The 130,605-nt window shown below is 42.0% G+C and overlaps 3 protein-coding genes across 4 annotated transcripts; all 3 read left to right on the forward strand.

Moving 5' to 3' along the window:
• Positions 1-405: 405 nt before the first annotated feature.
• On the forward strand, positions 406-90,715 carry CHN1 (chimerin 1). Of its 2 annotated transcripts, XM_056496841.1 has the most exons (14): positions 406-466; positions 669-790; positions 21,057-21,095; positions 24,339-24,394; positions 30,967-30,998; positions 31,896-32,009; positions 45,370-45,658; positions 63,653-63,730; positions 76,198-76,282; positions 85,414-85,587; positions 86,283-86,360; positions 87,494-87,631; positions 88,616-88,721; positions 89,789-90,715. In XM_056496841.1, exons 2-14 carry the CDS (start codon positions 685-687, stop codon positions 89,958-89,960), a joined length of 1,467 nt encoding a protein of 488 aa, XP_056352816.1. In that variant the 5' UTR covers positions 406-466; positions 669-684; the 3' UTR covers positions 89,961-90,715. The 2 variants fall into 2 exon arrangements, with proteins under 2 accessions (XP_056352816.1, XP_056352817.1); XM_056496842.1 differs by lacking the exons at positions 406-466; positions 669-790 and adding an exon at positions 1,111-1,304.
• A 9,250-nt stretch (positions 90,716-99,965) lies between these two features.
• Positions 99,966-110,316, forward strand: CHRNA1 (cholinergic receptor nicotinic alpha 1 subunit). Its single transcript, XM_056496347.1, has 9 exons — positions 99,966-100,049; positions 101,743-101,888; positions 102,047-102,091; positions 102,521-102,630; positions 102,865-103,060; positions 103,679-103,916; positions 104,992-105,215; positions 106,466-106,705; positions 108,635-110,316. The coding sequence occupies exons 1-9, from the start codon at positions 100,007-100,009 to the stop codon at positions 108,764-108,766; spliced, it is 1,374 nt and encodes a 457-aa protein (XP_056352322.1). The 5' UTR covers positions 99,966-100,006; the 3' UTR covers positions 108,767-110,316.
• A 4,349-nt stretch (positions 110,317-114,665) lies between these two features.
• LOC130255566 (sterile alpha motif domain-containing protein 1-like) lies at positions 114,666-117,643 on the forward strand. Its single transcript, XM_056496444.1, has 2 exons — positions 114,666-114,794; positions 114,934-117,643. The coding sequence occupies exons 1-2, from the start codon at positions 114,729-114,731 to the stop codon at positions 115,318-115,320; spliced, it is 453 nt and encodes a 150-aa protein (XP_056352419.1). The 5' UTR covers positions 114,666-114,728; the 3' UTR covers positions 115,321-117,643.
• The last annotated feature ends 12,962 nt before the right edge of the window (positions 117,644-130,605 follow it).

Raw genomic sequence — 130,605 nt, forward strand, 5'->3', positions numbered from 1 at the left:
CTGGCTCTTTTGCCGGACCGGGCAAGAGCAGCCCCGTCACGGCCGAGGAGGCACCGGTGCTTTCCACAGGCAGCTCCTCACAGGAGCAGCGGTGCAGGGACGGCCCCAGCGGCGGCCGAGGGCCGAGCCGGGGGTCCCGGCGGGCGGGGATGAGCCTGGAGGTCCCCGCGGACAGGAAGGGCCCGCGGGTCCCGGCGGGCGGGGATGAGCCTGGAGGTCGCCGCGGACAGGGAATGGCCCGGGGGTCCCGGCGGGCGGGGATGAGCCCGGGGCTCCCCGCGGACAGGGAATGGCCCGCGGGTCCCGGCGGGCGGGGATGAGCCCGGGGCTCCCCGCGGGCGGGCCGCGCTTCCCTTTGTGCCGGCGGCGCGGCGGCCGCGTTGCCATGGGAACGGTCCCGGCGGCCGCGGCGGGCGGGGCGGGCCGCGCGCGGCCAAGATGGCTCCCCGAGGCGGCGGGACGCAGCGTGAGCAGCGGGCGGGGGGCGGGCAGGGCTGCCCCCGGTGCCGCGCGTCCCCGGCCGCCGTCCCCCGGCCCGGCCCGGCCCTACCCAGCCCCTCCCCTTCCCCGCGGGCCGCGCCCGCCGCGCCCCGCCCCGCGGCAGCAAGTGGCAGCGGCCGCCGGTGCCGCGGGGCGCGCTGACAGCCCCGCGCTAACTTGTGTTGCAGGCGCGCCCCGCCGCTGATGCGAGAGCAGCCGCCGCGCCAATGCCAGCGCCGCGCCGCCCGGCCAGCCCTCAGCGCGCCCCGGGCCCGCCCCGCCGCCGCCGCGATGGCTCTGACCTTGTTCGGTGAGTAAAGCGCCGCAGCCGCGGCCCGGCGGGCGCGGGGCCGCCGCCCCCATTGTCTGCGGCGCTGGGCGTGGGCGCCGCCCGAGGGCCGGGCCCGGCCCCGGCACTGACGGCCCGGGGGCCGCCCCGCTCCGGCCCGGCGGGACCCGCTGCGGCGGCACAGCAAAGTTCGGTGCCTCGGGAGCCCCGCAGACGAGGGGAGCACCCCCGGGAGCACACGGGGCCAGCTGCCCGCGGCCAGCCGGTGCCTGCAGCCGCGGTCAGCCTGCGAAAGGAGGTTTTGGGAGCGCTGCTCCACAGCCTGGGATGGCGTGCTGCGAACCGGCTTGAGAAAACTCCAGTTCAAGCTGTTGAACGTGGGGGTTCTGCTAAGTAACGTTATTGAATTGGGCTTGTTTATGCTTCACATGCGCGGTTCTACAGCGGGCAAACAAACAAAAAGGCTTCGAATTGTGCCTGGCAACATTCGGTAAATGCAACAATGCAAAGGAAAAGAGAAATTAGTGTAACTAAGGTTAGTACAGAGTTCACAGGATAATCGGGATACCCTTTCTTGAAAGAACCTCGTGCACAGGTGTTTTCTAGTGAATAGAGGATGCGAAGTCTGTTCATTGTGTTTAGACTGTGGGTTTTATTTCAGATGTAAACAAATGGCTTGCTTTCATTCATCTCCTGATTCTTGGACTAGTACAATTTCTTAAAAGACTAAACCCAGGGGTTTTTTTATGTTTTCTTAAAAATTGACACCTGCTGTATTATTCTGCATATTGAGCCCCATCTAAGAAGTTTAGCACATGTTGCAAGATAGATCTCTGCAAATAAAACCTGTGCTGTATTGGATTTAGCTACAGTGCTGTCTCCCATATTTACATTTATTGTTCGAGTTTTTCAGGATGCAAGAGGTTCATGGGTTACAGTAACCTGTCTCTGTCATTATGTGCCTGGTCGTGTCCCTGAGTTCACGGGAGGTGCAGGTAGGGGGGCCCCGCAGGCTGCCAGGTGTAGGGTGGGGGTCGAGCTCTCTAACTTAGGAGTGAAATCGAACACGGAGCTCAAATGGCAGATTGGCTGTGTATGTCACATTGTATCATTTTGAATCAGACTGTAAGAAAATGCTTAGTTTGTTACATTGGAGGTAAATATTGTAGTTTTCCCTAAGAGAAAAAAAAATTTAGGGTTAAATACACACATTCTCCGTGCTGAGTGTCATTATAATCTTTGCCTGCAAAAATTAAGAATATTTTAATTTTAACTTTTAAAAAAGTGGCATTCCTATATCAGCTACTTTTTTTTTAACTCATGTGTTCCTTTTCCAATTTGCATGTGTTTTGATCGACTGCATGACATATTCTATTAATACAAATTTGCATTACAAAGTAACTTAGTGGTTCTGTGTGTTATCACATCTGTTGTTACAGTAAATGTCATTGATACATGTAAAAGATAATGAGTCAAGAGAAGATAGAGTGGGGTGCTCTGCTGTGTCTGTCTGGTTTTTAAACATTATTTTGCTGAGAGTAAAACCTCAGGATTGCACTCTTTTAAGAAAACAAAAAGTGAGAATCAACCACTGCAACAAATATGCCTCATAGGCATCAACAAATGAATGTGATGCCTTTCAAAAAGACTATGTATGTCTTAAACTATGAATGTGAGAGTGAGTTGTGTAAATGCAGAAACGAATGTGAGTGCAATATGTTTGCAGATGTGGTTGTGATTAATTTTGGTTGAGCTAGCACAGCTTACTGTGTTGCTGTGAGTCCTCTGAGCTTGCCACACTTTGTCTTAGCACACAACAAAGACAGACTACAACATGCTTGCTTTGAGCTTCAGGAACAGTGTTCAGCCTTTATTCTAAATGTTGGCTGCCCATGGATTGTTGCCTTTTCAGTTACTGCACTGGAGCTGACCCATAGTAAATCATTAAAAATATAATCCATAAAAGAGGGGGTTTTGTTTATTTCAAAATAACCCCTTACCAAAGCAATATCAGTGAATCTGAGGAAAGGCAAAATAAATGTCTGAATTAATGTATCTGTTTTAAGGCATTAAGCAGCTGTAACTGTACTATTTTAAATTCACATCTATCTTAGGTAAAATTGTCCTGAGCAGACAGGTCTCAGGGGAGTGGTTTCTTTGGTTCTGCTCACTCACGTAAGTTCTAGGCTCAATATTGCATTTTTATTTTTTCTAGCCCATAATGATATATCACACTGAACTAAATTTCACCATTCTCAGGCTGCTTCTAATAAGTTCTGCTCCAGAAACTTGTAAAATTTGAGATAAGTTTCCATGTCAACTTTGGTGGGGGAGAAAATTCCCCGTTTCCTGGGTCCCTTTCAATCAATGTGTACTTGTGTGAGCACAGCAAGGGAGAGGACAGGGTTGGGAAATGTCATAACCTGCTTTCTCCATGCTCTTGGGAGTGTTTTATGGCTCTTTCAGTGCATAGTCCAAAGACTCTGCTAGAAAGGGACAGGTCTAGAGACCAGGCTGGCGTTGTTGCAGATCCTGGATTAGCAGGGACACACGCTCATCAGGCGGTTGAACGTCAGGTCCTGTTGGAGGCTCCCCTTTGCCATTGTCCTCAGAGCAGCCCCACATTGCCTCAGGAGCACTGTCTGCAATTTGCACTTTTGAGATGGCAGCTTGAGACTCTTGGGAAAGTTGGTTGTGAGAAGAGTTTCTGGTATTAACAATGTATTAACAGCATTTTTCTACAGAAAACCACATAAAGCCTAAGGAATTCCTGACTTGCCCCTTTTCAGTTGGAGCTTATTGGAAAGATTGATGCAACAATAAAGTATACAAGGGAGGAAAACATTAAGACTCTTCACTTTATCAGTTTTAGTTATTTTGAAATTCTTTTCTTCATCTTGTCATTGTCTCTCACTCACGACCTTCCCAGATATCCTGTGCTGACAGCTGGCTGTATGGAAGATACATAGGGAGCTGCCCATGTTCCCTGGTGCAGTGGTACAGATGATGAGTGTGTTTGTGGTGTGGTTATGGGAAAGAGGAGTTCAGCTGCTCCACAGATGGGAAGAGGAAGAGCAGCCCCTGTTGGAATTAGTCAGCAACGGGAGAGCCTGGAAGCTGTTAGCTGGAAACATACCTGTGTTACCTCAATCATGTGTGTCATCCCAGCAGGGTTCATGGCTACTAAGAGTTAACACTCACAGACATATGCTGCGATTTTGGCCTGTTCAGGGCCAGGACTTGGGCTCCAGGATCCTTTTGGGATCTCACTCAGGATATTCAATGACTGTGTGATAAAGTTACAGCGGCAGAAATAGCCTGTTGTGACTACAGGTGGTCACCCATTTGTGCCATGCCTTTTCATGGTTCCAGCCAAGGTAGGGTTTCACCAGTTCATTGAGTTTGTGTTCCAGTGGCCAAGCACTTGGAATGCAAGTTTGATCTACGAGCGGAAAGCAGATCCTGCACAAAGACTGCATCATCAAAAGACTGGAAGACAGTCATTCTCTGAGAAGTGGAAAAAAAATTGCTGTCTGATCCTTTTGTTTGTTGCAAGTAATAGATGAAATAGGATTGATATCCATGTGAATTGCCTGTTAAGAGTTGGTGGGGATTTAGAAAATATCTTAGTCCACACAAAGTGAAAATGTGAAAATGTCTGGAACTTGAGCAGATGTCCAGTTCTAGTGCTGTTTTTCCTCCCACAGCACAGTCGTGTTGCCTTACAGAAGGTTGTGGTGATTACAGGTGTAGCCTCCTTTTTCTCTCTGGCTGTTTCTTGCTGCCTGATGCAGCAGCTGGAATGGTGGACAAGCCAGTGTCCTTCTCTGCCATCTCAGCACAAAGTCTGTGGCTGCATGCCCAGCCTTCGGGAAGCTGGGCTGAAGCCACTTGCCTGGTTTAGCAGAGAGGTGGCTCAGGGATACCTACCAGTCCTGCTGTGTTGAATCCCTGCAGGGTAGTAGCTTCCTAGTGACAGGAAGAGCAATCAGTCATGTTTCTATGGCTAGATTTCCTAAAGCCATCTGTTAATACCCTAAGATGTGAGATTGCACAGTGACACGGCTGAGGTGCGTGCTGTCATTCTACTTGGATGACTCAACTGTTGGAAAGATAACAAACAATACAGAGAGAAAAGGAGGGGAAGTATTAAGTTATCCTGCTGTTTGCTTGTGTCTTTGAATATCCTGAAAAGTGTTTAAAGAAAGTCAACATTGTACTTTGAAAGAAAAATAGTTTTGTTATGTTTAGTGCTTGTGAGTTGCCCTTGTCTTTTATGAATTCCCTTCCTGTTCATTTATTTACTCATCAACTCTCCTGTGTAAACAAAGAAAGACATTTCAAAACAGCCAGGAGAGATCTTCATGGACATATTTGTCATTAGTTATTCATGCTCTTGCCTTCTTGCTCAGAGCCTGCCAACGGATGAAAACTCATCCCGAGTATTGGTGGTTAAGAAATGAGAAGCAAAGCAATTCTCTTTTAATCTTCAAAGTGCTTGCACTCTGATGGGTGGCTACAGATGAATGGGATTAGAGACAGAGCTGTAGTCAGCATGACAGATACAGTTTTATAAGGAGATGATGAACAAGGGCAGTTTTTAGAGAAATCTTCAGGGAGAATATCAGAATAAAAGAAACAAGCAATAAACTGCTCCAGGCAGAAAGAGCAGGGAAAAAGAAGCCAACGATCTCTCTGTTTCAGGTGTCCATGCATTTCTGAAAGAGCACATAAATAGTAATTTGCACACTTTACAGAATTGCTTCCACAGCTGTGAGCTCTGATGTCATACTATACAGAATTAATTTTCTATGACTATTTACTATTATGGGTATGAAGTGAACCTTTTGAAATAAGTTCATCCATACTTGAAACACTAATTAACAAATTACTTTTTCAAGTTCTATGCATCTGTGATTACTATTCTCCATACAAACTGTGCTTACTGACTCGTGGCTGCTTCAAAAGGTGGGATATACTTATGTTGGTTCAAGCATGTATTTTCTAATTTGTCAGTCTTAAAGAGAGAAATTTTACTCTAAATAAATGTTTTCTTTGCTTGGGAAAGGGCATTAAATTTGAGAGTGCTTGGTTAGTACATGTACAGAGAAAGTAAGTGTTCTTCTAAAAAAATGGATCACAACAGGTAATGCTGCAGATTCTCTGTGGGATAGGAAATACTCAAAAATTAATCCACTTATTTCTTGTTTTGTGTGCAGAGCCTACTAAGAACAGGAAATAAACAGATCACCTACTATCCAAGTTCTTCTCTAAATTTGTGTATGTGGCTCTGGGCTATGGTTAAAATTTGTGGCTACCTGTGATTGTAAAGTTTACTGACAGACCCTCTTCACTAAAGAGTCCAGTTGTACCATAATATGTTCCTTAACTGAAGTAGGTAATGGAAGCTTCTTCATGGGAATGGGACATTTATAATAGGGCTTTTGTCACTACAGGGAACATAAATATAGAATGATATGGTACCTATCATGGATGCTTCAAGACCAAAAAAACCCAAAAGTAAATTTAAAGAATTTTGAAAACTGAAGAGCATAAGGTGAGCAACAAAGTGAATACATATCCCATGTGGCACTGCCTGTGCTAGGTCTTTTTCACCAGAAAAGCAGTGAATTGAAAGTGATCTTTTTAACCTGGTTGCAACAGATACTCTTGAAGTGGTTAGCCCTTGCATAAAATACTTGGGCTTCATTCAATACTGACAGATACCAAGTTAATTTTAGAGGACATTTAAGCAATTCAGCTTCTAGTCACAATGGGAACTACAAATAGTCTAATTAGATGAAACTATTTAGGGATATTAGTACAGTGTTTAGGTTTGTGGGTTTTTAAACATTTAAAAATGAAGGTGATTTGTTAAAAATTGAAACTACTTTAGAGAGAAACTAGAGCTTCCAACCCCCATTCATGCATCTGGGAGGAAAAGTGTCCAAGTGCTGAGAGTCGTAACAATATTTTCTCCTTGGTGCTGTGCTAACCCTTCATGATTTATAGAACCTAATTAAACAAATAAAGAGAGCAGGCTTGAAAAGGTTTTGCCAGCAATGCAATGAAAAGAAAAACCTGTATAGGATCTATTAAGTAGTAAACTGGTATACATTGATCAAAATACCAGAGAAGTGACACTAACAGTATAGATGAGGATATGAGTCATGGCTTCTCAGCTTAGTGCTTTAGAAGTGTGCTTCACACACTAGCTAGTACAAAATTGTGTTTCATGTCAGTTGTGAGTATTGTATAACAATCTAAAGAAATCAGATGTTTGAGGATTGTGGCTGAAACTGGTAAGGACGTGTCCAGTTGTGTGCTCAAGTAATGAATTAAGGTGAGATTTTTTTATTTTCTCCAAGGAGATGCTGTTATGCTATCATCAGCTCAGGCACATCATTGAACAGTTGCACCCCTTCTTGACACCAGCAGATCCACTAAGAATAGAGACAGTCTGTGTAATACAGAATCTCATCTGATGATGCTGAAGTGAAAGACACTCTGAATGTGAGGATCTGGGAAGCTCCTGATGTACACTTCACATTGGCCAAGGGCAGATGTTTCAGGTATAAACATGGAGTTTCTTCTATTTGTTTTGGACTCAGCTGATGTTTTTTGCTTTGTCAGGTTTTGGGGCTTTATTCTCTCACTAATTCTCTCTGAGAGGTCTTAACAGGTTTTTTTTTGGGTGGAAAACAAAAAGTTTTCCATTGACAGAAAAAACATCTCGGTGTCAAGAAAAGATTGTGTTTACTCACAGTGGCAACTATAATAATAGTTTAAATACTTCTCTAATCAGTAAGCTCAAAGCACAAGCCTTTTGGAAGACTGTGCTATTTTTGTTGAATAAGGGCAGATTAATCAGGATCCCCCAGGGGTGCAGACACAGGGAGCTGCTCTCTGCAGTCTAAGCTGAATGAGCATTGTTGGACAATTCTGGTTTTTCTGACTGTGGGGTGTAGCATCCACAGCTCAGGCTACTGAGCTGCTCCACCCTGTGGACAGAGACTGTACAGTTCTGCACATTAATATCTCCACAATGGAATGAAACAGACCTGAGACCTGGCCCAAGGGCACTTCTGCAGATTTTAGCAGATGAGATGCTTCCTCCTCCCTCATAAAATCATAAACTGGCTTGGTTATTCTTTCAGTGCCATGGATTGTATCTGGTTTGTACATCTTCACAAATGATGGCAGAAAATTAAAAACCATCTAGATGTTGCTTTTTTGAGCCTGTGTTGAAACAAGGAGAAGTGCCATTTAAGGTCTGTGAAATATTTGGTCTTCTAAAGCATTTAACAGTATAGCTAGGACTTGGTAATTGCATAACATCTGGGCCTCAAGCACTCCTGCTGGCCAAGCCCAGGAAGATGCTGGGAAGAGTTCCTGCAGTTCTCCATTCTGTTCTGGGGGTTTGGCTGTGTGTGGAGTGGGTGATTGGTCATTGCCCTGATTCTAGTCAGGGGGAGGGAGAAAGGTTGGTCACACCCAGCTGGGAAGCCAATAGTATTGCTGTGTGTGCAGCAGCCTCTGTGAATGTTGGCATTTGACAATTACTGCACACTGAATGAAAAAGGTATATAAAATGAAAATTATATATATGAAGTGATTTCAAAGCTACTGGAAATTGTGCACATAAAATTCTATTTATTCCCCTGTGAGTCTAATTTCTATGATATATTTTGGTACATCCATCCCTGAATTTATTTTCGTGACTTTATTAGCTGTTCTGTGATAAGCATCATGGAAGGGTGGTCATGTCAGGGCTGGCTTGCTTTTGGTTAAAATTTTGTTAATGCTGATAGGATGTGATAAAGTGGTCTGTTTTTCATGTGAATGAATCTTAGTCTCTTGGGAGAATGCATTAGGAAAACTGCATCCTCTGGTTGTGGATGTCTGAAGAAGTTGCAGGCTAGACCTTCCTGCTCTCAGTGAGCAGGTCACTTCCTTTGGGTCCCTGTCAGTTCTGTAAGGAAGCCCACTGTCACATCCAGCTGCAGGTGCAGGTGGCAGGATCTGCCTCTGCTGAAAACATCACGTGGTTGGGTCTGGACTCCTGATGCTGGTGGGAGGTGGTGATTTCCTCTCTGCTACAGTCCTCATCTGCATCTCCTTCCTGCTTCCTTCGATGCAAGAGCAGTCTTGCCATTTAAGAAGCTAAAATAAAAATACATTTTTTTCTGCTCTTGATTAGAAAAAGAATATCCCAAGGCCACTTACTTGTGTGAAATTTCACTCTAAACACAAAGGTAAAACTCTGCTTCCTAAATACTAGAGCTGTTTTGTTGCCCACTGCATTGTGGTGTGCTACCACAGCTGCAACTGTTTAAATTATATAGAAAATGCAATAGAGCATCATAGAATCACAGAGGGGTTTCAGCTGGAAGGGACCTTAAAGGTCATCTGGTTCCTAACACTCCTTGCCAGGGACAGGGACACCTTCCACTAGAGCAGAGCCCTGTCCAGCCTGGCCTGAACACTTTCAGAGATGGGGTAGCCACAGCTTCTCTGGGCATCCTGTGCCAGTGCCTCAGCACCCTCACAGTAATATATTTAATGTAGGAAAGTTTTAGAGTACTGCTGCAGCAATGGGTAAGGAGAGACTAAATTATTTTTGTGTGATGTAAATAGGGGACTGTGAACAAAAGAGAACAGTTCTGGAAAACAAACTCAGTGCCTCAGTGCAGCACCTGACCATTGCCTGTCAGGGTACAAGTCAGTCTCCTCAATGCTGAATTAGTATTTGATACACAAGCAGTCCAGAGCAGACTGCAGACTTTAAAAGTTGCTGATAATTATTTGGTAGGGCCAGTCTTCCAGTGTTTTTCAGCTGTGCTTTATGGTTTTCATGTGAATCTGGACACAGTATTTCAGTGGAATCTTGGATAATTTTTCATTTAAAAAAAAAGCTGAAAAGCTTACAAAAAAGCTTCAAGCAGGACGTACTTCTTCCTCACCTCTCTCTTACAGGCGGAATGTGCCCATGTGGGTTCATCCTTCCAATAAAGGAAGCATGATTTTGACACAGCAATTAATTCTACTGATTTCCTTTCTGGCTTTTTTTTTTTCCCCCCCCCCCAGTATATTTATAAATGCGACTTAACAAATGTTGAGGAAAATCTTCAGTGGTTTAATAGAAACATTTCCAGTGGTGAGCTCATGTGCCTGTGGCTGTGCTGTTGCTTTATTGCGGTGCTCAGGATGTTCCTGGCTGACCTGTGTGTCTGCCCAATGCCATGTCATGTCAAAGCAAGCTGTGGTCACAGTCCCCTCCCAGCTCCCTTGTGTGCCCCTCCTCAGTGGCAGAGCAGCAAGCACAGCAGTAACTCGATGGAGCATCTTGTATTTTCCTTATATTTTATTGAAATTGTTCTATACTAAGAAGATACCCCCACCCTTATCCACCTGCATTAGATCAAAGATGAGAATTTAGTCTTGCCTTGCTCTTTTTCAGGCTCAGAATTAGCTGGAGCTGAACTGTAGCCCGTGTCCTAGCTGTCCCAAAGCATAGTGAGCCCCAGGGTGGGACAGAGCATGCAGCACTCCTGGGGCAGGAACCCAGGGAGCCTCTGAGATGAGACTGCTCTGTCAGAGAGAGAGCTCACTCTGGCTAACTCATCTTGTTGGCTTTTTTTCTTGCTTAGTAGAAACGTCTGTCAAAAGCAGAAAGATCTTTTTTTATTGCTTTTTTGGTGCTTATGGTGGGGTGCTGTTGATGCTGCTGTTAGTCATGACTTTTAAATGTAAAAAACTGGCATCTTCCTTCTCCCACTGCTGTGCAAGACACAGGCAGGGCTTGCCATGTCTCAGAGCTGTCTTAGCATTTGCCCTTCTTTCTGTACAGAAATCCTGTGTATCACAGTCTCTGACAATTGCTTGCAACATTCTGCCTCACAGCAGTTTTCACCAAGCTGTCTCAGGCCAGGACCATTTTTAAATTCTAAAATGGGTTTTTGATCTGTCTCATCCCATCACTATCCTTGTGTCTGTCCATATGTGTTTCCCTGTGCTGTCAATTGCCACGAAAGCGTTCTTTTTATGAAGCCAAAGTGGGGCTGAAGAACCATAAAAGAGACAATGATACTGTTCCTTTTTTCTGTTTGATGTCTTATTATGTAGGACTAAGTCTGCTTTTCACTGTGGACATTTCCATGGGATCTTAGTTCCAGTATGGAATTTTGATATCTTAGAAATGCAGCTAATAATTGTTGAAAACCTGTTTAATGTAGTGCCAAGATAACATGAGAGCTGATAACCCATGTTTCCATTACTTATGGACCAATTGTCTTTCTTCTAAATAATAGAAAAAAAGGAGAAAGAAAACAATTTCAAAACAGAGACAAGAAAACCATCCGCTGTAGGGGGAAAGAAACATGGAGTTACCTGAAGAAGGACTTGGAGATTATCTCTTGAGCATCATACCAAGCTTTCCAGCTATTTCTCCCATTCCTTCAGGGCAGTACTAAATCTCTGTTCAGCTCTCCTTCCAGCAGCCTGTTCCCAGCTTTCCTGATGTGCTTTTCTCCTCCCAAACCCTGAAGGAGCTGAGGACAAAGGGGAAGCCTATGCAAAAAACCTCTCAGTGCTTGCAGAGCTGCTAAAGCCCCGTTTGGCTGTTGCTCCAATCCCACAGTGTGCTGGGTGGGGCAGGAGTGGAGCCAGAGCACAGCTTCTCCATGGACTGGCCCTGCTCTCTCTCCTTTGTCTGGTTCCTGCCTAGTGCAGCAGATGAGCCTGCCAAGGAGGAAAATCATTATGAAGAAGATGGATGTGATGCTATAAACAGGGAGTGGCTGTTGGGTGAAAAGTTTTCGCTACAGTTCTTTGGCTGCAGTTATAATAGTGAGCCATGGCATTGCCAAAAAGAAATGTGAAGTTTTCAGCTTTTCTACCTGGAGCATCCTAATTCATTTCTTTGGAGGCCTCTTGAATGTTTTATATGAGAACTGAGGAGGTAAGGAGTGGTACATCTCAGACTGGGGAGAAGCTCACAGCAACCAGAGAATGCCTTTTGGAATAAAAACTTTAATTCCAATTTTAAAAAAGGCATCCTACCGCATTTTTTCCATTTCCTGTCTCAGATACTGCCAATATTTTTAGGACTTTCCTTCATGGCACTATAAAAAACAATCATGATCCTGGGCAGGGGTACTTTAGTTGGTAGTTGCATCTGTTCTGAAAATAAGGACGTAAATGCAAACCATATTTTTGCCTGAGCAATGGTGTGTGTTATTGACAACTGTTTTAGAAAATGAAAAATCTGTTTGTAATATGAATCATAATAGGCTTGTTATAACTTGATGGTCTGGGAGTTTAAATGGGTCAAGTTTGAGGAAGGAGAAGCTACATCTATTTGACCATCTGACACAGTTGGTGAGATGTGCTTTGGAGCATGGGAGTCTGTCTTGATGCCAGTTGTAACAGCAGTCAGGAATCAGGTCTGCTCTTAATTTTCTCTGAAAAGCTCTGATTTTTTGCTTGGGCTGCTAATGGGTGGTTTGGTTTAGGGTTTTTTTTACCCCAGGAGGCTAATGAATGCACAGCAGGTATCTTGATCTGAAATGCAAGGGTGGACAACTTCTCAGCAGGTTTTTACCAAGAGATAAGGTGGCAGAGTCAGTCTTGTGCTCTTTTATTGGGGTTTAGCTTTTGGTAAAGCCACAATGCTCTACTTAAGGGTATGTTATAGAGTAGGAAAGTGAACTTATGTTCCTTATGTTGGTGTTGTGTGTGGAAAAACAAATCAAAGCAGCCAAGCAAACAGTGATAAAGCATGTGTCCCCATTCAGCAAATTAGGGCATTATGGAGTGGATGGAGGGGTTGTATTTCAAAAGGGCTTGTCCTTTTTTTTAGGGTCTCTTCTGCTCAACTTTGACTGGGCAGACTTATTCAGGGGAGAACAATTTACAGCTAGAAGACACTTTTATACCTTATCATGTTTTTCTTTTTCACTAGTAGGGTAACTGTTCAGAATATTTGTATAATCAAACTCCAATCAATATTCCCTGCTAGATGTGTTAGAGAAATGAAGACAAAAAAGTGTTTCTGTGAATGCCTTGAGGCTGTGGCTATAACAGTTGTCACTGGCTTGAAGTTATGGTAAAACTGATGTGCCCTTGTTAGTATTATTAATGTTTGGAAGAAGTGAAGCAAGAGATGGGAAATGAGCTTTGTCTCTGTGCAGGCAGACTTTTAAAATAGGAGACAAAGAAGGATTTGCAGAAGGAAAAATAGGAAAGGAAATGTCAAAGGGTAAATGTTTTCTCCTGTATTATCCCTTGCTATGGTTGGAATGAGACAGTATAAGAGCAATAGCCTCAACAGATATTTCTCCAGCCTTCCATACAAACTTCAATAGCCATGACCAAAACAGTGTCTACAAAGAAAACCAGTCTGGGTTTAAAAACAAAGAAATCTGATTGCAGTGTGAATCTTGTGTAACCTGACGTTACTCCAGATTTATAGTGGGCAAGAGATTGCTTTACTGATTTAAAAGACACTTGGAAAATTTTCCTATTAAATCTAAAACAGGCAATTCATCCAATAAAGGCTATTCCTGAAAATTTTGACCTTGCAAAATTAGTCTGAAATAGACCTTTCAAATAAGTCATAGGGAGGATGGGAAACTGCCAAACTCATTGATCCATCTCTTCAGGGCTGCAGACAGACATGGTCACTTTTGTCACAATGAATTAAAAAAAAAATAGACATGCTCTTTTTCTTTTAAATAAATACGTTAGAGAGGCATATTTGATTTTGACAACATCTTCAGCTGGGAGCTGTTTACTGTAAATTAGACATGTCAGAATACATGTGGTGGTGTGAATCAGAAGGTTACAGGAGAGCCTTTGTCCTGACTGTTGTTTTACCTGCACTGACCTGCAAAGCCATGTCAGGAAGCAATTCCCATCGTGTCTGGCTTCTCTTAGAGAGCAAAGACAGTGTTCCCAGTAATAATGAAAATCAGCAGCCTGTTGTCTGGAGACTGACATAGCCCCCTGGAAACAGAAAGCAGCATTAAATTCTGTCTTTATTAAATGCCCACAAGGTGGCACTTGTCATCTTTTTACCTCTCTGAGAGCCAAATTTTCATACTTCCAGCAACGCTAAGAAATAATACTAGATGTTTTGAAACTTATCTTAAACAGTAAGCTACCTGTGCTTTCATGGGGTATTTCCCCACCCCTCCATTAAATTACTGTCAAGAGAAAGAGGAAAAACAACTATGTTTTGCTTGTTACCGTTGCATATGTGAAAATTTCACCTTAAAATTTAAGGTTGATTTTAATTTTTTGGCTGTAAAGGGTTTAAACATTTTTTATTTCTCATTACTTATACAGTCATATGCCAGTATTTTGTCTGGCAAAGAGGTGGAAAAATGAATACTTGCTTCCCTTGCATTGGTTAAATGAAAATCTAGAAATGAATGATTTGCAACCTGATCTAATCACTTAGAGGATGAGTTCATTTCACTGCAGCAGTGCTTGTGATAAGCAAAATATTACTTCTTAAAATTTCCCATCATTCATAAAGAGGCAATAATAGTAGAACTGCTCATAAAAGGCATTGAACTCTGGCTGTTTTCAGTGGGTCTCTCATTCAACCCCATTAGAAACATTCCCAGAGAATTTATTGTTGCCAGATCAGACGTTTGTAGAACAGGATGGCAGTGAGATCCATTTTTTCTTTTCCCCTCAGCACTGATGTAATTATCAGAGCATGCCCTTCTTTAGGCCCCTTCACTTTTGCTGAGTGTGCTTTCTTGTCTCCCCCTTGGTCACATCAGAGAAATGCCATTAGCCCTTGTAGCTTTCTGGGGCATTGTTCACACTGACTTTCACTTAATCATTTTTTTCTCCAGTAATAATTAGAAACCTAGTTGTACTTTTTTGGAGTGGTAAAAGCAAAAGCACGAGAGGATGAAAGAGCAAATAAAAATAAGTTTTGCCCTAATAAAAATTCCTGGGGCAGTGTGTGTGATATAGTGCCATCTTGCAACTGAAGGGATGCTTTCATTATTGACTGTTTTCAGTGCTCAGAGCAGGGGATGCTCTGCTGGGAGGGTGAGCTGTCTGCACACCTCTGAGGTCCATTCTGAGCTCTAACAGCTGCCAGCATGTTGAACTGGGTGCCTGTCTGATGTCTTTTCCCTACCTGGAGAAGGTGGAGAAAATAGACAGTGGTTTATTTGGAGACTTTTGCACTGAAGCTCCTTACAGCATTGGTGTCTTAAGGAGAGCCTTGATGTGTCTGAAAGTTTTTCTTAATTCAAAGGAAATTGTCTGCCAAAGATAGCATTAAAGAAGCATCAAAGACTAGATAACATTGTAGAAGTATCAGTTATCATTGCTGATTGACATTCAGAAATGTGGTGCTTATTGCCTGGGGATCTTCCCATGAGCAAAGGAAATTCTGTGATGCCCTGGTTGTGAAACCCTAAGCGTTTTCCATATGGCCCCAGGCCATATATGCCATCAGGTTCTTGTCATTAATGTCTTTGTTTTAAGTCACTAGTAGAGCAACATTACATTTGGTTAACATTATTTATTCAATGACTTCTAAACCCTTTTTTTTTTTTTGTAAAATAACAGTATCAGTGGTTTTGTTTAAGAAAAAAGGAATATTCCAGAAAGTTGTGTGTCATATCTTTAAAAATGTCCTGTAAGCCCATGCAATATATTTTGGTCAGAAATAGTTTGTTGCCTCTTTGCTTTGGAAAGCTGAAGGCAGGACAGGATTGAGCCAGAGGATCATTTCCCTTTTTGTATTCATGTGAAGGACTTAAATGCTGAAAAAGTAATTGTTTCTAAGAAAACATCTCTTGCCAGGTAAGAAAGTGTGACCACAGCTTTCTGTCGTGTTTATTGGCAGCAGCTGAAGTGCAGCTCTGCAGCCTTTGGCAGCTGAATGTGGCACCCTGAGCCAGGGCAGGGGTGGTTTCTGCAGGACCTCCCTCAAGGGCAGTAGCCACGCATGTGACACCTGCTCTTAGCATCGGGGTCCTGCTCCTGCCCACCACCCCATTGCAGATTGTCACCTAACCCACTGCTCCTGCTAGCAGAGGGGTGCAGAGAGGCTTTGTGCAAAGAAAGGGGCATCCCAGGGTCTTGTCTAGGAGCAGTGAAGGATGGTAGTTGTGTGTCCCTTACTTCTTCACTACACACGCTGCAGACAGGGATGGTTTGGTGTTTTCTGCACTCTGCACCCTATTGCCCCTGTCCAGAAGCTGCCTGGCTTCATCTTCCCCTCCTGCTGCCAGCTGCACAGAGACTCCTGCAGAAGCTTCCAGTGCTGCTGCAGCCAAGGATCAGCTTCTCATATTTACCCTGAAACCATGGAGTTGTGGCCCATCTGGTTTAGTGCTGCTGCCTAGGGCAGTGGCTGTATTCATCCTCAATTAGCTCAGGGCTGTTTGAGTTTTATTTTGGTTGGAGTGTGTAAAAGCCCTCACTTCAAGGGCCTGCTTGGCTGCTGCTGAAAACATTTTGTGATGGCTTGAGCTTAGTTTCTGAAATGCGGTTGGCACTTATACTCTGAAAAACAGAGATTAAATGACATTTTCTGTTCAACTGTGCTGTTTTTTGTGGCTTGAGAATCTCACCAGCAAATAAATTACAGCTTTTTTTTCCTCTAAGTCGAGTGATTTTTTTAATGTGCATCCTTTGGGCATAGAAAAGGTGCTAATAAGGAAGATCTGGGGGCTGGAGACAAATTTTCTAGAAAATGCTTTTCAGGCACAAAAAGGAGTCTGTTGGCCATATCCACTGGGCTGGTCATGAATGTCTTCAGGGGCTAATTTTTTATATATGCTGCTGCCAAACAAAGCAAGATTAGCATCTTACAGCACATGCTTTCTGGTTAGTGCCTAGCTGTAGTTTAGGAAGAATGTTTATACTTTCTTGCATCTTTTCATATTTGTGACTTACACTATTCTTTGGTCCTAGACCAGTTCACAACATGAAATCAGACATTTTTTTTTTTTTCTCCTAATCATGTTGGTATTTGGTCCACATTGCTGAGAACTGGCCTCTTCCACAATGTTCCCCACTTGAGGCCTTACCTGTATTCAATAGAGATATTATCAAATAAAACCAAAGGTTGGAGTAAGAGCTGCTGTCTGAGCAGATAGATTATTATTTCCTCCCAGACAGCATTAATCTCTGATGTTAGAGATGACCAAGGTGCAGCCACTGACATGCAGGAAAAGAAAAACTGAATTTTCTACAGGAAATATCTCTGTAAGTCCTACATGGCTTTATGGGGTTACCATGCAGAGTTAAGCTGCTGCTGCTTCTCTACCCTTGAACTGGCTGATCTCTGGTGGGGAGAGAAACAGCCATTTCAAGCAGAGGTAAACATTTTTATTCTTTCTTTAAAAGGAATACACAAAGGCAAGCACTCTAAACAGTTTGAGGCAATAGTAACAGTTTTCATATCTGCAATTAAAATGTACACTCTGAAAGTAGTGCAGTTGTCCAAATTTATATAGTGGATAAAATAGGAGTGGATAAGAAAGAAACAAAATAACATAGGGAAATGCTACATTGTAATGTCACAATTAGTCACATTTGTGTTTATGGAAAATCTGAGATGTTCTCTTTGTGTTTGACTGTGTATGAACTTCTACATGGCTATGTGATTGTCTATGGCAGAAGCCCATTTCTGTGGAAGTGAGTATTTCTGATGGTCAGTCTATGCTTTTCAATTCTTAATTGCAGATGATTCATGCTCAAGATGCAAAGTTTCTTTCTTCTTTTTTTTGGTTTTTTTTGGTTTTGTTTTTTTTTGTTTGTTTGTTTGTGGTTTTTTTTTTTTTTTTTTTTTTTGTTGTTTTTTTTTTTTTTTGTTTTTTTGTTTTTTTTTGTGTCTGTGTATGTGAATTGCTCTAAGGAGGGCATTCTGGACCCAGAGAGCAATTGCCCACTGTGATATTTCTGATTTCTGACTGTTGTGCTGTTCTGGACTTTCTGTCCTTTCTGTCTCTGTTTTCTCCGCATTTAAGCAAATTGCAAGGAACCTTGGAGTAGAGACGAGATGAGACAAGATGGCTTGAGAATGGGATGCTGAGCAGATAGAGGGGATGGATAGGTGAGTCCTAACAGGACAACTCTGGGAAGCAAACCAAAGCACTCTTCTAGGATGAGGGGAGAGATCTTGCATGCAGGTGGAGATTGCTAAGGCTGGAGGAAGGCAAAGTCCTGGAAAAGAGAGGAGTGTGTTGTGAGTAAAGAAGCTGATGGCAAGCAAGTGCTGAGTATCCAGAATTTCTCCTATGATTAGAATATAAGGAAACCAAAGGTACATCTTCAGGAAACATGGCACTTCTGAATGAAACAAAGTGAGAAAGGATGAACCACTTGGATCATATAATCATCCTCAGGATTCTACATATGTGAACTGATGGCATTAAATATTGCCTGTAAAAACTGCCAAAGGAAGAACAAACACTGTCTGAGTTGCTCAGGGTAGGGTTGGTGTAACAACACTTGTCAGGAGCTTTATAGAAAGATGAAGAAAAGTGTTTACTGTCTTCCATGATAAATTTGGCTTATGAGGAATCTGTGTAGTTTTTAAGTACATATCATCTGCACTGTGTTTGTAGCCCAGCTAATTCTGAGGGAAAGTATCTGTCAGCTTGAAATTGGTCTCAGTTTGAAATTGCACTTTATGTTCATGGGCAGTGTCCCTGATCTAAAGTGTCCTTGCTGGTCACAGTGCCTTCATACGGGTAGGATCTCATCTGGACAGAGCTGATAGCATCAGTTCTCTTTGGAGAAGAGTAGCTTTAAGTTGAATTTCATCTCACTTAGGGCAGAAAATACAGTTAAGATAGAACCTGATGCACAGCTTGTAGAAAATTATTTTATCCTGGAAACATTTAGCAGAGCTGAGTTACTGTGAAAAAAATCTGAGAACTGACAGTGTAGAGTTTATTGCGTTAATTAGAAAGTGCTGCAGCATTAGCGAGAAAATGTATTTTGGGTTCCACATTTTCTGTGGGTTTTTTATCATGCCTGTAAGTGCTTTTCAGATGCCTAATTGGAGATGCTGTACATGAAAGCCTGTACTTTCTGAAAATCAGACCCTTTTCCTAATAATGAATTTCTAAATACTTTTACATGTATTAAACGGGACCACATCGGTTAACCTTTAAAAACAGGTTTGTTTAAAAACAGTTGTTAATAGACAGGGCTGGTGTTTATGCTTATTCTATTTCATCTAGTTTTAGTAACAGAAACATTCTTGCTCAGAAACAAGCACTGCAAACCCTCTGCTTCACTGTTTTACTGTGGTTAATGTTTGCTACTACACTTTAAAAAAAAAAAATCACAATAGAAATGACCTTCAGTTTTTTCATTACCTCGTGTGGGATGGCCTGAGGGTATTCTCACACTGTAAAGGCAATAAAGCTCACAAACAGATTTTTTTCCTAACAAAATCCTTCTGCACAGCTGCATAACATAAATCACTCCTTCCCATTTCTGAATGTTAGCTATTTCTTGTATGAAAGTAACTGCTGTTCTTGCCTGACTTTAACAAGGTTTGAGGTTTTTTGTTTGGCACAAATATTGTCACTTTTTAGTTTTATGACCATGATGCACTTAGCTTGAGTGTGAGCAAGTATAGGTTAGACTGCCAACATGTTTGTATTTTCATAACAGTCAGCTCATATTTTAAAAATGCAGTGTGTGTTGTCCTTTACTTAAATTATTTATTTGTAAATTCAGCTAGTGCATATATTGCCAAAACCCAGAGTATATCAAAAGCAAATTCAGGTGGTGGGGTAAGAGTTGTCTTCTGGGAATAAAGGTATTATTTTTACTTTAAAATATTGCCACTTTTCCATGTGGCATTGCATTGCTGAGGGATCATGTTACAATGCTTCTGGAATGAATCGACTGGCACTGCCTTAATTAAAGGTATCAAAGTAGGAATGAATAACCCTGGCTGCATCTGTTGGGCTGATTTGCTTTTACTACCACAGTGAAGCACAAGCTGCTTAAGGTCTCTCTGCAGTTCCAGGGTGTTCTTGCTGATCTGCAGGACGTGGTAGAGCATCTGCAGGACCTTCCAAAGATCAAACCCCATCATATTCAGGGGGATGGCAGTTTAACTGAGTGCTGCCTTAATAATAAAATCATAATGAATTGTATTTATAAAACCCACTGCCACCAAGGTGGTCTGCAAGGACTGCACCCTCTTCATGCGTAGAGCTAAAATATGGGGTAAAAAATGGAACAAAATTACAGTGCAGTCAGGGCAGGGAGTGTTCTGGGAGGGTCTGGCAAAGTCTGTGCCAGTTAAATAGAAAATGTTTCCTTCCACTAAGCTCTAGTTTAGAGATTCTAGACATGACTATGTGTGAGAGATGGACTACAGCAAGTATCTGAAAAAGACAGATTGATTACTCTAAGGGGAGGAAAAGCAAAATCTCAGCTTCAGGCTCAGTTTTGCAGACCTTAAGGACTCTCAAGTGGAGATGCCACTCAGGCCAAAAGTCAAGCAATAGCTTCCCAGATTGCTTGATCTTTATGTAACCTTATAATAAAAAGTAGAAATTCATATTTTGTTGGATGCAGCAGGTAGTTCCAGTGAGCAGATGATTGCACACAGGGCTCAGGCTGCAGTCAGGAGTGGCTTCAGACAGCAAGGCTGACTGTGTGGGTGGCTCAGCTTGTGACCCTGTGGTGCCATGAGGATGGAATAATTCTCACCAGCTCCAAGGCAGATAAGCACAGCATCTTGCTGAAAGCCTTGGTGACTTGTGGCATCAGAACTAAAGCTGGTCAGAAACAGTGGATCAGAATTGAAGTTTGCAGCATAGCACTGCATAGCACTCTAATTTTATTTTAAGAGTTGTTAATTGCCATCCAGAAGAGGAAAAAGCTAATGGCAGGAATAAGTTGCATGGAAACTCACTTATTGGAATATAAATTGAGATTAAAAAAATCTTTCTGATGTAAACTTCCAGATATATGCATAATAAAATAATATACATTCTCCTTCCTCCTCACAGTATGCTGGCTTCTGATCTACATTTTTGCCACTTTCCAGATTTGTTTCTTTAGTTTTTATTCTAGCTGGGTAAAGAAAATACATTTTCCCATTTTTAGTTTAAGTAAAAAGGGGAAAATTTAACAAGTTGTTCTATAATAGTAAAAAGTAAGCTTAGAACCTAGGTGCAATATTATCTTAATAATTCTGCAGGTGCTTCTGCAGGTTTTTTTCTGTGTTAAAATGTTTCCTATTCAACATTAAGTTTTTTTTGTTTTCTTTCAGATACTGATGAATACAGACCACCTGTTTGGAAATCTTACTGTAAGTATCTCAGCATTTTGGGTTTTTTTCCCAAGTCAGAGCTGGAAAAGTTTCAGTTGGATGCTTTAAAAGACTCATTTCTCTTTTCATCAGAATGTGAGTTTAAGCAGCAGCAAAGGGGTTCACTTCTGTTTAGAGATAGGTGCAGTAGAGCTGCCCCCAAGGACAAGTGAACACAGATTATTTAGAGGAGTGGATTCTCTGCCATTTATTAACAGGAGTTGTCCCACTCCTGCTTTGTCTTGCTTATAGTAGTTTGTGTGCCTAGGCCAGGGCTTTTCCATAAACTCCATTCAGGCTTTAAAGCTGGTATCCTTGAAAACTTCTGGGTCTCCTGTGATCTAGTGCCTTGCATTACTAGAGCTGAGCTTGAGCTGTGTTGAGAAAACACAGATTGTTTTCTTCAGGAATTTGCTGATGTAGTAAAATGAGAGCATTTGTTTGGCCTGGTGTGACAAATCACAAGCAGGTTTTTTGAAGCCCTGACCAGAAGGGTCTGGTTTGCTACCAGCCTGCCCATGCTCTGCAGTTCTTGGGGTGTGTGTGCCCTAGCCCAGGGGAGCTGGCCTTGCAGTCCAGGTGCCTTGCCCTGACATCAGAGTGCCACTCTCTTGGGAACTTCACAACTTCTTGATTTTGTTTCAAAAAAAAAAAAAAAAGGCAGCAAACAGCCATTTTTAAATGCAAAATAATTCCATGTAAAGGAATGACCTCTTATTTGGCTGTGCAAATGGAGCTTTAGGGACACAGAAGAGAACATGAGAAAAATGTAGAAGAGCATCGTAGTTTCCCATAGTGGCTCACCTATTAAGTCTAGTTCTTTGTAGAGAGAAAAGCCAAGATGTGAGACATTTTTGAGACTTGAGGAACCACAGCAAGAAAGAAGAGTCTTCTGTGGAGAGCAGATTTTGAAAACAGAATGTTTGTGTGTATAACACACTTAACAGTTTAGGGATGTCAGACTTACATTTGCATTACTTTGTATATATTCAGCTTGGTGTCTTCAGTCTGGATAAAGGCATTTGCTCAAGCAACATTTCACATTGTGAAAATGTTTGCTTTCTAAAGGTTGAGGAGACTTGGCACTTGAGAAAATGTAGTTGCTTTAAAAGGTTTCTGTCCTGCTGTGAGAGACTTTTTAATGAGAGATGTGGAATTAAAGGCTAGGTGAGAACCATGGTTAGAAAGAGAGCAAGTGTAAGGGGGCAGATTTGATTACTTTTTTCAGCTCTGTACCTCTGTACCTGTGAACTCATGGAACACTGCTTCCTTGTTCAGTTTATTCCACACCATAATCTGTAACAGGGAGGTTGAACCTCTGTCAAGCTGCCAATGAAGATCTGGTATTAGAGAAGCTGAAAGCCTGGGCATGTGAAATGTGCACCACTCTCCAACAAGGTTTGCATGTATGGTTTGTGTTCACCCACTCTCCTACACCATCATGGTTTGCCTGCCATGGTGAACCTTCCTGTGGTTCAGCAGTAAGCTCTGAATCCCAAGGTTTGATTTGCTTTCAGTCTCATGACAGACCTAGAGGAATGTCTTATTTGACTTCTCTGGCAATCATTACAGCAAGGAAACTGGGTGTTGAGCAGTTTGAATTGCATACATCAGTTTGAGGAGGAGCCATATGAATCCTGTTTTTTAACTTAGCTAGTAAGCCTGTTGTGCTTCTTACTGGAAGAGGAGAAAGGTGTTGCCATTGGTGAAAAAGAATTTCCTTTCAGAAAATCTTTTCAGCCCGGCTTGAAGTAAGGTGGGAATTAGTTTTCAGTTTTCAGCCAGTTTCTGTGCAGCATGCTGATTGTGGGTCTCCACTGCTCTTTTGTGAAATTCAGAAAAATCTTAACTTGCTCTTTTATTTTATTTTTTTTTCCTTTGAACTTGGCTCTGCAGTTCTCAGAATTAGATATGGACAAGCTCCAGTACCATCAAATACAGCTTTTACAATAGAAGCTAGGAAATCTATGTGCTGGCAATATAAATGGTAATGCTATGCCTAAAATGATAATTGCACTTTTATATACCAGTGTGCTGTTCTTCATCACTTTCAAAAATCATTTTTGTATTACCAGCCCAGTATGGAAATTACTGATTTTAGTAGCAATTGGAAAAACCATTAGGTTTTTTTATTTGGAACAAAGGGAATGTTTCTTTCCAGTTTATCTTATGATTCAATGGTCATTGGGCATCTTGCCATTTTCTCCATTCCCATGTAGGTTGACACATAAATACAGCATTTGCCAGTGGAAAAGACTTAGGATCAAATGAGAATTATAATTAAGTCAAAATGTATTGGTAAAATTAATGTGTGGTCTTATTATCTGAAGAAGGTGATAGCACAATGCAGACCTTGGTATTTGTACTAAGGATTGAAACATAATTTAATTTTAAACAATTAAAATTCCAAATGTTCATTTTGCCATTTCTAGTGTACTATTGAAATACTAACTTGGTGTTGACAGCTTCATTTTAAAGGTGACTTGCCAAACCAGATTCAGTTGGCATAGAAGTTGAAAGTAATTCCTTTGGTATTATACTAGAAAGTCTGCACATTCTAGTAGCATTAAATTTACATCTGGTTGCAAAGATCTGTTCTGGCTTGATGAAGCTTATTTTAAAAATAGAGAAAAAGGAGGAGGGAAGATATAAATGTTAGTAAGTGTATGTCATAATTTGGGCCTTAGCTATTTTACTCTGCTACTCAACTTGTTATGTCTTTAGATCTGCAAATTCAAAGGCCATCTTTCTCTTTCTTCAGAAGTTCAGAAGTTCAGAAGGGTCCTCACTGAGCAGTGGCAAAGGCAGAGGGTTTGATAGTTCCCAGTTCTGAGTGATTCTTGTAAAGTCTTAACATATTGCAGGTGCCTGGGTGTGTGCCCAGCATAGTGGGATTGGGCTCCATCTGCTTCCTGAAGAGAGGCTGACAACAGCCTGATTTGACATAAAATGAACTTTAGTTTATGTTTATTGTGATTCTTTTGCTGATCTGTTTGTTGGAAACTTGTCTGATTTCACCACTTATTCCATACTACTTGATCATTTTGTTGTAAAGAAAATCAATATTCTGTTTTGGTTTGCAGCATTCTTTTTTTCTGACTGCTTGTTGGTGAATTTTTATGTCCTTGATATCCTTGCATTAAACCTTGCAGAAAGTCTCCTTTATTTAAACCACAATGTTTAATGTTAAAATGTTCACAATGATTCTATATTAATTAGAATTTAACTTCTGCCTCTTCCCAGTGTATCAGTTGCAACAGGAAGCTCCCCATCCTAGAAGAATAACCTGCACTCGTGAGGTAGGTATCCCAGTGTTCAGTTTTATACACTCCAGTAATTCCATGTCTGTAATTAATTGTGTCCAGCCCAAAGAGTAGTTCCATGGAGCACTTTGTGCTGTGATTAGTGTGAGTAGCCTTGGGGCATTGTACTAAGAAATCCATTTGCTCTAAAAGTGGAATTTAAAGCATTTTGATGTGTATCATCATTTTCTGAGAATCATTTACTACCTTTTGATTCTTAGATACATGGAAACTTACCTTTTCTCCTCCTTTTCTCATCAGAAGTTCATATAAGCCAGGACAGAGCTGTGCAGGGGAATGATTCACCTGTTCCTACGGACATCACTGCTACATGTGTGAAATAAATCAGCAGAGGGAAGGCTAAAACCTCCCCTGGTGCTGCTGGTTGAATCACAGCACTTAAGACTCATTAGTAGCAGGAGCTAAGCTCTGCAGAGCCCCAGATTTGATGGAGTGAAGTGGTAACAGCAGGATCCCATGGACAGGCAGTGATAGGGAAGCACTGCTCATGGCATCAGCTGCTGAGTGCCCCACATTGGTGCTGTGCCCTGAGCTGCCTTCAGCAGAGCTGCACCTCTGCAGGGCTGTGGTGTTTGAGCCTTTAGCTGACACCAAGCACTGGTGCCACCAAGATTTACTCACAACTGCATCCATCCTGCAGCTTCACTGAAGAACAGTAATTTCAATTTCAAAAATGATGAAATGTTCGGCAGTATTACAAAACACAGCTCTTACTGAATAGCTAGAAGTTATTACATTGCTGCAATAAAACTTGAGTATTTTTATCATGTGCCAAGAGAAAGAAAATTAATCTTTGAGATATGTTAGTTGCTTTGACATAGTATTAAATACAGAAGGATGTAGCACTCTCCAGAAGGAACATTAATGGCTTATAACTTCGATCACAAGGAGTATTACTTGACAAAATTAAACAGGCAGTTTTCTGTCATTTTTTCAAAAGTCCAGCCATGATTCTATGAAGTAGTCTGTGAATTTGCAAAATAAAATGTAGAGATTTAACAGAAGTAAAGTAGTGTATTTAATGGAAGCACTCGTTTTCCTCTGTTATTTTGATATTTCTAAAAAAGATATATCTGTAACTTACTGCACTTTATCAAGACATAGCTATAGGAAAGAACAATACATGAATTTTACAAGAATTGTAGCAAAACGTTTTGTTTTGACAAAGATTTCTATTGTTAATGAGCATCCAGGCAGAGGTATTCCAGTTAAAATTGTTATGCTGGTATCTTAGGTACATCAAATAAGGTTGGATGGAGATTTGAAGGTAAGATAGCTACAGAAGATAAGAAGCAAGCTTTGAAAAAGTGAAATTTTTTTCAGTGTTTTATTCCCATTGCAACATTATTAAGAAGGTTCTGTTCTATTTTGAGTGTTGTCTATTGTACATTTTTTAATTTCATTAATACACAAGTATCTGAAGTCTTGTAAAAGCTTACTATTACAATACAGGCTTAGGATTCAGGATAGGATGGGATGTATAGGATAATATGAAGTATTTTATTCCTTGCCTCCAATGGATTTGGCTTCAGAGAAGGGCTTGGGGATCTTTGTTCTTCTTCATAGTATTTCTTAGAATACTATTAGCTAATCCAGTCAAATAAGCAGAGACATAAACTTGTATTCAGTATCTGAAAATTAAATTTTTTTCCTGTCCCTGGGGTGATGAAAATTGTTCAGCTATTGATCAGATACAACTTTTCCTCTTTTTAGAATAGAACAAGAAACTTGACAGCCAAATATGAAAACATCTGTTTAAATCTTCTTCAAATACAAATCACACTGACTACAACTTTCTCATCCTCATTTTCACTGAATTTAAATTCTGTTAATTGGAAAATTTTATTAGCTCTAATAGAGATAGTAAATAAAAAGTTGGACTGGTTTACAAAGTAAAATTTGCTATGGGTGAGTGGTGGCCTCTAGCCTGTTACAGTCAAAGGGGGATTTGCAAAAGTATCATAAACAATTGAAACACTGCTGCCATCAGTGGAGAAAGAAATTCAGCACATTAGTGTCTGCAATGTCATATTTCTATGAATTTATTTCTAAATAATTCCCTGTGTCAGAGTGAACAAAAAAAAGAAGACATTCTGTGTTTTAAAGTAGCTTCTTGAGCTCTGCAGAGTAAACCTGTGTCTGCACCATGAGCATTGTTGTAGAAACTGAGAAATAAAAGCTGCAGATTTAGAAACTAGTGAGAATAGAAGTAAATAATACAAAACTATGAAAGAATCAGTCAGGTATATAGCTGCAGAACAGAGCATATTAAATACACGTTTTATCATTGAAGAATTAGTTAATTTTAAAAAAAGTTCTTGGAAGCTTATTTTTAACTAATAAGGGTAAAATTGAAGAATTTAGATTATCAGTACATTATCAGTGTGCATTTTCCTTCTTTTGCATTAATTCTTTATAGTGCAGATAACAGTTTTTCATTATAAGTGTTGAACAATTTATGCAGCTGAGCTGATTTGAAGTGAAAATATATTCAGCAAGCAGTAACTTGTTAACCTTTCTCTCTGGTCTCAGCCTCTCCTGCTTATGTTGAGCTTTGTGATCTGTTCTTTCTCAGCTGGGTTTCTATTAGCAGCCATGCATGAGTCAGTGGGGAGCAGAATCCTTTCCTAAGTGGTTGAATTATTCAGCTGTATAAACAAATTCATAAATATTAGGAAGAGAATTTTGGTCCCAAGAACATCAAAGAGGTCAGTGGGAAAGAACAATATGTAATTTGGTGAAGTATTAGCACATAAATTGTTCTTCTTGCCTTTTTGTAATCCACTTGTTGACAAAAGCAGGAGCAATGACTGGGGAAAAAGCACTTGGAAATCACACCATAAAAAAACCCCAAGCCTTTATTTCATGTGCGAAGGCACACATTGTACAAATGCTGATGCTGAGAGGTGTATTCAACAGAATGACCTACTTAACTTGAAATGCTTCTCAAATACAAAGAATTCAAGTTTCTGCTCTGCTACACCAGTTTCATATCAGAGCAACACACAGATCAGTGGAGAGACGCTGAAGTAAAAAGAGCATTGCATTCATTTGGGATTTTTTATTGTGAAGGTGCAGCAGAGCTGAGTCTATTAATACTCTGTGAGGTTAAAGTTGATGATTCCATGACATTCTAAGGTTATTTGACTTCTGCATGAGGCTTGCATGCAAATTACAATGTTGTTTGTCCAATTAAGACTGTATTTCCTCCATGAAATTAATATTTTTTGTGCATATAATCTTATATATACATATGTGCATGCATAGGCATATTTAGGGCAGCCTTGACAGATATATGAAAGCATTCCATGAACAATTTTAAATAACTATATGAAAAAATACATAGTATGGAGATAATTAAAATCACTTTTTTCTGTCCTTTTAGGAGGCTTTATCCTAATTCAGTGCTAATAGTTAACAAGCCTGTTAAACAGCATCTCTTTGTAGTATTGTGGAAATGGTCAAGAAAGATAGAATAGATGGGCAAATATAATGCACATCCTTGCTAGAGCTGTTTGTAAGGTGGCTCTATGATATTTGACCAGGATAGCTTTCCATATTTCATGATAGCTAAGCTCTTTTCCAAAGCAATGTTTACTACAAGGTGCTTGCCAAGTCTGTCTGATTTGTCTGTTCATAAATTTGGTTTCATTGCCTGCACACATCAGTTTGAAAAAATGATAAATTAAGCAATGGTGGATATCTTGTTCATCTTTGTATTTCTTAAAGGTATCATAGGGAGACCTTCATTTTTTCCCCGTGGCCTCTGCATTAGTGGTGTACAAATAAACACGTTGAAAACAATTATCTCATGCTTTCCCCCCCCACTTTTTTTTCCAAGTTAGAAACAATTTTGAAAACTTTGCCAAGCAAACAGCAATAGGAAACTTTTGCTATAAGTGAAAATCCGGAGAAGTTAAAAGGTAGTGTTTATCTGATCTTTGCTGGATACAAAGAAAAAGAAGCAACTGTGGCTGCCCTTACACTCAGCAATGTTTGGTCCCAAAATACTGCTAAATTAGAAAAAAATTCTGCAGTATTTTTGGACAAAAAACACTGCATTGTCAGCTATCAGCTTTACCAAATAGGACAGATTTCTTGCTATCATCTTATTTTAAAATGTATTTCCTTTCTTAGGTGGGTTTAGTTTCAGTCCAGATGTTTTGGCTTTGTCTCCTTAACTTATGAATGACAGACTGAAAGTTAAACTAATGAAGCTTCTGAACTGAACTGTTTTGGCTTTCAGTGCTTGTGTGCAAAGGGAGGTTATGTGGGTGCCTGTGATTGTCATTTGTAGAATTAATTTTGTAGAATACAGTCTGGCAGGAATTTTTTGAAGTCCAAGGAAACACAGAAGACCAAGAAAGCAGCATGTTGCTTCTGGTTCCAGTGCATTTAAGGATAAGAATAAACACTGTGTCTAAGTTGCAAGGGATTGGTGTAACAACACCTGTCAGAAGCTCTATAGAAAGCTGGAGAACAGTGTTTCCTGTTTTACGTGGTAAATTTGGCTTACAGGGATTCTGTGTCGTTTTTTCAGTGCACTCAAACCACACTGTGTGTGTAGCCCAGTCATTCTGAGTGAATTAGAAGGCCCCTGCTGAGTTCTGATGGAGTCTTAATGTATGTCAATATAGATGTCAAAACCCCCTAATATCATAAATGTAAAAAGTGATGAAAAATCTCCCAAAACACAAACAGGCACTAAAACTCAGTGAATTGAGGTTCCAGCTGCACTGAGTCTTACACAAGCAAAGTGTTGCACATAAACATTTATGCTGAAGTTATTGTAAATTGGTAAAACTGATCAGTAGAGACAATGTTGACAGAAGTGCTTATTTTCCTTTTTAACTCATAATCCACCGAAATGAACTGCAAACTTAGCTACAAATGCCTGGAAGTCCTGTGGAGGTTTTTTCAGATGCTTTGTTCCAGTCATCTGCCCGTTCACATTTTCAAATGTTTGTACAGAGTATATTATAAATTTTCTTAAGATTTTCAAGTACTCTGAAAATGCCCTGTCAAGTTGCTAATCCGTTTCTGTAAAGGAATGCTTTTGCTCATGTAAATTTTCCAGTTCTATCTTATAAATTCACTGAGATAAATATAAAACCTCACTAGACAGACAACAAAATCTTATTCACGACAGGATTCTTCTTTTAACAACTGCTCTAAACTAGTATCTTGGCTTAAGGGTTTTAGTTAAGAATTGTTGCAAGTTTCTGTAATAATAACAATAAAATGCTTTCTTGTTTTCTCTCTTATGTTGCTACCTTCTTATTGAAGAAATAGATATTTTTTTCTAAATGTAGGCTAAGACCTTTTTTCTTTTTTGAAATGATCCAGTCTCTTCAGGCCCTCTGAAAACAACTATCATACCAGTCAACTCTTGTTTGCTGTTATAAAGGAAAAGGAAATATTTTAGAACATGATAAATCTTTCCATTAGTGGAATGTTTTTTTCCAAAGTGATGAATCATTACAATAGCTTTTTATTTGCTGGGAATGTCAAAGAATTGTTATTAGACTGTACATCAGGATGTATGTTGTTTCATGTTGTTTTGGATATCTGAAGTGTTTATACTCCACTGAAATAACTGGAGAGAAGTGCTAGTATTAATAGGCTTTTTGTTGAAAAATTGGGAAAAAGAAGCTAAAGTGGCTTTCTGTGTTTCAGTGTAGCTGGATTATTTTATAATTTTGTAGTTCAGATTGTATAACTGCTGACTTTTACTCCCCTAAGAGTTTCCCCCTTTAAATTTAGCAAGAAAGGATGACCTGGTGATTTAGATTATTAGCTGATTTCTGTGAGATCTGCTGTTCCTCACGTGGCTCTAAACTTCCTGGACAAATGAAGATGCAGTACTTCATCTAAAATAATTGTCAGGCAGCTTGTACCTGACACCCCTGCACGTTGTGTGCATTTACACCATAAGGTCTCTGGAGCACAGACAAAGTGGAGTTACACTACATAACACATGCACACCTGCTTTTGAAGTCTTTTGGGTGATACTGCAGATCACACAGTTTAATGAAGTCAAGAAGGACAAGACTTGGGCACTTGCTGATTCACTCAACCATTTGCCCTCACTCTGAGGAGCTGTGTAGTAGTGGCTTTATTTCAGCAGGGGCACCAACAGCTCTGTGATGGAAGGTAACCTGTAAATTTATGAGTTTTATAGATGTTTCATTGTATTAGTGCACTCAACAATAATGCAAACTCATTTCCCCTTTCTGGCAGTTTCTAAAGCAAATATTTATTGCCATTAGTTTGTATATGCAGAGTCCTGAGGTCGACATGATCCATGTGGCTCATCCTTTCTCACTCTATTTTAAGCACACACATCCACTTTAACAAGTGCAATGTTTTCTGAAGGTCTCCCTTTGGTTTCCCTGTCTTCTAATTGCAGAAGAAATTCTGTTGTCGATTATTTTGCCTGCACTTTCCTATTATATCCCTTTCTGGTTTTAATACTATATTGTAGACAGTCCAATTACTGTATAGCTTCTCTTGTTATGAAAAATTACAATTTCTGTTGTTTCTTCTAGGTAGAGAACAGACCCAAATATTATGGAAGAGAGTAAGTAACAAACATCTCTGAAAGTGATTTATCCCATTTTATCCTGACATATTGGTTAATAATAGTTACAGAAAAGGTGTCAAGTGTTTACTCTGTGCTCTTTGTTTCTTCTGCATGTTTTACAGCAGTGTGTCTCACCATCAGGTCATTATTACAGTGCCGTCACTGTTGTCTGCCTAAAGTTACAGCTGCAATTTCTGATGGATATGGATATCACTGGGTGCTGCTTTAACTGAGGAAACATACCTATGTTTCTGTACTTTCAAGGGATTGTCTTTTTCTATCTCCCTCTCCAGTTGGCTTTGCAAAAAAAGCTGTTTCTGTTCAGGAAAAAAATATATTTAGATCCCAAATTCAGTATATGTTCAATCTAATATATATCTTCTATTTCAGGTTGCTAATGCAAAGATGGTTAATTTAGTGTGGAGAAACAAAGCAGATCTTTCCTACATTTATTTTGGCAAAAGACATGTAGTATTGCTGGGTTATTACATCAGCAATTACTGAGATTATGGCAACTTGCTAAAATCTCAGGGATTGCATAAAAATCCTCAAATGCTTTAAAATGTTAGCTTGCATGCCATTAGCACAAAACATGTGAAGCCAGCAGGAGATAAACAGATTTATTTCCATATGTTAAATTGATAGATGTAGATTTAAAAACAATGGACTTGGGTCATAGATATTCTTTCCTAGAAGCCTTTCTAAACCATTTAAAGTAGCTTCAAATACAGGCAGAAGGGGAAATTTAATTTAAACTGTAGATTCCTGCAAATCAGTAATTTTTTTATGTTTGTTTCTTTTTTAATTACTATTGTTGGTATGTTTTAAAAGAAGACCAAAAGGTGATTTAAAAGAGGAGAGGCATGTGTTTCAAAAAACATTTTTGTTCCTTAGATTCCATGGGATGATCTCAAGGGAGGAAGCTGACCAATTATTAAGTGTTGCAGAGGGAAGCTATCTCATTCGTGAAAGCCAAAGGCAACCTGGAACCTACACTTTGGCATTAAGGTCAGTAATTAATATTTCATTTTTAATTTTATAAAATATTCAGAAGATTTTACTGTGTTGCTGACCTCAGAAGATAAAATTCTTTGTGATTCTTTTATTTTTTTTTAAACCATTATACTTTTTTTCCTAGTTATAGATTTGGTGTCTTTATCCTTCCCTGTCCCTTTTTGAAGTGCTAACATTCCTTATTGTTTGCACCATCAGGATAAGAGCAATTGAGGTTTTGCTGGTGGGGCTTCATTTTGTCCTTCTCCCACTGTGATAAAGATGTGACCCCATGCAGATGTTGGGAGAGCAGGTGACCAAGAAATAAAATGTTGCCCTGACTAGTCTGCCATGCAGTGGCTAGGTAGCTGATGCTGAAGAGCACTTAGCTCTCTCTAGTCCCTCCATGGGAGGGCAACAAATTAGAAGGCCTTTTTTGTCTCAACACCTGTTAGCTAACAGTGTTTGCAGATCTACTTCTTCATTCTGCAAGTGGCTCAGCTATAAATAAAAATCTCAAATAAAAAACAGTTTTAAGTAGCTTAATTACTTTTAAGATATTGGAGGTTATTTTGCCTTGTGCTATACACCTAAGTACTCAGATGGGAGATGGTGATTATTAGCAATGTTGTAAATCTAAGTGGGACAGAAAAGCATTGGAGGAGAAGATGCAGTTACTGGAAGTTTTATATGGGTAAAATAAGATTAAAATGAAGATAATAATGTCTTGAAATAATAAGTTGTGATGAATTAGTTTTTCAGGGAGAAAAAGAGTATCTTTTCATAGATATTTGTTTCTGTGGTAATGAGGTTTCAAAAAGAAATATTATTGACATTTACACTGACTTCCATTAACAGTGTAAATTTGATGTTTCTTATTAAAATAATACTCAATTTCATCATCTTCTGCTCTTGAAATATTCTTTTAAAGCTAAAAAGAAATCAGTCATTGTAACACCTGTCTTGAAGGCAGGGCTCCCACCCACTGCTTCCAATGGTGCAGAAGGTACTGTGCTTATGGACTAAGATGAAGCTGTTGAGCATCTTGTAGGATGTATTTCTACAGGTTGTTTTTCAAATGCATCTCCAGTCTAGCAAGTAAAAATATGTCTTTTTTCCCAGGTTTGATGGTATCTCTTTCACACTGGAAAACCCCTTTGAAAACAGTAAAATCAACTATATACCAAGCAGAGAAAAGTGGGATAGTTGTTAGTGATCAGTTTGGGAAAAGGTTTCAAATGATAGCAAAGTTGTTATCATTGATTTATTTTGATGAAATTCGGTGTTTGAGAAATCAGAAACTGAAACTGCAGCATCTTGCAGCCATTTCATTATGTTTAAGTGCTCAATGTCTTGTGTATCAAGGGCAGTGTGTCTAGGTGGCTGATTTCCTTCCCACAGCAGATAATGCTGTTGTCTAGTGTTGACCTTCAAAGTGTAAGAATGAGGGTGTTAATTCTCATACCTTAGGTGAACTCTGTGAATTATGGTGTTCTGTCTTCCACACATCCACACATTGGAATTTTACCACTAGAATTTCTTTTTTGTCACTACTAGGCAGTGTAGCAGGAGTCTGTGTTTCCATTGACTAGAGGGAAAGTTTTGCTCCATTTTTGTTTTTCCTTTCCTTGGAATTATAAATGCAGAATATAACCATTAGCCAAAATGCCCACTGACTGTGTTTCTGTTACTGTGGCCTCTCTTAAAGGCTAGGTCCTTTCTGCAGTCTCTCTATGCATCCTGACTGTGAGCAATTTGCTGTGATTGCCATGATGAGTTTAAGTAGCTCTATCATTTTTTGAGAGCATCACTTGGGTTTGGGTCACTACACTGCCAGATGGCAAAGATAGCCCCGTCTGCACTTTAAATAATCCCAGCAGGAATTTAAGAATGTAATTTCCATGGCCAGAAATGGAGTTTGTCAGTAGGATGGTATGTATGAGCAAAACTTTTCCAAGTTCAACAGAAAGCTTCTATTGAGTTCAGGGTGTCTAATTTCACCCTTTCTCTTCTAGCTGTATGAACCAATTTGGTATTTTCATACTAGGTTTAAGTGCCACTCTCTCTCTGAAGCAGTCATGTTAACTTTAAGATCACATCAGTATGATTTTTGCTTTTCCTTCTTTACCTTTGTTTCATCCCTTAAAAGGTGTGGGATGAAAGAAAGCTTGGTCAGCTATTACATAAAAAAGCACACAGAACAGATTCCAAGAATTTTGTGAAGTTAACCCAGCAATTCTCTAGAGTTGCTCTAATTCTGCAATAACATAGTGACAAAACATAAAATTAAATATCCTTGTTTTCTCATCAGTTTTCAGGCACATTTTAGTAAAAAACTGGGAAAAAAGTTGACTAAAATTTAGATTATTGAAGGTACTGTCAACTCTTGGCATAAATGCTTGGTTCCCTCTGTATTTCTGTGTATCTACTCAATCTTTCTCACTGTTTGTTGTCTGATATGTTAGTCTTTGACAGTGTCAGTTCTGATTAGGGCAAATTGGAAACTGCCTATGAAGTGCTATTGCATTATGAAATCCCAGTTCATCAAGACATGAAAGTCTTGTGGTAGCTCTGGGTAGGAGCAGCTGATGCAGAGACTGAGCCAGGTTTGTTTCCTGTAGCTGCCGGTGGCTCTGCTGGGGAGGCAGGCAATTCAGTGAGACAGATGGCCCAGCTCTGGCAGATGTCTTCTTCCTGTGCTTGTGTCAGCGTGCCTGGGAATCCTGAAAAGCCCAGTGCATCCAGTTGTGGAGAGCAGTTTAGTGAAACAGGATCATATCCCTTCCTGTGGCAAGGTATGAGGACTCTGTAATGAAATGTTTCCAGTCATCTTTTCTGAAATGGAGAAGAGCAAGCTTTTTGTGATTTGTCCTGAGGAGCCAAGCCAGACAATTCCTCAGATCATCATGGGACACTTCCAGTGTTACATTTGATTCCACCAGCTATTGTAGCTGATGTCCAAAATCTCAGTGTCCATACCAGCCAGGACTGCACATCCTGTTAAAGATGAAGTGCACCACCTTTTTTAGTTCTTTGTTCTCTAAACGCTTCTAAATGAGTTTTAGACCACTGTGAAGCATTAGGCTGTGCTGCTTTTATGGAACTAGCTTTAGTAGATCTAAAGATCTTGTTCCTGAGCTGCTATAGCTACAGACATAGCCTAGCACCACTTAAATGACCAAATATAGGACAGGAAAAATAATACTTTTTGCAAGCTTAAGCAAGGCAGTCAGATGTTCTTAGTGCAATACTGTGAAATAGCTAATTGAGTTCAAAGTGAAGACTTTTAACACTTTTTCTTTGTAAGGTAGGGAAAGTGACTCTTGCCCAAAAAAACTTTTCAGTTTTTAAAGTTGCTGTTGAGTTACTGTAAAATCTGCTTTCCACTTATATAACAAGCTGCATTTTGATAGTCTTATGATAAGCTATTTTTGTCTACTTTCATCCATTATTGTGCAATTAATTTGCATCCTGACTTTTTTAAAGGCAGACTACCTTTTAAATTTAAATTTGAAACAGAAGATGGTGAAGTTTATTCAGAAAATATTTTTTTTAGAATTTCTAACAGAGGTAGAAGTATGTTCTTAAAGAAAATGATAATTTAAATGTTGTTTTAAGTATAGAAGTTTGACTAAATATTCAGAGCTGTCCTTCAAATAAAATTAATGTTCAGAGCCTAAGAAGGCTTGTAAAATTGTGTCAGCTCAGATACCATATAAAGAAGAATGAAGCATAAACACAACTGAGAGGATCAAATCAGCACCCTACTATTTAATGCCTGTACTTAACCATGGATGTATTCATCAGTCTTTAGTAATTAATTAATCAATCAGAGGATGCCACTGAAAATGTTTTGCAATCTTGAGGTTTAAAAAAATTACTAACATGAGAAAATTATCATAGATATGTATCTGTGTCCATACATATCAGCAAGTCCCTGTTAGAATAAAAATGTATAAAATACACTGTAATGTTAATTCAATGTTCCAAACAGGTTTAAAAAATGAAAATTCCTAATTTACTTCTGGAGCTATTAGATCTGCTTTTAAATTTGCAAGAGAGTAGTACATTACTCAGTGTTAAGACCTATAGCAAATGACAGTAACAATAGACATGGTTTGCAATGTGGCCTTTTGTGGTGAGAGCTTGTTTAATAATTAGGATGAGGATAAAGAGGAAATGGGTAGAGAGTGTACTTGTGGTAGGCGTTGAAGTGTGATGGTACTGCATGTTCTTTTGAGCAGATAGCTGCTGTAGCACATTTAATTGGTTACCATGGTTTCCCTTCCTGCAAATTCTATTGTTGTGATACTGAGAATGAATTGAAATAAGGTTCTGCAGCATGATTTTTAAAAAAAAGGTAATAATGTGAGCCATGATTATGAGTCATGTTTTCTCTATGTTTGGGAGTTTGGGCACATTGAAGATTATGTAGCACCAGGAAAGAATTCTTCAGGTGAAATGAATGTCAAAAATTAGTAATCTTTATTTTAGTCAACCAGTTGTATTGTGCAAATAAATACATGGATTCTCAATCCCTCAATTATGAAATTTTGTTAAGACACTAGCCACTGGCATTTTAAAAGGAGAACTTATTGGTAGGCTATTAGAGCATAATGCTGCAAATGAACCTTTTAAGTTTCAGAGGATGACTGCTTTGGTAGCTGGATGCTGTTTATTTTCAGTGGGCTCTTCTGGGACACATGTGTAGTGCTGTTCCAGAACACGTGTGGATTGCTATGGGATTACTTACACGTGTAGAATTCAACATCTGCAAAAGGCTTCTTGGATTCAGAGATTAGAACTGTTGATCTGCATTCTGCTGGAAAGCCTTGTACATACTGAGACATGGGAGAACAATTGGGAAGAGAAGAATTGTTTGAAACTACTCTCTACACAATAACAGATGAATTATGTTTTTCAAATTATGAATGTATCACAATCTGATCATAGTTTATCCTGCATCTACAGCTGATCTATAAGTAGTCAGAAGGAGCCCAGCAGAACAGTAGCTAACTGCATCTCTTCACTTTACCATGGTAACAGTATTCTGACATCATTTTAGTTGGTAGGAAAATATTATAAAGACCACTTTAAAGACTACACTTTGCATATCTTTCTGTGTAATTTTTTACCTGATTTTTAAATGAAGTGATTGGCAGTAGCAAGGGTTGAAATCAATTTTTAGAATTTTTTCTAAAATATTCATACAATATTCCTTGGTTGCTAACTGGAAGAAAAAAAAATAAACAGGGAAAAAGGTGGTGATAAATTCTGCAGCTTGTTTTTCTGCTTCAAGTAAAACAATTTGCCCTCTATTTAAATGATTTTCAGTATAAAAAGTTTCTTTCCCTACATAAAATTTCACACTAAATAATTTACTCTTAGTTTGTCAATAACATGAAAGGTTCAGCTATAAGTAAACAGCTGAGGTGTCTTGCTTGTCATCTGCCTTATGTAAGTGCACCTGGGCACTACTGAAATGGCTTCATTTAAGTATTTAGAATAATAATAAATAGCTACTAACCTTAATGAGTAATTAACTGGCTACCTAGGTCCTCCCACAGACTAGAATGCTTTTTTCCTTATGGTTCATGTCTTCTTGCTGTGTTCCTGTTCTCCTTCCCTCCTCTTCCCATCTGTTGTTGTTGTCAGCTCTGTTTTCTTTTGGCTGGAGTGTCTAATTTATCTTTGGCAATTCAGTTTGCTGCAGTCTTTCTCCTGCTCGTGTTAAGTTCAGCACTTCTCAGAGGAATACTCTGCTTCAGCATGTTGTGAACTTTTTTGGGAGAGCTTGTCCAGGAGATGCCTGTGCTCAGTGTACACAGCTCTTGTTCATTTTATGCCTATCCTTGCCCCTTGCTGCAGTTCCTGCTGTGACCTGGTGAACAGCAAAGACTCTGGGCTTGTGTCAGGTGCCTTGGTGTAGCTCAGAAGGTCTGGGCTCACTTCTTGGCTTCATATATGGCTTGGCTTTAGGCCATTAAGTTCTGCAGGCCTGTTTTCTCCATTAGAGATGTTTCCTCTTCTATATTGTCTCACATGCTTGTTCAGTACAAAAGTCTAAGATATCTTAAAAATGGCCTAGACAGACTGAAGGTTGTACCCCATCTCTCAGACTACCCTCGTTCACAGCTCCTGAGCAGGAATCTGTGTTGGACTTTGCTGGTTTTATGCTGCATAATGTCTGCCTGGTTTAAAGCTTCTAGGCACAGTTGGAGTTGAAATAATAGTTGAAAAAATCAAATTGTAATGCAATCAGTTGATAATTAAATTGTGTGCATATACACTGTGCTCTCTTCCCCTGTCAAACCAGACATATCTCTTCTGTCTTCTGCAAGGTCTACTGGAGTGCCTCTTTTTCTCTACTACTTTTAAAAAATGCTAGGTAGAAATCTGTCTTTAACTTAGTCCTTTTGATTGGCCTTTCTTTTGTATATTTTTGGAATACATTTTTAGAAATTTTTGTATTTGGAGAAACACCTTTAATCCTGTATTTCACCAGCTGTAGTTACTGTGGTTGCTTTATAGGCATGTTTTCAAGATAACACAAAATAGCCTTAAAATGTTGTTTAATGTCATAATTGTTTTCATCAAAACATTTATTAATTATTCTAACACTGAAACAACTGTCAGCAATAAGTAGTACCTGGCCCAGTTTTCCTTTTCCTTTTCCCTCCTTTATACTTGGTGAAGCTCAGCTGAGATGACTATGGTTCCTCCTGATTTGATAGCTGCTAGAAAGAGAATCAAGCTTATTTTTTTCTTTTATATCTTGAGATGAATAAATTAACTCAGTTTCAGTAATAAATTGATATCTGCCCCATTTATTGCTGCACTTGCATGAAAGAAGAAATTGTATTCTGGAAAAACAGAAGATAATAGTAAAAAAGGCTATTAATCTTCATAGATGAACTGTTAGTAGCCCCAAGAATTCTAACAATGCATGTTATGTATGCAGGAACCATTTCATTTTGTGTTATTATGCTTGTTTATTGTTAAGGAATGCAGCTTTGAGGAAAAACCATTTAGAGAGCAGGATGAGTATATTGGTGAATATCTATTTGCAAAGAAGTGATGAGTGAGTACTAGAAGATTAGAAACAGAATACACTGAGCAAACAAGCTAAGTGAATAGCAAATTCTATAATGCCTTTAAGTAAGTTAAGTAAACCTGCGTTGTAAGATTTGAATTAGCAGTGGCTTAAGGCAAATCAGATTTGACAGAATCTCTCTGGAACAGAAATCTTACTGTAGGTTTTTTTTTTTTTAATCTAAGTGAATTTGGGTTTTCTTGAGACCTTGAACAACAGCCTGCCCTGCACCTTAGAAAAACCCCAAACAGACAGGAAAAACAGCAAAAACAATATTGCTCCACTCTGGTCTCCTAAAACCCTTTCTGGACTTGCAAAGCTTTTTTTACAATAAGAATATTTTTTGGGGTTTTCACTTGATGTCTCCACTCTGGTTTCTGTGATATACTGAATTCAAATATCCACACTGTTTTAGTAGGATAAATTAAGAGCAAGTTTCTTCTAGTGTGAGAAAGTCTATAGAAGCAAAAGAGAAATACAACAGTCATGAATAACTTTTAAACTAAAAGAGGGTTGATTTAGAGTAGATACAAAGGAATTTTTTTTATTATGAGAGTGGTGAAGCACTGAAACAGGTTGCCCAGAGAAGTAGCAGATATTCCATCCCTGGAAAAATTCATTGGATGGGGCTCTGAGCATCCTGGTCCAGGTTAAGGTGTCACTGCTTATTCCAGTGGGATTGGACTGGATGACCTTTAAAAGTGCCTTTCCAACCATTCTTTGTCTCTGTGAACTTAAGCCCTTGCTGGAAAAGCTGTTTTAAGTAAAACAAAGATGAACATGTTTGAGCATTATGCTGTAGTCCTTTTCTCTCCATAGTACACAATTGCAGTGGAATTCCTGCTACATTTCTGATGTTGTTCTACTTCAAAATATACCAGAAAAACAGTATCATATATGACCTAAAATTAAAATGTTTTACATAGAGTAGAATTTGTATGCACATTTTGAAGTTTGCTAAGCAGACAGTGGTAGGGTTGATACCTTAATTTAGATGAATTGAAGCACAGTTCTATTTAAAGTAATATAAAAGCTCTCTGTAACGCAAAGTCACATGGTAAAATTAACTCTTGAAGAACATTTCTTTAAAAACTTTGGTAAACATTATTTATGTGTTAAGAATCTGAAAGTTAGTAACATTCCAGATTATCCAGGCAAGCTGGCATAGGTCTCCCAATATTGCTCTTATGTAAAGAGAAGATACCAGGCTTTTAATATGTTCCTCTGTGTGTAAAATTCAAATGTGTCTTAACCACTAACCACAGTGAGTCTATTTCCAGGAAGCATGGAACTTTCATCAGGTAGAAAAGGCAGTAAAACACTGCCCAAAACATTGGTATTGATTCTGAGTCAATCATCAAATCATTCCCAGTAATTTATATAAGGTTAAATGGAATAAGGCATGCAAGCACAGTACTAAGAAGGGGCAATGCATCTGTTCAAACCAGATTATTTTCAAAAGCTTAGCACTGATCAAGAACAATAACATTTATCTGACATATTAGGTGGTCTTACTCCATATTAATACCATACATAGTACTTGATCAGCTGTCATTTTTTCAAAATTTTAAAATGGTGAGAATCAGCTGTTAATTGTAAAATAATACATTGAAGCAAAGGAATTATTTTCTCATTTTGTTAGATTTATTTGTGAAATGCTCTGTTACAGAGCCAAGGGCTGATAAGGCTTTTTCTTCCTTGTTTTCAGCAACTATTGCCTACTGCTGATGCCATAGAGCAGTTGGTTTGTCCCTGACAGTGCTTCTGATGCACAGGGAAGTGCCACTGCTCTGCTCCTCACTACCTGCTGTTGGCACACTATTTATGAAGTATTGCTTTATGCCTTGGACAAGGAAGTTTGGGCAGTGATGTCTTCAGCCTCAGCTGAGAGAGGCTGCTGGAAAGTTGCTATCAGTGATACCATACAAGCTCTGAACATTTTTTGTTTGATCCAGGTTAGACAGAGGGAGTCAAAGGCTGTGTCTGCATTGGCAGGGGATAGGCATGTTGCAGTACCAAGTCTAAGATCTGTGTTCTGTTTTGAAGGATGCCATGCTTCTTCCATGCTGAACTCGAGTATCATGCATTCAGCATGGGCATTACCAAGTTTTAGGGATAACTTTACACTAAATTAATGTTCATCAAGCTACAGTCAGCTAGCCAGTACTGCCCTTCCAAGTGGCTTGGGAAAACTTCCATAGTGACTGTACTATGCCATCCTTCCCAGTTGTATCAGCAAGGACTTTTTGTTTCCATTTGTATCAACCCCTAATTCATTTCATTTCCTTTATACATATTGTGTTATTGTAAAACACTGCTCAGGTTTTGAGAGCTATGTTATTTGTCAGGCAGGTAATCTGGGAAGTTGGCAAGTTCTGCAGTTGCCTGGCCATCATCAGAAATGTTGTTGCCAATGAATATAAAAGAAAAAAAAAAATTAGCTGCTTTCAGGAGCTGGAGACCTTCAGGGATAATTGTGTAGAAGAGGTTTTGGCTGCTTGCTAGACTTGTCTTCCTTTGGCAAGGAAATGGGCCAAAAGAGGGTCTGTGGAATAATTTGTTTTCACTCCCAAGAATACAGCATGATTAAGAGACATTCATGATTGCAAGATTCCTCATATTCCTGTGGCTTTTTATGGAGTGACAAGACTCTAGTCATAAGTGTTGGTTGAGAGGTTTCAGAACATAGAACTGAAATTCTGGCACCCAATTTTAAGAAAGACTTCTGCCTTCTGGCTGCAAAGCACATTAAGACTCTTTTTCCAAGGGAAGATGGAGTCCAAGTGACCTTTAGGCTCGACTTAAATTTTCCCAGTTCTGTGTATGAAGTTGCTTGAAACTAAGGAGGACACAAATAGTCCTGAGGGATATTAATTTGTCATTTGGTTACAGCTATGCATTCTAAACAATGCCTGGGTCTAGAAAGTCTTCTCATCATAAAATAGCCTGTGAAAGTGGTGAATAGCTACTGTACAATTCTGTATGTGGACTATAAAATTAATCTTCTCAAATGGTAAGAAAGTGTGCCTGTGCTCTCAGTCCTTCACTTCTTCCTTTTGTTTCTTTACTGAATGCTGCATACAGGTAGCTGGCTGATTCTGAGGCCTGTCTCTCATGGTGTGATACCTAATTCAACCCCTCAGTTCTTTATTACCCTTTATTACCAGCTACATTTGCTCTACCATTTAATAGATTTTCCCATGTTATCTACTCTGCCCCACTGGCAACCAAAGGAGCTAGACAGTGATAGCTTTTTAGACAACTTGGAATAAAAAAGTCTTTCATCTGTAGTCCTGCTGCTTGCAAGCAAATGCACAGTGGAAGCAATGAGGCTGTTTGACATGTCAGAGGTCTAATTCTTTTTCTTGGAAAAACATCTAATGTTCCCCTGTATAAACCAAAAGAGAACATACTTTATCTGTGTCCCACTTTCTACTTATTAAACAAAAAACAGCTGGTACTAGTACTTGCCTTGAGGAGGAGAGCATCAGGAAGTTGAAATATCAAATCTTGGCTCTACTTAGTTGCCACGGTGATGTATAATTAACTAGGCTGCAGGAATGTTACAGAAAGTAAACATAAAGAAATGGTCTTGCTAATGGAAAAATTTAAACCATAGCTGTAAGTAGGACTGAAGACTGGAGATTAAATCTTTATTAATAGTTTTCAGTTGAACATGCATGTTTGTTTTTATATTGTAATTTGATAAAAATCGTGTCATTATGTGGTCAGGAAAAAATTTAAATGAGTTTGAAAGAAATAAAACAGAATTCTAAGACGAGTTATTGATAGTACCAGTCTTTGTAAAACACTGGTGTTTCATTGATTTGTGGGGATTTTGGGGGTTTATCTCCTTGTTACTAGTAGGATTCTCTTTGAAAGCCAGTACCTTTCTCCACAATATATCCAATTAGAAAAGAATAGAGAAAAAAAATTGATTTAGAACAAGTGGGAAATTACATAAAGGCAAACCATTCATCTATTGGAAACTCTGTTCTTATGGTATCTCTCAATGACACACTTCATGTGCAGCATGCAGCAGTCTGAACAGATTTATAGCAAAGGGGCTGCTCAGTGAATCATACCTGGGGCAGGAGGGTGCACCTTCAGACCCTGTGGAAAGACAATCTTTTAAGAAGTTCTGTTTGTTTTCTGCATTGGTCATCTTGTTCTTCAGAACCAGACAAGACTGGTTTTAGACTCTGGGGGATGTTGCTAAAACCAAGACACTGTATGTACTTAGTAATAGGCCTTGTGATTGTTTTCTGTGCCTTATCCTCTCTTGATAAAATTAGTGTAATACTTTTTCTTCTAGAAAACTAAGACCAATGAGTGACCTCCAACTTGCTTAGAACTCTGCTTTAAGTAGTCAGAGCAGATGTTACTGATTGGAGCAGCAGTTCACCTGCATCTCATAATATAAGTAATTCTAATGTATATTGTCATTTAGGGCCATTATTCTTCACTTCCTAACTTACTTGATTGTCCTGAAGAAGTGAGAACCATCAAGGTGCCTGTGTGTGCTCAATGTGCATTGTCCCACTGACCTGAGCAGATGACAGTGAAGGTTGCTCACTTTGGCACTGCAAAGTGCTGAGCACTCTTGGCTCATGTGTTCTCTGACAGTCAGGGGTGTATAAAGAGGACATCTCATAGTCAAAGCTTGTTTGCCATACTCCTTGTTGAGTATGAAGGTGCCCTGAAGTCTGAATACATCCACCCCTTGTGCTATCACTTAGGACATTATCTTTCTGCTTTCTGGATGACTTGTACTCACTCAGAACTGTATCTTGTAATGAAATTAGCTTTGGGAAAAATGTATTTCTGCAATTTTGTCATTTCTCACATTTAATTCAATGAGCTTTTAGTTTGTGTGGCATAAAAATATGCATGGAAGTACCAGTTAATCTGCAGGAAAATGCTCATGTAGTTCCTACATGTTGCATCCTCTTTCCTTACTGAGCAGGATGCAAATTCCATTTACATTTGGGTGTTATGTAGAAATAGCAGCTTATGAAGTTGCAGTTACTGTCTGACTAGGAAGGTTTGGCATTTTGATGTAGAACAGAGAAAAAAAATACAGATTCCAGAACTGTATCGTTTTTGTCCATATTTGCAAGAAGAATGCAATATTTCACCTGAGGCAAGGTCTAAAATTATGCTTTCCCCTGTTTGTTGAGGCCCCACTGAGAAGAGGAGCCACTTCAGCAGAGTATCATTATTTACTGTGTTCCTTAACATCTCCAATGAAGCATTTCATTGTAAGGTGAAACCAATCCATCCTTTCAGATTTAATTCTTAGTACTTATTTGGCTCATAGGTGGGCACAGTACCCTTGCTGCTGTCTGACCAAGGAACAACACTGGAGTGAGCTGTGAAAGCAGCTTCTTGCCTCCATCTTCTCCTCAGGAAATGTTGCCAAGTGCAAACACCAGTGTGTTTCCACATGTTTTGACTGCTTTGAGGCAGAAAATGGTTGCAGATTCTAAGTGCAGTTTTTAAAAATATGCTACTGTTCAGGTAAATTCAGCATTCTTATGGTTCTGAGAGCATGTGTCAAAATGCTGTTTCATCCTGATGCAGAATGGCTGCTGTTGGATAGCCTTCGTGTTATGTATCCTCTATATTACAAAGATTTGCTTGAAGCTTGGGACTCAACAAGCATAACACAGAAGGACTTTTGTACAAAGCTTGAAGAGTTAGTCCTGGGCCTTTGGCCAGGAATAAAAAATGCTTGCCCTTGTGCCATTTTGTCCTGTGCTGCTCTGGCTCTGGCAGCAGTTCTGCTTCAGTGTAATTGTTGGCACTGGAGCTCGGCTGAACCTTGAATGGCCTCTTCCTGCAGGCAAGCAGGGGAGCAGAGGTCTGAGACAGCATCAAAACTCTGTATTGATCAGCTGTAATAGAGGACTCTATTATGAGAACTCTTCATATCAGAGCCAAGCAAATTGACTACAGTGATAAAGTAGTGAAGTACTAAAAAAAGCCATAAAGAGTGTGAAGTAATTTTTCAGTTTTTCCATAGATAATGGGAAGGCTAAAAGCACACAAGAACAAACAGCTCCTTCAGGGACAGTAACTGTTTTGGCTATCTGCAGTTGTTGATCTCTCCTTCCTATCTGTGCTAAGTAGTAGTTCCCCAGCTCGGCCGGACCAGACACAGAGCGTAGTCACAGCTTTAAGTGATAAAGTGTTTTTAATTGTTTGCAAAGGCTTGCTTACTCTTATTTATTCTGCTTACTGTTCTTTAAAAAAACCAACTTTCCCATTTCATTGAGGCAGATTTGGAAGTCAAACCAGAAACTTCAGACTCTACTACGATGGAAAACACTTTGTTGGGGAGAAACGTTTTGAGTCCATCCATGACCTGGTGACAGATGGATTGATTACTCTTTATATTGAAACGAAGGCAGCTGAATACATTTCCAAGATGACAATTAATCCAATTTATGAACACATAGGATATACAACCTTAAACAGAGAGCCAGCACACAAAAAGCATATGCCAGCCCTGAGAGATGAACATGATGGCAAAGAGTCTACAGGAGAGGATGAGGTAGCAGAAAAGAGGGTAAGCAATTGTTAACCCACGCTTTTTTTTCTGTTAGACTTTTTATTTTGTACTTTTAACCTTTCCCCTCTACTATAAGTACTAAAGGTCTCTGTAGCTATTTAGTCTACATAGTTATTTCCAGTGTTACATTAACAGTAATATTTAAACTGCTTATAGAGTTTTGTAATGGTAATTTTTGCATATTGCAAATTTTCATTATTGAGAGGTTAGTTATTTGTCATTGTGATTCTTCAGGTGTTTTTATAGTTATCTATGTTGCCATAAAGCCGCTGCTTTATTTCAAATGAGCAAGAAATATTTATTCTTAAAATTGTTTACAGTATATAAGACAATTGAATTTTATTTCTTAATATCAGTTTTTCCCAAACAAATGCATTCCATAATCTATTCAGCAGTCTGCATATAATGACAGTAAAGTTGTCCACATTATAAATAAGACTGTTCATTAAGTTGAGAAAATGTTAAAACATTTCACTTGGCTAAGTTCAGCCTGTCAGAAGTTTACAGAGCTATTTTTGGCCTCAGCTAGACTTACAAAGAGGGATTGCTCTCTTCAGAGAGTTGCAGCATCAGCTGAGAAGTAATTGCATCCTGGATTATAAAATAAAATCGAAGAAGAAAGAAATCTTAGAACCAGTGAATATAAAAATATTAAAGGAGGTTGGGAAATGTACTGGGCAGACAAAGCAGCTGCCTGAAATTTCATTTGTGCTTCAGAGACTAAACATAAAAGGAAACCATAATGTAAATTCCATTGTGTTAAATGAAATACTTTGTTTATTGATAATCTGACAAATGGAAGTTTTTTTTAAAGTTATTGTCTACATGCCTGTCAGTGTTAATGCGTGTATTATAGTCTAATATGTTTCCCATTTCACAGACTTCAGAATGATATACATTAGGACTATCTAATGCTTATAGTTCATAGAAGAAGCGCTAACCTTAGTTGGGATCTTTTGTCTCTCAATCAGAAATATGTGATTTTAGTTTTGTGGATGTGAAGGAAAGGTCTGACTGACAATTTCCAACATATGTGACTATTACAGTGAAACTAAGCTCCACACAGAGTCACAGAGAGAGAGGCTCATAGCTTTGGTCCTTCAAATCCTCCTTCAGCAGAATCTGTCATTCTGCATTGAATTTGCTGAGAGATGAAGCACCCAACTTAGCTTAAAGTATGAATCTTCACTGTTATCAGATCGTTTTGACAAAAGAAATACTGCTGGGATATTAAAGCTACCTGACCACATTTAATATCCAATTTCTTGCCTGTTAGGTACCAGCGGTAGAGGGGTGAGTTATCACTTACAGTTCCTGACAGCCACTGCTTCCAGCATGCTGTTTCAAAAGGATTTTTTTTGCATATTATCATAGACAGTTTATTATAATGCAAAGCCTGGGTAAAAATCTTCTCTAAGTCTTCTGCAAGTTACCACTTTGTCTTTCTTTGGTAAAATTAGCTCTTCCTGTGTTTAGAAACTTTCCAGTGACAGCAGAACTCTGTTCTGTTACTTTTTTAAGATTGATGAAACGGTGTTCACAGTAAAGGGATTTCAATAATTAGTATTGAAGAATACTGTTTTTTCTATGGATTACATTGTGTTATGTCACTCACCAACAAGGTACACAGGTTAGACATGCAATCTCAGCATCCCACCCTCTTCATCTGGAACTTACAAGTGACTAAAGGGACTACAGTTCAACAGTAGTGGTGTTTTCAGTCCTGAAGCCCAGGTTTTAATACTCTTCTTTGTTTTGTCTTGGAACTATACTGATGTGAACACACAGAGGCACACAGATATCACAGGATAATTGAATGTGGAAATTTCAATTTACTTTTTGAGTCTTTGTTGGGATTGCTATCTGTAGCTGCATGGGGACAGTACCATGTGATCTTTTTCAGCGTGGAGTGGCACAGAGGTGACATCTTGGCTGTGTTTGCAGGGTTTTGGTGGGAAGATGGCACAGATTTTCCTGCATGCCATTTCACCCACAAATCTCCAAGGAGAATAAGGCATTCAGCCCCATGACCAACACCTGATCCCACTAGCAACCTCAGTATTTGGAACAAGCAGCCATTTATAAATAGGTCAAGTAGTTTTTCTTTCTTTTTGGTGGTAGGTGTGGCAGGTTGATTCCTTTTATCCAATATGAAGAGAACATCATGGAATTGCAGTTAACCAAAGAAAATTGTTCAGAGTTCCAACACAAAAAAACATCATCTGATGATCCAAGCAGCAAGATCTGTGTGCCCATTAGCCCCATAGTGAGGATGAAAATTTCCTCAGTGTGTACAGCATTTGGCAATTAATGCATCTTTATCAGTTTTGTAATGTAGTCACACAGCTTGTCCCTGCACTGTATGTTTCTTCCTCTGTAAAGAGAGAAAGAAGCCTGGGTCTTTAATGTGATCATCCTGAGCCAAAATATATTTCCAGATTTGCAGACTCTGAGGCTGTTCAGATACGAATCTAAATTTTATGCCTCTGACTGTTGCCCAATCATGTGTGGGTGGTGTATGGAATATAAGTCCTTCAGAAGGAGAGACACAAAAACACAGTCAGAGCCTGTGGAACAGCTTGTGGGAATGGAGTCTCACTTTCTGCCATGGAAACTGGGCAGCTAGAGAATACACCCCCAGCTTGAGAATGAAATATTAAAGGGTACTCACCCAGTCTTCAGTTTGGAGTGGGGCAGTAGCAGGAAATGCTGCATTTTGTGTTAGATGCCTCCCAGCAGGCACTTGTAATACTTTATTTGTTCCTTGCTCTTTTCTGTAGTTAATGTATGGTAGAAGAATTCACTATGTGTTGGGTGACACTTTTCATTTGCAATATATTAAAAATGAGCCCTAGCAAAGGGGAAAGATTTAAAGACAATAGGAGATGAAAAGTCAAAACTTATGCAATCATTAGATAAGGACTGTAAGACACAAATTGCAATACTCCTGAGTCGTGCAAGAGACCATATTGTGGCATGATTTAAGATGCAATTTTTAATGGGAAAAGCATGAGAATATAATCCACTGCACAGCATGTGCTTCACTGATTATGAGAAAGGATATGATTGCATACCATGTACAAATATACATTAAAAGTTAAAATTCCTGGTTAGTTATTTAATGCTTTTCATAACATATGAAGGAATTACTAAATTGTCGAGAGATAACTGGAGGAGGAGAGACTGAAAATAGGAGAGTGCTTGTCCTGCCTGAATGTCCCGAACAGAATTTTTAGCTGTTGTACTAATAAGGTGATGCTAGTTCCCAAAACAGTCTGCAAATTGTTCCAAACTCAGTTGTGGGGTCATGTGGTCTGTAAGAGAGGGCTAAGAATGATTTAAAAGAGGGTTTCCCATGTAAATTCAATCTGTATGTCCTAGTGTGGAAGTGGAATATCATAAGATTTAGTATTCCTCCTGTGCCTTGAATACTGAAGGGTCTCTGAACATTCTCCATTCTCAAAGACAATTATGGCCTTTGAGCAGATGACTCGATTGAGTTAAACACCTTATAAAAATGGTAGCTCTTAGAAATTAGTAAGTATCTAGAAACATTTATCAAAGTCCTTATTTAAAGCCCTGCAAAATATTTTATTTCATTTTGACTTCTTCTTGATTTCTTTATAATATGTGTAATGTGTAAGAAGTTGTATGAATGATTGATTCAAGATTTAATAATGTTATGAAAAAATGAAATTATTAGTTGTGAGTTATCCTGTCTTTCAAAATGAAATGCTGGGGTAAATGTTAGGATAGCAACTGAATCACATCTATTCATGTTTACTTCAATGACATGTGCTATTTCTTCAAGAAACTTCAATGGCTGCAAATAATTTAAAGACCCTCTCTAGACTGTACTACATTCTGTTCAATTCCTATAGATGGAAAGAATTGAGAGAAGGTTTATGGCAGCAGTCACCCAACAAAAGCAATTTTCTTTTCCTATTTTGAATTACCTTAGTTGGTTATACCATTTTTTCCTCTATAGTGAAGAAGGCTGATTTTCTGCAAATCTGTGCAAGGAGATCTGAAAATGTAAATCTGTAAAATTGTAGTAGGAAACATGCTTTTATACCTACCTCCAAAGATAATCCAGATCACAAAGTTAGCATGATCTTTGTACATTTCTAATAAATTCATAACAGACTCCACATACAAAATCAAGGATGGTACTTTCAGGTGTTTGCAGAGGGACCAATCTTACTTTCCAACCTTAAACTGGCACTTAAATTTTCATTAATGACACTACTACTTTTCTACTTTTGCTCTCAGTCAAATCTGTTAGTAAGATCTGTTTAAACCTTTCCTTCACCAGGGCTTATTTTATCTTTAGTGACAGCACATGAGAAGCTGTAGCTGAGGAAGCTGCAGTAGCTGTCATAGCAGTACAGGCACCCTTATTGAGGTCTGTGATAGAGGAAGACAGCTTTGAATGGCACTGTTTGGTGCCCAGTAATCCCAATTCTGGAGCTGATAGGGGCTAAAAAAAGACCTGGTCTTAATAATCAGGGATCAAAGTGTGCTTTGAGAGCTGAAGCAGTCCTCATGCTGAAAGTTGTTTGAAATATTTCCATTTACTTGAATTAACTTAAAAGATGGGTGTATAATGTACACAGCATCTAAACAAGCCATAGCTGTTACAAGGGTTATGATGAAGCAATAATGTTTTTAGAAGTGCAACTGATGAATGTTTACCTTAAAGTACATTTAAAGATGCAGGATACTGCACTGAAGAATCCCATGGGTTAACTTGAGGAGACTGTCAACTCTTTTCTCACAAATGTTCCTTTCCAGTCCCTGCGCGGGTGTCATGACAATCACTCTGTAACTTTAATGTAATTTATAAATAAAACATAACTCTGTGGAAGGCAGAAACTTCTATTTATTTCTTCTGGGTTTAGCCCATCTTTCAGCAGAGACTTCAAAGCACAGACAATTTTGTCAATTCCTAGAAAATTCTTAGCAGGATGAAAGACGAGCCTACTTTTTAGGTAGCTGCTCCAGCATAGCACCAACATCGTGCTCAGGAGAGATTGCCCCAGCCTTCCTCATCTTTCCTGTGCATTTGCATTAATGCTGGTGGGTAACTACTGTCATGTATGGCATGTACAGTCCAAACTAAGACTGCAAATGGTTATGATGCATTTTTTACAAACATATATGGTTTTAACTTAACCCTGTGTTTATTAATTCCCAAAAAAGGAGAGTTAGGTGCACATGTTGTCCAGTACACAGATATCAGCACAAAGAAAATTATTTCCTCCAAACTGCAGAGCGCTTTTTCTACTTATAATCAACAGGAGTAACCCAAGCCCTTATTTGTGTTCATTATGGCAGTAAAATTGATTCACTAACAAAGCTCGTATAAACTGCTTTTCTTTTAAGATTCAGAGCTTCCAAACAAAGCATGCACTTTACTAATTTAAACCCACACTGTCACACACAGAATATCTAGTTTACTCTTATCAGTATCTCATGCTTATAAAAGATAAATTAGGAAGGAAAACTTGTTTTTTAAGGATCTTTAACTGGACCTCCAGTGTCCCACTGTCCCATAGTTCTCCAGTTTCTCCCACAGTTAGTTCTCTCTCTTCTTCTCTTGGTGGCAGCTCTGGTTTGTGCTCAGTTAATTCCTGCAGGTTGCAAGTGGCCTCCTGGCTGATTGCAGTGAGCCCTACAGGACTTGCCTGCCTGCCTCTCTGTGTGCGTCTGCACCTCCAGAGCACATTAATGTACTGCTTTCACTAAATGTGGGGGATTAACGTGAAGGGAAAGCTGTGCCCATGTTGGCAGCCCGATTGCATGTTGCTGCTCCAGCATTACAGGGGTCAGAACAGACAGTGACGAGTGCCTTAGGCCAGCCTGTTTTAAGCAGACTGCACCTCCTGTTGCTAAGCTACTCTTGTAGAGGTGTTCCCTGTGTTCTGAAGGTAAACACAGCTGAGGATCAGCATCCTGCCTCAGCCTTTTGTCATGGGTACAAGTCACTTCACGCTTGCTGAGGTGACCTTTCAAGTTACTTTCTGCTTTTTCAGCTAAGTGTGGCTCTCTTATGATTTGACATGTGAGATGTGTACACAAAGATATAGTCTTCAGAAAGTTAGGTGTCAAATTATACTGAGACAGGCAGCTGCCATGTGAAATGGAGTGGGGCTAGTCTTTCAGACTCACACATCAGACCCTCAGCAGAAGTGTGCTGAGTAATTACCCTCAGCATATGCCCTATGCCTGATTGAGCCTTTGTAAGATGAATAGTGTGCAGAACTGTTAAAAAGGCTGCAAAGCAGTACAGTTGCTGTGCAATTAATTCTCACGTATAGTGCTTGTGTTGTTGCTGATAAAATGAAACCATTAGCAGTGAACAAACTGTTACTCTTTTTATAAGTTTCTCGGCATTGTGAGGTCAGTCAGTGTGAAGCCCTCACTTCAGTTCTTTTCAGGGTCTCTAATGCTTGATAGTTTGGGTCTGGCTATGTTTTTAATGCCCTTCAAAAAGTATTGTACAGCCCTAGCCTCTCTTACATGTACTGGCAGAAATTTCCTCCTTTTGTAACTGGGATAGGCTGGTACAAGAAGACACACAGCGAGGGAGGGAGGACTCTCCCTTTGCTCCTGAAGAGCCAAAGAGGATAGCTATAGCTTTGTTTGGGCACTCTTCAGGGTAAGAACGAGTTTTCCCATCCTAGTGGACCTCAGTATTTGGGACATAGAAATACAGAGGTCCAGCTCAACTCCAGAAGAGCAATGGAGAGCTGTCATGACTTCAGTCCTAGCATGCTGTAGGAGTCTGCTGCAGCCTTCCCAATGGGCCTTACACCTGAGGCTTCCAAAAAGGCCACCTAGAGGTACTGTGGGGAAGCCACATAGACACGTATAAGTAAATTGCAATCTTCTTTTTCCCTATTTTTAAACAGCCCTTGTAGTGCCCCTTGACCTTTTATGCCTTCTCACAACTGAATAATCCATGCAGTGGCCAGTGGAAGGGAAAAGGTGGGTCTCTCTCAGAGCAGCCTCTAAAGCAGGTGGCTCTGATTTATTGCTTGTGCAAAGAGCTTTCTGCATGGTGAAGGACTGCAGTGGGTTGCTGGCTGGCAGCTCCCTCGTTTGTTGTTCTCATTCCTTAGCTGTGTGAGTTTGGGGTCTTTTTTTTTTTAGTTCCTCTTCCCATCTGGCATCTCCTAATTATTTTCTATTACTAATCGCTTCTACAGGAAACAGACTGGACTGTTGAATTAAGAGCCCTATAAAAGGATAATTTCGTTATTTACAAGTTTCTTACCTCACTTAAACTTTATAGTATAGCTGGTGATAATCACCTTGGGCTACAATTGTGTCCAATCTCATAAACTGGGCAGGGTCAGGTTTGGTCACTTGTAGAATGTGAGAGGCTCAAGGAGAAGCTGGGGCAGTGCAGTTGGTAGCACCTTTGGTTGTGAACTAATATCTGAAATATCTTGTATTTTATGCCTTCTGCAGCTCTGTGTAGCCAGTTCAAACCTGTGCTAGGAGTCTGACTAGCAGGAATTTTCTCCTGTGATCTCTCTCTTTATTCAGATAAACTCCTTTTTCTCCTTACTCTTTGTTCTGTGTCTAGATGGGAGTAGGGAAAGCATTTTACATTGGTCACAGTTTACATGCATCCATACGTACAAGTATGTATCTTTTGGCTTCTGTGCAGAGATGGAAAGGATGTGGAGCTGTGGTGGTCTGATGTGTCATCCCCATACAGTTAGAGAATGCCCTGACAGGCAGGTATATCTGCTCCACTAATAATTGCCCATTCATAAGTGGTTAGCAAATGCTTAAGACCCATGGTGAGTGAAATGCTTGCTTTAGAGGTGGTAGCAGAAAGAGAAGTAGTTAGGTATGCCTAAAACAAACATTAGACTGTGAAAGAAAAGAAGAACATTTTTCCTGTGGGTAGTGCCACAGAATCTGATCTGTTCTAGTCCTTGTTTCTTTCTTTTTAATCTTTCACAAGAAAAAAGATATTTTCAGCTAAAGCTTCTCATGCTTAATTTTAGTCTCTAGCTGAATGTTTTCTGACTGAACAAAGTAAGGAGAGCAGTTTTATTACTAAGCTCAACAAACTACTTGCTCCTATTATTTCAAACCTGTCACACTTGTCATCAGCAAAGACAGCAACTCTTGACAGTTTTGCAAAGTCTTCCTTTGATCATTAACTTTTAGAATGTTAAACTTTTCCATATTTAACCTTTCTTCTGCATGGCATCAGCAGTTAGCAACAGCGTTGCTTCTGGCATTTAGTGTTCCTACAGTCCTAATGTTTCAGTAAGGTAAAAATCACCACACTGAAAAATCTGGTTCTGCTTTTAGTTGTTGCTCTAATCTTCATCCTGTTAGTATTGATAATCCTCAATTTCAACTTCCATACAGTTTCCAAAATAAGTAAAGTATTATATGTTTCTAATAGTGAAGTTCATATTACAATGCACTTCGAATATATTGCTGTGTAGTGGGGATTATTATTGCATTTTCTTAGAGCTTAAACAGTTAGAAATAAATTGCCTAAGGAACCTTAGAGCTAGTATCACAAAGTATCATGTCTTATATTAAGCCTTAGTCATATGTATATGTGATTTAATAATTTTTTTTATGTTTTCCAATTTGTGAATTAGATTAGTAGCACTTAGAGGCAAGAAGCTTTTACCCTTTTTGAGACAGGATTGGGGGAATTCTGTGAAAATATGAAAAGGCTCTGTTCCCAATTTCCATTTTGCATGTAATGGTGAAACATTTTAAAAGCTGTATGCTTTATATCATGTGTCAAATAGTTTATTGGTAGAAGATTTCTGATGATTTTACATTGCTGGAGAAGTCTTGAAGCCATTTCCCAGTTAATATGAGAGTGAATTACATTTGCATTCAGGCGTTTCAGTGAATTGGATGATGATTAGATAGCAGTATGTTTAATGCAAATGCACAAAAATTGCAGAAAGTATCCTGTGTTGTTATATTTCACAGAATTTGAAGTGCTCAGTCTCCTAAGGGACAGTTTCTCATTCCCTCCAGCTTCCATCCAAATCCTTGCTAGCGCTGGTCACAGCTGGTGCCTGGGAGCTTCCATCACCTCTGCCACACTATAGTTCTCAAGGCAGACTCACTGCTCAGCAAGCTGATCTTGCTGAGAGCTTACTGGGCAATTTTTTACGGGCCTGATGGGTTAATTCTCTTGGGCTGTTTTTATTGTTGAAAATTCACACAACTTCAGCGTCAGAAATCTTACAAGCAGTGTCACTTTTAAAGTGCTAGTTGATGGTGGCAGTACAAATGAAAAATTGCCCTGTAAGGTGAGATGAAAAGCATGCTAAGAAAGACTTTGTGCTGGTTTAACATTTTGTTCATTTCCACTGAATTTCAGTAATGCAAATATACCCTAAACTTAGTCTTTTAACTTTGATGTGACCTGTACACAAAATAAAAGGTGTTGGTCAAAGACCACACACATCTGAAATCCCAGGTGTAGACACAGACCTGGGACTAGTGTATTTCAACTGAAAATAGACATCAACTAAACATTATGTTGTAAGAAACCACAGACATGCTGGGGGGGGGAAAATAAAAACCCCTGGAGTCTCTCCTGTGTGACAGGGGTTGTATGATCTGTCCACATGCCAGTGCTTCTCCCTTGAAAGGGAGATATTCTGTAAATAATATCTAAATATTCTGTATAGCCAAGATTTATGATGGAGAGTTACATTACCAGCCCCATCATTCAAAATAATTCCATTTTCAAATGAAGTGGTTATTTAACTTTGTTTCAAAGATGCTGTGTTTGACCATTTGAGATGATGATTTCTTGAGTGCCTGTCTCAAGATTTTTTAATAGTCATAGCTTTCTGTAGGGAAATAGGATGTTTACTGCCCTTATAGGAAAAATTTTCCTGACAGAAGCATTTTAAAATGTTAATTAGGAGACTTAGAGGGAGTAAATAGGAAAGATGAACCATATGTGGAAAGGGAGAGAGGAAAAAATTGGAATACTGGTCAACAGAAGTGAAACGAGCCTTTTCTGAGAATAGATCAGGGATTAGAAGACTATGGGTGGAAATAAATGGATAATTTGTTAATAATTGATAATGTGACTTTGGGACAGACTAATTCTGCTGCCAATTCCACTCTGGTTTCATTGATTGCAGGATTCAAAGCAGTCTTGATTTAAATAGAGATTTATGCAAGGAAGTGGGAGTCCACATGAGACTCATTTGAAGGATGATCAGCCCATCTGATTCTCCAAGTGTGCCTAATTGCCCAGTATAAAATGAACAGACCCACTGGTGCAGCTATACCCATGGACACATATGGACCTACAAAACTGGTAATCAGGGTCTCTGAGGGTTGGTGAGCACTGGGGGTTACCCTATTGTTTAGTTTTTCTGCAGTGAAGTGGTCCATAAGCAGGTTTTCACCATTATAAATTTTGCAAGCACATTGAATATAGCCATTTGACAGCCTCTGGTGTTCCTTCAGGTTAAACATTGTTTTCACTTTGACTCATCAGTTCAAATCAAACACTAATTCAGGAAGGATTAGGAGACATTGTATTCTTACTCTTATTTATGCTAAATAAGTATGATTATGGACTGAAAGTATGATTAAGAAAGAAACTGTGACAGCACATGTACCATAGCAACACAGCTTATTCAGGAAGAAGCGGATGGATTCGAAATAGAGGCTGTGCCAAAGGAGCAGGTGTAGTCTGAAATACAAAGAGTGTTTAGAAATTAATGAGCTGCAGTTTTCAATTATAACATACATTGAATTAGTCTAAATTGAATTGCCATGTAGAACAAAAAAAGGCTAATATTAGATGCATTAGACTGCCAGTCAAGACTAATGTGAAATGAGTATTATACATCAGGTAAGAAAATATTGATGAGACATAAAAAGAAATTTCCATACCATTTACCCATGTTATACCAGTAGCCAAAACTCCTATTCCACAAAGAAAAAAATTTTAAAACACCTAATAAACATATGATTAGAAAGACCTTGTGGATTACACGATTTTCATTATCCCTAAGTGTATGCATTTTCAGTTACAGAAAGATAATAGGGGTTGATTGTAGAAACTGCTTTTATCTATAAGATTCTTAAATGGATATGATGAAGGAAATGTAACATTTCTTTCCTCATCAAAGGATATGGTTAAATTTCTCTTTTATTTTTATCTTTATCTTTCCTTTTATTTGAAGAAATTGTTATAACAGTATGGGTCAGATGAGGAATAAAACCACCAGTCCCTTGTGGTTTCAAACGATTGGGCTTAACAGCCTGTTTCCTCCTACAATACTTTAATTTAGTGTATCGGTAATAAAGAGCATTTGCCAAAAGAGAAGCATTCATACAGCTGCCAATTTGCATTACATTTTAACTGCTATCACTCCTATAGAGCACATGGCATTTATAAATTACTTTTAAGCTCTTTTTGGAGTACAGCCTTTCCTTGACATGTCATGAGTCAAGAGGCTTTTTCTGGAGTGACCCTTCACTGCAATGAATGTCAGAGGAGCCTGGGTCACAGCAGCACAGCTCTCTGCAGACCTGCAGGGAGACACATCCCAGACAAAGGGATGGGAAGAAAATGCAGTGCTCTCAGCTGAAACAGGAAATGCTGACTCAATGAGAGCAAGATGGAGAAGCTGCTGGGAACAGTCTCTGTGTTGCTGACCAGGGGGAAGGTTGCTCTGCTAGGCAGAGCTCCTTTTTTCAGCAGCTCCTCTTCCTGGAGGCCTTGTAGCTGCAAGACAGGTCTCTCTAGCTCTGTTTTAGCAATGTGTCATGGTGTAATAATTAACTTAACCTGTGTGAATAGTCCTCCCAGTCTGTCTGCTCCTGCCTTGCACAGGGAGAGGAGTACCTGACCATGCTTTAACTCACTGTTTAGCATAGCACCTCCATGGCCCAGGCTCCTGGCAGGAGGGGAGGAAGATAGGATGGACCAAAACCAAAACTATGAAAAATGGAGAGTAGATGGGAAGGACAGAAAGCAAAATTGTAAAGGACAGTCTTTGTCTGGAGGATTTACTGGAGACAAATTCCAGTGTTTAATTATGCTTCTCTTCTTTTTCACAAATTGTTTTGAATGGTTTGCCTGGGGAACAGTGCTGCTGCCAGGTCCCTGAGGCAGGGAGGTTGTACCTTGTGTCCTCTACCAGTTCTTGGTCTCCTTCTGTACTTTTCCAGATTTGGTTGGGGTTGGCCCCCTTTTAATGCATTTTGTTTTCAGGCAGAAGAATGGGATTGTGGTAAGGAGCTATGACAAAGCAAGGAGTGAGTTTCTGAGGCTGATGCCTCAGCTTGAACTCTTAGTCACGGGAACTTGTTTCCTCACCACAGAATTGGGAGCTCATTTCTTTGCTTTTTGGGTAGCTCTTATCATGGTGTTTGTTGGGCATCTCCTGCCTCAGTGTCACCCAGCTTGGTGGCAGCCCTCTTTTTGTCAAGCAGTTGCATCCTGCCTCTTGCAAGCAGGCTGGTGGTCTCTGTCTTTAGGGAAAGGTTATTTTGACAGAGGCAGCTGGGGCGATGGGGACATCTTGCACTTCTGTCTGCAGGGAAGAGCTCTGTGGCTCCTGCTTGTCCTGCTTTGAGGGCAGGACTGCACAGAACTTTCCTCAGGAGTAAGATTTCATCATTTAACCATGACTTAAACCTAGCTCCCCTCTGGGTAACTGAAAGCAGGGCTCTATGTTGCCTGAGGATTCCATTCTGCTTGAGTATTGTGGGAGCCTGAAGGAGTCCATGTGCCAGGTAAATGTGGCTGTGTTGGAATGGCAGCAAGAGAAGTTCCTGGTGGCTGAGACTGTGTGATGGTCCTTCCACCTACCTTCTGAGATGTCATCTTTCAGGCTGAACTTTTAATAGCATTCTTACCCTCTGCTCCTAGGTGGGCATAGGCTATGCCTGGCATTAGCATTTTACAAGTGCAAAAAATTCACTGAGAGCAGATTATCACTACTTTTATTTAAAAAGTAAAATTTTGGGCTCCTCATTCCCCATCAGAACAATCCTATGAAAGATATGACTGGGAAAGTTATATTTAGCTTGGAACAAACTTTCACTAACAGCAGCATTGAAGAAATTGGGCTCAGTTTCACAATCTGACTGATTAGCTTTTGAAAATCATGTACTGAGGCCATAAAATATGCCTATAAAGTGTTTGTACAAGCAAGGATTTTCTGAGCATATGCATTTGGCTAAGTTAGCTATACAGTGAAACAGAATACTGCAAAATGTACTGTGGCTCACTGCATAGTAAACCAAATGCCTTTTTTCTTAATACATGTACAATAGGACATCATCTGTGATATTTTTAAAAACTGCATGCAATATAACTGCTGGTTATTATTAAAATACAAGGAAGGGATCATATTATATATAAATTCTGAAACAATAAAACATATTTAATCATAAAAGCCTGCAGTGTAGTACACATGCATTCTGAAGAAAACATGATCATGTGTTTGAGAGTGGAGCCAGGTGCTCAGAAAACTAAACATTCCATTGTATTGGAAATGCACGTGGGCTTCAGGATCAACTCATCAACTCTAATCTGGTTATTCTAGGACCTGTGATCTTAACCTGACTTGAATTTTCTGTTTTGGTTTGGGTTTGGTGTTGGGTTTTGGTTGTTTTTTTTTTCCCTGAAGTAATTTCACTTTACTACTCAACGAATGGGAGTACATTGATTTCCCTTTTTAGAGAATTTGTACGATGTTGACTGAACTGTGTGACTGGATTAAACTTACATAATGTGTCTTTCAGAGAGTGACTAATTGGAATTTACTGCAAGTCGTGGATGACTTTTAAATCAATTCTGTGAAGGCTTCACAATAAGACTTACTGATTGGGAGATTAGTACCAGAAAATACACAGACATTACTCATCTAACACTGAGAGCAAATAGTGCTGCAGAGAACAGCTGTCTCTCCTGCACCCTGAAGGACTGCTCCAGGGACAAGTAAGGAAAGTGGAGTCCCAGGAGACCGAACCACTCTTACAGCTGAGGTTTTATAACAAATGGGAACATTTGAAATAGCACATTGCAGTCTTTTTTTCTTTTTTTTTTTTTTTCCCTTCAGTCCATATGTAAGTTGTAGAACCTCTAATCAGATGTTGTGGTTTAAAGCCTGTTGTGTTGCTGGGTTTGGCTTTTTAGTGCTTAAATCACTAAAATGCACAGGACTGAGGCTGCTCTGATTGCATGCCCTGCTGAAAAGTTGCTCAGCTGTTGATTCCAGTCATTCCATTTTCAGTTCACCTCAGTCCTGTGAAATCATGTCCTGAAATTAAATTTAAGAATGACAGCCTTGCAGTTTCCTTCCTCATGGAGTCTGCACAGCATATTGCTCCCTGCATGTGCAATTGTGATTGCAAATGTTTGTCACACACAGTTACTAAAAAAAAAAAAAATAAAATTAAGACTTAGTAAAGTGGAAAGGAAATAACTTTCCTCTTCAGATTTTTACCTTTTTTTCGTCCACTATATAGCAGACAGTATCTTCAGGCAGGGCAAGTTATAATTTGTTGGAAAATGAAAGGGCTCTGGAGAGGAGACTTTGCTGGGGGGTAGGAGTGCAGGAACCACTGGAGAGCAGGCATTGAATCAAAAGCCAGCCAAAGGTGTATGAAGAGGAGCAGGACCCACACCTACAGGCAGTGCAGACAGCCCAGAGAGCCTAGAGCAGGAGAGTGTCTTGGGGGTGGATAGCTTCCTGCAGGATTTAAGCCCCAAGTCCGTGACTTCACGTGTTTGCTCTCAGGGATGACTCATCTCTGCAGTGCCTAGGGCTGCCTGAGGACAGTGGCTTGCTCTCTCTTACTTCAGTATCTCACATACTAAAACATTACAGTTCTGGACCTGCCTGACGACCCAAACTGTTGTCAGGAAGGTGTGTACAACAGAAATTTCATTCTTCAGTTTGGTTTTTGAAGGAAGGGGTTTGGTCTGTGTAAAGGAGAGCATTGCTTTGCAAAGCCAAATAGCCAAAGTTAGGCAATGGCAGAAGAATGAGCATACACATTATAAAATTGTGTCAAAGCAGTTGTATAAATTTTAATTTTTCAGTAGCTATCTTTATGGCTTTAACTTTGTTTCAATCTGTTTCTGGTGTGCACTGCTGTAGAGCATGTAGCCCAGGTGAATGGCTGCAAGGGAGGTGGTGAGCCCAGTACTCCTTTATTTGTAAACAGAAAATGCTTTGCATTGAGCAATGGGGAGCTGATTTATGTGAAAGCAATATGCAGTCTCTGTCAGAGTATTGTAGCACAAAGCAGTGTTAAAATTAAAATTCATAATTGTATAACTACTTTCCAGATTATAACACATTTTCATAATTACAATCATGAGATAGGACCTTTCCCTGCTGACTAGTTTTGCTTACCTTTTTATTGGTATTCTTAGGTTTAATTTTCCAGGATCCAGAGATCTTTTTCTACTAGCATGACTCTAAAGTGCCACTGAAAATAACTCAGTTCTTCAGAATTAGGAAAAGGGAAGCTGACAATTAAGGAGTAAGTGTGCCAAAAACCATATATGTGCTCTACTAGTGATTGAAAGGGAAATTCAGCCTGCTTTACCTTGCTTCTTAAGTGGAATTATACAAAATAATAGGAGTTTATTCTGATAGTAAATTTATTGTTGAAAATCACTGTGTTATCTATTTGCAACAAATTCCATTTTCAAAGAATTTAATTTTAATATGAAGCTTTGGTGATGCATTTTTTTCCCTTTAAAAAATAAGAGGAATTTTGGGATGCAGGAAAAAGTGTAATTAAATGTTTTTAGAATTCGTGACTTACTTCCTGAGCCTGTTGTCACTCAAAGTTGTTTGGAGAGGATGTTTCCTCTGGGGCAGGTGTAGGTCTAACTTGTTCCATAAGGACTTTCACCTGATTTAGTTCTAGGGCATTAAGCCATTAAGTGAAAGGGAAGGGAAGATGAACATGAGCTGAAAAGCTTGTCTCCTTCCTCATCCCTAGTTCATGTTATTTTCACACTTCTTGTAGATGAAGTGGTTAGTTTTTGTCATCTCTTAGTTGTCATCTCAGTTTTCTTGATCTCCTATTGCCATGGAGTTTTAATACACTTGCAAGGATAGACAGAAAAATGCCAGCGGAGCAAACACCTGCAGCAGAAGGGAGTGGTTAAAAGCAAGACAGGCAGATTGAGGTAGTCGTTTGAAAAGTATTTCTTGATAGGATCAAGCAGCCTCCTGCCTGTATTGAAAACAGGAACTGAGTCAGACCCCTGTATAAGCCAGTAATGCCTGGCAGCATCCTCCTGTATAATCTGTCTCCAGTGTTTCAATTATTAGTTGTATTGCAGATTAGTGTTTAGTGAAGCACCAGCCTTGATCCTTAATCTCTGCACCATGACCCTGTGCTGGAACCCAGTAGATTTTTAAAACCTGTCGGGAAGGTAGGGGTGGCCACCCAAGAGAACAGAAGAGGGGCCCCAATGAGCACTATTCTCAGCTGTATTGGCAGGAGCTAAACTGGAACACTGTGATCCAGCTGCAAAGCACATACCAATTCCACCCAGAAGCTTGTGACAAGCTGTGCTTGTCGTTGGTTTCTGAGTCAGGAGAGATAAAAATACCCAGCTGCAGCAGGGAGAGGGTTGCAGTGCGGCAGGCTGTGCAGGGGGAGGAGGGAGGCTGCCCGCCGGCTGTCTGCACAGGCAGGCGGTGCGCAGGGAAGGTGCCCGGCGCCTACACCGGGGGGTGAGCCGCACGGTGTAGGGCTCGGCTGGCATCACATCAAGGGTCCGTTTTGCTGGCTCTGCCGAAGGCTCTCCCCAAACGCTAGGAGAGCACCAGTAGGCAAGGGGCAGAGCCGGAGCGAGCCGCCGGAGCTGGGCTGCCCTGCTGGGCACGGCACAGTCTGCCCTGCTCCCTGCGAGCCCCTCCAGTCGGGTGGGCACGGCACGGTCTGCCCTGCTCCCTGCGAGCCCCTCCAGTCGGGTGGGCACGGCACGGTCTGCCCTGCTCCCTGCGAGCCCCTCCATTCGGGTTCCTGTGCCTGTTAAATTCAAGGCTTTAGTGGCTGTGTGAAATAGTTCGTGTGAGGGCTGGCCAGGACCAGACCGCCCTGTGCGCATTCCATCGTCAGTTGCATCCGTGCGAACTTCAGGTTTCGGTCCAGAGGGAGGCTGTGGTCATTCACTTTTTGTTAGGATCTGTAAATGTCTAAAGAGAGGCGTCACCAGCAGTTCGGGGTTCAGGTCTTTGCTGGACGGAGCGCTGCAGTGAACTTGGGCTGACATTTGTGTTCACATCCCTACAAGATGTGAGATTGGCGAGAGTGTTTTCACACGGAAAGCACTGAAAAACGTAATTTTAAAGGAAGACTGGCGCCCATCAGCGGTCCATTACCCGCACAGGCCATGTCAGACGGGGGGCCCCGGGAGCTGCCGGTGGCCGCCGCAGGAGCGCGCAGGTGACATTCGCGGGCGGGGCCGCTCCGGGCGGGGCCGCTCCGCCCGCCTCGCCGGGCCCCCATTGGCTGCGGCCGCCCCGGGGCGGGGCCGCTCCTCTCCGCGCGGGGCCGCGAGCCGGGCGCGAGGCGTGCGCGTCCCCGCGCCCCCCGAGCCGGCCGCCGCCGATGGAGGGAGCGGCCGCGGGCTGCGCGTCCCCGCCGCCGGCCGCCGCCCGCCCCCGGCCCGCAGGCCGCCCGCCGGCAGCGCCGAGCCCCGCGCCCCTCCATGGCCGCGCCGCCCGCCCCGGCAGCCTAGGCTGCGGCATGGTCCTTGGCGCCCCGGCAGCCCGAGAGTGAGGCGGCCGGGCGGGCAGCATGCCGGCCAGGGAGCCCTGGGCAGCGCCCCGAGCCCGCGGCAGCGCCGGGCACCGCGCCGGGCACGAGGGCCGGCAGCGCGACCTGCTGCTCGCCGCCCTGGGCATGAAGCTGGGCGCCCGCAAGGCGTCCGTGACGATCTGGCAACCTCTTAAACTCTTTGCTTATTCGCAGTTGACGTCGCTCGTCCGAAGAGCAACTCTGAAGGAAAATGAACATGTTCCAAAATACGAGAAGGTTCATAATTTCAAGGTAAGAAACGTTTTCCTGCCTAATTTGTTTTTCAGGCACAGTGGCTTTAGTTCGTGTTTTGAGTCTGCAAGTATTGCAAGGAAATCGTATGTGTATGCACACTGTGACTTTCTAGGAACTTAAAAGCTGCAAGGAAACCTCATTACATCAATTAGACACGTTTAGAACATCCAGCAGACGAGCTGGGATTTTGCTGGCTGCTTGTGTGCATGCATTTGTTTCAATAAATATTTGCCATATCTAGTTATCTCTCTCATTTTGAGTTGGTTTGTACTGAGAGCGATGCTAAAGGTTTGAAAATCAGCAAAGTTTTCTTTCAACTCAAATGTATTCCAGTTTTACTTTCAATGCCAAAAAAATCTCTTAGATCTGTAGTTAGATGACTAAATTGATCTTGTCTCAGTTTCTTGATGGTAAATAGCTTTAGAGGTTAGAAGTGTGTTCCACTGCATCTGGATTGAGCAGATGGTCTGCATTTCCCTTAGTTTCTGGCTTTTCTCCTGTGTCAATGAACTGAGTGTTGAAACCAGCAAGGCTTACACCGTGAGGCTGTTGGACATGCTGGCATCTGCAACTACCTTGTGTTTTAATAAAATTAACTTAGTCTTCTATGTAGCTTCTAGTTGCTGCTTTAATTGCTTTGAGTAATAACCAGTGTTCTTTGGTAAGAGAGATGCATGTCAATACAACATATTCATGTTTTGTGTCCAGTAAGGGCTCAGTAATGTAACCTTTTGCTGGTCAAATACATTTGCTTATGGTAAGTCTTAATTTTAAGACTATATAAATTGATGTTTTACTGGATTCCTGTAGATGACAAAACAAAACTTCATATAGATAATCTGAAGGCTAAATGATGTCTTTAATGTAAAGAAAAACCAAAAAACCAAAAAGCCTACTTTTATTTCTTTTAAGAAAAGGGCAGATTGTTAATGTAACACAGGCATCTGATGATATAAGCATCCATTAAATGTCTCCTGTTCTCAGTTTTGATTTCCATCACGCACACATGTCGGAATGTGGGAATGTCCACATGCATGCACGTATATTAATTTACTTATCTTCCATCTGATTTTATTTAAACCATCTTCTGGCTTTTGAGTGCAGATAATCACCAAAAGTGGAAACTTTATGTGCTCAGGATGTTCTGTTTCATTTGAGTTCTTCCATTAAAAACGCATTTGAAAATCATGTACAAAATGGTATGTAAGAAGTGTTTAATAAGAATGCTTGGCATAACATAATTGTGCTGGCTGACAGTTCGCTGCAGAACATTCTTTAACAGGCTCCTGAGGTGTCCTAAATATCTGCAACGTCTTGCAATTTTCATTTGTTCCTTAGAGTTTGAAGATAATTCTTGCAGATGCCAGCAGATCGTGGTTTTCCATGTACTACAGTGTATGTAGGATAACAAGTATTTAATTTTGCACATCTGTGTTCCCTAGTTGCTTTTCTTTAATAGCCTGAAACACATCTGTTTTGAAAATAATCTGATAACCTGATTTTCATTCATTCGGGTTTGTTTATTTCTTTTTCTTCTATAAACTGTTTATGGAAAGTTTCGGAGCTGTGAGTTTTCCAGTCTTTTCCAAAAACAGACTGTATGTCTGCTCCAAGGTCATAGCCATGGCACAAACTTTCCACACAGATTGTTTTCTTTATAATAGTTGTACTGTAATTCCTTTATACATGCTGTTGCCAGAAAAATATACATTGAGAAGTAAATCTGTTCTCAGGTCAGCGGAATGGAGTCGCCTTTCACAGATAATTTTTGCTATAAAAGACTAGAAGGGGACAAGCCTCTTACAGGGTGTGCTGCAACCAACCTTCCCATGGAAGGAATGCTGCTGGCAATTATGAACTCTAAATGTGGTCACTTTCCCATCAGAATAAAAAGCAAAACCATAAGCTCTTAGTAAGTACTGTTATGACTCTAAAATGAATGGCCATCGTTAGCTTGTGTGCTTGTCTCCTTTATCATTTCTTCGCATCTGTCAGATTTTTTTCCTCACATGTATAGATGTCATCATTTAAAGTGTCTGCATGAGTCTCCTAGGTTGCCTGCCAAGTAGCAAATCTGCCACCCATGTGGGGAGAAAGGAAATGTCAGGCCCAGAGTCTTCAACCTAGCCTTTGAAACAAACCAAGAAAAAACAACTCAGAAATTAAATAAATTTATCCAGTTCAGCTAATCAACAGTGACTGCTGTCCCCAGGGGCTCCACAGCAAAGGAGGGTGTCCTCTGCTTTGTAGCTCTGCAGCTAATCTGCTTTTTGTGCAGCAGATAGGGACCCCTAACCCTCTCCCAGCTGCTGCTTTGATCAGTCACATCACTGCTCACAGAAACGAAGGGGTTTCAAAAATCCTTTATACTGGAAATCCTAGCAGAGAGGAGAGGAATGGAGAACTGCAAGTGCACAACAAGCAGTGATGTTTTCTTGGGGAAGGGGAGATGACAGCTGCAGCCACTCCAGGGGGGCCGGGGTTAGCAAACACCCCAGAGACCTGACCACAGCCTAGAGACCCCAGTTCTGCCTCTGCCTCTGCACCTCCTGTCTATGACTGGGTAGGCAGGGCACAGTGCAGTGTGAATGCTCAGACTCTGTTGCATGCAGCAAAGCTCAGGTAGAGCAACACTGTGGCAGAGGAGCAGTGTAGTGAATTACAGGAGTGCAGTGCCCAGGGGAGGGGTGAACATGAAAGCTGCTTTTAAATCATCAAGAGGTCTCCTGAATAAATCCATTAACCCATGTTTTGCTCCAAGGGTTGTTTGAAAAAAAGAATGTAAAGACTGTTTTACTAGGAGTGCTGACATGGCAGGGTTTTTGAGAGGATTTAATCTTACTTAAATCTCCTGGAATGTGAGGTGTCTCCTGCCTGAAGGGAACAGGCTGGGTAGCCAGGGTGACAGGGAGCTCTGCAAGCAGAGCTGGTCGGTAATGATCTCCAACTCTGTAATATTCTCCTGGCTGGGGAGGTCTGGTCTCTGATGAGCACATCTCAAATGCAAATACAGAGTGCCTGAATTCTCTTAGATTAATCTCCATAAGTAAAGAAATGGGTGATTATTTATAAATGTCAGTTCTGACTCAGTTTTAAATGCGCATCCTTCAGGATGAAAGCTAGGTGTGAAAAGTATTCTACTTTTAAGCATATTTTTGCCTTTCCTAATTTATAAAAAAAGTTAAATTAGTATTTCTGTGCTCTCTATAAATCAAAGACCCATTTTCTAATAATTCATATATATCCAAGAGGCTTTTATTGTTTGATACAGCATTTTATTTAGCTCTAATTGAATCATGGAATTTGACGTCAGTGGGACTTGATTGACTCTGGTTTTTTGCATATTTGAATTACTTTTGCTTTCCCTGTGTTTACTGTGCTTTTTTGAAATCCACACACTGAATGAGATCTCTTGTAAAATGTATCATTAGACCAAATGAGGACAGTCAATTCACCATCCTCAAAATTTCAGCCCCACCTTTTCTCACAGAAATGCTTTTTCTTTCTTGCAATTCACTTACTCATTATGGGGAATAAATCTCCCCACAGTGTGTGTGGTACAAACATATCAATACGGACAGGAGGGTGTGTGTGATGGATATCAAGCTCATTCTTCCACCCAGAGTAGATGAACAAGAGCATCTTCTATTTGGAAGCTCTGAGAGACTTGTGCTCTTTGAAGGGCTGACAAGGAGCATAGCTGAAGCCAGTGGGGTTATTTTCTTACAAAAAATCATCCCCTAATCATAGGGGAAAGTTCTGTAAAAGAAGAGTTACAAAGTTCTGTAACTTCGTAGAAGTGGACAGAATAGATTCATATCTAATCATTCCCATAAATTTATTCTACCCCTGGATCCTACCAGTAAGAATGCTTTTTACTGTCCCTTACAATTCTCATAGTTGCATATATTGTCACCAAAAGGCAGTAACTCTAAGAGCTTGAAAATATTGTCCCCAAAAGGCAATAACTCTGATAGCTTAAAAATTAAAATAAAATTTCTTACCCAGCTAATATCTATTCAATAAGATGAAGGGTAGGAAGCAGCTGGGCATTTCTGGGCAGGCAGATGAAGGAGGAGCTTAAGGCAGCAGAGGAACTGCAAATCTGCAGGGGAAGCTCTGGGTTGGAAGGTATGAAGTGGGCTCTAGGCCAAAGGATTTATCAGGGTAATCCAAGCTGGGTTTAAGGTTTTCTCCATCTTTTCTCTCTGATGAGGCAGTTTGTTAGGGTAGTGATCACATAGGATTCCCGTTGCTCAGTCCTCTGCACTTTCCCACTCTTCATCTCCTCATCTCTCCATTTCTGCTCTAAATCCCGCAGTTTTTTGCTGATAAAAAAGGTACCTTCTGCCCTGAGTCCACCCTATCTGAATGGAATATCTTCTGCATTTTTTCACCACCTGGTGCTGTGCTTTGGACTTGTGCACTGACCTCACTCCTTCACCTGCTGTTTACATGGGGCTGGGGAAGGAGATAAAACAATGCTAGAAAAATGTTCATGAAAAGGAGGGCAGTTGTGGAAGAGGAGCTGGGATTTATGGGATGATATCTTAAAAAGAAGAGGAAGGTGAAAATCTGAGATTAACAGCAGGAAATCTCTTGGGTCATGAAATTTGTTAGTCAGTGCAATAACCTCCTCATCACTTGACAAAGTGGGCTGGACAAAACACCTTAAAGGTCTTCACTCCCCTCCAGCTTTTGTGACTCACGGGCCCTGGGGAAGTTTTAGCTCCCTTGGCTGGTTACAGGTATTCCTTCAGACATCTCTGGCTCCCAATGACTTGAGCCAGCAGAACACCCTGCAGGTGTTTTCTTACTGCTGAATGTCCAAGGCACAAACCCCTCTTCTGCCTAGATTAGGGCCATGGTGCTTCACTGAGGCAAGAAGGTGTCTGTGCCTGTCAGGGCTGGACTGAAATCTGTGCTTCCATGCATCATTTTCCCCAGGATATTGTCTTGTTTCTCTCTTGCACTTCACAAAACAGATCTATCTCCTGAAGACTTGTTCTTTGCTATCTCTGTGCAGTGCTGGGTACTCTCATGCTGTTTCCTAGTCACTATCTTACTAGGGCTGACGGCACAGTCAATTAATTGTAATAAATTACAGTTACAAGGCTGCCTTCTAAATCAGTCAACATTAACATCATTCCCTTTCCAACACTTCTTCCAGAGAGATGTTTTTCCACGGTTGCTTAAACTAATTCAGCTGAGATGCTGATGAGCCTTGTTTGTTGAGATTCTTCATCCCCCCCGCCCTGGACTGAAGCAATGTCCTGTCTTTCTCTTTGAGGATGGCCCACTTGAAAGGCCTGATTGGGAGCTCCATACCAGAGACAACATGCTTTTCCAGAAGTAACTGGAGGTAGAATATAACCTTAAATATGCACAAGGAGTGAAGGCTCAGGCGAGGACCAATCCCTGGAAAGATTTGCTAGAATAGACAGATTCAAGCATCACTTTAATGAAGAGACTGCTGATATTAACAAGAGTTACTCTGCCAATGAAATTTGTATCACATCTTGGAAACAAATAAACCCCCCTGGCCGTGGCCCTGGCCCAGATTTTACTGGGGTAATTGCATCTGTGCTGGCTGCTTTGCTAGTGTATGAAGTCACAGCAAATCACTTCCATGCCACATCTTATTCTAGAGAGCTTCTCAGTAGAGCCATGCCTAAACACTGGGAAACTGGGAGATGGAAAATGCAGAGGTGCTGCAAGAAGGCCAGAAGCTATAACAAACTCTTACTATATTAAGCTGAGCCATTTTTCTGTGACTTCTGACATGAACTCATTTCTATTTCTGATGTCCTGAAAACTGGGGCAGATGCCGATTTGGGGTAAATTGATCTAGTTCCACTGAAAGGAGGATGCTGAATTTTTTATTAGGAACAGAACTGGCACTGGACATATTTTTGATATATCTTTATTTGAGCCACTGCAGTTATATGAATATTCAGAGATAGAACTGGGTACCTCTAGCATGGTTTCTGGGGAGAGTCAGTATGTGTTCCCACAAATAAAAAAACCTCAGGAAGCTTACTATTTCTATTAGACTCCTAGGACTTGAAGGGAAAAACTGGTTTAAAGGCAGGGAGAATACCAGGAGAACATAACTGGAAAAAAACTTCCACAAAACTTCTGGGGAGACCTCATCAGCTCTATGCTGTGCCTTCTGAAACTCAGTTACATTGTAAGACAGTTCAACCCAGAAAAGCTTTTAGGCATTGATGGATTTTAGTCTCCTAGAGTATTTACTTTATGTTACTTGCACTTTTTTACTTTTTTTGAGGAAAGCCAGGGCTTTTCCAAAGCAGATTTCAAATAACACAATATTACTTAAACCTTTTGGTTTCTCAGTTCTAGTCCTTAGGCTTTGCTGCTGTTCAGAAAAATGAGAGAGAGAGAAAAAGCCTTTTTCTAAATCCTTAATTTATTTAGGCTGTGATTTCTTCTCCCACACTTTTATTAGTCCCCATATATGGATCCTATGAGTTTGCCTTATGCACTGCCCAAAACCAGGCCAGTTCATTTCTCTGGTAAGGCTAGGAAGCACTCCTCTAGTGAGGACAGGGTCTTTGCCTCTAGAAGCTTCTAGTGCGTGTTATTTTCTCTCATCATCAACAGCTTTTCCTCTAAATTAGCCTTAGGATCATGACAAAAGCATTTAGGAATCTCTCAGGGATTTATATTCTATTTACATGTAAAGTACATATGTATATACAATTTTAATTCTAAGGATTTTATTCAATTTTCACTTCTAGTTTCAGAATTTTTTGTATGGAGGCATGCATCAAGTAAATTGGACCTGGAATAAAATGCAAAATGTTCCTATTTCCAAATACCAATTTAAAGAAAATCTGCTATTCCATCCTGAAAGAAAGGTGGCCATTTTCACTTAATTTACAAGCAAAAAAGCCAGCAACCTGCAATTCTCATTTTTCACTTTGGCTCTTGTAGAGCACAAGCTAACATCAGTTTCCAGTTGTCCCCATCTCTGCTGACACAGGCAGTGCCAAGCAGAGAGCAAACGAGATGTGACAGCGCTTCTGGCTGCGAGTGGGTGAGGACGTGGAGAGAGCTTGTCCTGCTCCACATTCTGGGTGCCCCACCGGCGACAGCAGTGCTATTTATACCCCTGCTCTGGGCAGGGCAGCGCTCTGGCAGCAGCTCTCCTCTCCAGAGCTGCTGCACAAAGGCATCAGGGACACCCCAGGCTGCTCCCCAGGGCTGACACCCCAGCTGGGCTGAGCAGGTGAGCTCTGGTTCAGGAGAAGGTCTGTTCACTGGTCTCAGTTGCATTCACTTCTGTTACACCTTCACATGAAAGCAGTTACCTGGCAGATAAGGCTTTGCCGTGTGCGTTGTCATGGCAGTCCTCTTGCATCTCAGATTACTTGTCAGCAGCAGTATTTTCCTCACAGGAGAATTAACATGGCTGGAATATTTGAAGTGCTTTGAGACCCTTGTTTTAGAGGCACTATCTAATCATCATAAAATATACAGGGATAAATTACAGCATTGCCCAAACTGATGGTTGATCTTCTCGCTCACATCTCTTCTTTACTCTTTGCATCCCCACAATCTGTCTGGACCAGGGATGGATGAAAGGACATGCCTATTGGATGCCAGCATGGGTGTGCTCAGTGCCTGATAAATCAACTGTGACAGGGAAAACAGATGTTAATAATACAGGCTGAGTTCATCATTTTAATTGAGATTTCCAATGTCTCCTGTATTCAGTTAAAAGCTTGGTAAAGCCCCAACAGGCAGAATTCAGCTGATGCAATTGCAGATCAGCTAGGACCACTGAGCTGACAATCTCCATCAGCAGGCTCACCCTCCTTGGGAATTTGTTTGAAGGCCAGTAAAGCCAGCAGACCTGAACCTTTGGAGTACCATGTGGTGCAGATGCTGGGGATGTGCCACGTGTTCAGTCCCTGGTGGACTTGGTTTCCTCTCTGAGCACCAACAAGGCTTCTGCCTGAAGTGTAAGGCTCTGGCAGCCCAAGAGTACAGATCAGCAGTACTTTTGTCATCCTTTTTCAAGGTGATGTATCCCATCCCACACCAGATGCTAATGCCTGGGTTTTCCAGCCCCCTTTACTCTGACCAGCAGTTCTGTGTGGAGGGCTGTGGAGGAGGTGCTCTGTAAGGAGCAGGATCTGATGGAACAAACATTCAGTGAGACCATGGCAGCAGCCTCTCATCAAGGGAAGCATTTTGTTGTATACTGTCCCAAACACTCCTGTTTTATGGCCTGTGTTGGTTTTCTATAACCAGTTTTTCAAATCCAGCCCTGTTTTCTTCCTGTCAGTAGCTTTGCTAAAAGCTTTCTTGATCCACCATCTTCCCTCATGTCACATTTGCACAGCACTTCACTGATATTTCCTCATTCTCTTCCTCCCTGCCTTGACAAGTGATAAAATGTAAGTCTCCCAGTTAAGAATATAAATTATCTGCTGGCTCATTCCTGGTCTTTAGGTAGTAATCAAGGGTAGCTGAATAACTGCCTTGGAAAAACCAAAAGTATAAAAAATAAGTGGAGTTACAAGATGCACGGGTAACTAACTTCAACAGTGACCTTTATAGCCTGAGAAATAATGGGAAGAGATCTGCCTGAGGAGTTCACACCTTGTGGTATAATCTGCTGTCAGAGCCACTGGGTCATATTTTATTTAGTTTTTCTAACATTTTGTCTTTTCTAAAAAAAAATTAATTAAATGCAAAACAAAAAATAAGTGCAATTTTCTAGCACTTGGAGTTATTAATCACAAGAATTAAGCTATTTTTCCTTGTGTGTAAGAAAATACCTTTTAAACCTGAGCAAAAAACTTCTCTTACATAGTTCACAGTAATTAAATGTTTATTATACATTGTTGATAGTGCAGGAGAGTTCAAAATATAAATGCCTGGGGTGTAAACTTAACGTGAGCCTCTCCTCTTACCTCAGACTTGCAGGACAGCTTGGTAATAGTATTTTATACAGTTTCTGAAGCAGTTATTTTCCTTTAAAATTATCTAGACTTTTCTTTTAAATTAGGTTCTTTTTCTTCCAGAAATCTACAAATTTATATTAAAATCAGTTTAATTTGCTCTCCCACCCGCTCATTTTCCAGATTCTTTAAAAAAATTACTCCCATTTGGAAAGAGAGAAAATAAGATTTTTGGGTGGGAGTGAGAATGGAAGGATTGGGAGATGTAAAGCCACAGTTGCAATCCTGCTCTCTCACATTTTATAAGACAGTAAAATCTGCATATGGCGGATGCCCTTTTTTACAAGGGGAAAGAAACCCCTTATAATTTAAGTCAGGATCTCTGGGACTCTGCTGGGTGTGTTTTTAGAAATTTTTCTGGAAAGCATCTTTTAGTTTTGAAAACAGACAAGTTGCTTGGCTAGTTTTTAGAATGGGGAATTAAATACAAAAATCCGAATGCTGTATTAAAGTGTCATGTAATAAAGGCCGTATTGTTTGCAGGTGTTGGTTGTTGAGCTAGCAAAGGGATATTAAGGTGTTTCTTTTTAGCTGCCAGACCCCACCCATCCTCTAACTAGGATTAGAGGCTGCTCTGACTACCTCAGAAGACCAATTTTTCAGAATTTTCTGGCATCACTCAGTGTCTGATTTAGTTCCCAGAGAGGGTGTGTATTCAGAGCAGTGGAGGGTTGGGTGTCCGGTTCCACTCCAGGGGAGTGGGAGTGTTGATGGTCTGGGAAAAGCCAGCACTGCTCAGAAACCCCTCAGAAACAGGATTCAGAGCTGATTTTGGGGGGGGTAGTATACACCAGTGCTGGAAGGACATTGTGACCTTTGGGTCTCCTGTTTAATATTGCCAGAGAACCTCCCATCTCATATGAAGGATGAAGCAAGGCAGAGCATCGTGGGACACAGGAAACCTACCCTCACCTTTTAATCTGTTTTGAGTTTGCAGTCAGAATAATGGATGAGAAATAGTAATTTGGATGGGGCAGCATAAAGCAGGGCAGGCTCTGGGTGAATCCAGCTGATGATATGGAAAGGCATTTCAGTATTTGGATGAAGCCAGGCTGCGTGGGATGAGACAGCAGTGCTGATGCTGCTGAAACAGTGGTTCTGAAGGGCAGAGTCAGTGCTGGTGTGGTGAAGGGTGACCTGCACAGGCAGTGTTGGTAGGGAAGAGGAGAGTCCACCTTGTCCTTGTGGTTTTTAGGTTGATGATGAGTCATGTAAAGCCAGGGTGATATCAGGACTGGGTGTGGTAGAATCCAGGTGAATCATAATTACTGCACTTAAGAGAAACTGAGCTCATTTAAAAAGTTATAGTATTAAAAATGGAGGCAAAAGGTTGGAGCAGCAGATTTGGGATGTGATAGACCCTGCAGAAGAGTTTCTAAGGAGAATCAGGAGGAGATGGAAACATACAGGCTGTGGTGGGGACCAAGATGCCAAGAAGAAAGAATGTTCACTGCTAGAACAGCCTGTTAGAGGTCAGACATCTGAGGTTCAGTGAGTATCAGCACTGGGGATGGCTCTGGAGAAGCCAGGCTGGAACTCCAGCACCTAAGGACAGCATTAGAAATGCTTCAGCAAATAGCACATTTGGTGATCTGATGTTTGGTGAATTGAAATCAGTAACCACAGAGGCACAAGGTAGGATAGTACAATTCTTTTTATTTAGAAAGAGCTAATAATGTGTCAGCCAGCATTTTAAGGAACAAAACAAAATTTCCCCCCTTTGTGCAATCAAAGATACTAAAACCAAAACAACTTACAAAACCGGAAAATACTATGAAAAGAAATTCTTTATTGTCCAGACTTTTGAAATGTCAATTTTGTTTAAATTTTCCTCAGCAGGATTTTTGAGAAGTATTTTAAAGAGGTATGTTTCAGGGGCAATTTGACCCAAAAAAAAAAATGTGATGACTGAAATTGTGCCTTCTGTTTTTTCCCTGAGAAAGTTCTGTTAGTCCTGCAGGCATTAAAGCACAATGCTTTGCTTGAGGATATTAGAATGTTCTTATTCTGGGAAGGGAACGCTGCCAAAAACCTGGATAAAGCCACAGGCTGAGGAAGAAAGTCAGAAGGATGTGGGTAGTGCAGGTGGGTAACAGAACAAATGGTGTGAAAAATCTCCTTGCGGTGAGAGGAAAAAAGAAAATGGAGAGTACAGCTGCTGACAGCCTTGTCATCGTTTGCTTTGTGGAAGTCAGCCAGAGCTGCAGGGAGAAGAGGCCTGGTGGGGCACATGTCACCTTCCAGAGGCATGTGGGATGGGTGGGGACACGGGCAAAATTGCAGATGCTGCTCTGCATTGTCATCTGTGGGGTGAGTGTCACCTGCATCCAGCTGCCTCTTACATCAGTGGTGTGGGGGACACTTGCCACCTCAGTCAGGCCAGTTTGCCTCTCAGTGTTCACAGCCAGAGCTGTGTGCAGGTGTCAGGAGCAAACATTTCCAGCAGCTCCTTCTCTTTCCTGCTCCACACTGCTCTGAGCAGGCACTGCACACATGTGAGGTTACTGCCTGCTCCCAAACCCACTCAGTAGCTGAGGAACCAAGTGGCTTCAGCCTAAAGCATTCTTACTGTATTTCACTGCAAATTTCATTTCTTTATGATCACCAGCTACTAATTTTATTTTCAGCCTGTCTTTTCTAAATAGCAGCTCAAAGCCTTTTACGCTGGCTGAGGAAGAAATTATTTTCTCTGTAAAGAATCCTGTGGTTTCCTACAGCAGGAGCTTTATCAGAATAAAATCAGAAGCAGTTAATGGTGGCTGCAGCATTTGTAACAAGCATGTGAGCTAGGAATGAAAGCAGCATTGGGGTTTTTTTCTTCTTTAGCTTTGAATTTTTTCCTGGTTCAGTGGGTTCTTTTTTTTTCATTTTGGATTTTGGATTTTCAATATGTAGCAGTAGTCTGAAGAAAATTAATTTCCTATTGGAGTTATTCTAAACTGGAAGCCTCTAGGCAAAATTGCAGTATTTCTGTGTGGCACTGGTATTTTTGCCTGGCAGGATTCTTTCCATGCAAGGTGAAATCTTGCAGCCCCTTTCCCATTTCACACAGTACCTTATGAAGGGGAGGCCATGGCAGAAGGCATTGAAAATTGAAAAGTGAAGTCTTGCTGCAAAAGCCTTGCCTTGTGGCCAGACTCCTGCCCAGACAGAGGGTGCCAAGAGGTGGGAGAAGGGCTGTGCCTGCTTCTCTGACCTGGTCTTGGAGCAGACCCCCACAGACCCAGTTCTGCTGTTCTGGATGGCTTGGGATGGAGGACTCTGGTTTTCCACACATCTGCAAGAGTCTTGGTTTTTAAATCTTTCTTAGTTCCTTTCTTCCTTTCCTGCCATGATAAAGGGAAACTTCCAGACACTGCATGTGGTACCTTCAAAGAAGAGGAATTCTGCACAGTTTACATGCATTGATACTGATGTCTGTGAAATGGTTGGGTCATTCCTGTAATTTTCCTTTCTGCTGCTGTCTTCCAGGTGCACACGTTCAGAGGCCCTCACTGGTGTGAATACTGTGCCAACTTCATGTGGGGCCTCATTGCTCAGGGAGTAAAATGTGCAGGTAACAGTTGTTCAGTGTTCTTTTCCTGAGTCATTCCTTGTGTTGTAACTCTGTAATGTCACAGACTCTGGGGACCAGGGGCCAGGCTGCTCCTTGTCCAGTGGGAGGAGGAGCTGGATCCACTCTGCTGCTGATGGCTTCAGGTACCTGTTCAGTAACTCACTGGAGTGATGCAGAGCACCCCTCGAGCATCCACAGAGAGAAGACAATCATCATCATCATGAGATTTATGTTTTTTTACTCCCACTCTTTTAGAATGAAAGAAAAATAGAAAATAGACAGATGCATAGTTAGTACTATTTCTTTTATACCATTCCATGAATTGGTAGATGTGAGAAAATCATTGGGGATCTTGGTGTGCAAGGTGGGCATGGGTAAATTCCATGTTGCTTCTGTGAAGCAGACATTCAGTTTAATTTTATATATATGACATCTCCTACCTGCAAACTGAGAAGAAAATAAGAAAAGGGATGATGAATAAGGGATGCCTACTGAAATGTTACATAAACATTCAGGTGCTGGTAGAAATGTATTACACACATGGGTATCACTGCAGGCATTTCTGGGATAAAGCCTCTCCAAAGGAAAACAGTTTGACACTTCTATTGATAAAGTTCTTCTGAAAGGAAAGGACAGTCGGCTTTCTTTCAAAGGCAAAGAAAAGGATCAAAGTGATCAAAATAGTTTGCTGTATTTAAAAAGTATTTTATGACATCCTAGCAAAGCGTATTTATAAAAATGGTGCAAAGAGATGTTGATGTATGAAGACCTGCTTATGTTGCCCTGGAAACTGAATTTTCAAGCTAATTTAAGAAAATCTGCTCTGTCTAAAGCTTTCTGAAGTCTTGTGTCAAGCAAATAAGGCTTTTTATCACAGAGCTGCAAAATAATGTAGTATTTAAAATCATTTCTAGCCACAAAGGATTGAAATATTTTTAAATGCTTCACCCATAACTATTTCAGTGCAATATTTTATTGCTACCATTGGAGTCTGTGCTGTTCAGGATGCATTAGAGAGTGCAGCTCTGTTTTAGGACATGATTATGTAAAAATGGCATTTCCTTTCTCAGTATTTTCCCTCTACTAAGAATATAGGATTGCAGCCATGTCCTCCACTAGTGTGTGAAGGTTGTAGTACTTTTTACTGCTCTTGATTTTGAGCAGTGTGTACAGTGCTAGGAGAGGAAGAGGAAGCTTGATTTTGGTTTTCTAGTCAGTATGTTTTTGATGACACTTGAATCAGTAGGTGTGCCATCTTTATTCCTTGTCTTAGATTCCTTCATTTGGGCATTTAAGAGAGATACCAAGTATTTTTCAGATTGATGGTAGGTAACTTTGATCCAGAAAAACAATAAAAATAAATGGTATGAAGGTTTGCAATGCTGCATGACACTGTGGAATTAATACTATTGCTTTTACTATTAAATCCAAAGTGCTTATTATTTTGAACTGCCTTTTTTTTTAACTGAAGTAGAGCTGATTTTTCCAGATTTACGCAGATTTTTCTAAACTGTAGGTTTCCAAAAATTTACAAAATTTGTTTTTCTTTCCTCCTTATGAGGATGGTAATAAGTGCTGCAGTATCCATTCTCCTCCTTGCAGTGTAAGGAACATATGTGTATTGGATGACTTCATAGGTTCAGAAACTATAATTAGGGCTTTCTGTCTATGTGAGGTTTCATGTCAGTGTTTGTAGCTTCCAGTAGTTTCTATGCTCTTATTTGTATTTTAAAATGCCATGTTGTACAACCATGCTTGCTGAAGTGTCAGCAAGGATTTGGGGTGGGATGAGGCTGCAGCAGTTCCCACAGCTGAGGCTGTGCAGGCAGCAGAGCCAGAGGCTGCACAGATCTGGGCTTTCAGGGAAATATTGGAGGTGCACAGACACAGAACAAGGGCCTGCGTAGCCAGTGCTAATGTACTAATGTAGGGGAGCTCAGGCTTGAGTGGTGTGAGTTTGGCAGAGTTTATGTGGTCTTACAGTGCTTCTTTTAAGAAAAAAAAAAAAAGTAATAATTTTGCTTCTGAACTGAGTCATTTTAATATGGAAACAATGAGGCACAGTAAACCAGGAGCCACATGAGGTCATTGCTTTTCAGAGTGGGTTTGTACTAAAAAAAAAATTAAAGCTTTTAGCAAGATGCAGCCCACTTGAATTCAAGTGGGGTTCAATGCTACTTCAGGGTAATCCATGAAATCTGTTTGGTGAAAATACCTACAAGCAAAACTGCATGGATCATATATAATTTTATACTTTTTAAAGCATTTGCTTTTTATAGCAAACAGTTGCACATCTGAAGAGGACTCTATTTGCAGTACAGAAGTGATAAGTTTAACAAATCGAAATTGTTTACTGCATGGGCTACTCTCAACCATTTTAAATCCTTTTCTGTGCAGAAGCACAAAAACATGCAAAAAGATAAGTGTAGGACAGTCCAAGAGCAGACAGCAAAGATAAATGTCACCCATTTCAGAAAGGAGGACGAGCCAGTGGAGAAAACAGAGCTTGTTTCTAATGGCTGATAGTTTGTTACACAAAGTAAGCCAGTCCTTTAAAAAATTATCAGCCAGAACTAAACATTCTTAAGAGTACTCATGCCATAGCAACCAGCAAGGATGCCTTAGCAAATTCAACTGGATTCATGCTTTGGTTTAGTCCAGCACGGCTGAATGTGTGTCTGTCTGCCAAAAGACAGACTTGAGTGTGTTCAGGATCTTGTCAGGTGCAGTCCTGTATTATTAAATCCTAGGGTGGATTCTCCCTAAGTTACCCTTGTTCAGGTTTTATGATAGACAAAGGAGAACTGTATCTTTTCCTTCCTTAAAGATGAGAGATAAACACACCACACTGGACACCTGATGGATGGTTATTGGTTGAAATAAGATGTTTGGTGTTATCTGGACTGCAAAGGTTTTGGGATTAATACAAACCACCAAACATGAGAAGAACTTCATTGTCTTCCAAAATTAGAACTTGGGGTGATGTCTGGGATTTGGATCCTATAAGAAATTAATTGGTGGGTGTGGCATGTAGTCTGACTTCTGCTGAAGAGACCTAGCAAAACAGGAGTAGTTTCTTTTTCCTTAAATGTCATTCTCTCAAATTTGGTCTTCATTTCATCAGCATCTTTAAAGACAGATTTGCTTCCTTAGAGGGAATCCTCATAATAAATATCTGCCCTATTGCCTCAGAGGGTCATAATTCCAACTTTTGCATCCAAGCCACAGGTCCTTAAAATTTTTGTGAGATGAAGACACATCTGTAAACAAGGAATCTGCCTTTTTTGATGGCATGCTCCATATCTAGTGTGCTTTTCTGCAAGCTTCTGCCATAAGTGGAAATGACTGAAGAAGTATTTGAAATTATAATGCCACCACTTTGTGTAAACACTGAAAGTCAGTAGAAGTTAATGAAGACCTAAGATTTTACCCCAGATCAAAATCCAGTGCATGAACTTAGAAAAATGTATTCTTAGTTACATTCCTCCTATGTAAAGCTCTCCCATGTTCATGGGGCTCATCCCACTGCCTGGAATATGTTCAGAAGAGAAACTATAACAATTTTCAAAGAAAATTTGCAGATGTGCACCAGAGAGTTCTTTTTATGAATGATACAAACACGTAACAAGCAGTAGCATTACCAGAATAGTGTGTTCTCAGACACAGCTGCCCCATTTCCTTTGCTATTTGTTTTGCCTTGCTATGAAATCTTCTGTGTTGGACAGCCTTGTGTTGCTCCACTGCTGTGTAAGGATGGAGGAGAGCACAAAGGAGCCTGTCCATCCTCAGGCACTGATTGTGCAGGCAGAGTGCTCACGCTTTCCCTGCCTGGAAGAACAGCTGATGCTCTTGTGACTGAAGTCAGCAAAGGGAAAGGCAAGGTGTTCTCATCACACTGCCCACTCCCAAGGTATTTTGCATGGCTCAGTCATGAAAAGCTTCCCTTCTGCCCACGCTTGTGCCTTAAAAACACATCCAAGCTCCTTCTGGGATGAGCACTCATATTCTGCTGCTTGGAGAATGCCAGGCACAGACAATCAGCCCAGGGAAAGGCCAAAGAGCAAAGCAAAGCTGCAGTGGTCAGGGCAGTGGGAAGGGGACTGGTCAGCAGCCCCTGCCCAGCACAGCAGGTGCTGATGCTGTTGGAGATGTGTGCTGCCTGACAAGCTGTTCCACCAGCTCAGATCTGGTGGTGTTCCTGCAAGGAATGAATTTTGAAATGCTAATCAGACAGCAGAGCCTTGCTTCAGAGCTGTTCCCAAGGGGAAGCTGTTCTGCAGCTATATATTCTTGAAACTGTAAGTCCTAAAAGCAGCTTTGTCTCCAAGCCCACTCAGACCTGGAAGCCTTGAGCAAGCCAGTGGCCCAGCCAGGGAGCTGTCGAGGAGGTAGGCAGGTGTCATGGCAGGAAACCAGGGAAGTTCTTGAACAAACTGGCTCTAATCTTTCAAAACTTCCATAAAATGAAACCATAGTCACTAAACATTTTGGAGGCACAAATATAAGTATTCTTTTGATTTGAGATAGGGGAATATTGGCTGGTTTGATGCGGTTTTTTCCCTTCCATTTCATCATCCTGATTTTTCAGTAGCATTAGGTAATTTTGTTGCCAAGTAACTAGCTGCCCTCTTGAAATTCCTTTCTTAAAATAATGCACCCTGTAGAGCATGATACAGTGGTGTGGATGTAAGCAGGTTTGAGGGAGCATACTTGTATGTTTGGAAGCAATTTTTGCCATGGGGCTGCTTAGTGAAGTGGCTGAAGGCTCTGGTGGGACCAGGGTTGTTCCCAGATGTGCTTTGCAGATGAACACATAGCACATGTTTGGGGCACTGTGGCAGCTCCAGTGTGGCCACCCAAAGCTGCAGCAGCCATGCAGCTGAGGAGGAGGAGGGCAGACCTTCACAGCACCCCACTGGATTGTGCTTGGAAGCACAGAGTGCAGCACGTGGGGCCACTGGGGCTGCTGCCTTCACTTGCCTGTTGGAACACACTGCATCCAGCAAAACAGAAAGCATTGCTCCCTCTGCTACAGAAAGAGTGTTAATTTTTTTAAGAAAAGCTACAAGCTCATGAGTGATGTATGAGAGAAATGTCTTTCTAACCTATTCACCCTTGCAAGAAGGAACTATGCCAGTACTTTGTGCTTGTGCAGGGCTCAATCTTCCTGTGTCAGCTCAGGTGTGAGGCTGTTTCTCTGTCTGGTAGTGCTGCAGTGAACCAGCCCAAAGTGCGAGCACTGCAGCTCCACCCTCCTACACTTACCACAAACCTCAGAAGAGTCTTTTAAGACTTCTTGCAGACAATGTAAATCTACCCTTTAGCTCTTAAAGCTGCTCTTCAGTGATAGAATGCATCAATTTGGGGGTGATAATTCGGGCATATAATTAGAGTGACGTATGTAGCACATGGTATTGTTCTGATGGAGCATGATCAGCAGCCATGTTAGCCAATAAATCATAAACCAAAGGAAATCTAAAACTGACTGAAGTCAAATCAACAGTATAACAAAACACGACAGCTAAGTGTATTTTGGTCTCTACAAATATTTGTAATGTGTTCATGGGGCAGCAGTAACATACATCTATCTCTTGGCTCTGCTCATGCATTTAATATGAACATGTTATTTGTTCTCTTGGCCCAGTGGACTAACATCAGTATTAGCTGTTTCTATAACATTACCAAACCTTCTTCTAGGCATTGTAGGAAACTATTGTCAGGCTGGTATTAAATTTATTACTTCTCATAGAAGTAATGTCACAGCCCATGTGAACTCCTAGATCAATAAGCTGTTAAAGCCAGGGCAGCTTATCACCGGCTTTCAAACCTGTCATCTAAAATTACTTTCTGCGCACCCTCGTTAAATTTCCAAACTTCCTATAAACTCTTGAATTTATGACTGCATTGGGTTTGATCCATGTGGTATACTTGAAAAGTGGCCACAGTTTGATAGCGCTGTAAAAGGAATAGTAAGAGTGACTTACAATTCTGCTTCTGAGAAATCATCTCTATAAGGAGAAACTGATTAACCGAAGTCAGCAGAAGTTTTACTATTGACCTGCAAGAACTCACGACTGCATCTTTTACATCTGTCCTAAATTATTCTAGGATTTATCAGCAGGTACAATGCTTTAGGGGAATTTCTCTGAAGCTCCTCACCAGCCAGTACGTTCTGTAAGAAATGGGTAAGGCTCCTGGTTACTTTAGATCCAGAGTAAAGCTGCTATTCTGGATTTATTTTGACATAATGAAAAGTAAATAGACTTTGAGTTTGAAATTAAATTGATCCTCTTGGTCTTAATGAACCCAGCCAAATTATGAAGCTCATGTGTAAAAAAAAGGCAAGCAGTCCTAAGACTTTACCCCACGGCAGCACACGGGGAGATTCAGGACTTGGCTTCCCTCTTCTTTCCTACTTGATTCTAGAATAATGGCTTTTGGCCATTTCAAAGCAATTGCAGTGAGAACAGAGGACATTTTATTATTATTATTATTTGATAGTATTGAGTTTGCAGTACAATTCCTGTAGTTCAATACTAACAGGTAAGTTGTGTTTAGTTAAGTACAAGACCAGGATATTCCCAGTGCTCTGTGGAGAGGAGGAGTGACCTCCTGCCATGGTGCTTTTTACCTTGGTGGGGTTAGCAAGACATCATCCTTAGTTATCAGCTGGACCAGAGATGAGTGAAGTGACTGAGACATGGAAGTATTGTCAGCTGGGCTTAGAGGCCCACTTGGTTCAGGAAGCACAGCACTGCTGAGTTTCAGGTTCTTCACTGGAAAAAAATACCAAATTCACTAAAATCACCTTGATATATTTACTGATATGAAATTGCTAAACTTAAGATGGTTTTCTGTGCTTACATAAGAGGAAAGAAGCCTTAGTTATTACAAGGACACCACACAGCCCAGTAATACTGAACATAAGGCTCACATGTTTTCTAAAGATTAGGTATCTGAAATATTTCCAGGTTTTAAATGTTTCTCAGGAATGTTGTTAAGCCCTTAAGCAGTGGTTGGTACATAAAATCTAATCAAGTGCAAAGGAAGAACAAGGGAGAGGAGAAAAGTTGACTTCTGCATTTGTAATTATTATTCTGGGATTAATGAGGTCAGATTCAAAGCCTGTCTGACTCTATGGGATTAGCAATAACACAATTACTGTCAGAAACAAGATTTTCACAATGAAAACATCTCTGTAAATTGATATTTTAAGAATAGAAGCTTTCTTGTATATAAATATAATTAAGATTATCTCAGTCAAAGCAATAATTTAAGTCAAGTGTAAAATACTTGGGAGTATGTGTTTTTTCTTCTTTTTTGTGTATTTTATTCTTAATGATCCTTGGGTTTCCAGAAACATAACTCTGAGCTATATTGCTGTCTGTGTGAAGCAGCTAATTTGCACTCACAGAATGCTTCATGAGTTCTCATAAGTGAGGTGCTGCCATTCCAGTTTTGTAGACATCATTTTTGATAGACAGGTATTTCATGCTTGTTGGAAGAGGTGATTCTTGAGGCAGTTTTAGGAATTATATGTACAATAATTACATTTGCATTTGTAAATACTATTATTGCAATGTTAAGGTTTATTCCTAAATAAAGGAAGTCAAGATTTAGGATTTCCTATGTGGTCTCAATTTACTTTCTTTATGTGTTTGTTAAGATGCTGTCTCTAATTATTTGACTATTATTTTTTACTCCTCAATTTTGTCTTTATTTTGAAAGCAGACTGCTTTAATAGCACCTATTCAGTATTTTGTCTTCTTGTTTTTAAAAGTTCTGGTCTTACTAATGACACAGCATTCAACCCTTACACTAAAGAAGAGTAATTTTACCTGTGCATTTCCACATTCATTGATTTGGTTCCATGAGACCCAGAGGAGACAAGAACAGCTTCTCCTCACCATGTTACAGCTGGAGCAGTGACTCTCTGAAGGGCTCAGGTCACACATTTCGGTGAATGTGGGTCCCCTATTTAAAGCACAGAGACCTGGTTCATGGCACAGAATTGCATTCAGGAGGGAAATTCAGCTCCCTGCCCATGTGCTCCCCACTCCTCACCAGGGAGATCACTCCTGCAGAGAAATACCTCAAGAGAATTCTAATCAGCCATTTCATCTGCATCAGGATCTGTGCAAGTTTTGATGGATTGGAGGTGACATGCCAAACTTTAATTGCAACCAGAGGATCCTAAGTGACAAATCTGGTTGCTTTATAGGCCTTTTAAGTAAACAAAGTGCTTTTAGCAGCAGGCTGCAGCTGACTTAGTGGAAATTAAACTTAGCCATGAATTCTGGGGTTTACTGTTTTGGAAAGAACTAAGTCAAATAACTTGGAGCTTTAATGAAAGTACAAGTATTGGCAAAATCAGCTAGAACAAAATATGAAGGGATTCTCAGCAGATAGATACCCAGTGAGAGAAGAAAGTAGATTTTCATGAAGGCATTGATCCTTCAAGCTCCTACCCCCTGTAATCCTGTGACAACGCAGGGCACTTGGCAGGGCAGGGAGTGCAGGAATGCTTGCAGAGCAGCAGTCCCTGTGAGCTCCAGCACAGCAGCTGCCCTCACTGGGATGTGGTGCTGGGCTTGGCTCTTTCCTGGCCAGCACCTGGGAGTCTGCATGGCAGAGCAGGAGAGGTGGCACTGCAAGCAGTACCAGGGTCAGTGCCAGGGGCCAGCTCATGTAGAGGGGTTGTAGCCTGTTTGTAACCCAGTCCCTATCTTCATCTCCCCCAGATGGTGTCTAAAGTGCCTGATCCAGGACTATGAAAATGAAGGTGTTAGGAAATCCCCAGTAACTTGGGAGAAAAGTCTTCATTGTGACACCAGTGTATGTAATGGTGGGGAACGTAATTGACCCCTAACTCCTGATTTGAAAAAACGTGTGGAAAGATTGTCACTCTGTGTTAGACCTTCTAGAAACAGAAGAAGTGTCTTGGGTAGCCCTGTGACTTCAGGGCTGTCCCTGCCTCAGGTATTTGATACTTAAGGGCCCTGAAGAGAAGAGTTGTAACTGTTGTGAGCTGAGGTCAGATCCTGCTGGAGTCATTTGTCCTCCACAGCACTGATATCAGAATACATTTTCAGTGAACACCAGCCTAATCATGTTTTCATTTTTTCTCTCAGATTGTGGTTTAAATGTGCACAAGCAATGTTCCAAGATGGTCCCAAATGACTGCAAGCCAGACCTGAAGCATGTCAAAAAAGTGTACAGCTGTGACCTTACCACGCTAGTAAAAGCACATTTCACCAAGAGACCAATGGTGGTGGATATGTGCATTAGGGAAATTGAATCTAGAGGTAAGGCATCCTTAATGGACTTTTGTTGCTTTACTGATAATCCATTTAGATTGATCTGGGTCATCTGGGTTTCTGCTGGATGTATGGTTGCTCAAAACAGATTTGCACAAGACGTTTTATGACTGGCAATTAGCCTGCACAGCTAATATTATACTGTGCATTATTTCATGGTTCATACCATTTATAATTTTTATAGATTCTGCTAGAAATTGCTTAATGGGAAGCTACTGCTTTGTAGTTACTTATTAGTGCCTATCTTTCCAGTAATATATTCATTTAAAAATTAAATGAATGTGGCAAAACAAAGGGGGCTCATATTAATATGTTCACTCTTGCTAGTTTCCCTAGCCCACACTGAGTAACCTTTTCTAGAATAAGGGTGTTTGTTTTTATTCTGAAATAATGACTGATCATCGAGCATGTTAATCTGAGTTATTTTTAAATGAGTTGTAATTGGTTTAGAATGTTCCTTCAGCTCTGAAGTCATTTAGTGCTGATAGAACAAGGCGTCTACTGCAATGGTCAGGGTTAAAAACCCAGGATCAGGTTTCATTCTGGAAGAAAAACCTGATAAGGCTTTTAAAGCATGCCTGCTTTTTCTGCCTTAAATGAAAAACTTAACAAGGGAAGAACCAGGTGGAAGGCAACTGTAAAAATCAGGACTAATTTTAATCTTGTTAAAATGTTCATTGCAGGTCTTAATTCTGAAGGACTGTACAGAGTCTCAGGATTTAGTGATCTTATCGAAGATGTCAAAATGGCATTTGACAGAGGTACAGTCTTTCCTGCATGCTGGAACTTGGTGCTGATGTATAAAATACACCCAGCTTTTCTGCAGAGCCTCTGTCTCACGCTCCACTGCACCAGTGGTCTGAAGGAGTCCGACGGCTGTGCTGGCAGGAGGGGAGGCTCCCCATCAGAAAAGCATATCAGCTTCACTTTGGCCTTTATTACAAAAATCTACTTTTCTCCTTCCATCAGTATCTGTGCTTCAGTAACCATGTGTGTAGGAAGGACAAAGCTTTGTGAACTACTGCCCTAGTTTGCAAGTCAAACTGTGCTCGGAGGGGTGGGGGAGGGATAGAGGGTGAGTGGTGAAGTGCCTTAAGTGAGCTGTGCAACTTAAATCCATCTTTCTGGATGAAAGCTCCAAAATAATAAGATGAATGCAATAGTGCAAACAAAGTTTGAATTATCACAGACTAAAAGAAGGTCACTGAGAACAAACTCCTCTCTATGAGAAAAGACAGTGGGAAAATTAAAGTCTTTCCAGCTGCAGTCCCTCTATCCCAGTAGAAATCAAGGCCAGAATCTGTGCTGGAAGCTCTCTTTCCTGTTTGTCTGGAGGACTGGACCAATTCAGACAACATCTGCAGTGTTAGCAGGGTGGGGACATGCTGGAGAAGCCAAGTTCTGGATCTGTGTCTGCTGCAGTTTGGAGTAGGTAGTTTGTTGTAGTTAAGTGGTGAACACGTGTTTTTCCCTATAAAACAGGGGAGCTGTGGACAAAGCTGGTTTTCTGCCTTTTACGTTTTTTCCCAGACTCCCTGATTTTTCATTCAGTGCTGATGAATATGTTGTTTTGCAATGCAGTGTGCTAAACGTCCACACATTAATAAAAGACAGATACTGCTACTGGCAGGCAGGTTTAAAAAAAAATCCAAAGTGTATTTTTAGTCATTATTTGAAACAAAGGAAAGATATGTTACTTTATAAAATGCTTGAGATTTTCACCCTGAAACCATGAACATCACAGTCCAGTAACTCTGTTTAAGTTATGAAAGCCAAATTCTGTAGTCGTGTCCTTTGAAATGTTTGCTTAAGCGAGTTACTATTTTTCTTTTGAATGCTGCTTTATATCTGTTTACATTTCCAAGGCTTTAATATTGGTGCCTTCTCCACACAGATGGGGAAAAAGCTGATATTTCTGTGAATATGTATGAAGATATCAATATTATCACTGGTGCACTTAAACTGTACTTCAGGGATTTGCCAATTCCACTCATCACGTATGATGCCTACCCAAAGTTTATAGAGTCTGCAAGTAAGTATAGCACATTTTTTGTCTGCTTTTCTTTCTTAGCTCTTTTTCCTTTTTGTGCAGGACTGTGCTATTCATTTTATAGCTGTCCCATCAGCTCTTACCCTGCATGCCCAGTTTAGTAAAGCTTGCAGGATTAAACATGCAGTGCACATTACAGCCTGACCGCGTGATGCTCCGTGACCATGGTTATATTTTCCTTTGCCTTTGTCACCAGGAATGTTTCCTTTTCATCACACATTATGGATTACATCACTTGTGTGTCTTGCATGAGTCCTGGGTACTTGACAGTGATATTTAAAGTCTGTTTGGTTTATGTTGCCAGAAAGAAGGTGATTTATGGAAATGTTTAGAAATAAGACATCGTTTGTTTCTGGAGTTGTCCATTTTGAGTGTTTTCATAAGCTGATAACCACTCATCATCCCAAAGCCACCTTTGGGGCTGGCCTTGCAGAAAGTGGGTCTACAAGCACGGCAGTAAGCCCAGCTGGAACATCTCTCCCAAACATCCTGGCTGCCTGAAGCATTTCTGTGCTGTGCTCTCACCAGCCACACATGGAAAGGTGTGAGGTATCCGTGGGTAGGAAGCAAGGACTGCATGCTGGCCTTACAGCTCCTTTGGAGAAGGCTGTTTCCAAGTCATATGGAGACAGCCAAAAGCACTGATGGCAAAGTTCCCACTACCTTCTGCTCTCCTAGAGCTGCACCTGTAGATTATTTGTGCAAAACCAGTCCAGTCAGCAAAGATTGCCAGAGGATTTTTTTGTAGTGGGCTGCAGGAAGTCTTTCAGTGGAGTGCAGTTTGCTGTGGGAAGTTTTCTTTGTGCAAAGTCACATCCTTCACTCTGAGCATCTCTTTGGACAGACAAATCCTCCATGAGTAATCCAGCAGAGCTGAGACCCTATCTCCTATGCAGGCCACCAGTTTGCCTTTCTGTGTGTGAGTTCTGGCTGTCCGTGGGTGACAGTTGAACATCTGTGTTTCAGAAACCGCGGATCCGGATGAACAGCTGGAAATTCTCCACGAGGCGCTGAAGCTGCTGCCGCCTGCACACTGTGAAACACTACGGTATCTCATGGCACATCTGAAGAGGTGGGTGAATAGCTGCAAAGAGCTCTAAGCCACACCCATTTTTAGCAAAGGTCCACGCTAGCAGCTCCACAAAAGTCTGGTCGAGGCTCACCACATCCTGGAGAGGGCCTGTGGCAGGAGTGGTACCGCGCACCAGAGCGAAGCTCAGACACGGGATTGTCCCTTGCAAAGAAAACCAAGGTGGCATGTTAGGGTGTCCACTTTAGCTTCTCAAGTGACATAAGCTTACTGCCAATATGTAAGAAAAACTACTTATTTTAAGTGCTCTTCTGCCTTTTTTCATTTTATAGTTCTTCTACAAGTAGGACTATGTTGACTCTGCTGAGTGCCTCAGGCAAAATTCAGCTACTGAGTTTCTGCCTGATTTGTTCCTGTATTTCAATGACATTTCCAGTGGGTGTTTTAAAGCGGACAAAGGGATGAGAGACATAGGAACAAAAAATTCTACCTAACAGCTTGTGAAGTGTGAAGTTAAATTTTCCTCACCCTGTTCAAGATTAGCTGTTGCTGCTCTGCCTAGCAAGTTACTTTTGCACATCATATTTCTGGTATAGGTGAATGATAAGGTGGAAAAGTGACAAAATGCACTATTTTTAAAGTTCTGTTTAATGCTTTGCTAGAGTGAGCTGTGCTGCTCGACAGGCTGTTGTCTTGCTGCTGGATTCAGGTAATCAGACACAGCTCCTTTATTTGGAATACTTACAGACTGGAGACACAGCAACTTAGTACATCAGTCTGACTTGTTTTCAGAAAAAAAAACTGAGGCAGAAAGGGAGAAACAGAAGAAGAATCTGGAGTTTGTAGTTTTTGTATACCAAAGGGCTTGTTCATGCAGTGCAAGTGAGCACAATGTGTGTGCTCTGAGGAGGACAGACACTGACTCACCACACCCACACAGCCTTTGCTTTCACTCGCTCCCAGGTGTTTCACCTGACACTCCCATGTGTGACCTGCTAGAAACAGTGGGGGAAAGGCACATTTTTGTCCAGTTTTCCTGTTTTTCAATCATGTGCAGGCGTGGTGTGGCACAGAAGAAATGTGAGAATCACTGGGTTTTTTTTTTACAGAGTAACACTCCATGAAAAGGAAAACCTGATGAGTGCAGAAAACCTGGGCATAGTTTTTGGACCAACCCTTATGAGAGCGCCGGAGCTGGACGCGATGGCTGCCCTGAACGACATCCGCTATCAGAGACTTGTGGTGGAGATGCTTATAAAAAATGAAGACATTTTATTTTGAATATTTTGGGGGTTTTGTAATAAAAAAGGAAGCAACAGTGTTCTATGGATGAAGGAATATTTTAAAGTAATTTAATGGCTCTTGTTACTGAATTCCATATTTGCTAGAGCTTTCGATGTATTCAGGATAAAAATGAAGGAACTCTTTGTCGTTTCTGTAGTGCCATTCAGCTGATGTTGAAAAAGGTTAACACATACTTTCCAGTACTAGTAATCCTGGGTGTTTATCATGTTGAAATAAAAAACAAAATGCCTAAAGCTATTGCATGATTTGCTCCCTGTTCTCCCTGTTCTGGTGAGACTCATTCCATGAAGAAAACAACTGAACTGGTGCAGCATCTTTGTTCTGGATAGTTTGTGATTGTAATTCAGCATGTTTCTCCGTGTAAACCTGTTGTGAATTTGCTTTTTTGTTCTATGTAATTGGTTTCTGATACTAAAAAGAAGGCAGACTTATGTGAAATGGAGCCTCTGGCCATTTATTGACATTTCATATTCTTCTCTTCCACTTTTGGGGCTGATTTCTTCTTGGGTTTCTTTCCATTTTTTCATCATATAGTAATTTGTTTTTAACAGAAGCAAAACTGTACTTTAAATGTTACTTTAAATAATTCTCCATGATGTTTATGGTGGTTGCAGTGAAATCTGCAATACTGAACAGTGTTCCTTTATTATTATTGCTATTTCAATTGTAATTTTGTATTTTTATCTGGCATGCATATATTAATTTATTAAATTTTGCTTTTAGAACTCTAACATTATGGTTTTTATTTTTACTTACTGAACTTATTTCAAAAATACTGATTGTTTTGTTTCTTACGTTGGCACTTCAACACTGAACAACCTCTGACTTAAAGAAATGAGTTAGAGTTTTACCAGTTTTGACAAGACTATTCAAAGTATTTTGGGTCCTGACACGTTGCTAAGGTTCCCACAAGTTCCTGTCTACTTTGAAAATTCCTTTCTTCCTTGTCCAAGATGCCACTGAAGAAGGCTTCAGAACTCTTAAATAAACCAAGAAAAGTATTGGCAATCCATCTACTACTCCATAAAACATATCTATTGTTATAATTGCCTCTTTGTGAGCTGGAATGGCAGTTTACAATTAACAGCTGTAGCTGCCCACGGTAGATGGATACAACACCAAATTCCAAATGCACACCCATCCCAGAACATTTGCTTTGCACTTCAAGTGCTCAGTTCTGTGCCCTGCAAACACCACCTGGAGCAGGGGGAGAGCAGGGAGGAATAATCCCCTGGTGATCAGAGCCAGCTGTGCTGGCAGCAATAAGGTGCCACACTGCAGCCCACCCTGCCTTGCATGTCTGGCTAGGAGAAGAGAGGAGAGGTGAGATGGTGGCTCTGCTGCAGCTCTGCTGGACTGGGGATTGAAGGATCCCAGGAGTTGGGGATGTACACTGGTAATGTACATGTGGGGAATGCTGCTCTGGGCTGGGGCTGCTGGGGAGGCAGAATAGGGAAGTTTTGAGGGAATCTAAAGTATGGTTTGGTTTGAGGTTTTTTTCAGTCATCTGTTGTATTAAAAGTGGCTTGCTGTTATAATCCCTGTACTAATTAGTGCACATTATCACTTTATTTATGGCAATGAACTGCAACAGATGGAAAACTCCATGTCTCTGACCACAGCCTTGCCTCCCCCCAGCCCAAAAGGAGTGGCCCATCTGCTGCTCAGTCACATCTGCCTTGCACTCCAGCAGCCACACATGTTCACCACTACCTTGCTCCAGGCCAGCTCCTAAACAGGCTGTATCTCCCTGCTGCCCTGACACTTGGTGATGCATTGCCTCACTCAGCCCTGGTTCTGGAAGGCTCCTCAGGCCATCCATCCCTCCTGCCTTCCCTTGGGGATCCTTGGCTGGCCCTTTGCAGTGTCCTGTCACTGCACCCAGCTCTCAGCCCCTGGCCATGGCAGCACTTGGATGTCCTCAGCTCTGTGATCAGGAGAAGGGATGCTTTTCCCAGGTAGTGCTGGTGGGTGTTGCACTGCAGTGTTAGCAGTGCCCATTCTGTGCTTGCCCTGGCAACCAGTGCTGTCACAGCAGCATCCTGTTCCCAAAGCAGCCAGCAGGAGCTGGCACAGGCAGGGCTGTGCCACAGCAGCTCTGGTGTGGTGGTGGCTTACCCTGGGCAAAAGGCAGCTCTTGTTCCTCAGTGCTGTGCAAGTAAACCTGAACTTGGTAGCTGTAGTTCCCTTTTCTAAAGCATGTAGCAGGAAGCATGTAGCAAATAGCAGTAATTAGGATAATCAGCTTTTCTTCTGGTGTGAAATACCCAGCTTCTCTGCCTCAGTACAACAGGCAGGTGCTGCTGGCACAGCTGCTCCCTTGCTTTGCTGCAGGTGCTTTCAGCTGCATTTAGAAGCAGTGGTGGCCAGAGAGAGGAAAGACTGCCAGAAATAGCCAGCCTAGATTTGCTCTGGGGATGGTCAATGCACACTGGGCAAACGAGGTTTGGTAGCTACTCGTGAGCACCAGCCTCCTGCTGGAGATGCCCCTCTCAAGCACAGTTTAACAAGTGATCATAATAATGGAGGTTTCTGCAGGAAAGGAGGGAAACCTAAATGGGGAGCCACTGCTGAAAGAAAAAACAAAAAACCCAAACATACATACACACAAAAAGACAAAGCCAGAGCAAGCAAAGACCCTGCAACCCCTCATACCCTCCACAAGCCCATGCCAAGAAGCACAGCTTCCCCCGATGCCCTCGCCCCGCTGCCCCTGAGCAGAGGCAGCAGCACAGCTCGGGGTCAGGCAGCCAGGCCCTGCTGGTATTAACACCCTCTGCTCTCCCCAGCCTCACATTCTGATGGGCTGTGAGGGAAACTGCCTGCCAAGGGATGACACAGCTTCAGAACGAGTTTAACACCAGGTAATATCAATATTCAGCTAATTAAGGCAGACACTGTGTGCCAACCACCCTGCTCACCCCATGTGGAACAGAGCTGCCCTACAGTGCACATCTCTTAGGTTCCAGTGTGTGGGGCATGTGCTGTGTTAGGGTCAGGAATGTGGGATGGAGGACCCCAGGGCTTTCTTGACTTAGAATTCCAGGAATCTGTATGCAGTGACTTTTCTTTATTCTCTTTAATTGTATTATTTTATTAAGTGCGTAGGTGAAAGCCTCCATTTTAATCTTGTTACTATTGTAAAGAAACTGTGATCTTTCCTGAGTGGTAATCATTTAAACAGGTAGTGCAGAAAAAATTATGTTTTAGCAGTGAATTTGGTATTTCCTTTTCTAACCAGGAAAATGCTTTGCATGGGCATACAAGCAATTGCATGATTTAAGTTTCATTTATGCAATTTTTAAATTAAACGCAGAAAGCAGATATTTTTAATATTTGTATTAGTTAAGTGGCAATAGAATAAACAATCTAGGTCTTTGAGGAGCAAGGGCTGTTGATTTGTTTTCTGCAGGAATTGATTTCCATGGGGAGTAGGTGGTGTCTCCAGTGCTGTTGGGTACGTGCAGGCAGCTCAGCACAGATACTGGAGCCAGCTCGCTGGCAACACCTTATCAGAGGGCAGCTGGACACAGAAAAAGATGGGGAAAATGGATTAGATTACAGCTCCCCACTGGAGGGATGGGTGGTCATCCCCATTTCAGGCAGCAGAGCTCAGGGAAAACGCTGTGTGCAGAGGCTGTAGGCAGGGAGCCTCTGCCAGGCTTTAGAGAGCTCTGTGATGAGGGAAGCAAGCTGCCTTCTGAGCAAGAGCACGAGCTTCTGCTAATGTCAGGTTAGCTGACAGGATGGGAAAGCCTATTATTTATTACTTGATGCAATAACAAACTTTTCTGATCCTTCCCCCCTTCAATGGCAAAGGAAGTAAAAAAGGTTTCTAAAAGGCATATATGATATACTTACTTTGTTCCCGACCTAATTTTTGCATGCTGATGAGTGTTCTGCAATGTTTTCATTATAGCTATAATTATATTGCAGTTGGGGAAAAAAAACACTTAGTGAGCCTAGCAATCATGGGTTTCTTTTTTAGTCATGCAAAATTACTGCTTAGCAACTACACCTCAGCCCTGGAAAGCTTATGTAATGCACGAGGAGGAGGGCCAGGACATGTGTCCTGCAGCAAAGGGGTTGCTGAGCAAAGCCTGGAGGCAAGGCAGGCTGAGAGCCTCGTGCCCTGGCCATGTGCTGGCAGGGCTGCAGTGGGGGGAGAGGGCTGGGGTGGCACTGGCACTGCCCCCAGGGTCCCCTCCCTGCAGCACAGCCTGCCTCACCTGTGCATTGAGGGGTCCAGCTGTTCTGATTCTCAGCTCGTCCTTCCCCTGCCTTGGTCATGGGCATTTGGAGTCGTGCTCTTCACCAGAGCCCTTAATCTGATCATCTCTTCATGCTGGCCTGGCTGTCTCTCTCCTTGATGTGGCCCACACCACAGAGACACTCTTCTTGATGCCTCCTTCTAAATCTCAGTTTGGACAGCATGACTCAGTGATTATTGAGTGCCTGTTGCAGATTTCATGGTCAGAGTAACATTTTTCTTTGATCTCTCCCAAGAGTGATGTCAGCAAGCTGCTCAAGGAACTTGTTTAAGAGCTTTTATTTAGATGTCCTTTTCTATTTCTCTAATTTTGTCTCAAGGACATGTATAGCCCCTTACATTACTCAGGTATTTATCAGTACTCTGCCTTGGTCAATTGGAGCAAATGGTCTCTGGGAGCCTTTGGTTAATGTATTGCCTAAGGCAATTAGGCATTATTTTGAAATATATATTTGGCAGCCAACCAGGATTTATTTTCAAGCATTATGTTGCCTGTAATTTTTCTTTCTTGCTACCAAGCCTAGAGATTGAATACTAAGCTTTTTCTCTTTGCCTCTTTTTTGGTGTGTCATTGCTAACTCTGTCACTAATGCAAATAGGGTTGTACAAACTATCAAAATTTCTCTTTTTGTAGGTTAATATTCATAAGGTAGTGTATCCTAAAGCTTGCTTGAAGGATCACTCACTGAACTCAAAAGAACTTAGCACTATGCTGTTGCCCACTGCTCAAATCCAGCACCTACTCTGTTCTCAAGGGAAGGGGAGAGACTCCTCTAATTTGTTATCTGTTCATTTATCCCCTTTCATGTTTTCCAGCATCATGATGCTGAACTTATGTTGTTTATACCATGCAACAGCTCTCACAGGACATCTTCCTCTGTACTAGTGGAGTTCAGGTACACAGATTGCTGCAGGATGAGCTAGACACCACCAGTGTGGTGCAGAGCAAGATACCTCACAAAAAGGGAGGTTTAAAATCCAGCCGAATATTTTATTTAAAGTGGGCAGAGGTCAATAATGAAATACATGTGGAGGAGGTGGAACATTTGTTGCAAGGTCTGTTGCATTGACATTTAGCAAATCCTTTCCTCATGGAAAACTGTGAGCTTCTCCTGGAAGTACTTCTTCATGCCATTTGGAGAAAAGGTGTCATTTCCAAATGTGTTACAGTACAGTGGATACATTGGGTTTAAATTTTGTTCAAAAAAATCCCAAACCCCAGCAGTCCATGTGCAGCAATGAAAATGCCCACCCTTCTCAATTATTCAAGCACAGTGCAGTGCTGAGCCTCTAGAGCCCCTTCGTGCCCCCCATTGGAGGAAGAGCTGTGGTCTGCCCACAGCTTACTTTCAAGTTCTCCCTCTGTAGCCTAAATCAAGAGGGTTGGTCTGAAGCTGCAGCAAAGAAGTGACTTGGCATTGATTGGTGAAGATATTGGTAGTGGAGGAAGCCAAAGGAGGAGTCAGAGGTGCTGCCATGGAAAGGGGCATTGGCTTGTTCAGTGGTCTGTGTCCATCCTTGGGTTGGAAATCTCCCCCAGCATTAGGAGGAACCTGGCATTCTCTTTTTCTTGCAGCCCCACAGATGTTCCCTTCTTGTCCTGCAGTGCTGATGTCAGACTTAGCCTCACACCTAAGCTAATGTCAGTTTGCTAGTAGTGTTAGTTAAGGATGAGGCTCTTGTGCTGCCATAACCTTCTGGAGAGCCAGCAGTCAGCACAGCAGCCTTCCAGTACTCATCCCAGTACATCACCAGTGACCTGCAAGTGCACAGAAAGAGGAGAAAAGGAAGATAAATTTTTTTCAGAACTGGTTAGTAGCCAGGAAAAGTGGCCAAGGAGACTGGTGACATGGAATATTGTTTTTAGTGAAGGCAGCATGGCTGGGCTGGGTGTTGCATGGAATGATGTGTATCATCTGGACACTGCCAAGCTGCTCACACCACAAAGCCACAGCACTGTGCTGTCTTTTGTGTGTGAACAGAGGCTGTGTGCAAACTCCAGGGCTGTGTGACACGTCAGTGGAGCGTAGCCTTTGTCTGCTAGGAGGATGAACTTCACAATCAGGCTAATCCATAAACTAGACTTCGTTAAGAATCATTTAGCTGGAACTCTGTTTCAGTGCCAGTTTCTCTCATGGGGCTGCTCCTCTGGCTCCTGCACAGCCTGGGTTACACACATTGCTCCCCTTGCTGTGGAGTGTGTTTACCAAGATATTCCCCCAGCTGCCTTGAGTATGGTGTTTTGAACTCCTGTCAAACCCCAAATATTGGTGAGCAGGGAAATCTGGAATTTGTCTTCATGTGAAATGCTGAATAAAAGTCTGTGGGGCTGTCAGAGGAGTGGGAGCCACCCCTGTCTCCTGCCTGGTGTGCAGGGTCCCACCCATTTGTGCCTCGCCATTGCCAGCCCCCACCCTCCTGCAGGGACCCAGTTATCACTCTGAAGGGTTTCTGGAGTTTAGGGAATATTTTTGTTTTTCTGTTTTATCAGTTGTAAACACAAGCTTGTAAGTTCCCCACTGTCTAACACAACCAAGATCTTGCAGGCTGCCAAGGAGGCAAAATAAATTTTGTGTGATAGGTGAGAGCTATACACCAGGAGCCACAGAAGTCAGTGTTTTCCACTAATTACCAAGAAAATTCTGTGTGTGTTGGCAAAGATCCCAACATAAGCAATAAAAGTGAGTATTTGGCATGAGGTCAGTCCTGGGTAAAGCACATATCAACAATTCCAAGTGTCATGTGCAGGAGTCTGAGCCTGGGAACATGGCTGGAGGGTGGCATTTCCTGCTTTAAAACACTCTGAAGGCTCAGGTAGCACAGTGAGGTAGATGTTGACTTTAAAGGCAAACACGGCAGCCCCATGTGACAGGAATGCTTTGCAGAGATCTGTGCTGTTTCCTAGGGTCAGCTTATGGGGCGAAGCACCATGTGGGAAGGAAGAGTCCTTTGCCACTCAGCCCACTGGCAGAATTAAGGAATTTAATCTTGTCTATCAATATGCTCTGACATGTGTGTTAATGCTTAGCATGTTCTTATGGGCATGGTGCAGTCCCTCAGCATCTCGAGACTGTCATTAGCTCCTTCAATGAATTTCTTGAGGAAGACATTTGCTGCCCATTTTCCCCTGCCAGGCACAGTGTGTGGTGTGCGGGCTGGTGCCCCCATCCAGCTGTTGCCACCTGGTGGCCATGGGGCCGAGCAGCCGGGCTTCCAGCAGGGAATGCGAGCCAGGACTGTAACCAGGGCAATCTGGGAGCTAACACATAGCAAACTCACGGATACTTGTCTTGCCATCTGCCTTATCCAGTGCTGCCATAATCTACTGTAGCCAGCAATGCCATTTTCTCGATACAAAAATGCCTTTAAAAAGGTTTATCCTGCATTTGAAAACTAAAGCTAAAACTGCTGGACAGTGCTAGTGTTTTTAAGCTTTTGTTCCTTTAGTTTCCCTGATGTAATACCTAGCCTTTCTCTGTTCTTTTAATTAGTTTTCTTCTGCCTCTCACCACCTCCACCCTCCCACAGGCTCTGCAGTCCCTGGGTCTGTTGGATCCTCTGGCACCTCCCTCTTCCATTGGGCATTGCCCCTCTGCACACAATTCTGTGACCAAAACTTCAGTGAAAATCCTGTATTCCTCACTCTGCCAAAAGCACTAGGTGTTGTGTTCCCCTCCCCGTGTCTGTGCAGTGTCCCTGTGCCAAAGGCACTCAGCTGCAGGAGTGTTTGTTCACAGCACTGCCCCCGGGCAGGAGCCCTTGCAGCTCTCATTCCTCGCACAGGGATGGAGGAGCAATGCCCTGGATTCAGCTGCTTTCCCATCGATCTGAGGCTGCTCTGCCATCAGCACGGTGGGCTTGTCTGAGGGATGGGGAGGGGGCCCAGAGAAACAAGCCAGAAAGGTTGGAGTCAAGATAGATGTGAAAAGGGGGTTTTGTGTTAAAACAAAGTATTTGTCAAAAAATTCTCTGAATACTCTGAAGGAAAAATAGAAAAATAGGGTTATTTCCAAATCCATCCTAGCAATGGATCAAATTCAGGCATTCAGTGTAGCTCAGCCCCTTCCCTTGCTTTTTCACCTCAGTCACGATGGGTCACATTCCCTGGTTTAACAACAAGCAGCATTCACTCCTCTGTCCATATTTAACTGCAGCAGCTCAGGTTGCCTTGGGTTTTTTGTGAGGTAAAAGGCTTTGTGCCTCTGCCAGGGAACATTTCTTGCAGCCAGGCTGCTGCTCCCCAAAGGCCTTCTCCAAATACCTGCTCCTTCCCCTTCCAACAGAGCGCTGATCCCAGCCAGGGAGGGGGGCTGGCTGCCAGGCTGGGGCTCAGCTGCAGAGAAATGCCCTGGCTGGGGCTGCAGGCTTTGTGGGACCCCACACTCTGCACCCTGCCAGGAGGGACAGACACCCCTGTGAGCCGGGAGCTGTCACCTCCAGACAGGGAACGCGCTCCTTGTCTCGCAGCCAACCTGGCAGCCCTGCTGGGGTGGCAGGAATGCTCTGACACCCCGGGAGCATCCCGAGGGCCATGGTCAGCATTCCCACAATGCCTCCACGCAATTGTATCTCCAGGGCAGCTGCCTGGCCTGGGATAAAGGCTGCAAGCAGGCAGACGGGGCTGTGAAATAAGATCACTGCAACAATGGGAGCTGCTGGCCACAAATAGGGCAGGAACGAGGCCAGAGCTATGTGCAGGGGGAGGTTTTACTGGAGGATAAACCTGAGTGCAGAGGCTGAATGCTTGGTGGAGGGAGGTGGGGGAGGGAGAGTGATTAAAACAAATAATTAAAATAATAACAAAGGCATGCAGCATGAAACATCGAGTCAGCTGGCAGACAGCACAAAGGTTATCCAGCAGAAATAGAAAATGCATCTGGTGTCACCCAGAGGCAAAGCTAAGCAAGGTTTTTGTGGGCAATGTTTTCTGGAGAAGGGAATTTGGAGCACTGTGTAAGAATGGTTGAGGCAGGTCACACAGTGCCATGTCCTATCTCCACATAGGAGAAAATGTTGCCTGAGAAAAATGCAACACCATTAGCAATAGGAATATATCCCCAGGACACCACCCCAAAATCCTGAGACTTGTGACTATGGGACTTCTGTGACAGACTTCTCAGGAGAAGTTGTGTGTATGAAATTATTCAATAATATGAAATTATTTAGCAGACTATTTTTTCTGAACACAGATAAGCCTGTGCAAGCACACACTCCTGTGGCACCAAACTCCACTGCAGACACACTCTGCAAAGAGGAGTCTTGGTTAAGCCTGATAACTCTAAGGTTACCTCAGTGCCCTCTACTTTTTTGCATGGGGACAACAAGTGAATCCATTAATAAGTGTCTGTGCTCTGTTTTGTCTCAGAGAAGCAAAACATTAAACCTGGCAAGTTTCTCTGCTCACAAAAAGTTTCTGATATCTCACCAATTGAGCGACTCACTTACTTACAGATAATTCTTTCTTAGTTTATTTGTGTGTGTATTTGTTTAGGAAGTCACAAATCACATTGATACTTAGGGGAAAAAATGGCCCTCTGTAAACTGCAGAAGATATTTGTTGGGTGAACCACTGTGCTCCCATTTCCAGCCCGGTGGTGCAGTGGCCCTCAGCTGTCATTCCCAGAACAGGTGCTGTAAATCAATACCCTGTGGGTGTATTTTGGCAGCACCCAGGAGGGGAAGCACAGCCCCCTCTGAAGAGACCTCAGAGGTGCTTTGTGCGTGCCTCCCTCTGTGTGACTGCAGCAGGAGCATGATGAAGGTCCACTGCATCCTCCTCCTCCTCATCTCCACAGGTAAAGGTGTTCCAGTATTGCCTTGAAGGGGGGGTTGTCTCCTTCCAGAGCGTGTGGGACCAGGGCTCTGCACCTACAGCATGAGCAAGTGTGTGTTCCAAGAGCAGCCTCTCCTACTGGTGAGGTTTTATGACTGCTCCAAACCTTTTAAAGGGAAAAGCTTTGGAGTGCATTAGTAGCAGCTCAGATATTTGTAATTTCAGGCAACAGATATTTTGAACCAAGAACTTTGTGTTTAATTGTTTTTCTCTCTGCAATCTTTCTTTTCATGCTCCTGTTAGCCCTAGTGCTACATGTGTTTCAAAATATGTGAAAGGACCTAGTAAGCATGGCATGGAATGTGAAAAATCATTACAAGAAGTTTCATTGAGTTGTGGGGTGACTGACAAGGAGGTAGAATTGATTGGCAGCTGCCTGTGTTGTACTGAGATAATTCTTTATAAACAGTCCCTTAAAAGAATAAATATTTTGTGATCCTTAAAGCTTTTCAGAAAATTCAAGCAGCATGCTAAATTCCCAAGCCACATCAGAAGGGAGCAAATGTGAAAGGATTTTAATTGGATTAATAAAGCACAGAGCTTCAATTAGATGTGATGCTGTAATCATAACTTTAAAATTGAAAGATGTCTTCTGCCTACTCTGGTTCACCCTCCTGGCAGGGGAGGCAAACAGTGCCTATCTGCAACAGACAGCTTTTCTCATTGGCATCCAAGTATTTTAATATAATCTCATGGCAGGACAAGGCCAAGGCAGAATCCTTGGCAATCTCAGTTATATAAAAGGAGTTGATGAAAAGTCAATAGGAAACCAGCAGAAATCCTAGCTTAGGTTGGAGTCAGCAGCAAAATTCTTGTTGACTTCTGTGGCCCAGGATTCAACAGAGAGGGGGAGACAGGGGTGTAATCTGCCAAAAACGCTTGCAGTGAGGCTGAACTGTTCTGCTCCCTCTCACTGCCTTTAAGAGGGGAGACATACAAAAACACCCCAAGCACCCCTTCCATTTGCTTTCCTCCCCTGTGACAGAAGCAGCTACAGTCTGAGGACGTGGTGTGCCTGCTCCTTCTGCCCCAGGCTCTCTGGGAGCAGCCCCCTCTGTATTCCAGTGCCCTTCCTTCTTGGCAGAGCAGTGCCCTGCACAGGCACTCTGAAGGCTCCACTGGAGCCATTCTCACTGGTGAAATCTTTCTTTCAAGGCTCTCAGGCACAGCATGGCCAGGTCATGCTGGGCAGAGCTGTCCATGGACCTACCCCACACAGGGAGTGGTTTCCTTCTCCCACCACCTGCACAGAGGGGAGCTCCTGTTCCACTCAGGTTGTGGGTTCAGGGAGCCTGGGTGGTGATGCCTTCCAATGACTGGTGTGCTTGGCCCTCTCCTTTCCTGTTCCTGTCACAGGAAGGTCTGTGCAATTGAAGGTGGAAAAGGGGACATCAGGAATCCCTGAGTCTGGATCTCTTCTGTGTTTAGCTGCCCATGAGTTCTGCGTGTTAGCTCAGTTTCAGGCTGGGAGACTCCTAGCGCTCAGTCTGTTCAGGATCCTGCCAATCCTGGATTTGTTCACCTCCTGGCTGGGGGCCCCTGTCACCGGAGGGCTCGGTGCTGCTCACCAGCAGCTCTCCTGGCAGTTCCCCATGCAGCCCAGGCTGGCTGCTGTGGCTCCCTGCCCTCTGACAGCGCCTCCTGCCGTTCTGCAGCCGGGCTGGCGCTGTGCTACGAGGACGAGACCCGCCTGGTGGAGGATTTGTTCAGCAGCTACAACAAGGTGGTGCGGCCGGTGGAGGATCACCGGGAGGCCGTGGTGGTCACCGTGGGGCTGCAGCTCATCCAGCTCATCAGCGTGGTACGGTACCAAGGGCCGTGCTGGCTGTGCCTCCTGGGTAGCGCCGGCCAAACCGCGCTGGCTTTCTAAGGAAACTGTTTTCATCCTTTAATCCTGATGCTTGCTGATACTGCCTTCTTTCTTCTTTTTTTTCCTTTTTTTTTTTTTTTTTTTTTAAGGATGAAGTAAATCAGATTGTGACAACCAATGTACGCCTGAAACAGGTAACTCTAAATATTCTTAACTATTTAATTTAATTCAAGTAAATGCACTGGACATAGTCAGTCTACACTATCATACTTTCAGGGGCAAAGATAGGTGGGTCAGACAGCAGAGCATTTCTTCTTACTGAGATCTTGATAATAAAGTATTTTAGATGTTAAGAGTCTTAAGCATTTGGGTTTGTGTTTCAAACAGCTGACTTCTGATATGTTTATCTTTGTATTATTTTCTTTTGGGGGTTTTGGGCTTTTTTTTACAAGCTTCTTAAACCAAAATTTAAGTTCATGTAAATAATGAACTGGGGGTCCCACTCCCATGTGTTTATGCTTACCTGCATGTCACAGAGCAAGGGAGGAGCTGTTTCTGGGAAGTACTCAAACTAACCCCAGTGCTGGGAGAGGCTCCCAGGGGCTGAAATCTTCCCTCTTTAGCAATGGACAGACGTCAACCTCAAATGGAATCCAGATGACTACGGTGGCGTAAAAAAAATCCGCATCCCCTCAGATGATATCTGGCGGCCAGACCTTGTTCTTTACAACAAGTAAGGGAGGAGTGCCAGCTGCCGAGGGAGGGAGGGAGAAGGAGCTGTGCCTCGTGGCACCACTCTGGTGGGACACTTTTCCCATGACATCTGCTCCAGCAGGGACAATTCCTCAGAGGAAGCTTCTCCAGGAGCAGGCACTGGGGAGTCGTTTGACCCTCAGCCAGAGAATCCCTTTGTGACTGTGTTGATCATGCTGCCCCTATTGCTTTAATGTCCTCGTTCCTTCTGCAGCGCAGACGGGGATTTTGCCATTGTAAAATACACCAAAGTCCTTCTGGAGCACACAGGTCGGATCACCTGGACACCACCAGCTATTTTTAAGAGTTACTGTGAAATTATTGTCACACACTTCCCGTTTGACCAGCAGAACTGCAGTATGAAGTTGGGAACTTGGACCTACGATGGTACAGTGGTTGTTATTAACCCGGTAAGCAAGTTTCTAACTGGGAAAAGCAGCAAAGACCTGTATGTGTTTTTCAGAGAAATCTCAGCTTTAGAATGGAAAATGACCTAGTTTTGACTGGAAAAATAAGCCTAGCTGTAAAACAGAAAATTCTCATTTGTAGATCTAGCATAAGATTTCCTGGTTTGGCTCTGAAATTCTGCTTACGTATTTATCCTTGTGCCCTAACAGCCTCCTGTCTGTTCTCTGGCAGCTTTTCACCACTTTTTATGGTGCTGCCTTCTCTGCTTCTGTTTCTTCTCTTGGGTTTGGGGTTTTTTTTTTGAGAGGGGTACATTTTCTCTGCTCATGACTTTCCATTGCCAAAGATTTTTTTTTTCTGTCCCCCCAGGTATGTCTGCTATATGCAATATTTTTTCAGTCTACTATTTCTTACTACTTCTGTAAAATATTTAGTTGAATGCTGTGTAGAGCCTGATATTCTAAGGAAAAATAACATAGATGAGAGCTGTTTACTCACAAAAAAAAACCCCACAAAGTGCATGAGTTTTTTGGAATCCTGTTCCTGAGCCAAACCTGCCAAGTTTTGATTTGGTTCAGAATACCTGGTATTAAGAATCTGTTTGGGTGCTTTGCTGCCAGGAGAGTGATCGTCCAGACCTGAGTAACTTCATGGAGAGTGGGGAGTGGGTGATGAAGGATTACCGTGGCTGGAAGCACTGGGTGTACTATGCTTGCTGCCCTGACACCCCCTACCTGGACATCACCTACCACTTCCTCATGCAACGCCTGCCTCTCTACTTCATTGTCAACGTCATCATCCCCTGCCTGCTCTTCTCCTTTCTAACTGGGTTAGTTTTTTACCTACCCACAGATTCAGGTATGTAAATTTAGGCATTCTGTTTCCATAGAAATTGCTCTTCTAAGAAGTTCCTGAGAAATTCCCAGTATTTGAAATTATAAACCAATTTGAAGGCCAGTGCATACTAAAACTGGACATTTCCACTGAAAGTAATGGCTTTAAATATCCTGCAAAGAAAGGATAAGTGATGAAAACTGAAGCTGTTGATATAAATAAACTGGGGTGCTTTCCCACAGAAATTGCTGACTATCCAGTTAGCTTCTGCAAACTAAAGATTTAACTGGGTAGTTTTTATGTTTAGCCACAGTAGTCAGTGTGTTAGTTTGTCCTGCAGTAAATGAGCACCCAGGGGTGATAGAGGTCCTTCTGCATCGTGTCAGAGCAGGGAGCTCGTTACCTGCTCACACACACATCACCTCGTGCAACACAGAGTAATCCTGACCTGTTCTGGTCTCCTTTGTCTCTACTGAGCCACTCGTGCTCCCTGCAACCATTTCCTCTGCTTCATTCTTTTTGCCTTTTGTCAGCTTTTCATACCACTTAATTTTAGTGTAAGCCCCTTCATTATGAAATATTTGATGCATTTTTTTGAGTGGAAAGCTTCCTACAAAGTTGAACTGGATAAAAAAATGTGTGAATAATGTTTTGTAATTCATTTTGGACACCCTCCATGGAAAGGAGATCTTGCATAGCAAGTGACCTGATGTCAGATGTGATTTTAGTCTGCTCTCTCAACCCAGAGACAGAGTAAGGGAAGCAAACTCTCAGGAGGCTGTGGAGCAATAATCAGGTGCATACACATGCATTGTTCAAAATGCAGAGCCCACAAAATGCTCCTAACAAGTGAAAATATCCACCACCCACACCTCAGCCCATTCCTGGTAATTCCTACCTCAGTGCTGGAGCTGATGCTGCTAGGCTCTAGGTTTGCCCAGCCTACTGGAAGCTTTGGAAGCTAGCAGAGATGATAGCACTGCACATGCACACAGGTGCTTGTGAGAACAGCTCTCACCCACATCCTGCTTCTCAAATAAATGCTCTCTGTGCTGAATGATGGGAGCAGCAATGATTTTGGGGGACTTTTTTACGACAGGTGAGAAAATGACTCTCAGCATCTCTGTCCTGCTGTCTTTGACTGTGTTCCTGCTGGTCATCGTGGAGCTGATTCCCTCCACCTCCAGCGCAGTGCCTCTGATTGGCAAGTACATGCTGTTCACCATGGTGTTCGTCATCGCCTCCATCATCATCACCGTCATCGTCATCAACACGCACCACCGCTCCCCCAGCACTCACACCATGCCCCACTGGGTCAGGAAGGTGAGCTCTGCGCCCTGCCACTGAACGATCCATATTTTGTTGGCAGGTTTTCTCATAAAAGTCAAAAAGGATTGGGGAAGGGAATGCATCATGGTAAAGGTCTCTAGGCACAAGAGCCAGTGTTTGCTACTCAGCTATGCATGAAATCAGCAAGATTGTTAAAGTGCTCCTTTAAGTAACAGAATTGTCCACTGGGGTAGAGTCTTGCAGGGAACAGATGAGACAAAACATGGGCAGCTAAAGGTAAGGAACAGGGAAAAGAAAATATCCATCTGGACTTGAATTACATATGCTGGTCTAATTCTCCATCTGACTGCAAGGCACTGCTGCCACCAGCCTGCATGAGTGCAGAGCACAAAGGCTACTGGGAATACCTGAGTTCAGCATCCCATTTTGCAAAAAATGATTTAGCAAAAGCTAGAAGATAGTCTCTGTACTTTTCCAGTATACAGTTTCTTTGTAGCCCTTGGGAGATCCTTGTACAGGAGTCTAGATGGTAATCATAAGATGGAGAAAAAATTGGTTGTGTGTCATTACAAGTTCTTTGCCAGTGAGACAGTATCAAAGATCATCTGATTTATTCAGTAATCCTTGCTGTTTTGAAGCCTGCCTGGGTTTGTACTAAACCATGACATGAAAGGAGGTTTTTCTGTGTATTTCTAATTATACTTTTAAGTTTACAGCTTATATTGGACTCCCTCTGCAGCACAAACAATCCTTGCAGAAGGGAAATTTCAACAGGAAACGCTGCATGTGCTTAACATTGCTCTGGCAGCAAGTCTCTGTCACTCCAAAGGAATTTGCTGTAAGCCTTATATGCCTGTATAGCAAACATTCATAATAGTGAAATCAAACCTAAGTAGCCAAAAGAGTTTCTTTGGAGACCATTCCTCAAGTCAGATTTGTAGGCAGATGAGATGGCTGGAGCTCTGTCAGCTGAGGATTGTTTCCCACTTCATGTGTGGGTGCCAGGTGTATGGCAGGGAAATGGCTTTGACAAAACGTGTTGGGGAAATGGCTTTGACAAAACGTGGTGCAGGCCTGTGGGTGAGTCCTGTGCCCGGACACGAGGCTGACAGAAGCCCCAGGGTAGCTAAGGCGTGGGCTGTGACACAGCCAGAGAGGGGATCTGCAGCAGACCCAGCACGGGAAGCGATCTGGGAGGGAGAGGCTTGTCTTTGTTCAGCACACAGCTGCAGCTGTAACCGCCCCACAGAGCACAGACTGCCATCTTCTCCCTTTGTTTTCAGATCTTTATTGACACGATCCCAAACGTCATGTTTTTCTCTACAATGAAACGACCATCAAGAGACAAACAAGACAAAAGTATTTTTGCAGAAGATATTGATATTTCTGACATTTCTGGGAAGTCAGGTTCTGTGCCTGTCAACTTCTACTCCCCGCTTACCAAAAACCCAGATGTGAAAAATGCTATAGAGGGAATCAAATACATTGCAGAGACGATGAAATCGGACCAAGAAGCCAGTAACGTAAGACATTTTTTTGTGCATGATTCATTTCTAGCTTTCAAGTTGCTACATCTTACTTTTTTGGCAAAATATCCCTGCCTTACAAAAACACTCCAAGCCCTGGTTTGGCTCTAGAAGTGGACAGTCTTCTCCCCTTAATGGAGTCAACAAGGAGCAACAAATAGTTGTCACAGATGTTAATTGAATAGTGGCTTCCCAAATTAATAGAAAAGGGAAAAGTGTCAGTACTAAAGTTTTCTTATGCAATATGTGAAGCCACAGAGATGGAGTGTCTGTGAGTAGGAAACCAGTTTCAAGAACTCTAAGCAAGTTCCAAAACACATTTCTTTTGTTTCCCACTCAGGCATCTTGCCCCTGTGGTAAGCAAGATCCTATTGCTTTTTAAAACCCAGGAAGCAAGCCAAACTCCAAAAGACTAGTAGTGTTATCTGAGAAGTGTTAAGTGTAACTTACAAATGGTATTTCCAATTTTGATAAAGTTTTGTTTTATTCCTGAATACGACAAGTAGTCCCTCCAAATTAAGTATGTCATGATCTACTGTGATTACTGACTTTTTCCACATCGCAAGCCAAAAGAAGGATAAAAGCATATAGAGTCACACATGGCAGTGTTCCCTAGGAAAACCTAGCTCTGCCTTCTAGCACATTCAGTACAATTAACCCCTCCTTTATTTCAGCTTTCACAGCTCACACAGCTTTTGCAGGGTTAATCCAGTCCTGGTATTTTACCTTCCTTACTGGTCATAGACATCTCCTGATGAGCTGCAGGCTAATCTGAAGACAGGGGGGTTCTCTGAGAAAATAATTTGACCCATAGTCTTGAAAAGGAGGTGCTTCCTTTCCACAGACAGGATTTACACCACGGTGTTTGTTCCTGTGACCAAATTCCTGGAGCATGTGAAATGGCTCTGGCTGTAGTCTCATGTTCCCCGTGACTCCTTTGCCTCTCTGCAGACAAATTGTTGTCTTCAGCAGGGCTGGCATGGCTTCAACATCCCTGGGCTTCACTTCCTCCTTGGCTTGCAAGGAGGGTCTTCAGGTTACCAGCAAATGTCCCGTTCGGAAGTGGAGCCCAGCTGTTTGTGTCATCTGGGCACTCTTGATATATCACTTCCAGGCAGTTTCAAAAGTCAAGTTCCCTGAATTCACTGGAGGTTGTGGCTTCTGAAGGCTGTCACTTCAGTGCATTCACTTCTGAACCACCTCAAAACATATTAATTATCAGTGTCCTCTAGATAAATTACAGCAGCCTCTCCTGCTTTTGGGAGAACCAAGGCACAAGCAGAAGGTGCTTTAGGCCAGCACATGTCACTCCTTAAGGTGGAGTTACAGGGTGGAAATAGTGAGCCCTGCTGGACTTGGTGCCTTGCACTCTGCATGCTCTTGCTGTGCTGGGCTCCCACCAAAAGCATCCAGGGAAAAGGTACAGAGCAAGTGGTTCATGGTGTCACACAACTGGAAAAAATTACTAATGGAGCTACCAAGAAGGTTTTACAAGATATTAGAGTGTATGAAAAGCAGGAATTAGGGTTAAATTAACAGGAATTGCCTAGATATCCCAAGAGAAAAAAAGAAAGCAATGTGAAAACAAAAGTCTGTTGGGTCAAACTAAGTGTTTTGCTTTCAAGATTTTAAACTCTCTTTCAGAAGCAACAATTGGCCAAACAATTAAGCTTTTCAACATTTCTTAAAATTAAATTCAGCAAATTGCCAGGATTTCTGGTTAGTTCAGCATTGAAATGTGTATTTCTAGGTTGCCTCGGCTTTCTTAACCACTGACCTGCTTTTGAGAAGAAAATGAGCATTTTTGCATAGCAATAATGGCACTTATGGAAGAGCCTTCCCCTTGTTCAAGACAGTAAATTACAGGAATGCTGTAACAAACAGGGCTCTGCAGAGATTTTACCATCTCCTTTGTTTCTTTCCCAGGCTGCAGAAGAATGGAAGTTCGTTGCAATGGTGCTTGATCATCTCCTCCTTGGTATATTTATGCTAGTTTGCTTTATAGGAACATTAGCTGTATTTGCTGGTCGCCTTATTGAATTAAATCAGCAAGGATGAAAGTCAGATGGAAACTATTGGCTACCCTGAACATCTGAAAGCATCATAACCATCAAAATCTGGCCAGCCTCTGAAAGTTTCACTGACAGGAATCAGTGACTGCTGGGAAGGGGCAGGGATGATAAAATGTAAGGCATACTTAGCACTTCTGAACTGCTGCTCAGTAGCATTTAATTGCCAAAAAGAAACACTTGCATTACTAATAAACTTGAATGGCTGTTAGACAGATTTTGATCAATTTTACCCTTTGTTAAAAATGGTAATATATTAATAAGACTGTCTGACTATTCCAATGAAGTCAATAGCAGTGTAATAAGCTTTAGCTGAGCTGTAAATCTGTATCCAGCTTTAGAATTCAAATGGGTTTTAGTATCAGCTCTGTGGCTTCTGTATTAGCAGGGTCACTCCTCTGATAGCACTAGATATAACCATCAGAAATATCTCCATGCTTAAGTACTTGATTTTCATGCCCAAATCTGAACTGACTGACTCTACCCATAGAAGCTCTTGCTGCAGCAGAGAGGAGAGACTTGTTCTTTACTGTGAGAAGGTCCAACCTATTCCTAGGATAATCTCCATATTCAGCCTACTCTGGTCTTGGAAGGCTGGTTTCCACTCTGCATTTGGAGTGATGACTAATGTGGGGCACCTTCAAACTTGGGGGTGTTTATTTAAACACAGTTCTCTCTGATTGCTGACCACTGTCCCCTGCCCTGCTGAAACAGACCTGAGCGCTAGTCAGCCCCACGGCTCACAGCCAGGGAGTCACGGAGCCCGGCCGTCCCGCCGTGCGTGTCCCGGCGACAGCGCCGCTCCTCCTGCTCAAAAGTTGGGCAGCAGCTCTCTCTGGTGGCTAAAGCAAAGCAGTGCTGCCTCTGCCAACACCGCCGCGCTTTGTTTACTCCAGATTCGACCTCTGCAAGAAGCCTCTCTGCCTTTCAATAACGCGGTGTGGCAACAGCAGCAGTGCTGCCTCTTCTCAAAAATAAATAAGAGTAGAGGTGGGGCAACTGCGACAAGTTACTCATCTTTTCCAGCTGGCTGTCCAAGCCAAGAGCCCTGCTTTGCTAACAGCTGTAAACAATTTGCTGTGAGTTTAGTAAAATAATTCATTTTATGTTAATGCTCTGCAGAAGTGTGTCACGCCTGCAGAGGACAGGCATTTGAAACACTGTAGGGAAAATGAGGCACTTGAGCAACACTGCCAGCATTGTGCAGTGTTTGCTGGACAATGCTGTGGTGAGCTGCAGCCCTAAGCAAACAGTTTGTCTGGGGTAATCGATCACTTGTAGCACTCTGCTCCCCTCTTATGGCTTAAAGCTTGGTAATCTTTGCCTCCCTGGATGATCATTAACCCTGTAAGCAAAGGAAAAGATGTATTGCTGGGTGACAACAGGGAACGTTCACTGCAGCTGGGTTTATCTCCAGTGGGAGTTCCAGCTCCCAGCCCTTGGGGAGAGTCAGCAGCTCCTTGCTCAAGATGAGCTAAGCTGCAGTGTAATGGTGTCTGGAACTTAATTTGAGAGCTTGTGATTGGGACTAAAATTGACAGAACAATCCTCTTAGAGCAGCATGTGGTTCAATCTTAGCATTAAAAATAAACATCAGTAACAAGATTCATGGTAAGCATCCACGGTATCTTTGTTCAGCTTCCCCAAGGCAGATCTGAGTCTTGGCCTCCAAACTCCCCCTCTTTGTGTGCCAGAGTCTGTGCATGTGTGTGCCTGCCTGCTTCTCCAGCTCTCCTTATAGGCAGCTAGGTACCAGTGCTTTCCTTCCACTTCCTCAGAAAAAGGTTTGAAACTATTTATTCAAAAATCTTTATTTGTGATGGTTTCACCTGTCTTACAGGCACAGCAAATCTTCTGCCTTTCTGTCACTTTGACTCCTGATGAGCTAGTTGTGTCTCAAAAGATGTGACAGCAGGCAAAAATAAATGCTAACAAATTCCCTTCTTAGGCTGTAGATTCCAGGCATTGTACTCTGACTCTCCAAACTCTCCAAGTATCAAATAAGAGCATGTTTTTTGGTTTTTGGTTTGTTTGTTTTTTTTGCTTTGCTTTGAATACTTGGACTGTACCAGCTTCGATTTTCTTTTCCTAGATCACCTTTATGATATACTTTCCTTGTATACCACTTGCATACTGCTAAGATCCCCTGTTATCAGTATCCATCTACTGACAGAATACCCTTACCTACTTGCAGACCGCCTCTTCTCAACTGCTACTGTCCTTTTAATGCCAGCCCCTGCTAAAATAGTAGCTTTGGAGGTTGTAAATGTTCTGTCACAGCCACAGATAATCCTCTGTTAATGTGTAAGTATGTATAGTCTAATGATTTCTCATTTACAGCTCTGTAGGCCCCCCCTTGCAACCTTAACACTAAACTGTCCTCTCTCCTATGTGGGTTGAATCAGCAGCCCCAGGGAGATGACCGTGGGTAAAACTCTGCAACCCACACATGCATCTCTGCTGCCTCATTGCCTTAGACAGGCATATTTCAGCCCAGAGCTTCAGATAACAAATCTCATGATAAGCAAAGCAAGAAACAGGCATCCCACACTCATTGTTAAATTTCTCTGATAAGTATAAAAAATAATGACATGCAAACACCATGGTGCTGAAGTAAGCAGACCTCATTTAAATGAAGGCAGACCAGGGGCATCCAAGTAGGAAGGTGTTGCTTTTATAGTGATAGTACCTGGAGAAGTTAACTTGTCCCTCTTTTCACTGCCATCCTCTTGCTACTAAAGCTGCTTTTGCTCGCTTTGAACTTGTTGATAACACCCTATTTATGTCTTTAATAGAACAGCTTCCTAGAATGTCTCCATCTTTTTCAGTTTAATTCTCTTTCCAGTTTTCAAGCCATTTGGCAGTTAACTTTCCCCTTCCTATATATTTAGCTGCCCTTAGCTACAGTTACAGTTACAGAGTTGTGCTATGGATATGTTGCTCTCAGAGATGCAGTCACTCCCAAATCTCTTTCCTCTTTGGCACTTTTGCTCTTCAGGAGACCTGACTCTTCTGAGAGGGTTATTTGAATTTTTAAAGTCCCTTATCTTGTACCAGCTCCAAGGGAGCAGTTTCACCTCTGCATGAGTCGGTAATCAGACCAGGCTGCTCTCTCCATCATCACCAGACAGCTGAGCTGAACTCAGTGTCCTTATTCTGTCTCTTCAGCCAGTTGGATCTTGGCTTTGTAAAATTCAGTTGAGCTGATCAAGAGAGAGAACAGAAAAATGATACTCGCTGAACTCCAAGCAGTTGATTATGAGCTTGTGTATGCCAGGTGTGATCATTCATCTGCCACCAGTGCCTGGGTCCCATAGCCTCCTTCAGCTTGAGAGTTTTTAAAAATCAGATTATTGTTTCAGGCAATCGTAAGACAGTTTAAGTTCTCTTTTTTCTTTCTCCAGGATATAAGTTACTGCCAAGCTCCTTGCTGTGGCAGTCCCCCCAGAGAAGTGTGAAAGCAGTGTGAGTTTCATCAGCATGCTGACTCAGCAGTTCCTGTTTCCACAGCTGAGGCAAACCACAGCGGGTAGGGACAGCAGGGCGAGAGAGAATGTGTAACACAGGACCCACATAAGTGCATAAACATTGTGCTTCTGGTGGAGAAAGGGAATATATTACCTCCCTGAAAGGTTTGTTTTCTGGTATGGTGACAGGCAAGATGCCACCTTTAAAGTCACTCATAGTTTAGCACATTAGAAATGCTTTTGACTTTGGACACTTTTAAAAGGTTCCTGTCCTTGGCTCCAGCCACAAGACCTCACATTTTCATATGTTTACTAGTGCTAGATAAATTCTAGCACGGCCTCCAGACCCCTAGGTGTGCTGCTGGCTATAAAATACCTCTCTATTTTCTTAAAAATTGTGAAACTGATACAAAGTCTTCTAAGCTTCTATCACCTGAAGGTTGCACAGACACTGATTTCTAACAAAGCTCTGGATCACTAGACTCTTTCTGGAATTCAAATCCCGAAACCAGAAAATGTAATCATGCACTGCTTTGCAAAAGATTCTCTAAAATGATGGTACTTCAGTATACAGTACCTGATAAAGTTTAAGAGACTGACACAGCTGGAAAAGAGCCAACCTGTAGGTGAGCATTTCCATGCTCACTGTGGGAGCCATGCTGAGTCCTGCTGGCTGCAGGTGGGATATCGAAAATTTCCCCTGTTACCGTGCAACAGCCCAGCATGACCAGCAGGCAGAAGTCCAAAGGAGTTTGTAGGCTACTGCATCACAGTGATGATGGATCACTCAGTGGATTCCCCATGAAGGGACAATTCTTTCCTAGCAAGGGTTGTAACCATTCCCTGCCATTCCAGCACAGATCTCCCATTGCAGCACATTTTCCCAACCTCTAAAAGCTGAGCAGATCTGTATCAGTGTTTGCTTTTATCCCATATGGAGCCTGGAATAAACACATCACATGGTATTTCCCCAGCATGTAGACAAGAGGAAGCTGCTTGCCTCTACGTGACTTTTCAGCTAACCAATGACCCAAATGCAGTTTGCCGTGCTTAGGAACCTCATGTGGATTTGTGACCCTCTTTAGAGAGCTTTGGGACTGTCGAGACAGTAAACACAGAGTACCTGCAGTTTTACTGTTTGTGAGCACTGAAACTTTTGCTTGCAAGCTAATCTACATTGCGTGCACAGGTTAGGAAAGGGTATACATAAAAAATTGTGCCACTTCTTGTGTTTGTCTTGTAATGCTTCAAGTATACAATGACACAGAAACTGACAAGACGACCTACATAAAAGCCTGGCAAGGTCTCCAGCCTTCCACTGAAGACAGCACAGTAATGCCATTGCTTTTATGACAGCATGTCTCACCATAATGCTGTGCCTTCAGGCACTGCTCATCTCCTGGTGGAAACATGAAAGTAACTTAGCACACAGCTTACTCCGTCTTTGACCTTGCTGGGACACGTTGCTACAAGTGAATCCAGAGTGTATTTCAGTTCTTCAGGACACCTGTCCCTAACACTTTTATTTTAGATAACAGGGTTATATAGCTGCTGGGCTGGACCATGTCGACACATGGAGTAAACATAAACCATCTTGAACACCTCCAAAATGTGAAATCCTAGGGAGACTAAAGCATGTGAGATCAATGTTGGCTGAAATAGACACTCAGGACACAGCTCTTGCACTTCAAACTTTGCTCCTATCTGCACGAGCTACTCCATTACATATACTTGGGCATTTTTCCATCCAAAACCAGGACTGGACATAAAAACATTAACAGAAATTTTGTTTCTAGAACTTAGTCAAGCTGTGGGGGAAAGGGAACGGAATCTATTGCTTGCCTGGCAAAGCAATCTCTGCACGAGTTAATTGAGGTGTGAAACACAAATACTTTCTGGGGCATCCTGCAGAGAGGGGTAATTGACCTTCCCACATCTCAGAATACTGCAAACCTTAACAGGGAAAAAGCAAGCACCTCTTTCCCACTGTTTAATTACGTTTCTGCTCTCCCGTGTGTGTCTCTGCTGGTGCCTCGCTATTCCCCAGGCGCCACTACCCCTTCCCCGCTGGCTGCCATCGGAGCCATAGGGAAAACAAGCGTGTTGGGAGCTGTGCGGCCAAAGGGAGCGCGGAGCGGGCCGGGCAGTGCGGGTGGGCACGGAGAGCAGCGCTGCCCTGCCGTGAGGCACGGCCGGGGAACCGGGGAGCCTTGGAGCGGGGTGTCCTCGGCAGGGCCACCCAAGCCGCGTAAGGCGGCTCTCCGTAACTCCGGTGTGAACTCCCGCTGGGCACAGGAGGATGGGGCACGGCCATCACCAGCACCCCGCGGCACCGGGGAAGGACCAGCCCCGGGGGCGGCCCTGCCCGGCCCGGCCGCGCTGTGAGGGGCCGCGGCGTGTGCGGCGGCGCGGGCGGCGGGGGAGCGGCGCCCCAGAGCCGCGGCGCGCCGCTTCCTGCCGCTATAAATAGCCGCCCGGCCCAACATGTCCCGGCCGCCGCAGCGGCTGCAGCGCCGCGGGACCCGCCGCGCCCTCCCGTCACGGAGCGCGGTAAGGGGGCTCCCGGCGGGGCGGGGGTCTCCGGGGCGGGCAGGGCTCCAGCGGCTCCTCTCCCCCGGCCCCGCGGGTACAAGGGTCGGGAGCCTCGCCTCGCCTCGCGCCTGTCTGCTCTTTCTCTCTTTTCTTCCAGACTGCTCTGTCTCGGGCTGGACGCGTTCCTCCTGCCTCCCGAAGCCGTGCTGGCAGGCTGGGATCCCTCCCCGCTTCCCCTCTGGTTCCCGCTTCCCCCGGGTTGGGTCCGTGCCCGCGGTCCTGCTCTGTGGGCGCAGCTCGGGCCGTGCCGCTGCCCGGGCCGTCCTTGCCCGGCTGTGCAGCCCCGGCTGTGCAATCCTGCCTGGCTGTCAGGGTGGGCACAGCCACGCTGGGGCCGTGTCACGCACCGGGGCCGTGTCACGCACCGCCGCCTGCACGCGTGGCACCCACGCCCATCGTTATGTTGGTCACACACGCAGGTGTCCGTGTTGCAGCCTCCCTCAAGGGCTTCCATCTGCAGCCAATGTCGAGGTGGACCGTGTAGTTAGGCTTTACGGTGGAGTCAGCAAAGCAGGTCTCTGCCTTCTCGAGCTGGCTCCCGGGGGCTTTTTGCAAGGAGTCAACTTAGTGAACCTCAAGTAACCAATCTTCGAGTTTTAACTTGTTTTGCACTTTGTTTGCCTCTGCTGCTCTGATGGCTGTGTTTCATTTTCTAATGAGCACCTTCTGGAGTGCAGGGCTATGTGCCTTCTCAGAGAGGAGGTGTTCCTCAGCTACCTTGTAGCCTGTTGGAGTGGCCTCTAGAACCAAGTGATAACAGCCCTTGTGTCTGGCACCAAGGTGTGCGTGTTCAGGAGCCCGCCGTGAGCTACTTCTAAATTACTCCTTTACTCCTGAAGTGCACTCTCGGTGTCAGGGCTGTAATAACCAGCTGCTCTCAGTTTTGATCTCCAGAGAAAGGGCAGTGTGTTTCGCTTCTCATTCACACGCTTTTAAACTCTGTCAACCTTCCCTCTGTTTCTTCTGTCCACTAGCTCTTCCAAGCCCAATTTGGGAGGACGGTGCAGAGACCCTGGAGGCCACATAAAAAAGACAAAGTCCTCTGGGAGCCTTGCCCTCAGTGCAGGCAGGAGCCATGGCAGTGCTGCTCTGGCAGTGGAGTTTACCAAGTGCTGCGAAGCACGAGGCAAGCTGAGCTGGCATGTACCTTCCCCTCTGCTGTGAGGGGAAGGAGCAGATGAGGAGGAAATACAGCTGTTCCAGAGCACTTCTGCCCTCTGTCCAGCCAGAGCACGTGAGGGGGAGACAGATGCAGAAAGGGACTTTCAGGAAGAGAGTATGGGAGGGTGGGGAGGGGCAAGGGGAGGAGAGGAAAGCTACAAATGGAGAGGAAAAGCTCTTTACGTTATTTAAAGATCTGTTTAGCTAGAGCGAGGGCAAATAGCCTAAAATTATGAGATTGTATCTCTCGAGTCTCTGTTACTGTTTCTCCAGAAAGCACTGCTTTTTATTGCTCACGTATTATGTGTGTCTTTCTGCCTCACTCTTCTAGGCTCTTCAGCATCCTCTGACCTCAAGCTGAGCAGGACGTTGCCCTTAGCATCTGCCTGTCAAATGTGTAGTTCTCCGTGTTGTACATGAAATGATTATTCCCATAGTTGGTTAGGGCAAGTTTCCGAGGAATGTGAAGCAAGAGGCACGCCAGTTCCTGTGGCTGCCCTTGACTGGAGTGCAGCATTTTGGGACAGGGGCTGTGCCTGGAGGCTGTGGTTAGTCTGTGTGTTATCCTTGGCAGTTTAGGATTCCTGCCTCTGCTCCTGTACCTCCCACCCTTCTCTTTCGTCTTATTGCTGCTCACCTGTTCCTCTGCCTGTGCTGCAGCTGCTTCAGCCTCTCCCAGTTATCTGTGGAGTTGTGCTGAATAGCTCAGAAATCTGAGTAAGGAGAAAAAGAGAGTGCAGCTATTCCCTTCTCTAGAGAAGTCCCCTCACAACCCTGTGCTGACTCTCCCCTGCATTCTGCTTTGAGATCCCTCACCCCAACAATTGGGAATTAAAGCAGTTGAAGCTCTCTAGCTGTGTGCTAATTACTGCTGCTGCATTGCTATTTCTTCTGAAATTACACTTTTAACCTTCTCCAGGATTAGTTTACTCTCTGAATGGCATCAGGTAGTAAGGTACTGTCTTCAGGGATTGCTACAAGACCACTAAACCTTTTTTATTTTTAATGGAAAACCCAGTTACCTACCCCAGCAGGGTTTCACTGCTTTTACCTGTGTACTACAGTCAGAACTGAAAGTGTGTATCTGAGCAAAGGTATTGGCTATGAAAGGAGCAATTTCCCACCTGTGATAACAGGAATGACCTTTACATCTGATGACCTCCAGACCCTGAAAAGGCTACTGAGAAACACGAGCAATGCTAATCCCTTTGAGAAGGAGCATGCTGCAATGTTTATCTCCATTACCTACACTACATAAAATTCTAACAGCTATTTAGTTTTCTTCCCTGTTTGTATAGACACCCATCTGCTTTGTAGGGAGAGAAGAGCATATGTTGGTGTTGTCTGGCAACTGTGACATGACAGGAAGGCATAGGCTTCCTTTGGAGCACATATATTGTTGATGGTGTACATGTGCAATTTAGCAAAATATCTTTGTGTAGCAGTTTTGAGGAATGTTCTGTGCTTTTAGATACCTTGAATCTTCATCTGGTTAATGGACTTATGTATAGAAACCATATGAAGAGGAGCGGGTTTCTTTAAAGTTTATGCTTTTGCCAAGGTAAACATATCTTAATTATGGCTTCTTCACAATTATGAAGTGTTACCAAAATTCAAATCTAATTAAATACTTTTGCATCCTTTCTACTGTTTTCTCTTATTCTTGACTCCAACACTTTCTCATTTTCTTCATGTGGTGCACTCTAACATTTGGTCTGTGGGATCTGTTATGAAAAGGGGCTGTTCACTGTCTTGTCTCAAAATCCATGGTGCTAGCTGTATTTGAGTAGGGGTGTAGAGGCCCAGTACATGGGGAGGTAATTAAATTCTGGAATGGTAGAAGAGATTTTGGTAATACTGAAGAAGTGGATACTATAAGTAGCCACAAAGGCTGCTGTCTGTCCTGTGTACAGTTAACACCTGCTTCTTTAGCTCCTTACTTCCAAGAGGTACGTGGAAACCTGTTATTGAATAAAAAGTGCTGAACTGTTAGTTGGCAAATAGCCCAGAAAAGGCATTATTAAAAAGTAAGTTTAATAATTATCTATTGTCTATAATTGTGCTTTAGTAGAAGCTTCATTTAAAGTAATCTGTGTGCTTGTGGTGAGCAGTATGATAGCATAGTGTTCTCATGAAGCACCAGGTACATGTATGCATATGTCTGGGTATCTGAAGAGGGGGAAGGGCAAGTAACAAACTGTTTATTATGTTAGTACTCTGTTGTGCTCCTCTGTGAGGACTGTCACTGATGCTGAGCTGAGAGTGAAATCTGAATAGTAAAAAGGTTATTTTTTTCAGTGGCAAAAACCATGAACATCCAGACCCTGAAAGGTATGGAGTTGCTCTTCATCCTTGCAGGCACACAAGTCTGCAGTTGCAGCTGTCCTTGGGCTTTCTCCAGCACAGTTCACAAAGATCAGTCAACAGTGTCTCTAAGGCTGGAGGGCGCAAGTGGCAGGGGAGCGGTTTCGTCTAAACGGAGAGATCAAAGGAGTTCAGAATAGAAAGTTTTTCTAAATTCCTGGAAGGAGATAAGCGGGAAGCACAAGGAGTAGTTTGAGAGTCTGTTTTGTAACACTTAACTCAGCCACAACTTCATTAGTGTTCTTCATTTGGATCCAATTACACATAAGTATACTTTGGAGTTAAAATGTATCATTTTGTAATTCCTTGAACTGCTAATGCTGTAGAAGCAGAAGTTTTTAAGTTTTAATGTGTTCATGTGGCACCCCTCATCTTTATCTCCTGAGCATGTGTATGTATGTAGCTCCCACCGTTTCTTTCTTGGGATGAAGCCTGTGAGAAGGGCCCTCCTGTCTGCCCGTGCATGCTTTGATGAGAGCCCTCTTTCTGTTTGTGCTAAGCTTGAGCACATAACTCCTGCTGAAGAAACTACAGGATATTCTTTAACGGAAAGTACTACAGATGTTAAAATAAATGCTCTTAGCAGCTTCAGTGAGCCCAAAATAGCTTCTGCATGTTTCTCTTACCATAAGTTCAGGAAAGGGGGTGATTCCCTCTTCCTCCCTCTCTGTAATGTTTTGAGTGCTGAAATCCTCTTGCCATGAGGAACAGGCAGTGTGGAGCAGGCTTCTCTATTTTTTTCTGGGCCCTGATTTAACAGGGCCAGAAGTGAGCCCTAAACAGAAATTGCGTTCCTTGGCACAATGTTCTGCTTCCTACGAAAATTTCCAGTAAGGTACTTGGTGGTGAGTGGGGCTAACCACTGAAGATGGTTGTCCAGAGGGATTGTGGAATCTGTTGTTGGAGATGGTCTAAAAACTGGATAAGGTCTGAGCAATCTGCTTGAAGCCAGGTTAGCCCTGCTCTGAATTAGATGAGATCCAGCAGTTCCCTTCAGCTGGCTGTATGCCATGTTTTTGCATTATGAGGGAAGCATGGCTGCCTTTGTCTGTCCCCAAAACCAGTGGGAATAAATGTAATATTAAAATATCTGAAAATGGCCATGAGAATTCTGAATAAAGACTTCAAAAATTGAAGTATGTAGAGAAGCATAGCATAAGGAGGTAATTTTGCCCAAAGTCTCATAGCAGCAGGTCAGTAATAGTGCTGGGAGAGGATCATAATTCTCCTGGCTGCCAGACTAGTGCCTTGGTAGCTAAAAGATTTTGTCTTCACACATAAAACTCCTTTCCCTACTCGACTGTTTTCAGATCACTTGGCAACAGAGACCACACTTACCTGCTGAGAGATATCATATTCCTTTTTATTATTAATATTTTTTTGCCTTATCTGTCATGGTCATAGGGAGTTCTAGTACTAAAGAAAAATGTAGTGCATTGACTTTTTCAGAAACCTAGAAAATTTGATCTGGAAAAGAATTTGGTGAAATGAAAACAAGAGCTGCAAAGGAAATTTTTAGAAAGTGATGTTATTCCCGGTTAGTTGCATAACAATTAATTTTTTAAGAGCAGAAAATAGCAGACAGAGCTGTACACTGAATCCAAGTTTGAATCTCTTTGTTTGAAAAAGAAAAATCACTTGAAAACTTTTACGAATCTGGAAGCTAAGAAGAACACAGATCAGCATTTTAGAGAGTATCATGGAAAGAGTTAAGCCATGAGTTAACTGCATCTGTGTTTCAAATCCAAATGCTACAACAAGGCACCATTCAGATCTTCAGCTATAAGTATGCTGAATTTGTTATGCTGCATTTTTTTGAATTCTGTTCAGAGGAGAAAAAGAAAATCCTGTCAGATAAAAAAAAAATCATTACTCTTATTTTGGTAGCTTGTTTTTTAAGTGATGAAGTAGGATTCTCTTTTTTTTTTTTTTTTTTTTTTTTTTTTTTTGTCTAGCACTTATGCAGGTCATCTGCTAAGTATTAGCAGCTGTGGAACTGTGGAGTTGTGTAAGCATAACTAAAAGTCAGTGTAGCCTTGCATCATTCTGCAGATCTATCCATTCCTTGTTCTCCACAACAACAGATCAGTTTTGTAGCTCAGTTGACACAAATCCCTAAATGTGAAGAGGGCATCAGCAAGCATGGCAAGTTGGGAAATCCTTTAAGTCATGGAAATCAGATAGGGTAATGCGTTATTTTATTGTTTCCACAATCTGCTGTCCAGTTAGACATGTGTCTTGGTGTTCTGTGAAGATAGCTGTGTCAGAGTAATGCCCTGGAACAGCTGAGCCTGCCAGCTACATAAACCTGATTTGTCTGGGCAGCTTTGTTTGGAAGATGGGTACGGGTGCTATGCCTGGCTGCTGTGGAAGCAAGACAAGTGTGAGTGCTCACAAATGTATCCCAGATTAGCCATGCTTAGTGGTATGGCTGAATACAACAGTCTCTTTTAAGCATTAGAAAAGGCATCATGTGTAGAGCTCTCCATGTGTGGAGCTGAGAGCCTGGAATGTCTTGGCAAGGGAGATACCTGCAGTGCACGTGTGAGTGTGTTGGCAGCAGCAGTCTGAGACACACAGGTCCAGCCTCTGCCCCCAGGTTTATGATACTGGCTCAGCACATTGCAGGACTTGGTTAGCAGGGTGCTTTTCTTCCCACTGAATCTGAGGTTACAGATAACTTAATCTCCTGTGGTTCTGACTTTTAAGTCCTAGAATATGTAATGAATTTTCTGATCCAGATTCTGACTTTGTTTTCATGGGGTTTTTTCCATCTTGTCTTCTCTTTTGCTGGTTTAAAGATCTCCACAGGCAAGAAGGACTCTGAAAGGGTGAGTACAGTGTTACCAAAATATAATTCTTACAACAATTGCTTTTGGAAATTAAAAAGATAAAATGAGTTTCAGCAGATAGTGTCCCTCTAGAGCAGTCCATGCACCCCATGGCTCAGAGTTAAGCCCTGTCCCAACTTTCAAGATTGTAATAGTTAGCTGAGCTCCCATGTTTTCCCCAGCCCTTCTATTTTTTTTCTTTCTTTTTTCCTTCCTCTCCCCCCTTTTCCCTGCCAATTTTAAAGCAGTGGTATGAAGTGAGTGAGGGTGAGTTAAGTGAGGGTTCTTCCCCAGGTAAGTGGTGTTTCTGCTGGGAGCAGCAGGCACTGTTTCATTAGCTCACCTCACCAGCAGGCTCTGAAAGTGGTTGGAACTTCAGCTGCCCTCAAATTGCCTTGGTCCCTGAGGAAGGCTGTAGGTGCTTGGGGGCAGATTGCAGCTGCAGTTGAAGTAGCACTCCAAAGCTGCAAATGTGGCATAAATTGGGAATGTTCCTTTTTGGGTATTCTGAACAGGATGGTTGCTCTTTGTAGTAGCACCAGCTAGGCAGCTGATGAGCAGAAAGATGTGGAGGACAAGAGGTATATGGTGGTGGTGAGAAGGGAGGATTGCTAATTCTCCCCCTTGCCTCCTACCTGAGGAATGATTCTCAGCTGGTAATTAAAGGGTACTATACTACAGTGCTCTTTTGGTTCAATTTGACTTGCAGTTTGGCAAACATTGACAGCATCAGCCATGTAGTACTGAGCTCTACAGTCCTGTAGAGGAAAAATTTGGTTTTATTTGAAAAATCAAATGGCAGCAGTGTGGTGATATCCATGTGTGATTATTTCAGTTTTAGAGAGAATGCCATTCAGCTGAGGCACATAGGCAACACCTACCAGTATATCACTGTTTATGTTTGCAGGTTGCATTTTAAACCATTACAGACCATTACTACTTTGAAGCAGAAAAATATATTCCTTAAAAGTACAGCTTTTCCAGTCCACAGTCCTGATGACATCTTGGAATCTGAAACTCTCAAATGGCAGCAGGAAGCCCCAAACCTTTTTTTTTAATGCTAGGCAGAAACAAACCACAAATAATCATCACTGGGAACTTCCTACTGTATTTTCAAATAAAAGTTCCTAATTTGATCTTAATAGGTGGCTTAGGGAGGGACAAAATAATTGCTTCATGGTACAATTTACTTGAAATGGATTATTCTTAGGTGAATTGACCAGTGTCCCTTGGGTATATAAACAAAACTCACGTTGTTGTCTCATTGGAAATTAAAACTAAACCAGATAATGCTTTTCAAAGTCGAACATCTTACTCTGAGGAGTTGCTGTATGCTTTCACTTACTTGTACTCTTAGGTGAAACTAGAGCAATATTTATTTTTTCATTTATCCTTTTCCAAGCAGCCCTCTGTAGGATCAGTATCTCCAAATTTTATTTTAGCTTTTAGGTTTTTCTTTTTCATTTGTGTATCCTCAAACAAAGTGTGCATGCTGACTGGTGTCAAGAGGAAGACAAATTAACTTGAGCTGCTACAGGGAACTAGAAAATGAAGTGTTCCATAACTGACAAACAGCTTGAGATGACTGGACAAGTTCCCTCTTTATTCATCTAAAATGTGCCAGTTGTTTAGCAGAACATCCCTGATAATGTGAGTGAATTGCAGGGTAAAACCCAGTTGGATGTCATCATATGCAGTACTTAACTAAGAGAACACAGAGGGATTTTGTGTTTTCAAGGGAAGGAATTGTCTTCTGTTTTGTGTTACTTGAAGTTCCCCAAGAAAGTTTCTTCTTAGGAGGAATAATGGAGTTTATAGCAAGGATGGTTTATGACTGCTCTTTTTTACTTGAAAGCTTTTGTACTTCTCAAAAAATGTTTGTTCCTGAGGAGGCACTAAAGAAACCATAGTAATTATACCACATGATATCTAATACCACAGCATTTACAGCTTCCAAGGCCTTTGCTCCAGGCCATCCACCGTGAGATATGGACAGAAGCAAATGAGAATATAATGGAAGCACCAAACAACCCAAAACTGTATTTTCACTTTTTTCCCTTTAGATAGAAATAAGAAATGTTCCACTGCCATTTCTTAATGAGGCAAGGCTATATGCCCTAGGAAGTGAGAACGAAGATATGCAGAAAAATCACTCTGAACTAGCAGAAGGGTTGATAGGTGTAACCTGGGCCCAGTCCTTGCTGCCCTTGATGTGTGGTTGCTGTGGAAGATCAGTGCTGAGATGACAGCAGTGGAGCAGGATTGCTCCAGACAAGGTCAGGACAGTATTTTCCAGGACTTTCCTCCAAGCTGTTTACTCTTGGGCTTCTGGAGTTACTCCCTCTCTTGTCTGGTAGACACTTCTTGTTATTTTTGGAAATCACCATTCTGAAGGTAGCATGACCCTTTCTTCTGCTCTAAAGCCCCAGTGCCCGTGGCATCTTTGCTTTAAAGTTTTTCAACATCACTGTTATGTGATTGTACTGGGGAGGAAAGAACCCAAATAATCCTCAGGCTTCTTTGGTGCATGAACCTGAGTTCTGTCAAGTTGTATTGTCAAAAATTGCAGTTTAAGTTTCGCTATTGAGTCTGGCATGTGCAGGTTCTGTTTTCTTTCTTTCTCAATGGAGCATGTGACCCCAGTATCACTGTCATTTCCTCTAAATGCAGAGTTATGGATCAGGATTTCAGAGGCTGCCACTAGGGAATAATGTCTGGTATAGGACAAGTGTAAAAGAAATTTTAAGTAGTTCTTAAGGGTATAATTATGGAAATAGCCTTTGGAACAGCTAAGGGTCTTCAAAATCCACATTTCCCAAAGTGATGCAAAGTACTGGCTTTGACATCTCAGGTTGAGAAAATAGTCCTTGTCCCATTTACCAGCAAAAAGCCTGAAGTTAAATATGTCACAAAGTTCACTTAAATCCAGACTAGTACCATCATGAAACATCAAGTAGGTATATACAGCCTGCATCACAGCTGGTGCAGCTGAGCTCCTGCTGGCAGCATGTAGTGACAGGGAACAAGTGAAAAAACACCTTTAGACTCCCACAGCGCATGGGGATGCTTTGAGGCACTGAGAGACAGAGCCAGGAGTTATCAGCTCACAATTCACCCTCCATAAGGAACTGTGCTGGCTCTGCTGGGACTTGGCCCACAGACCAACTGGAGCCACTGGGCCCTACCAAAATGCCCGTGACTAATCTTTCCTACCCAAAGGGACCCATGCTATAGTGTCCCACTTAGTCTGGGGTAGCTCTAGGTTTTCAGGCCAAGCAGGAGGGTTTTTAGCAGGTCTGCTGCTTTTCTGTGTTGTTCTCTTAGCTCACTGCTGTAGTACATCCTCTCAGGAAAGCCAGCCAGCTTCGCTGAATAGTCTAGAAATTGGATTTTAATGCATTTCTGTTCTTTTAGCAGCACTGTTTCAGACAGCCATGCTTCCAGGTACACATTCTGGGGTTTCTTTTGAGCATAGGTAATGCCCTTGGAGCCATAAGCCATAAAATTAGCTGTAAATTTAATTTTTCAGTTCTCTACTATATACTTGGCCTTTTGCTAGTGGGAGGGGAAAGAAGAAACAAAACACCTGTAGAGGGGGATGCAGACCTGCATGTTCAGTTAGAGTTGTGTGGTGAACTTCTGCTAATGAGGGAGACCAGGTACCCAGCTGTTTTGAGCCAGAATATCATACTACTACCTCTGCTTTCAAGCTCAACCTTCACATTTGGGCTATCCTGACTGTCAGTTCCCAAGTGTGTTTGCATCAGAAGTCCAGCTCCTTTTATTTGTCTGGCTGTGGGAGCAATAGGATATTCACATACCCTTTTGAGATAGAGGTGCTGGTTTGTCTTTTGAGTGCAGTCTCCTGATAGCTGACTCAGTTTCAGCAGTTGATGAAACCAGTTTTTGATGAATGGCAATATGGGGTGTTTTGTTTCCAAATCAGCAGTTTACTCTCTAAGCCAGGTGAGCCATGACTAAACATTGCTTTCTGCCAGATTAGACATAGTATATGTGCAATGAATTGGTAACCCCAGGTCTGCAGGACAAAAGTTCCTGCTCAAAATGGCATTGCATTCAATGCTGAAAGCCATCATGAAGTAGATTGTCAGCAAGGATTGAGGCTGTTTCCTGATGGCTAATGAGTGATCCTTTTGGGCCAGGGCCAGCAGTGGGCACAGTAGTTGAACAGTCTTGCTTGGCTGTGTCCCATGTGGCTGCCCCTCACATGTAGGTGAGGTGTAGGATTTCACAACAGGGCTGAGTTTTCTTCACTGTCTAAGGAAACAGAGAATGTTAATATCCAAAGCTGTTACCTGGATGGTTTTCATGGACTCTGCAATTCTTTATCTCTCTTTTAACTACTGCTCTCTGAAATCACAGTGGCAAAATCTCCTAATTAATAGTAATTGCACAGATGATTAAGTGATAATATAATATGTAGTGTATATACATATTCATATACTGAGCCTCCCTTTCTCCTGGTTGTTTTTGGGAGAATTGTCAATAAATATCAATGAAACAAAGACATGCTCTGATCTTGCACATGACCTGATCTTGTTTACTTTACCTGGATATAGTTCAAGTCAGTATGGGATTGCTGGCACTTGCAGCTAAGCAAAGAATAAAATCTCATTTGTTACACAGCAGAGAAGCTGATTCTATTTTATAATTATGCAGCAACTATGCATAGACTCCCATCTGTGGCTATATTTAGCCCCCAGTTATTCCTGATGTACAGTATACCACCCATGGGAAGAATGCAAGAAATGGACTAAAGTTCCCAAAGATTTGGACTTGCTTTCCCTTTAAAAAATAATTAAGAGGGCATGAGCTTTGGCTAGGAGATTCAGAATGTAAAGGGGAAATAAACTAAATATCAGTAACAGCTTGAAATTGTATGACCTGTGTCAGGTGAAAAATTGCTCTTATCAATGAATATTGTGTGTGTCTTTAAAATGTGTGATGTTCTGGTAGATCATGATTTCTCAGGTGTAGATTTATCTAGCTTTAGTTGCATGTGCATATATGTATCCATTTGTATATATGTACACAGATGTTGATGGAAAGTTTGAATATAAAGTATTATTCAGATTCAAGTGTGATTGTTCAAAACCGGTTGATATTTTCTACTGAAATGAACAAATACATAAAAATTTGATGAAGTAGTCAGTTGAATACTTTGAAAACTTTCTGACTCATGTGGATAGCTGAAGACAAGTTGCTTGTTAATAGATCAAGCCACTTTAACTTTTTAACTTTGCCATCGTAGCAATGCTTATGTATTGAGAAAAGGTACTTGAAGCCTAGGCATGCCATTGGAAAAGTATAGCAAACACTGCTGTAGAAAAACAGCTTGGCAAATTTTACTGGATAAAGAGTGTTGAAAATACCCTTTGGAAAGACAGCATGGATTGTTTCTCTCTTGGTTGACCTGCTGAGTGAGTCCATATTCTTTGATAGGGTCAAAGAGCTTGTGTTCCATAAAAAAGCTGCAAACTAAGAAACAAGGTTTTATGTGAAAATAACTCTTACTTTTATTAAAACTTCCTTTTTGGTTCCTGAGAACATACTAAGGCTATTAGAAATATCTACAATGAAAGAAAGGGATTTCCACACAAATAGAGTTCTCATTTTAGAAATATATCTAATTGCATACATATTATAAATAATACATATGCTCTGCAGAGCTCTTCTTCAGAAGTTTGTTAATGTCTGTTAAAGAAGCAGGGAGGAAAAACAACTTTGAGAGCAAGGTTTGTCAGTTCAGCAGTTTTTACTCAAGTCAAAAACTACATAGGCATTTCTAGGCAAAAGTACATTTTCTTAGGAATGGCTTTTATTTACATGGCTGTCCTCTGAAAGGATAGCATGTGGCTAAACCCAGGGTGACAACTGAAATGTGATCTCATATGCACATAGCTGTGTAAAGGGCTTTGGCCCAGAATTTATTGAGTTTGGGATGGAGGGGTTCACTGTTTTCAGGACTGGAATAGAGTAAAATCTCTTCATTTTCCACATAGACATGACTCCAGAGTAGCAATCTGCTAGAACATTTTTGATCATCAGATTTTGTTCACATCCTGGATAAGGCACAAAATAGATTCCCTGCTTTATCTGGTATGATTCTCCCCACCCCCAAGCAATGTGTTAATATTTCATCATTTTGAAGAAATGTAGTGGGCAACATTAAATATTTACATCTCTCTGAAGTCACGCAGATGCCACCAGGATACCTAGCTCTACATCACACATGCTCTAATTCACCCCAAACACCCACTGTTTACTAATCTGCAGCCCCCGTCTGTGCCGATAATGAGAAAGAGGAAATGGGAACAGCAGGGATTATACGCTACTGAGAAGTCCCAGTTTCTGGTTGTAATTCTTTCAACAAACTCTTGCTGACTGTGCTCCTGCTTTGAAGTATGAACACCTCTGCATTAGTGCTTGGCTCTGGTGATTTGGCTGACGCATCTGGGCTTGGTTGGTTTATTTGTGGTTGCACGTTCTCGGTTCCACACACGATGGTTTGCTCTTGCACTCGCCTGTGTTGTGACTGCTCAAAGTTGGGGCAGTACAGATTGTTTGGCCCAAGCACTGAGATGTTAGTTGCTCAAATTTGCTGGTGACAGGCTCCAGATAGAAAACAGTCCCCAGCATACCCACTGTTCTGTCTGTGTGTGTAGTCATAGCCAAATTGGTGAATGGGGTGAGTTTCCATATAGTGAGTAAATAGGGCCTTTTTTTAGAAGGCAAAAGGTATGTGTTGGTTTTGAATGCTGGGTTTCAACATGTTCTGTTAGTCTGGATCATCATGTCCAGTATACTCAGATGTGTGGATAGTGCAAGTTTCTAATCTAAACCAAAACCTCAGAGCCCATGATTGCATTCTTATCCCCATAGCACAGGACAAGCAAATAATTTGTGTGAGTAGCTTCACATCAGTGTGAATTAACATCCTTCTGTAGCTTATCTGTCAGGCCACTGTGCAATTGTTACTTATTGCTGCTGAGGTGGTCCTTTATTTGTCAATCAAACACTGTTTGAAGTCAGGGGAAGTCAGTTTATGGCTTTAAAAACAACTTGTGCCATCTGCAGGGTCACTAGCATGTCTCCGTTGAGTACCCAGATGTACATAAAGGAGAGCTTCAGGTATGCTTTCTGCTCGGAAACTAAAGAGATAGTTTTGTCTTGTGTGTATATATGTAGGTCAGGTGAGGCATGGCCTTAGTTGCAAGAGGTTGGCTTACACAAGATGACAACCAAAAACCCCTGTTGCAGTTCTGCTCCTCTGAAAGGTGCCAGCCAACAGATTCCTCACCTGTGACAAGGATGGAGAAATAGATGGTTTGTTACAGGGGGTGGAATTTGTCAGGCTTCAGACGTTTCCCCTCGCGTGGCCGTGGTGCCCAGTCGGAGTGACTGCAGCGGTGTCGGTGTGACTCAGCAGCCCCGCTGTGCGAGAGCTCTGCGCACACGGAGGGTCCCTGTGTCACACAGCTGCCTTTGCTGTCCCTGCAGTGCCTCTCCTGGCCCCGCTGAAGGGCATGCAGCACTCTGAGCTTGGCTGGAACAGCACCCTGGGAGGCTGTTTGCTTTGGGCATGGATTAAAAGTGGCTGTGAGGCTGCTGTGAGTTACCTGCTGGGTGAGCAAATTCCTCCGATCTTGCACCAGCCCAAACGTCTGGGGGGATATAAAAGTATATTTGCCCCACCGGCAACTCCAAGCACGGCTCTGGCACAGTCCATTATGTGTGACTAGATCCTCACAGAGAGGTTGACACATTAAAAGTGACTTTGTAAACATAGTCCCTTTTAAAATGGAGAGAAATAACCCATCTCTTGTGAGGGATCCAGGCTGTCTGAAAGCTCCTGGGGGAGCAGCTGGGTGAGGACAAAGAGGCAGTGTGCTGAGAGCAAGCATGGCCACTTCCTGAACTCTTCAACTTCCCCTCAGCGCCTCTGGAGCTCGGGCTCGGCGTATCATGTCTCTGCACGCTTACCGAGGGGAAAATACTTGAGCTGCATGAGCCTCACAGTGCTCTCAAGTGTCTTCCAGTGTAAATAATACCTTGGCCATTTGGCCCAAAACCTTCCATGGGGGCAGAGCAGGTGCATCTGCAGACATGTGTTTGCACATGCTTTCCTAATACAACTGCAGGGGCTCAGAGGTGCATGCACAAGAAGGGTGTGTTTGTCTCATGCAAAAGCATCTATTTTGTGGGCTAGTTTGTTGGGGGTTTTTCAGTCATGTACGTATTTCCTTTTGCATGGGTGTCCTGTGCATGTTTACTCATGAAGTACTTCCATCTTTTATTAGCTGGGGGTAATTTATTTAACATTTAGCTGCTGCTCTATAAATCCTGTTGTTGCTGTCTCTTTGTCAGAGGTCACTACTCTCACATCTCTGTGGATAGGAGGATTCTCAAAGCCATTGCTACTCCATTTCCAATTATTTTAACCCACTGATACAAATTACTGGAGCTAGTTTGGCTCATTTGATAGTAATGAAGTAGTGAGTGGTGGTAAGAAGCCCTGAGGCAGCAGATGGGAATGTAATCCCTGGCTGGTGGTCACCAGGAGGCTGCTCACAACATTGATGTCTTCATCTGGCACAGTTTAATTATAAAGATGACATTTCAGTGGAAACTTCTTAATTTATGTAGAAATTGCATAGAATTCATCTACCCATGGGCAAAGAAGCAGCTCCAGTTGGCTTGCTCTGGGTCTCACTGTAGCCATGGTTTTGTGTGACAGCCTGGTAATGGCAGAGCCAGCTTCCTACTAGCACTTGTCTGGTTTTGCCTGAAAGTGAGAAAAGAGGGGGAAAAAAATCTAATGAGCTTTTGACCACTGGATCAGCTCCTCAGTGTGGTCCATGGCACAGGCTGTGGAACCACTGTGCCAACATGCTTGAGGCACCTGTGAGGTGCAGTGGGAGAACCGAATGGTGGAGGCAGGACAGCCACAAATGAGTGTTGCTGCCAAAATATTTGCATCCCAATTTTTCAGCATCACTGTCTGTTCACTCTCTTCCTACCTTCAAGGTTTTCACATTCACACTTGGGTACAGCTAAAGCAAATCTATGTCCCAGCAGAGATCTTTGCAGTCAGTCTGTAAGGGAACCCCTCTAGGTTTGTAACCCACCATTTTCACCCAGGCCTTTCCAGGCTGATCATCCCCCAGGCATTGTCTGTTGTTATTTCAGCTCTCACTAAATAAAGGAATGTGACATTTATCTTCACCCCCTCCATTAGCTTGATTGATGAGTGTTTAGTGTTTTCCACAAGGGGCATCTTCCAGCAGAGCAGTATCTCCTTGCTGACTCTGGTAACCATTCTGCATCTACTATGACGTGGTAGTCTTCAAACAGTATTTCCAAACTGTGTCAGTATTCTGCTGGTGGTGCAC

The sequence above is a fragment of the Oenanthe melanoleuca genome, chromosome 7 (assembly GCF_029582105.1).
Source record: "Oenanthe melanoleuca isolate GR-GAL-2019-014 chromosome 7, OMel1.0, whole genome shotgun sequence".
In the NCBI taxonomy this organism is placed as follows: Eukaryota; Metazoa; Chordata; class Aves; order Passeriformes; family Muscicapidae; genus Oenanthe; species Oenanthe melanoleuca.

Excerpts from the sequence above, each read along its gene's own strand:
- CHRNA1 (XM_056496347.1), top strand. The coding sequence starts at position 100,007 with ATGATGAAGGTCCACTGCATCCTCCTCCTCCTCATCTCCACAG. Across the intron at positions 102,631-102,864 it reads GACCTTGTTCTTTACAACAA|CGCAGACGGGGATTTTGCCA; the intron begins GTAAGGGAGGAG and ends TTCCTTCTGCAG. Across the intron at positions 106,706-108,634 it reads CGGACCAAGAAGCCAGTAAC|GCTGCAGAAGAATGGAAGTT; the intron begins GTAAGACATTTT and ends TTTCTTTCCCAG.
- LOC130255566 (XM_056496444.1), top strand. The coding sequence starts at position 114,729 with ATGTCCCGGCCGCCGCAGCGGCTGCAGCGCCGCGGGACCCGCCGCGCC. Across the intron at positions 114,795-114,933 it reads CCCTCCCGTCACGGAGCGCG|ACTGCTCTGTCTCGGGCTGG; the intron begins GTAAGGGGGCTC and ends CTTTTCTTCCAG.
- CHN1 (XM_056496841.1), top strand. The coding sequence starts at position 685 with ATGCGAGAGCAGCCGCCGCGCCAATGCCAGCGCCGCGCCGCCCGGCCA. Across the intron at positions 63,731-76,197 it reads AGAAGGTTCATAATTTCAAG|GTGCACACGTTCAGAGGCCC; the intron begins GTAAGAAACGTT and ends GCTGTCTTCCAG. Across the intron at positions 88,722-89,788 it reads CTCATGGCACATCTGAAGAG|AGTAACACTCCATGAAAAGG; the intron begins GTGGGTGAATAG and ends TTTTTTTTACAG.